We start from the raw sequence: 144,179 nt of genomic DNA, 5'->3' as shown, positions 1-144,179 counted from the left end.
TGATACTAAAGCGAATGTTCTGTTCAGTTATTAGCTGTGTTTTAAAAATTGTGGACTGCAGTGGGATTTTTTCCTATTTGCCGTTTAAGATGTTTTAACTAGAGTTTCATTTAAATAAGTGGGATATAAATTCTCTAAATAAAATAAAATTGTTTTAAACTGTTTTAAATTGGCTGATTTAGGAACATACAAAGCTGTTTTAAACTGTTTTAAATTGGCTGATTTAGGAACATACAAAGCTGTTTTAAACTGGCTGATTTAGGAACATACAAAGCTGCCCTAGATGGTCCATCTAGGTCAGTACTGTCTACACTGACTGGCAGTGGCTCTCCAGGGTTTCAGGTAGGAGTCTCTCCCAGGGCCTACCTAGAGATGCTGCCAGGGATTAAGAACATAAGAAGAGCCTGCTGGATCAGGCCAATGGCCCATCTAGTCCAGCATCCTGTTCTCACAGTAGCCAACCAGATACTGGACTAGATGGGCCATTGGCCTAATGGAGCAGCTCTGTGTGTGTGTGTGTGTGTGTGTGTGTGTGTGTGAAATTTAACGAGAGAGAAAGAGAGAAAGAGAGAGAGAGAGAGAGAGAATAGAAAACAGAGAAGGGAAAGGGAGAAGCAGGGCTCTTACGTTCTGAATGACCGAGAGGGGAAAGGGGGGAAGCAGGGCTCTTACGTTCTGAATGACCGAGAGGGGAAAGGGGGGAAGCAGGGCTCTTACGTTCTGAATGACCGAGAGGGGAAAGGGGGGAAGCAGGGCTCTTACGTTCGGAATGTTCTTATGTTCCCTATGTCTGGTGCAGAAAATACTGGAGTAGACGGATCCAATTTTATGACAACACTAATCCTACTCAGAGCAGGCCCAAGGAAGTTAATGGACACAACTATCTTAGGTTCATTAATTTCAATGGCTCTACAGTATGTATAACCAGAGCTGAGGCATCTCCTTGTGCCACAATTTTTTTTTAAAACACATCAGTGAAATCACAAAAGGCAGTCCAGAGTAGGAATGTCATGGAAAAATGTGGAAGGACTTCAGCAAAACCAGACCGAAACAAATGGAAAAGGAAGAAAGTAACTTCCACATAAGGGAAAGCTGGCAAGGCAAAGGCGAGCCCCCAAACACCATCACTGTCGTTTGCATGATGCCGTCACATTGGAATGCAGTTGCTTCATCTAAAATTCCCACTTTTGACATGGGAACCAGCCCCATTCTCACTGTTGACTGCGACAGCTCCTTGGGTTGTTTCGAGAAGGAATGTGCCACAGATAGTTCTCAACATGGTTCACGCTGACAACGGCATGCCTCTGGCGGCTCTCCCTGTTAGCAGAGCTTCTTCTTGAAGGACACTCTTGCTCCCACCAACTTTAAGAACAGAAAAGAAGACCCCTGCTGGATCAGGCCAAAGGCCCATCCAGTCCAGTTTCCTGATCTCACAAGGGCCAACCAGACCCTGTGGGAATCCCACAAGCAGGACCTGAGAGCAACAGCACTCTCCCCTCCTGCAGTTTCCAGCAACTAGTATTCAGAGGCATACTGCTTCCAACAGTGGAGGTAGAACATAGCTGTCATACCAAGCAGCCATTGCTATCCTCCATGAATTTGCCTAATCCTCTTTTAAAGCCATCCAAGTTGGTGGCCATCACTGCTTCTTGTAGGGGCGAATTCCAGAGTTTAACCATGCGCTGTGTGAGGGAGCACGTTCTTTTGTCTGTCCTGAGTCTTGCAACATTCAGCTTCATTGGACATCCCTGCGATTGGGTGTTAGGAGCAAAAGAGAAAAACTTTTCTCTATCTGCTTTCTTCACACCATGCATCATTTTATATACTTGAATCATGTCATCTGTTATGTGCTATTTCTCTAAACTAAAAAGCCCTCAAATGTCATAACCTTTGTTTAGAGAGGAGTTGCTCCATCTCCTTGGTCACTTTGGTTTCCGTTTTCTAAACCTTTTCCAGCTCTACAATAACCTTTTTGAGGCAAACTTTGACCTTCAGCTTAACCAGCACTAAAGCACAGAGTGCAGTTGCTGTGTGTCATGTCTTTTACTCATGGTCTGATGCATCTGATATCATGCAGATCCTGCGCCTGTTACTTAGCACAATTGTCTTCACTCTTGAGATGCTATTTATTTATTTTCCTAAAAGCCTCTAAACAGTTTACAGAAAATATAAAAGACACCTAACAATTATCTATAAAAGTCAGGTTAAAAACAAGTTGGCCTAAATATCCCTCCCCCAATATAAATAAAGCCAGCAGTTTAAAAATATACATTATAAAATAAAATTACATATTAAAATACATGTCAGCTTTACATATCTGGGTAGGGCTGCCTAAACCGAAAAGCTTTCAGCAGGTGCCAAAAAATAATTCAGCAAAGGTGATGGCCCAATGTCAATGGACAGGGAGTTCCAAAGTTTAAGTGCTTGCCACACTGAAAGGATGATTCCTTACAAGTGCAAAATGAACATTATGTGGCACTTGTAAAAGTGCCAGTCCACAGACTGAAGTGGGGTAAAGCGATCCTTCACATAAACTTGTCCCAAACTGTTAAGGGCCTTTCTACTACTACTAATACTTTGAATTTAGCCCAGTAACAAGTTGGTAGCTGGTGCAGATTTCTGAGCAGGGGTATAATTTGCTGACAGGGTCTCACTCAGAGCTTGGAAAAGTTACTTGTTTGAACTACAATTCCCATCAGCCCCAGCCATCACGGCCACTGGATTGGGCTGATGGGAGTTGTAGTTCAAAAAAGTAACTTTTCCAAGCTCTGGTCTCACTCCTGTCAGCAATCGGGCTGCAGCATTTTGAACTAACTGCAATTTCCATACCAGTCACAATGGAAGCCCCACACAGATTGCACCACAGTAATCTGACCTTGATGTCACCAGTGCCTGGACTATTAGTGGCAACGAACAGCTTGACTTGTCTCCAGACCTCCAAATTCCATACAGGTGGGTGATTACTTGGATTACTTGCAGCCCCCTCTCCTTCCTGCCCGACGGCCTGGCTGTTCAAGAAAAACCTGCAATCTTTCGCAAGCCCCTTTCGTTCAACCTCCGTATGCGGTGCACAGAACTGGCAAGCCTCTCAACGCCCACATGCGCCTGAACTGGCCACCAGTTGATTTATGCTCCATATCTCAAAGGCACACAGTGCCAGTCCCACATTGGAGCTCTGGATTGTGGTGGTCTGTCTGTGTTTGTTTGACATTGGGCCCAGCGAAGCTGACTTGGCGCAAAGACCGCTTGGAATGCAAGCCGAGGTCTATCCAGACAGCTCTGTCAGCAAGCTCAGGAAACGAGCTGCATGAAAGAGCTGGCTGAGCCAGAGGCCCAGATTTTCAAGCAACCTGTAGAGCTCTCTCATGAGAATACGCTGCTTTTAGGGAAGAAAAGTAGAGCGATAATCTTAATTGGAGGTTGTTGCTTTTTTTAAAAAAAGAAATCTATATGTTAATGAAGGTCCTGCCCTGTTCATAATTCAAAGCATAACTATCCAAATTACCTCCATCAAAGATCTCTCGTTGGATTGAAACAAGGGAATATGAAACGATCCAAATATTTCCCTTCCCAGGGGGAGATAAGGCTCAAAAAACACATTTATGCATTAATTTGTAACTCCTTTGAACAACAGCAAACATGAAGGATCGCTGAGTAGCTGGCAAGAACTTGCATCTTTCCGTATGGTCTTCACTGTTGGTAAAACTGTGGGGTATCGCAGAGTTCAAGATTTGTCCTTGGAAGATAACAGTAGCAGCCAGGGAGGCAACATGAGTGGGGCTACATTGCTCTCCTGGCTTCCCACCGCCATGGGGTGTGGCTGCTTACCAAGAGGGGGAAGGGTGAGGCATGGGGAGCTCGGCATGGTGGATGGTGGCAGATCCAGTCCGACGCTGCTGGCACCATGTGCCACCCCACACCAACATCACACCAGATTCAGTCCTTACAGCTCTTGCCATACATGCACTGGTGCAAGATGGTTGCCATTGAGCCTGCTGCAACCATGAAACTCTACACCTGCGCCAGCACTTGTAGTACATCTCAGATGCTGTGCATATTGGGGGCTTTTCTGCGACAGAGAAGGAAGGGCAATGGGTCTCCCTGTGGGAACTTCTGCAGAATTTAGAAAGTAGCTGTTCCTGCAGAGGTGCAAAATCAACCATGCATTCATGAGGAATCAGCCAATTCTAGGGAGGGGAGGGGGAGATTTATTTAATGAGACTGTAAGGCAGGTTTCATCTCAAGTGGGACAGAACTGGTTCTTTGGGATTAGGCTGCTGGTCAGGAAGCATTGGGTTACAAGCATTCGAATCTGATGTGATTCTGCGCACCTTATTTGATTCAGGGAGAAGAAACTGATTTTGCTGCCCTCTGATGGAAAGCAACAGAAGTGCAACGACAGTTATCAAACAACCACACAGCTTGAATGTCGAAAGAGGTTCAGCTGTTGCTTGAATGCCCTGCCATTGTTGTCCCACATCTTTGGTGGTGGGACTTTGTGTGACCAGATTAAAACAAGTATTAGAAGAGCAGAGATTTGAAGGAAGGATCCTCTTTATCAGGGATGGGGAGCCTTTGAGGTCTGTTGAACCAGGAAGGGCCATAGCTCAGTGGCAGAGCATCTGCCTTGCATGCAGAAGGTCCCAGGTTCAATCCCCAGCATCTCCAGGCAGGACTGGGAGAGACTCCTGCCTGAAATCCTGGAGAGCTGCTGCCAATCAGTGTAGACAATACTGAGACAAATGGACCAATGGTCTGACTTGGTATAAGGTAGCTTCCTAACTACAACTCCCATCATTCCTGACCATTGACCATGGTGGCTGTCATTGATGGGATTTGGAGATGAGCAATATCTGGAGGGTCACAGGTTCCCCATCCCTGATCTAGACCTAAAGCAAATAAAACAACGAAGATACCTCCCTGGTCCATTTCCCCCCCCAAAAAATCTAAGGATTTGGTCAGGCTGCAGCAGGACCAATAAGACATTTTATCAAAAGATGCAGACCAATCTAGGTAACTGCTAGTAATTGGGGGTGTGTGTGTTTCAGTTTACATATAAAGGTGAACCTACCAAATTCACACTTTCCAAAACAATATGCAAAACGAAACACAGCCATCCTTCAAAAGTTGCACTTCTCTGAATTTTGTGATGCAGTCCTCCTGCCAAGTTATGTGTAGAAAACTGCTAATGCTAGGGTGATGTGTTCATAAATACGCCTATATTAGTGGAAATAACATATAAATATAGAGTATGGAAAGGGAAATTGCTTTGCAAAAGTGTGCATATTGGGCAAAACGGCATACAAAAATGAACATATTCAGAGAAATTTACAGTAAAATGCTGATGAATTTTTGTGAGGACTTTAAAAAAAAAGTCACACCCTGATGTGGACATGTGGAGAACTGTAAAGATTGGAAAAATGAGAAAGTGGGAGAAACTAAAATTGAAAAAACATCAGGAAGAGCCTGCTGGATCAGGCCAGTGGCCCATCTAGTCCAGCATCCTGTTCTCACAGGAGTCAACCAGATGCCTTTCGGAAGCCTCTAGGAAGAGCTGGAGGAGAACAATAGCACTCTCCCCACTTGTGATTGTCAGCAACTGACATCTTATTTTCACATCTTATTTTATTAATTGTATTTTAATAATTTTGTAAGTCGCCTAGAGTGGCCATTGGCCAGATAGGCGACGAAGAAATTAAATTTATTATTATTATTATTATTATTATTATATGAGAGAACCAACCAATGCATATTCCTTTTCTTCAGTCGCCCAGGCTGCAGCCTGAACCCTGCACCTCACAGAGCCTCCCACATTCCATCTTAAGACTGTGTGACTAGATGCCTTTGAAATCTTGTTCACGATATTGTGATGTTTTGGTTGGCCTAATGATGGCTATTGCCCTAAAGCGGATTTTGGAATTTATCAACTTAATGTGTCTCCATGCAAATTCAGTTCTTTGGAAGGCAAGGTTTGACTTAACAGTGAGGCTGTCTTCAGGCATTTGTCTGAACACACAAAGGGGTTAAACTAGAACAGGGACACATGCCAGCCCCACATCTGCCATCCCTGGGTATGAAGGCTACTCCTTAGATCTGTGTGTGATTAAGTGCTTCTTGCTCACAAAGACATTATTATTATTATTATTATTGTTATTATTATTGTTGTTATTATTATTATTGACGACGACGACCTTCCTCTTTCAACAAGCCTTTTAAGTAGAGACCTTACCCCAGTCTGCCTCTGTGTTGGAATTGCTTTTTAATATGTTTTTAAACCTTTTTTTTTTTAAAAAAAGATGTTTTTAAAGCTTTAAGAATGTTTTTAAAGATGTTTTGTTTTAATACGTTCTTAATAGTTGTTTTGTTTTCATATATTTTAAAGTCTGTTTTTATGATGTGTTAAAGTGCTTTTGTTTGCCGCCCTGGGCTCCTACTGGGAGGAAAGACAGGATGGAAATCTAATAAATAAATAATTAAAATCTATTGGATCTTATTAGTCACTTGCTACCCAAAGGTCTCCAAGCAACTTACAACACTGTAAAAAACAAAAGTAAATATACCATACCATAAAAACAAAATAATAAAACACACTCCCCCCTTACAGTCACAGAAAGCTTTGGCAGCACATTACTACAAGCAACACCATCTCCTTCTAACAAATGCCTGAGTAAAAACATAAGCCTTTACCTGGCACTGAAAATATGTCAATGAAGGCCTCGGAAGAAGATTTAAGGGTCTGGGTAGGTTCTAGGGTTGCCAGGTTCATGGCCTCAGACTGATCCTGTATCTTTAGGAGAAGAGAAAGTCAGCCAAGTGCAGGTGTTCTTGCAACACTGTAATGAGAAAAACCACAAGGTGGAATTCTCCTTTCCCCTTGCACAACTTTTAAAGATACAGTAGACCTCTTGGCCTTGATCTAAATCAAGGTTGGTGCAACCTGTGGCCCACCAGGTGCCCCTAGACTCCAACTCCCATTAGCCCCAGGCAGCAAAGGCCAGTGGTCAGGGGCAGGGCTGATGGGACTGAGAAAAGGTGAACATGGATTTCCCACTCTGTTGGGGCTCATCTACATGGGAACATTTCTTCATAGCAAATACCCTGCTTTTACCTTCGCTGTTGATTTGCACCATCCACAGTTTTTGCTCAATGGTAGCTGCCAATCATTTTTTCCCATTCACACAAGTAGGCATTCCTCTGGGGAGGATTAGTCTCACTATTTCCTTGCAGCCTTGCCCTCTAAGTATACATTTCCACTCCCTTTGGTTGTTAGGTGACCAAGCATGTTCAGTCTGTTCTACCAGCTACTGTGGGTTCCTTTAAAAAAAAACCCAGAAGAGCAAATACCTGTGTTTTCCCTGTCTATGGTTGGTAGGATACAAATGTTTGTTTGAGCAGTGTTATGCTTTTATGCACAAGTTAGGGGGGAAAGAAAATAAAGGCACCATTTGCAGTAACATAAAAAAGGCCAGCAGAAGGAAGGAGAACATTTGGAAGTTTCTTGTCAGCCCACAGGAAACAAAATGAAAGGAGGAGGAGGTGTGGAGAGGGGAACAATTGACACACCCACCTAAAAGCATTGGAACAAAGCATCTGCAACCTCTAGAGAAACATAGTGGAGACATTTTTTTCTCCACTGTTCGTATTATCAGCAGATTGGGTTAATACAGATTTACAGGGGAAAGACTGTATGATAGGTTTGGTTTGCCAGTAGCATCATGTGAACGATGCAAATTTAAAGGAGATGTGAGTAGCACCAAGCACTCAGTAAACCACTGTGCATATGAACCTTTGATCTCAGAAACTACCATGCAAAATTTGGTTACGCTTTCTTTAGAGGTGCCCAAATGCATACTGAACAACTTTCTGAAATACATAGCAGATGGGCTTGTATGACAAAGAATTATTCCTCCTAATGCTTGTGCAGAGCTTGCTTTTTTCCCTTTTTTGCATTTCTCAATTCATTCAGTTGAAGATGAATGCCATTCATTGTGAATTTTTGTCTTGGGTTTATTCATAAAGAAAATACATACATCTCATCACACTGCAATGTGTGCTTCCCTAAATAAAACACCACTTTTGGGACTGGGAAAAGGAGCCCTCAGGGAATGTGTGAGCTTTTCAGCTTTGCTGTATTTACTCCAGCAACATGTTTTAGACACCAAATGAGACCATTAAGTGTAAAAATGTTCCCTTTGGTAGTTCACTTATTATCTTCATTTAAATCTCAGCTGCCCCAGTTCAAAAGCTGGAGCTGCAAATTACAAATCCCTCCCTCCAGAAACTGCCCTAAGAACACAGATGTGAAAGAGGTAATCAGAAAAGAATGGAGTGTGCCAGCTGAACAGATTATGACATAAGGGTAGCATAGCCAATCAGCCAAGGTTTTACTGGCCCAACCAGTAAGACTGTAGCCCTGCTCATTTGACCAAGATTGGGTATATGAACTAGGGCTGTGCACAGCCCTCCCTGACTGCCTTGTGGCCCCAATCTGCCCTCTTCTAAAGAGGGAACTACTCACCCCGCCCCACATCCATCCCCAAAGCTATTCAGGGCGGATCTAAAGAGTGAAAATAAATCAATATATGGCTGGGAGGCAAGAGGAGGGAGACACCATGTCTCCTTCTCTTTTCCTCGCCCCAACTGAGAGCAGGCGGGTGCAACTAGCATGCGCAAGATGGAATCTGAACCAACCTTTTTCAGTGAAGAGGTGCCTCTTTCCCCCATTTTCTCTGTTCCTTCCCATACATGCCTGCCTCTCCTTTCTGCCCCACCCCTTGATAGCCCCAGATCACTCTGGGCTGCTGTACCTGACCCATAGAGATCCAGGGTTGTCTCAACCCAATGTGGCCAAAGCCAAATGCTTCTAAAGAGGTCTGATTTGGCTCAGGCCTTGGCCAAATGCAGAGCGCATCCCAAATAAGAACACAGGAAGGTGCCTTGTATTGAGTCAGGCTATCAGTCCAGTTAGCTCAGTATTGCCTACTCTGACAGGCAGCGGTTCCCCAGGGCTTCAGACAGGGGACATTCCCAGGACTGCCTGTGATTTTCTGCGTGCCAAACAGTTGCTCTGTCACTAGGGATGGAGAGACATGTGATTTAGTTCATATCTAAAGTCAAATCTATCAAATGTTCCCTTTCCAAAACAATATAAAAACCAAACAAATTGCTGGAGAAACATAGAGAAATGAATTTAAGATTGGAAAAATGAGAAGCGGAGGAAACTGAAAGGGACAGATTCATCCTTATCTGTCACAGAGTGATAGTCAACATGTGGAGGTGGGTGGGCCAATATCATGCCCATCCCTCTCCAAAAAAACCCTCCACACATTGACCAAGTATGCTTGTTTGTTTTATGGGATCTCAAGCAATCTCAAGGCAGCTCACAACAGTAAGAAACTCTTTCCCTCTCTGCTTCTTAATACTTTGAACATTCATCCAAGAAGATGTATCGGTGGTGGTGGTCAGAGAGGTAGCTTCATGAGTTACACAAAAGTCAGCCAATCAGCAGCGTGCACAGCCCTGAAAAGGAAGGAAGTAGCTTTGCAACGGACACAGTGAGCAGCCACTCAGTCCTGTGCAAATCCGGCTTCCATTCAACTTTGGGGGGAGGGTAACAGACTCCATCTGAGCTTTATGTGAGGAGCAGACAGAATGTAAATTGTAAATGGAGTGAACACACTTCCACAGCAGTGTGCCTGCCAAAATTATGTACATCTGGATGCATTCTAAGGAAGTAAGAGGGGGAGATGGCTACCAGGTTTTACAGAAAGGGGGACCACAGCCAGATTCCACATGGACCATCACAAGGGAGGAGCAAAAATCGACTGCCTTTCCTCTCCTACAACTAGAGACAGGCAAGAAATTGATTCAGTTAGCATTTCAAGACAAATCTTTCAAATTTGCATAATACGAGAGCCAAAACACAGCCTATCCTTCAAAGTTCCCTCTTATTCAAATTTTGCAACGCAGCTGGCCAAGAAAACAATGTTTACAAAAATGCATATGTAGGGAAAGTGTACATAAAAATGAACATATGTATGAAATGCAGTGTGCAACAAGAAATTGCTTGCAAAAATGTGTACATTAGTCAAAAATGCCTATAAAAAGATGTTTATTAGGAGAAATGCACACTAAAATGCTGGAGAATTTTCCTGATTTTTTTTTTTAAAAAATTGCAAATTGCTGCAGAAATGTGGAGAACTGAATGTAAGACTGGAAAAATGAGAAACGGAAAGAACCAAAATTGACAGATCATTCTGTCCCTACCTACAAATCAGTTGCTGGGCACAAAGACCAGTTATTTAGGGGACACCTGGTTACAGTGGACCTAGATTTTTGCACCGCTATATATAGAGATGGTACCGGAAAGCTGAGGTGTTAAAAGGCGTCTTCTCCTTATACTGTGTTTTGCTACACTGATGTTTGGAGAGGCGAGGTTCAGTTCTGCAAATATGAGCATGAACAGGGAGGGAAGCATCCAGTCACGAAAAAATTTCCTGGGAGGGGGAAGGGCAAAAGAAGTGAACAGCTATGTATATAAGGATATTTCCCTTCTTGGTGACTTTTATTGGGAATAAATCTTTGGTTAAGGTGTGAAAATTGGCAGGTCTTCCAGCACATTTTCTGACAGGCTGCTGAAGACCTGCAAATTTAGAAATAAGGTTTGATTCCAAGGCAAACATTTGGAGGGCCCTAAATCATCCGAGGTTGCTGTCCAAAACATTTCAAAGTGCTCTCGTATTTTCAGAAGGAATGATATTATTAACTTGTATTGAAGTACACATAGTGGGATGCATTCTGTAAAAACACCCTAGGCTCCAGGTCTGTTTTATAATATGAAGCAAGTTATGTCTTTGCTATAAATTCAACCAGTTCTCAAGAGGAAATAAATCCAGACCCCCAAAGGCCCTATATGTTCTATAGATAAGCACAGTGCTGCTGTTGATTCACCATTCCATTTGGAATGACTGGGGCTGGCCCTATCATTAGGCAGAGGGAGGGGGCCACCTCAAGTGGCAAATGATGGGAGGCAGGGAGTGAGAGACTCCCCAGCAGAAACACAAGCAAGGATAGCACAAAGGCAGTATCCAGGGTCAGTCCGAAGTCAGAGTCCATCTCAAAACCAAGGGGCTAGGGTCAGACAAGAATCAGGGTCAGAAGCCAAGCCGTCTGTAGGCAACTCAGGTAAAGGACAAGGCAAGAGATAGTCCAGGCTCCACAAGTAACTTCAGACCAGGCAGGTGCAGAGCTAGCACATATGCATTATTCCAACAGCCCTTCTAGGCTAGCACTGGGGTTTTAATGCTGAAGCGGCTAAACCACACCCCAAACCTCAGCTATCTCCCATTGATCACCTGCAGACCTTTACTCCCAAGGAGTCCTTTACTCCTGAAGAGTCTTCCACTGCTGGGGAATCCAGGCCTGTAGTCGAGCACTCCTCCAGATTGGGCTGGTCTCCATCTGGGATTGGAGGTGATGCCTCTCCCTTGGGCTTCGGCACTGTTCGGCCTTGACGTCAGAGGCCAAACTGGCCCCGGGTGTAGACAGCCCATCCTGGGCCTCTTCACAGCATCCAGGCCCCTCATCCTTAGATCGAGCCTGAGATAGGGCTGGGTCCAAGAACGGAGCTTCCTGGTCTTCCTCTGATGAGGACTGCCTTGGCTGGGACCTGCTAGGGTTGCCAGGCTCAGGGCCTGAGACTGATCCTGTATTTTTAGGAGAAGAGAAAGTCAGCCAAGTGCAGGTGTTCTTGCAACACTGGAATGGGAAAAACCTCAAGGTGGAATTCTCCCTTCCCCCTGCACAACTTTTAAAGATACAGAAGGTCCCTCTTCCCCTCATGGAGCTCCAATTATCAGAGTGGTTTAACAATCAATCCCTCTTCCCAGGGAACTCTAGGAAATGGAGCTCTCTCAGCACCTTTATCACACTACAGTTCCCAGGATGCTTTGGGGGAAGCCATGACTGCTTAAAGTGGTGTGACAGTGCTTTATACGTATGGTGCAGATGGGTCCTCTGTAAAATCTTGTGGAGATAATGCTCCCCAGGTAGCCAGCTGCAGATACTAGATCAAAGTTCTCCCCCCCTTCTTCTAATGGCCTCTTTGTGGTAACTACAGAACGACATCTTGAATAGCTTCTGATCGTATCTGAACTTCCAAGATGTGTGGTCTCCAGATCCAATATGGAGATGCATCACTTTTATGACCCAGTCTCAAAGGCTTGTTTTGTTTAAACTGCTTCTCCAGTTTTGAGCATGGCTGTTTTTTTAAGACCTCGCCAATCCTCATTTTATGTGACATTATTGTTGGGTGGTGGGATGGTGGATTCCATCGCCTCCCTTCCCCCTCTTTTTTACCATTAAAACATGTCTCTATCCAACATCATTTGGGAAGCAGAAGGGAGACAGTGTGGCTTTAAAAAAAAAATCACTGCCTTTTTGTTGGCTACAAAAAAGTCCACCAGTCCCCACCTCAGATGTGTTCCAATGGGCCCTGCCCCCTTATCTCCTTTTGGCAGGAGTGAGGAACCTCAGACTCGAGGGTCAGATATGGCCCTCAAGCCCTATCCATCCAGAGTGAGGATCTTTCCCCAGGCCACACCTCTTACTGGCCAAATCTGGCTCGAATGTGCCTTCTTCCTTGCCTGGATGGAGAGGGAGGGGAGCATATAGAAACCTCTGACTTTTGCATAGCTGCAATGGAGATTGGTGGCTCCAGTGTCAACAGGGCTGTGAATCCACTCCAGGTTTTAGTTTGCACGTTCAAGGAGATGTCCAAGATTCTGAAACTATATTGGGAACAGGCTTCAGAATCTTGAACAGCACCATGAAAGTTTGAACTAAAACCCAGAGCAGATTCATGGCCCTACTGACATCAGAGCCACTAGTCTCCACCATAGCTAGAATGTAGCCTGTGGGGCAAGCTTAAAAGTCACATTTGTTGCTCCACCCACTTTTGCCTCTGGCCATCCCCACCACTGGTGTGTGGCCCTTGGAAGATTTCCATGAGGAAATGTGGTCCTATGAAAAAAGGTTCCCAGCCCCTGTCTTAGGGGATAGGAGGATAGATATGATCCATGTTGGGTTGTTCTCAGACTCTCTCCCCTGTGAAATAGAGAACACATCACTGGAGCTTTTATTTGGGATTCAAAGGAGGGTGCAGCTCTTTCCATCATGCACTGGGGGGGGGTTGGACACATATTTTGAATATGACCCCCTTCCCCATGTTGCATGGCAAATGTCCTTTGAAACAGAGGGGGTTTTCAAGAGGGACTTAAGAAGCTGCCTTATACTGAGTCAGACTAGTGGTCCATCTACCTCCAGATTGCCTGCACTGACAGGCAGCAGCTTCCCAGGGTTTCAAGGCAAGGCATCTTTCCCAGCCCTACCTGGGGCCTTCTGCATGCAAAGCATATGCCCTACCACTGAACTATGGCCCTACAAAGGAGCTGCGATGTGGCTGGGCGAAGAATGTTCCAAAAGTGATTCTTTGCAGCTTGACGAGGTGAGGGAGGAGTGGACTCTCGGTGACCCCCATCTTTTTATGTGTGCATCAGCAACGCCGGTTGCTCATGATTATCTGCTGATGCCTTTGATTCAGCCAACTTTTCCATTGCATCTGAGGGCCGAGTCGACAGAGTCAAGGTAGATGTTGCAACCTTAAACCTGACATTCTTGGAACGTGACGGCGTTTCGACGTCTGGGCCGCGTGCTGGATGACCCGTCTGTGTGACTCAATAATAGAGAGACCCGGGTGATGCTGGCGGAGAGCCTGACACAATAGCCAGCCCTTCCCTGCGGCTTCGTAGTCCCAGGGAGAGAGAGCACAAAGGGATCAGTGGGGAGGCTTGACGCTGGTCGTGGCTTCCCAACACCAAAGAGATGGCTTGGATCCCGTCCTCCAAGAACCAGGAGCAAGCCAACTCACAAGCAAAGTCCCCGACCAGAGGCGGCTTGGGATCGGTACTCATGGATAACGGTTGTTCCCAGTGGAGGAACTCAACAAAGACATAAAGGCCAGTTTTGAAATTGTGGGGGGGGGACTTCAGCCAAGGATGAGAGAGTCTGTGTGTGGTTCTGGCAGTAGAACAGTATGTGCTGGAAAGGAGGTCAGCCTGCTGCTGGGATCTCATCTTGCAAAAGACTTGCCGGTGTTCACTTCCACTTCGCACCTACAGACGCATCATCCTGTGCCGGGTGACAGCAAAAGTTCTTCAGAACTGCATAAAGGCTTCCCCCTCTTCCTCCCCCCCCCCGGCTGTGCTCCCATTCCCCAGATTTATTTCTTTTTTCTTCATCTTTCCCTTTGCTCAGATATCTGTTCCTTTGTACAGATCAAAATGCCTTTTGCTGAAGGGCTTGGGATTAGGGATGGAAAGATCTGTCAGTTTCTGTTGTCTCCGTTCCTCATTTCTCGTCTTAAATTCAGTTCTCCATGTTTGTGCAGAAATTTGATTTTTTTAAAAATCCTCATGAAAGTTTGACAATTCTCCAGCATTTTAGTGTGAATTTCTCCCAATCAACACATTTGTGTAGCCAGGTTTGACTAATGTACATGTTTTTTGCAAGCAGTTTCTCATCATATAATGCATTTTGTATGTTGTTTTCACTCATATGTTCACTTTTATGCACACTTTCCCCTAACATATGAATTTTTGTAAACATTGTTGGTTGGTGAACTGCATTGCAAAATTCAAATAAGTGAGAATTTCAAAAGATGGCTCTGTTTTGCTTCTCACATTTTTTCAGAAAGTGCGAATTCGATAGATTCAGCTTGAAATGTGAACACAAACTAACTTCTCGCCCATCCCTACTTGGAATACATTGAAATTGCTCAGAATCATAGGGTAGGGGGCTTGTGCACGGGCTCCCAAATCTGACCCAAGGTATCCAGGGCTCACGTGACCTGGCTCCAAGCCCCAAATGTCTCTTTTTCTCCCTGCCCCAATATTTAATTGGGATTTAAAACCCTGATTAAATATATGATGGGGGAGGGAAGGAGATATATACCTCCACCCATTTGACAGACCCTGATCACTCCAGGTGGACATAATCTGACCTGAGGCAATCTGGGTCTACCTCAACCCAATCCAGCCAAATCGGGTCTACCCAAATCAGCCCAACTGAGTTCAGGATCTGGGATTTGGTTGGATCCAGTGCACAGCCCTAGTCTAAGAAACAAAAAGAAAATGAGTCCTTGATATCATGTGCTGGATACTCTCACAAGGCTGGAAATGGTCTTGGACTTGATTGTGTGTTGTATGTATTTTTTCTGAAAACTGTTCAATTATTTGCTTATTTACTGTTACATTTCTATCCCGCCTCTCCTTCAAGGAGCTCAAGGTGGCATACAAAGATGGTTCTTCCCCTTCCCATTTTCTCCTCACAACAACCCTGTGAGGTAGGTGAGTCTGAGAGGCAGCGACTGGCCCAATGTCACCCACTGAGCTTCATGGCCGAGCAGGCATTTGAACCCTGGTCTCCCACATCCTAGAGTCCAACACTCTAACCACTGCACTACATTGGCTCTCTAACTTAAAAGCGCGTAAGTGGACTATGAGGAATCTAGCTTATCAGAAAAGAAAAAGGTAGATGATGCAAGGTTGGAGCCAACCTTCGTGTTTCCTGCCCACCTATAAGGCCCACATGGTTTAGCACTAGAAAAGAGTGATTGCTGGGCTGATTCAGCCCTGAAAAGATTCTTACAGCAAAGACTGAGCTGAAATGTGCCCTCCAACATTGCCACCCTGTTCATAAGTTGTAAAGCAACAGTCGGCAACCTCCGGCCTACAAGCCCGCCAGTAGGGCCATGCCGGTCAAACCACACCCACCTGCCCTACATCAGATACGGGGCAGGCTCCCTGCCAAAATTGGGTTTTTCAGGCATTGCCAATCATGTGCAGGTAAGGTTGTGGCTGTGTGGGTACACTGGAAGGAGGAGTGGAGGCTAGTCCATTAGGGCAAGTGGGGTGACGACCCCCCAAGCTCAATCTGTCCTCAGCCAGCCCCTCACCTGCCTACCTTTCCATAGGCACCCAGTCACAAGAGATGTCCTTAGTCTCAGGGTTGCCTTTGTAGAACTCAGCAGGGAGGAGGATGGGTGCAAAACCAGAATTAGTTGGGTCAGCCAATCATTGGGTCTGGCCCTTCCAGTCATATGCTCTGGCTCCACCTACTGCTTTCTTCCCTATCTGTCCCTATGAGCACCAGCCTCCATGCAGTGGGAGTGGCAAATTGAGGGTCATCTTAGTGCCACCGCATGCCCAAACTGCCTCTTGTTCCATGGGCTCCTGCATGTATGTAATCAGGAGAGATGGAGATATAGAGAACCTGCACTCTAAGTCTGGATGTGGAAGGTGAGGAAATGTGTCCACAGCCCTGTGTTGAGTCTGACAGTGTCTACATTGAGCTTTTTCATTGTCCTTTTTTTATGCAATGCTTGGACTTCGGACTGCATCAGTGCAGCTGTTCCACATTGTTCAGCTCATGGGCGAGTAGAAGGTTTGCAGATTTTCAGATAGGATAATTTGCTTGCTTTACTTTTCAATTTAAAAATGGTTTAAACCCAGCAAGTGGCTCTGTAGAGCTACATAACCACAACGTTCCCAAATTGACATGGCCCACATGCAGGGATTTAAAAAAAAAATAATGTTGCCAATTGCTTTATTTTTAAAGCTTTATTTGCATCTGTAATACACTCCATGCATATAATTTGACTTTTCTTTTTTTGCAGACACTCCATCTCTCACATTAACCCAAATCTTTTTTTCTTTTCTTTTTCTTCTTTTGAATGCGTATCCAGCTTGTGGTAATAACACTAGCAATAACATGAGCCAGTTGTAAGGTTGCCTATAAAATGAGGCTATATAGGCATGAAATTTTACAAGGACCATGATTAAAACACTTGTTGGATTGTGTATTTATATAGAAAATCACCGGGTTTAGGGACTGGAAACTGAGCCTTAAAGAGTTCGCTTCCCTGCTTTTAAATGGAACCAGTGGTTATTGCTGTCCTCTTTGCTTGTAGACCTATAGACCTGTGTGTTGACTAGAAATGGCACTTAAGGTTCATCTAGTCCAGGCTGAAGCTGCTGGGTGTTGTAGTCCACAACATCCGGAGAGCATCAGGTTGGTGAAGGCTGATCTAGTCCCTCCTGATGCGTTGAAAAGGTCCCTCCATGCCTAACACATTCATCACTGGGATTCCAGTGATAGTCCATTCACTTTTTAAAAGAAAATTCCAGCCCTCATCAAGCCCTCATGCCCTTAAAATGATGAGATAGTAGGATCTCCACCAGCTGGATGCACAGTTCCCCTAACATGCATGACTTCTTTGGTCTCATTGTTTATGGTAGTTGCTGAAGCTGGCAAGCTATAAAAGTCTATTCTTGGTGGTTGTGCTGCAGCTGGCTAGCAAAGACTTTTGATGGGGCTCAAAAAGCACAGAGAGAAAAATGGGACAAGGGGGGAAAGGGGGTGATTGCAGGAGTGAGAAACAGAAGCTGCAGCTGAAGCAGGAGAATTATTAGTAAGGACATCACTGCCACACTCTAGGAACCCCAAAATCTAGGGAAGGAGAGAGAAGCACTAGCTCTCGTGCAATGCTGATAGCAAACATTTCCCGTTTCCTTATTACACCGGTAAGTCTCATGATGACTAACAAATCTATCAGGGCATAAACATTTGTAGACTAGAGTCCACTTGATCAGATGGATGAAGTGTGATGGTTAGACTGTCTAAGATGGAGACCTGGGTTTAAATCCCTTCTCAGCCACAAAGCTCACTGGGTGACCTTGGGGCCAGCCACTGTCTCTCTCAGCTTAATCTGCCTAACAACACTGTTGCAAAGATAAAATGGGGGTGGGGAGATCTGTGTATCCAACCTTGAGCTCCTTGGAGGAAAAGGTGGTATATAAATGTAATAAAATAACTGTTATCCTGAGTTGCAGGGGAGGTGTATTCCTATTCTATATTTCCATAAGGATGTCATCATGCAGCAGTTTGTTTATTATTTGATTTATATCCCACCCTTCCTCCCAGCAGTAGCCCAGAAGTGGCACTGTGAACTACAGCGTGATGACAGACTTCTGAGAGCTGCTAGGGCAGTGGAGGAGGAAGTTGGAGGCAGGCAGGTGTAAAGGGGGGATCACGGTGGCTTTGACAATCTGTAAAAGGAGGGGTGGTAAGGGGAGGTTGGTGTAGTTGGTGAGCAAAGTGAGCAGGGGGTCAGCCCCTAGTACATGCACACACAGAGAGAAAGAGAATGGGGATGGGAGATAAATGTAAACAGTGAGTACAGAAAGTACAGAAGATGATCATTACATTGTTAATAGTTGTCATCCACCCCTACACACACACACACACCAGTTGTTTTTTATAATGCAGACATCCTGGCATTGGTAAGCCTTTGTCCCAGACCAGTACAATCCACAAGTGGTAGCACTTAACCTTTTGAATAACTGTAATTCAGTTATTTCAACTGCGGTCTCCCTTGTAAGATCTTAAAGAGTGGCCTAGGATGCTGAAATGTCCCCCCCACCCCTTGATTTCCGGATATTGCCATTTCTGCTGTCAAATTTGTATCTGTGTCTTCTTTGGTGCAGTGACCAACCTGTTCGTTCTATGTCAATTGTGGAAATGCATTGTTGACAGTTGATGGCATACATTGCATTGGAAGATGAGGAACGAACTCCCTGGTCACACAGACAACATTATTAGGTCCTCTGGTAACAAATGCTATCAGGGTAGTCATGGTGAGGAGGAAGGGACCCCGGGGATCACTGGGGATGTTCTGAAGACTTGTGTGTGAACCTCTGCTTTGTTTTTGCAACATTAGTGTCGTGTCCATTGTTTGCAGCTTCAGATGGAGAACACAGAGCGCCAACTTTGCTGGCCATCCAGTAAATTTCCGGTGAGACCAGGTGGGCGCCTCCAGATGTTGCTACACAAGATTCCCAAGATGCTGGTAAAGGAGTCTTCAACTTGACCTTGCAGAGGTCGGCCCGCAGAGGGGAGGGCAGCGTCGCCGGTGATTAACTTCCCTCCACCCATCCATGTTCCAGGCACCCCTCAGCCTTCACATTTGCACAAATGCTGGGAAAACTTGTGTGCTGCAGGCTTGCTTTTGATTAGTGGGCAACAGAGACCAAGCAAATGCTTCCCGCCGTTAGAGAGGAAGGGAGGAACGAAGCACCAGGCCTTGAGAAAGAAGGAACATTGTCTCTGTTGAAGTCGGCGGCCTCTCCAGAGAAATCCAAATGAAAGCATAAGAGGCGAGAGGAAGTACATCAAGCTAACTACTGTGAGCAAAACGGTGGAAGAGAGATCTTCCTATCAGGTCAAGCTGACTGGAGAGAGACCTCCACAAATTCACTGTATGTAGGTGGTCCAAACCTGTTCTTTTGAACCAAGATGTAAGAGACTGGGGGGAACAGGGGGAGGTCCAATTTAATGCAAGGACTGCTCAGCCAAAGACCAACAGCTCCTCATATGGACCCCTTAAAAGCACTGCCTGTTCCTGGAATGAACAATTTAATTTCCAAAAAGCAGCAGCCAGTGTTTGAACAGCAGAACCTGCGAGTCCTCACACACTCATCCTTCAAGTTCAGTGTTGAAGAGAAATAAAGCTGGGTCTCTCTCTCTCTCTCTCTCATTGCCAAAGTAATGCAAAGGCTATTGTTATTCATATCAAATATGTTTCTATCCAAATAAGGGAACTATTTTCTCTTGGTGGGGAGTTGAAGGGGGGAGATATTTTGTGACCGACATTTGTTTACAGTATGATATTCAAGCCCACAGAGATATTTTCAGTTGGTGACCCACGCCATCAATTCATCTTTTTATTCACTAAGGCAATAAGCATCTATTAAAAAAGTGACGCCGTCAAGACTTCCTGTTTATAATGTGACTGCTCACTTTTTCCTCTGTTCATTCTGCAGATGGATTATTCCACATTTATTTCCACAGACTTCAAATAGAGTCTGAGTGGGATCATTGTCTTTTTTTGGGGGGGGAAGGGTAAAGGTAGAAGTGGAATCTTTGTTAAAATTTATGCTTTACAAAAATATGCATGATTTGAAAAGTTGGTTAATGGCAGCTTTGCAGGTTACAGGAAATGGTGAGAATCTTCTAGAAATCAGCAATCTAAAGTGGGGGGAGAGAGAATAGATTTGAATGTGGATCTTCCAAGTCTTAGTCTTAGACACTCTAACCATTGTTGTCTCACCTTGGCATGATACCTTACATCCCTTTAAAAAGGTAGTTAGATACATTCATGGAGGCAGTTGTTATTTCTATTTAACTTAAAATCACATCACACAAAATATAGGGTGGGTCCTAAAAATATACATCTCAGTTGACAAATGCCTGAGTAAAGAGGTGCGTCTTCAGCGTTTGCTAAAAATTGTGTAGTGATGGTGCCAGGCGCACCTCTGTGGGGAAGGAATTTCACAGCTTAGGAGCTGCCACAGAGAATGCCCTCTCCCAGGCCACCCCACCCCCACCCCTGAGCTTCCAAGGGTGATGGAACTACCAAAAGGGTCCCCTCTGCTGATCTCAACACCCAACAGGGTCTGTAGGTATTTGGGACCTAAGTTGTTCAGGTCTTCAAACACTATCATGAGTGCCTTGAATTGGACCCCAAAATGAACTTGCAACCAGTTAGTTAGATAAATTCATAGGCTATGGAACCTCCAGATTCAAGGCACTATACCACAAAATATCAGTCACTTGTCGGGAAATAACGAAGATTAGATTAAGGATAGGGGAGAAATTTTGTTGGTACATCACACAGCATATGGTTAAACAAAGGAATTCACTCCTGCAATTTATAGTGATGGCTGACAACTTGGAAGGCTTTAGGAGCGGGTTAGAGAGATTCATGGAGGATAAGACTATCAATGGCTATTAGGCATGATGGCTGCATTTTACCACCACTATCAGAGATAGTGTGCCTCTAAATACCAGTCTCTGGGGATCATGAATGGGAGAGTGCTGTTCCACTCATGCTCTTCTTCTGGGCTTCCCCTAGCCATCCAGTTGGCCACTGTGAGAACCAAATGCTGGACTAGATAGGCTTTTGGTCTGATCCAGCAAGACCCTTCTTATGCTATTAATGTTTGCCAAGAGCAGAGGTTTGGTTGTCCAGAGACTTGGGTGGGAGGGGGAGGTCTTATATCCCTTACTTTTTTGGGAGCAGGGTCCCAGCCAGGTCCCTATGTCTCCAGTGTCCAATGAGTCAATCAGCATGAAAGGGGATTGTTAGCCACTGAGAAGAGTCTTCTAACATGCTTCCTTGTCCTTTCCTGTTGATTGGAGCCAATCAGAGTGAAAGGAGGTGAGCTAGCCACTGAGCAGACTCTTCTCTGTAGCTAACATACTCCCATTTCATGCTGATTGCCTCCAAAGGACGTCTGTTGTTGTGGGAGAAGGTGCACAGGGGAAGGACAGAGGAGTGTGGCGATGATGGCGGAGAGCAAGCGAGTGAGTGAGGGGGTGTGGCTGTGAGGGGACGGGGCACGATTATCATGCACTTCTGAATTTGCCACTACACTACTGGCGAAGAGATCCCTGCAGGTTGGATAGACATCATAGGTTGGAACTCAGTTCCGTGTAGAGCGCTTGATTCACTATGTCTCCAAATGAACTGAGAATGCACCGAAGAACACACCCAGCAAATAACTGAGTATTAGTGATGTTGGGCAAGTGTCTATCAAGAAAGCTTGTCTCCCGTTGCTGATCTTGACATTGAGAAACTCTTGATTAGTTTCAAAGTAGCCCCAAGGGCTTCCTAAGACAAAGTGTGGATACCTCTGGAATAGAACATTGTTAAACAAGAAAAAGATTTTATATCACCATCCCAGCTGTGGAAGTGTTTGCAAGTCCCTAAAATCTGTCTGTTAGAAAATGGAAGGGGGGCACATTCAAGTCAACAGGGGGCTCGAGCAATTTGTGGTCTTCCATGTGTGCTATGAAACATCAAAGGAAATTCAAGATCTGCTTCAGCAACAAATTAATCTCCTTCCAGAAGAAATAGCATTACAGATATAGACATTGTTTTAATCCTCAATTATTAAATTGCAGGGAGGAATTAATTTGTCAGCAAACATTTTGATATATTTTGGACATCTTGCCAGTGGTTTATGTGAGGGCGCTGCATGTTGCTGCGTGTGCTGAACTATGCATGAACCTAAAATTGTCACGAGCTTTTGACCATACAAGTGGGGCATCAGCAAATGAATCTTCCCGAACCTGATGCACACAAAAGAACCAATCCTGCAGGAAAAGATCCCAAATATTGGCAATTTTTTACAAGGCCAAGTTCAAGGTGTTATTGGTACATAAAGCCCTTAACACAGCCTTTCTCAACCGATGTGCCTCCAGATGTTGTTGGACCACAACTCCCATCAGCCTCAGCCAGCATTGCCAATGGTTAGGAAAGATGGGAATTGTGGTCCAACAACATCTGGAGGCACACTGGTTGGGAAAGGCTGCCTTAACACTTTGGGGCAGTTTACCTGAGGGACCGCCTTACCCCAAATGCGTCCACTGAACTGCTTTGATGGTGTCTGGTGGCTCCATGTTAATGGGGCAATGGAATTCACTCTGGGTTTTAGTCCAAGCTTTCAATGAGCTGTCCAAGGTGCTTCAGATTAAAACCTGGAGCGGGTTCCACTGCTTCACTGACATGGAGTCATCAGCTGCCTACCCATGAGATAGAAATATGTAGATATAGATATATTGCCCAGAGTTGTTATAATTAGTATTTTCATTTATGAATCCCTTCCCATAAGACATCCCAAAGCAATGTACAATATGATAAATTCCTATATAAAAATACAACATAAAATCAATTCAAATCCAAAACATCAGGTACCAGCCTGGACAAAGAGTTCCATGATGGAAGAAGGATGGGGACATAAACATGGTTTTTGCAAACAATTGGAGATGCTTTGTTCCCCCAAATTTTATTTCTTCATAGAAGTGGAGATGTTAGAAGGAGATTTGCTGTGACTTTGGCAAGTACAGCTATACTCTCAAGCAAGCTGTAGCTTGGCATAATTTCAGGCAAAATCTGGGGCGGGGGCAGGGTAGAGGGTATGCATAGTGAAAATCAGCCTGAGAAAGTTTCTGAGGGACAAAGGAACGAGAGAGAGAGAGAGAGAGAGAGAGGTTCAAGTCAGGGACACTTGAGAGGTGTAAATTACAAAGCGCCAGCCTCCAAAGTAAAAGTAGTATGTTCATTTAGTGCCCAGTACTAGATTACAAGAAATATAAGCACACTTAAAAGAACCCTGTTAAGTCCATCAGCACATATAATGGAGTTGGGTTAGTGTTAGAATGGCTGTAACTCAGAGCTAACAGGAAGATTTTGCCTATTTAAGCACAGAGTTCAGCCAACATCCTTCGAAATCATTTAGATGTTTGCCGAGATAAAACTGTCCAGAAGACGGCCCTTTTTATAAACCCAAGGCGACATCCACAGCCGAATGCGGGATCAGACTTGTGGAAACAAATGGCCGGTGGTGAGTGAAAGGCTGCATAGATCTGGCTCCCGGGTGTCCCAAAGCTGGAAAGAGCAGCCAGAAATTTCAGCCGGAGTTTGTGTGACTTATTCTCGCACCCGTTTTGTATTTGTTTTCAGTTATGTTCAGCACTGGAGAACTGTAATAAATACAGAAGGAAAGAAACACAGCGGCTCTCTGGAGGGATTAATATATGGGATGAAAACAGAATCAAAACAAGGGAAAAGACTAGGGAGGGTTGAGAAGGAGTGAGCGACACAAATAATCAATGACAAGGCAATACTGTAAACCACAAGGCGTTATGTGGGCCGGGAAGGAGCATATTCCATTCCTTTTGGGAAATGCAAAGACAAAATATAAGCTGCATTTGGTGACCCTGTTTGACCTGTGGCCTCTTTGACCTTTTCAAGGCCTCCAGAACAAGCCCTGGACACCTCGCTGAAAGATGGGAATGACGAACTGAAATCAACTCCAGCCTGGAGAAATGGCAACAAAATACAAGCCGATAAATCCAGGGCGGGGAATCCTTATCAGCCCAGGAGCCACATTCCATTGTGGTCAACTTACCAGAGGCCACATGCCAGTGGTGGGCACGGCCAGAAGCAAAAGTGGGCAGAGCAATGGATGTGACCTTTGTCTGGCTTTGTACGATTATCACAGTTCAAGGCATTATCACACTTCAAAAACACGGAGGGAAAATGCACACACACAAGGAGAGCGCAGAGCAGGGCTGGTGAGGGGTGTGGCCTGGAGAGAGTTCTGAGGGCCACATCTGGCCCTCAGAATTTAGTTTCCTCACTTCTGTGATAAATGGATCCACCATAGCTAAGAGTGGAACCATTCAGTGAAGAACTTCTAAGACCCATGTTGGCTCTGTTATAAGAGCCATCAGACCTGAGTAGGGATGGGATCCGTTTGCCAGTGCCTGTTTGAAAGTGTTCCGCCAACCCAACAGAATGGCATTGATTAAAATTCATTCTTTGTCTGCTAGCCGCTGCTTTTATCGATCTGTTTTTCCCCTCACAAAAAAATTGATATTTTGAAAAGAAACATTGATCATTTTAAATATTGATATTGATAATATTGATAAATGAAAGAAAATATTGATAAAATTGTGCTTAATATCGATATTTTAGTCCCCAGGTTTTGTAAAAAAAGAATATCCATTTTTGAAAACAGTAGAGGGAAATCGCTACATAAAAATCCAATGTGCAGCCATAGAGAATAAGCAAAGTAATGGAAAATTCAGTTCCAGATCCGAATTGGATGAAATTCTAACATATCCCTTGTCCTCTAAGCCCCCCCATCTGGACAGCTGGACAGCTATCTGCCGGAGATGCTTTAGCTGTGGATTTCCTGCTGTGAGCAGGGGGTTGGACTCGATGGCCTACAAGGCCCCTTCCAACTCTATGATTCTATGATTCTATCCCCAAAGCCTCAATACATACTTTTAATAGAGCCTTCAATGCACATGGTACTTTTTTTTGTAGTTCTGTAGATAGGCCTCTGCTCCCAAGGTGCATACAGTCATGAAATAGTAAAGGTGGTCACCTTCTCTCCCTTGTAAAGCACAACGTGGGAAAAATGGAAAGAGGAAGTGGGAAAAGTGACAGTCTTTCCCACTTCCTGTTTCAGCTCTATGTGCTTTTCAAGGCTCCAATTAATTCGGCTGAATTTATTTTTTATCCAGGTCCCTTAGAAAAGTGGAATGTATGAGAGTGTGCACGTTCTGTTTTTCTTACTCTGGGGTAGAGGGGCTGTTCCAGGGGAAGGGGAAGAGAAGTGACCAGAGGAGCTGGTGCCCACAGCACTTACAGAAAAATCAAAAGTGCCCATGGGCTGAAAAAGATTGCCCTGCCCAAACACATTTGAAACCACAGTCAACAACAGTCTGTAGCATTTTATACAGAGTCATCAATGTACATGGTGCTTTTTCTGTAGTCCTGTAGATAGGCCTCTGCCCCCAAGGTGCATACAGTCTAAAACTAGCAATGTAAAAGATAAGTAGCAAGAGGATACTTGGCAAAAAGACTGAAGCTCTGGAACACACTTACATGAAAGAACTGGGCATGTTTAGCCTTGAAAAAAGAAGACTAAGGGGAGATATGATAACACTCTTCAAGTACTTGAAAGGTTGCCACACAGAGGAAGGCCAGGATCTCTTCTCAATCATCCCAGAGTGCAGGACACAGAATAATGGGCTCAAGTTGGAGGAAGCCAGATTTCGACTGCATATCAGGAAAAACTTCCTAACTGTTAGAGCGGTATGACAATGGAACCAATTACTTAGGGAGGTGTGGGCTTTCCAACACTGGAGGCCTTCAAGAGACAGCTGGACAGCCACCTGTCGGGTATGCTTTAATTTGGATTCCTGCATTGAGCAAGTGGTTGGACTCAGTGGCCTTATAGGACCCTTCCAACTCTACTATTCTAGGATTCTGAGTTCTTGTTGCTGAGTGATCTGACCAATTGCTGTTTTGATTCACACCTTCCATTTTGCCAAATGCTGAGTCTCTGGGACATGAAAGCAGGGGTGGAAACTGAAAATGGAGAAGGCACCATTTGGCAGCGAAGACACATACCTCATGGGGTGTGTGTGCCAGTGGAGGAGCTTTGCTGAGTAGATATGAGAGACTTGGAAAACCAATTACCTACTTGCAAGGACTCACAAATTTATAGTTTCCTCTATTTCCAATGTCCAGGCTGTGAGTGTCGTTCCTTTTGCACCCAAAGTAGCACCACCCTTACATGAGATGGAGGAATTGGCAGGTTAACCCGAAGGTTAATAGAAGTACACAAAATACTTATAGGGGGGGGGACAAAGGGAGGCTCAGAAGCAGATCACTGAGGAGTGAGCATGTGCCATAGCCATGGAATCTTGATTCTGGGGAAGGGGAGAGAGATGGAAAAAGAGGAGGGAGGGAGAATGGAACGGAGTGACTTGGACACTTGCAGCTAGGGACGGGAGGATCTGTCCATTTCAGTTCTCTTCATGTCTCATTTTTCCAGTCTTAAATTCAGTTCTCCATATTTCTGCCGCAATCTGTGGATTTCTTTTTAAGAAAAATCCTCATGGAAATCCTTCAGTATTTTAGTCTGAATGTCTCCTAATCAACACATTTGTGTATGCTGTTTTGACTAAAGTATATATTTTTGCAAGCCATTTCTCCTAATAAAATGCATGCTTGTATGCTATTTTCACCAATATATTCATTTTAATCCACGCTTGCCCCTAATATATGCATTTTTGTAAACACCGTTTGGTTGGAGAATGGCATCGCAAAATTCAGATAAGAGTGAATTTCAAAGGAGGGCTGTGTTTCGATTCTCATATTGTTTCGGAAAGTGCGGATTTGATAGATTAGGCATGAAATGTGGACTGAATTGGACTCCCCCCCCCCCATCTTCAACATGAGCAGCAAAATGGTCACACCATATGGCCCCCGGGTTTTCTAACTATATTAGGCTTGTTCACATCCTGCACCAAGCGCAGCTGCAAACCATCTCTGCTCACTTGCAAGTGTTTGTGTGAAAGAGTGTACACTTGCTCTATATCGCTCAGCTCCTTGTGCAGACAGATGCACAGGCTGTATACTCATTGGATGTTACAAGTGAGTAGCTGTGCGAGTGTACAGCTCAACTGTACTTGTACAAGGGATGCAGATAGTACGCTCATGGAATGGAATGTGTCAACATCTCTACTGTTGTCAGTTCCCCGACCAAGTAGGTGTTATGTTTTGTTTTTGTGATCAATAGGATCAAGTTCCTGTGACTTTGTAACAGTGTTCCATGCTCAGTGCCAGAGAGGATTCCACTAGGCATGGAAACAATCTAAGATAGATCTGTTGCTCTGCCTTTCACACATGGGAATTAGGGATGGGTGAAATCTGTCAGTTTCTGTTCCTCTTTAGTTTTTAGTTTTTCCAGTCTTAAGTTGACATTTCCATATCAGTTTCCTTTTTTTAAAAGGGGGGGGAATCCTCAAACATTCATCAGCATTTTTCTGCAAATTTCTTCTAATACACCCACTTTTGTATGCAACGTTGCCTTTGCCTTGTTGAAGGGCCGTAGCTCAGTGGTAGAGCATCTGCCTTGCATGCAGAAGGTCCAAAGTTCAATCCCTGGCATCTCCAGATAGAGCTGGGAGAGACTCATGCCTGAAACCCTGGAGAGCCACTGCCAGTCAGTGCAGACAGTACTGGGCTGGATGGACTAATGGTCTGACTTGGTATAAAGCAACTTCCTATGTTTTTTCCTACATGCTTTTGCGAAGCAGTTTTCCTTATCCCTGACCATTGGCCATGGCGGCTGGGGCTGGTGGAATTCAATAACATCTGGAGGGCACCTTATTGGCTTTCCATGGTTAGCCAATCAGGGATCTGTAACCTGGTGTCCCTCGAAACGTTGCTGGACTACAACTCTTATCACCTCTGGCCTTTGGCTGTGCTGGCTGGGACTGGTTGGCGTCCTACAACATCAGCAACTGACATTCAGAGGCATCCTGCCATTGACAGTGGAGGTGGAACATGGCCATTGTGGCTAGTGGCCACCGAAAGCCTTACCCTCCATGAATATTTCTCATCTTCTTTTAAAGCCATCCAAGTTGTTGTCTTCTTGTCAGAGCAAATCCCATCATTTATGCAGTGTGTGAAGAAGTACTTTATTTTGTCTGCCAGCATTCAGCTTCATTGAATATCCCTGAGTTTCAGCGTTATGAGAGAGAGAAATGCTTCTTTCTCCACTTTCTCCACACCATGGATGATTTTAAACACTTCTATCGTGTCTCCTTTTACTTGCCTTTTCTCTTAGCGAAAAAGCCCCAAATGGTGTAACCATTCTACATTGGGGAGTTGCCCTAACTCTTGGTCATTTTGGTTGCCCATTTCTGAACATGAACTTAGCTAATCTCCAGCCACCCATTTGTCACAGAGCAAACGAGTCCTTAGCAACTGACCCATAGAACAGAAACACTTTTTTATTTTTAGCGCTGGGCCTCTTAGTCTCTGAAATGTGCAGAAAAGGAGCAAGACGTTTGCAACATCTTGGGATCTCATCCTCTATTCTACGGAAACATGACCCCATGATGTATAGAACAGTGCCACCTACTGGTCTGGCACGCCACTAGCATCCTTCCCTAGCTGAGGAGCACTCATCCCGCTGAGAGGGTCTAGCCTTTTCAGATCTAATTAGGAGAGAAAACAAATGAAGGGCCATAAGACTGTGGTGATGATAGGTGTGTTGTTTCTCCCCCCTCCCTTTATTTCAGTGCGAAGATATTAATGGGAACTCATTGTTCAGATAACAGAGCTGGTCACAGCAGCAATAAGATGGTGGTGGATGAAACATATTAGCACCGGAACTGTGCTGTAAAAATATTTATGCCAGCATTGATACTTCAGGAAAAGTGCAATGCTGTAGATTTTAGTGGGAAAAGCTTCAGATTGTTAAACTGTAGAACGACCCTTTTTCGGGACCAGGTTGTGAAAGCTCTGGGTGCCCAACAGCCACTGCCATGTAAAGATTTGGCCCTGGATATTTGCATTCAGGTTGTAGCAGCAAGGGTACAGTCCCCAAGAGCATGGTTTGATGGCACATGAGGCCACCACCTTGCTGAAGCTAAGCAGGTCTGGGTCTGGTCAGTGCCTGGATGAGAGACCATCTGGGAGCCTCATGAATGTCCCCTTGGGTTCCATGACGGAAAGAAAGTGGGATATAAAAGTAAGGAAATGAAATAAAAGCCGCTGTTTCTTCCTCCCTTGCTGGCTCCTAGAAAATCTTGCTGGCTTCTGAGTTTTTCAAAAATGCTTTGCATCTTTGCTCATGATATTAGTATGTTGGTGGTAGCTTTCTGGAATACAAAATTATTATTATTACTATTATTATTATTTTTTTAGATTTATATCCTACCCTTTCTCCCAGTAGGAACCCAGGGCGGCAAACAAAAGCACTAAAAACACTCTAAAACCTCATAAAAACAAACTTTAATATATACAGTAGGGCCCGGCTTCCCCGTGCTTTGCTTCCCGGCGTTCCGCTAATGCGGCAGCTTTCCTCCCCTCTTTTAAAGCCGCTTTTGCAGCATTTTGCCTCATTTTCACGTCATTTTTGCGTGATGCGCCCCATTAAAGTCAATGGGGTTCCGCTTTACGGCGATTTCCACTTTACGGCTGGGGTCCGGAATGGAACCCGCCATATAAGCAGGGCCCTACTGTATTAAAATAAAACATCCTTAAAAATATATTAAAACAAAACATCTTTAAAAACATCTTTAAAAAAAAAAAAAGCTTTAAAAACATATTAAAAAGCAACTCCAACACAGAAGCAGACTGGGATAAGGTCTCTACTTAAAAGGCTTGTTGAAAGAGGAAGGTCTTCGGTAGGCACCAAAAAGATAACAGAGATTGCACCTGTCTGATATTTAAAGGGAGGGAATTCCAAAGGGAAGGTGCCACTGCACTAAAGGTCCACTTCCTATGTTGTACGGAATGGACCTCCTGATAAGATGGTATCTGCAGGAGGCCCTCACCTGCAGGGTGTAGAGTTGTATCAGCTGGTGGAAAGAATGAGCACTAATTAATTGCCAATTCATCCCAGTGGGAAAACTCTACCCAAGAATAGAAAAGTTTCAGGAAAGGAGTCATCCTTGGCCCTATGTGAAGATGCCAGGAATTGAACTTCCGAATGCAAAACATGAGCTCTGCTGAAGAAGATAAGAAAAGCCTGCTGGATCAGGCCAGTGGCCCATCTAGTCCAGCATCTTGTTCTCACAGTGGCCAATCAGATACCTCTGGAAAGCCTGCAAGAAGCAGGACCTGAGTGCAAGAGCACTCTCCCCTCCTGTGGATTTTAGCGACTAGTATTTGGAAGCATACTGCCTCCGACAGTGGTTGGTAGCCTCTGATAGGTATATCCTTCATGAACTTTGACACTAACAGTGCCATGTGGATGCTGTGGAAAAAACTGCATGCAAGTAGAGCACCCATCCCACAATAAACACCCATCAAGAAGCACCCATAGTGATTTGCATTTGTATCGCACATATCCTCCAAGGACCAAACATACAGTAGGAACATGCGGAAGCTGTCTTATATCAACCCACCTAGCTCAGTATTGCCTACACCGACTGGCAGCAGCTCTCCAAAGTTTCAGGCAGGGAGTGCTTCCAGCCTTTCTGCAAGCAAAGCAGACGCTCTACCACTGAGCTATGTTCCTTCCCCAAAGGTTAGTTTGCATTAGTGCTGCGCTAAATGGCCATGAAAGTGGAGGGGGAATTGGGGCTATTTAGGGGGAGGGGAGAGAGAAATGCAATTTCAATGCTCTACAACTGAGCTATGGTTTCCCCTCCTGAAAGCACCCCACAAATTTGGTGGATGAGTCTGAATGGCAGGATATATTTGGGTTGCAAAAGAGACTTTTTAAAGCAGAGGGCAAGGGACACCCCATTTCCAACCTCAAACTCAGCACACACACACAGCTGCTAAAAAAAAAAAAGTAGACTCTCCTCGGACATATTGCTGACTGCTAAACATTGCCCTTTCATGGTCTATGGATTTACTAGGCTAGACCCTCCGGAAAGTTGTGTACTCTGTGTCAATCCATCCATCCATCTTCACGTCTTGTGTGAGCCCTCTTCCCCAAAGGCCTGCTGGTGGACTCTTAAGGAGAAGAAGAAAACCTTACAAATGTGTGTTGCAGATGTTGGGATATGTGGGAAAAGGAATTCCCTTTTCACAAATCCAAACTCCGTGTCGATCTCTTTTGCCTTCCTCTGCAGCCCCGTTTATTTCCTCCAGACTCCTGTCTGTTACCCCTTTCCTCACTCATCGCCTTGCGTGCTGAGGGTTTGCTATCTGCAGAAGGGCATGTTGATTGGAGATAATTAGAAAAGGTTCAGAAGCTTGGAAACCTTCAGAGCTCAGCTCCACCACCTCCATCCTGCACCCTCCCCCCGCCTGCCCACCCTGCGGGAATGTATCGTGTCAGGGCCCTGATAGGAAAATTACAGCAATTGTCAGAGCCACACAGAAACCCCTGGCAATTTATCCCAACACCTAGCCACCTGGAATAATAATGAGCCAGCAGGTCTTGCCAAGCTCAAACTGACAGAGATACGAACCAGATTGGAAAACGGGGCTTCCTTTCACACCAGGAGTTGAAGGTTCTCGGCAGGTCCCCGATATGCACTTCATTTATTTACAACTTGGGACTTAAGCTCATCACTGGATTATAAAACATGGGAGCCAATCCTGGGCTATATTTTTTTGGCATGCCATATGCATCTCCTTCCTACTTACTTACTTACTTTGTTACATTCACATACTGCCTTTGCAGCCACACGCTTGAGGCGTTGTATGATTTAAAATCACCGCAAGCAACCTAATGGCACAAAAGGATGAAGGCAGGTGAGGAAAATAAACTAGTCTAGATTCTAATTCTTACGTTCGTTTATTCAATTGGTATAATGGCCCACTGGGTTGACTGCTGCTAATGGAGGCAGTCCTGGGAGGGGTGGGTCCCCACGGCAATTGGCTTCTGCTAGTCCAATGGAGACGACCTTGCAGTCTCACCTCTGAGGTCACACTCCATGCTATCTCCTGGAACTCGTAATGCAATGAACAGCGACTGTTGGAAGCCCTATTCAAGCATTGTAAGTCTTTCCCTCCACCCCCACCCCATTCCCAGCACACACATGTATAATGTGAACATCTGCAGTGAGGGAGCCTTCATGAGCACAGCTGTACACACAAAGGATCCTCCTCCCCCAGTGGTGGCTAGTGCCCATTGGGACTGGTGAGGCGGAAGAGAGGGAGCCCAACAGCACATAGAGCCAGAGGCAATCACAGGCAGAGCCAACTCATTCTAGTTTTGTTCCCATTCTCTGGCTGTGTTTTACAAGGGCAACACTGAGGCAAAGGAGGAGGAAGCTCAGAGACATGCCTTCCTATTTTTGATAGCCAGGCGGGGCAGGCTGCACTTACCTGACTTTATTGTACAAGGTGGTCAAGGGAGTCTTCATCATTCTTCTTGGTGCCTTGAATCCCACATGCACTGGCAACAGAGTGATGATCTCTGCAAGCCATCATCCCCACCCTTCTTCCAATACCCCTGCCCATTTGGCCATGCCGGCTGGGAATGATGGGAGCTGGCATCCAATAACATCTGGAGGGCATGTAGGTTTATCCCTGATCAGCATGCCGACAGTAAAAGGTAAAGGTGTCCACGCACTTATAGTGCGATTCGTTTCCGACTCTTAGGGTGACGTCTTGCGACGTTTACTAGGCAGACCGTATATATGGGGTGGGATTGCCAGTTCCTTCCCCGGCATTTCTTTACCCCCCAGCATATGCCGGGTACTCATTTTACCGACCACGGATGGATGGAAGGCTGAGTGGACCTCGACCCCTTTTACCGGAGATTCGACTTCCTCCTTCCGTCGGAATCGAACTCCGGCCATGAGCAGAGCTTCAGCTGTAATAAACTATATAATAAACTATACAATAAAGTAATATATAATAAAGTAATAAACTAAAGTAAATAATTGGGTGTTAGAACAAATTAAACCACAACTGTCACTAGAAGCTAAAATGATGAAACTGAGGGTATCATACTTTGGACACTTAATGAGAAGACTGGATTCACTAGAAAAGGCAATAATGCTGGGAAAAACAGCAGGGAATAGAAAAAGAGGAAGGCCAAGCAAGAGATGGATTGATTCCAAAAAGGAAGCCACAGACCTGAACTTACAAGATCTGAACAGGGTGGTTCACGACAGATGCTGTTGGAGGTCACTGATTCATAGGGTTGCCGTAAGTCGTAATCGACTTGAAGGCACATAACAACAACTTAGAGGAAGGCAATGGTAAACCACCTCTGAATACCTCTTACCATGAAAACCCTATGAATATATCCAAAAAGATTCATAGGGTCGCCATAAGTCATAATGGACTTGAAGGCATATAACAACAAACAACAACAACAATAGTAATAAACAATAGTAATAAATAGCTGGGGGATGTTCCAGCATCTGCTGCCTGATGGTTGCCTCATTCTGCCAAATGATAGGGCTAGCTCTGTGGTCAGGTTGCCAACACATGTGCCAGCATTATGGCTTATGGTTCATTTGCTGAACCCCTTTGTCACCACATTGTGTGGTAGTGAATTCCTTACAGGCTAACTGTGTGCTCGCTTTCTGCCTCTCCTGAAATTATTGCCAATCAAGTTCACTTACAGGGCAAGACCATATATGCTTACTCAGAAGTAAGTCCTATTAAATGGCACTTACCTTCAGGTAGGTGTGTATCAGATTGCAGCTTTCACACCCTACGTTTCATTGTTCTCATGGTGTAATTCTATACATGTTGACTCAGAAATGAATCTGAGGATGGTCAGTGGGACTTTACTCCCCAGTAGGGAATGATGAATCTGTCAATTTCAATTTCTTTTAGGTTTCTCATCTTTCAAATATGACGTTTATTTCATCACATTTCTGCGTCAATTTGCAAAAAAATAAATAAAAGATCCTCATGAAAGCTCATTAGCATTTGTGCATGTATCTCTCCAGATATATTCATTTTTGTATGCAGTATCCCTAATATACACAGTTTGCAAGCAACGTCCCCTAGTATGATGCATTTTTGCATTATTTCCATGAATATGTTAATTTTCTGCACACTTTCCCCCAATATACATTTCTATACAGTAGCCATTTTATACGATATGCAATGTGCCTAAATGATATGCATTTTTTGTACTTCTTTTTTGGTTGGAGATCTGCATCACAAGCTTGGGAGAACTGCTCATTTCAAAAGGCAGGTGTGCTTCACTTTGTGTATCATTTCAAGAAGCGCAAGTTCGGCAGCTTCACCGCATGTAAATGTGTTAAATGTGAACCACTGGCGGCTGGTGGCTCCATGTCACTGGGGAAGCAGAATCCACTCCGGGTCTTAGTCCTAACTTTCAAGGAGAGCCACCAGCCACCACTGATGTGAACCAAACCCAATTCCTCTCTTATCCCTACTCCCAGGTTAAATTACATATATGAGGGGGGGGATCTTTGATTCCTCTCTCCATATCATTCATACTTTTATAAACCTCTGTCATTTATAAAAGTTAATTGTATCCCCCTCTCCTTACTAAAAGGCCCCAAATGCTTTAACTTTTCCTTACAGGGAAGGCAATCCAACATCTGGATCATTTTTGTGGAGCTTCTCTGCCCTTAGGAATCCTTACAAGTCTGCCCAATGAGGTGAATTTTAAAAAGAAGAAAAGTCCATCCAAATGGTTCCAGGGCTTGTAACCGAGATGTAAACCAAATTTCCCGACACTTTAGAAGTTTAATGTGTTTCTTCAGCTGTGCCTACCACACGGAGGCAAAAGCACTTTCCTTGCAATCGCATGCAACAAAGATGCGTTTTATTGCGGCTGCAACTTCAGACTGCCGCGTTCCATCTGTGGGCACATCTTGAAAAAATCTCCTTGTTGTCTTTGAGTCTGTTCCACCTATTGCAAGAAAATTGGCATTAAACGTTCACGTAGGGCAGGCCCCTCTGGGGAGTGGAGGAGGGCGCTTTTCCTAAGATTTGCTGCAATAGACAAGCAAATGAACAGCAAGCAGGGCAGCTCCGAGGCACAGCAGAAAGGCTACAATTTGGCCACAGAGCCATGGACAGTTGGCGTATAAATTTCTCACAACGGGTAAATGTCAGGAGCATTAACACCTAACGAGGAGTGTAATCATTTCAATCAGTTGGGAATAGTGTGTGGGAGTTGCTAAGACTCACACAATGGACCCAGCAAAGAATCAGAGCCTGGGAGGCCTGTCGTACAAACTGTTTCAGGAGGTTATACATTTTATGTAAAAAGGAAGAATTTGGGATTACCAAAGTAGCGGGTTGGGGGAGGTGAGGGGCTTTGCAGGCCGAAGGTTGGTATGCTTTATAGCAGTGTTCTTCAACTTTGGGTCCCCAGATGTTGTTGGACTATAATTCACAAGGTCCCTTGACCAGTGGCTAAGCTGGCTGAGCATGCTGGGAGTTGTAGTCCAAGAACATCTCGGGACCTAAGGTTGAAGCACAGTGCTTTATAGGTTCAGACTAGGTATGGGAGAGAATACCAGGACTTAGTACCAGATTCTGACTGACTTGGACAGCCCACTGTCTTTTCAGACCGGCACTGATTTCTTGTGGAAGGTTGCGGCTATAATCAGTACGGATTTTTTTCCTGACTTTTTTCCAGATTTTACATAATTATCTTCGTAATTTCCTCTAAACTGATGGATTCATAACGGTGTGTAGGTGTGATGATAAATAGGAAAAAATATACCACATGGAACACTGCAATCATTTACATAGGCATTTATGTTAAAATTACCAAAAAAAAGGTTTTTGCAGCAACAACAGCACAACAGCAGATCGAATCAGCCAGCGCCAAAGCAAGCGGAAACAAAAAAAAGGCAGATCGGGATGGAACGACGGACTATCAGAATACAAGCGGATTGGAACTAGGCAGCAAACCCCATCCCTAGTTCAGACCGATTGATTTAGCGATAAATACACACCTACTTCTCAAGAGCAACCAATGTGGTGGTCAGCCTGTGCTGGTCTGTAGCACATCACATGACAGGGAGGGCATTGAAGATTGTGCCTTCCTCTGTACCAAAATAGTTAGCTACACATTATACACACACACAGCATGCTGAGGGGAAGGCCAGGCTAAGATATCTTTAAGGAGCTTTCAGCCATGTGGGTTCCCTACTTGTAGCCCAAAGTGGTACAGCCCAGAAACAGATTGACTGCATCAACTGCTTTGTAAAAAGGAGGCCATAGGTAAGTAAAAAATGGAAATGGACTGCCTTCAAGTCGATCCCGACTTATGGCGACTCTATGAATAGGGTTTCATGGTAAGCGGTATTCAGAGGGGGTTTACCATTGCCTTCCTCTGAGGCTGAGAGGCAGTGACTGGCCCAGGGTCACCCAGTGAGCTTCATGGCTGTGCGGGGATTCGAACGCTGGTCTCCCAGGTTGTAGTCCTAGGATAGGTAAAACTGACCACTGGGGAGGAGGACGGGGAGGGTGGAGGGGAGGGGAAAGAGGAAGGGGAAGGAAGGGATGGGGAGGGGATGGGGAGGGGAAGGGAGGGATGAAAGAAGGGAGAGGGAAGGGGCAAAAGTGAGGTGATGGGAGGGAGGGGAGGGGAGGTTTGATCATTTGCATGCTTATTGAGTTCAATGGGATTTACTCCCATGCAATCATGCTTGAAAATGAAATGGACTGCCTTCAAGTCAATCCTGACATAGAGACTCTATGAATAGGGTTTTCATTATAAGTGGTATTCAGAGATGGTTTACCATTGCCTCCCTCTGAGGCTGAGAGGCAGTGACTGGCCCAAGGTCACCCAGTGAGCTTCATGGCTGTGTGGGGATTCCAACCCTGGTCTCCCAGGTCGTAGTCCAACACCTTAACCACTACACCACACTAGACCCAATTACAGCCCAAATGTCAGTCCAAAACATCCAACGGGCCAACAGTTCCCCATCCTTGATTTACAGGAAATGCAATTCATGCTTCTTAAGAAGGCCTGGAGGCCCTGTGATGAGGAAAGCTTCATCAATTTAATTTCTCCCTGTGCTGCAGATGCCAATGGCACGCACGCACGGACACACACACACATGCTGTGCATGAGTTCTTGAAGATTACTTTTTTTTAAAAAATCTACAGGGACCCACTCAAGGGTCTAACATTGTAGACCTATGATGTAATCTTTTCTCAGCAATGTAGGGCAGGCTCTGCAGAAGCAGGAACAGAGCTGCTGCTAATGGTGATGGCGGTGGTGGGAAATTGTCCTAAATTTGCCAGGCAACCCAGATGCTTTCTCACTCCTCCCAGTTTCCCTCCCTTCCTCTGGGAGATGCTCCAGATTAGCCAGGACAATGATCTAGCCGAGGCAAAAAGTGTCAGGCTGGTGGAGGTGAGGGATGGGGGAGGATTTCAATTTATTTTGCATTTAAAGGCAAATCTATCAAATCTGCGCTTTCTGAAACAATGCGTGTACTGAAACACACCTACCCTTCAAAATTAGCACTTACTTGAATTTTGCAGTGCAGTTCTTCAACCAACAAAAATGCATCATGTCAGAAGAAATTGCTTGCAAAGATGCATACATTAGCTCAAACTACAGTGCTGAATGGAATTTTCATGAGGATTAAAAAAAAAGGATTCACAAATTGCTGCAAAATGTGGAGATCTGAGTTTAAGATTGGGAAAATGAGAAACTGAGAGAACTGAAATTGACAGATCCTTCCACCCCTAGTGGAGGGGGAAAGTGAGATCTGCCCTTCTCATCAGGTCCACCAGACACTTCCTTCAGGATGATGATGATTAAATTTATATACCACTTAATGTCAAAATAAACTTCTAAGCAGTTTAGAAAGTATAAAGCCACTTGTATTTGGAGTGTGTGTGGGGGGGGCTCAGGGATGGGGAACCTGTGGCCTTCCAGATGCTGTTGGACTCCAACTCCCATCAGCCTCAGCAAGCATGGCCAATGGTCAGGGACTTGTAGTCTTGGAGGGGCAAGGTTATCACACTGTGTGCACAGTGATGTTATGAAAGGATTGAAAGTGTGGACAAGTCATTGATGTGAGTTCCCTCGCAGTGAAATCCTGCTCTTCCAGTCTGGTCCACCAGCCTCCTTCCTTTTGTTTGTTCATATCGTTTGCTGTTTAGTGCCAAAACAGGCTTCTAAATGGTTTACAGAGGATAGAGCCACTTGTGTTTGTGTTGGGGTCAGGGATGGAAAAGCTGTGGTCCTCCAGATGTTGTTGGACTCCTACTCTCATCATCTCCCAGGCCAGCATCCCCCAATGATCAGGTGTAGTTCAGCATTGTCTGGAAGGCCACAGGTGAGATTGGGGAGGGAGGCAAAGAGAAGGAGCCCCAGTAACCCAGAAGCAGAAGCCTTAGGGCTGACAATGAGTTTTGGCTTGTCAAAGGTGAGCCCCAGAACTAGGTATGGGTGAGAAATCTGATTCAGTTTGCACTGCAAGCCAAGCCTATCAAATTCACACTTTCCAAAACAACATGAGAACCGAAACACAGCCATCCTTCGAAATTCGCATTTATTAGAATTTTGGGATGCAGTTTGCCAACCAAACAGTGTTTACAAAGATGCGTGTTAGGGGAAAGTGCGCATAAAATGAATACATGAGTGAAAATAACATACAAAAATGTGTTATATGAGAAATTGCTTGCAAATATGTATGCATTAGTGCCTACAAATAAGTGTTGATTAGGAGAAATTTGCATGAAAATGCTGGAGAATTTTTATGAGGATTGCTTTTGCTGCAGAAACGTGGAGAACTGAATTTAAGATTAGAAAAATTAGAAACTGAGAGAACTGAAATCGACAGATCTTTCCATCCCTACCCAGAACCACAGATGTGGAGTTTCCAGGGGTGGGGGGGACTGAACTGGAAGATTTTCTGGTGCCCTAAATTGCTGGAGGTATAATTTGGGCTGCAATTCTGTACAGACTAATCTTGAAATGATTCCCATCAAACTCAGTGAGACTTACAAGTTCTGCGTAGACGGGGGAAAGTACTGTGCCCATGTTTATGTTACTTAAATTTAGTAAATCAAACTAAAATAAAACATGTCTTGTTAATTTGGTGCGGCAGAGTAAATGCCCCACCACATATCTAGATCCCCATCCCCACCAAATAGTCAAAAGTTACCGAAGTGTAATATTCGGTGAAAAATCATCTACATCTATAGCATAATCCTATACATGTCGATTCGAAACCAAGTCCCTTTGAGGTCAGTGGGGATTACTCCCAGAGAAGTGGGTTTTGGATTGCAGTCACCATGCACTTTAGCTGTAATATTTAAATAAATTCTAACATTTACTTGGAAAATATTTTATGAGAATACTTGTAAGTATTGTTAAGATGCGACAACTCAGTAACATACATTTCCCTTATAGTTCTGCCTTATACTTCTGCTGCCCTGGGCTCCTTTTTGGAAGATGGGCAGCTTTGTAGGTTCAAGTAGCCTATAATCTATTCATGTAATGCTCTTTTAAAAGGGCACCTACAGTAGTATTGGTGCAACGTCCAGTGGCAATGAGTTCCACCACTTAATTTGTATGTTGTGCAGGGTGGGGATGGAGAGAACACTACTGTTTGTTAGTCTCAAAATTGCATTTCATCAATTTCAGCAAATAGCTGGAAGTTTTTAAAAAATATATTTTGAGTAGGACTGAGAAACTTTTACTGGCTGCCATTTGTGACACAGGAAAGAGGGTGGTGGAGAGGGACTGAGAGTCTTGCTATGTTCACCAGAAAAGCCACCTAGCCAATCCTCCTTGACTCTGTGGCAATGCCACAAAGCCAAATCAGAGCAAGGGCAATGCTCTTTGCTGTCACTCTGAATTTCCACCCCTTTTCTAACCTTCTCCCAGACTGAGATAACTTGTGTGTGTGTGTGTGTGTGTGTTTTACAGGTTTTTCATGCAACCAGGCCTTCTGTTTCAGTTTAGCTCTAACTTTATGAGATGGTAAATAATAATCCCCACTTGCCCCTGCTTAAAGACTACAGAAGACATTACTCCCTCACTTGACCTGTATAAGAGGGACTGTGTTGCTGCATTGCTTTTATGTGAAACATTAAAAAAACAACGCAACTATGACATCACTGCAAGCCAATTGCTCTTTATCATACAACAGATGCATACTGACTTTTTAAGGCGGCCTCAGGACCTCAGTCGAGCTCTGCAGTACATGTTGACAAGCTTCATGTAAAGCTGGAACTCGTCAGCCTCAACTTCAAATTCCCACCACGGTCATTGAAACCCATGATTAATAACATTGCCTATCTTATCTGCTTCAAAAAAAGAAAATATAAAGGAGGGAGGGTTGTTTCCCTTTGATTACGGCCTATGGTTTAACAACAGGAAAATCACCCGCTGAGTTCACGATTGCTTTTGCAGCATTAAAAAAAGGAGGGAGGGAATCGCAACTGGTTTTTTTCTTTAAACTGGCACAACATTTCCCACTGTAAGGGAAATAAGGGAGTTAGCTGATTACCTGCAACAAGAAGTCAGCGATTCAGCAGTAAAACCATACCTTCTCTTTTTGAGGAAAAATGAGAAATCTGGCAATAGCCATAATTGGAGAAGACGTTGAATGTGAGAGTGCAATAATAATTTGGACTACTAAATCCACCCTCCTAAAAATAAAAATCGAAGTCAATTTCCTGGGAAACTTTTTAACAGCCAAGTGAGAAAACTGTAAGGAATGTTAGAGAAAGAGAAAGGCAGTTCTTCTCAGATGCCAGAAGAACCGTGTTTGAGATTGATTGACTGCATGGCCACAATTCCGTCCCCCAAAAAGCCTCAACACTGTCTGGCTTTGTTTGAAAGCCTTTAAATATTTTTCCAACCGGGGTCCTAGTTCCTCCCTAGGCCTTTCACAGTGCACTTAATTACGTAATTAATTTCAATGCATTTTAATGGAAGGGAAACATCCAAACCGATGCAGAAAACAACCTAATTATGTATGTAACATCTGCTGAGTAAAACAAAATAAAGCATATCGCTAGTATTTGCTTGCATGATTTCTGTTGCAGATATAAAAGGATAAGAAAAGCCTGCTGGATCAGGCCAGTGGCCTATCTTGACCAGCATCCTGTTCCCATGATGGCCAGCCAGATGCCTTTGGGAAGCCCACAAGCAGGACCTGAGCACAAGTGCGCTCTCCCCTCCTGTGGTTTCCAGCAACTGGTATTTAGAAGCATCCTGCCTATGACTATGGAGGTAGAAGGCAGCCATTGTGGCTTTTAGCCTTATCCTCCATGTATTTGTCTAATCTTTTAAAGCCATCCAAGTTGACAGCCATCACTGCCTCTTGCGGAGATGAATTCCGTAGTTTAGCTATGCGCTGTGTGGAGAAGCGCTTTCTTTTGTCTGTCTACGCCATGCATCATTTTATACACTTCTATCATGTCACCTCTAAACTAAAAAGCCTCAGATGCTGCAGCCTTTCCTCCTAGGGGAGTTGCTCCATCCCCTTGGTTATATTGGTTGTCCTTTTCTGAATGTTTTCCATCTCTACAATATTCTTTTTTAAAGGTGAGGCACCCAGAACTGTACACAGTACTCCAATTGTGGTTTTGTGGTGCGACCGCGTGACAAACATATGGACCGCATGACCTCAGATGAGCATGAGAGTTGTGGCAATTTCCACGCCTGCTTCCATTTCTGATGAAATTCTCCAACATCCCTACCAATGCGGTCCCTGCGGAGGCTTTCCCAGAAACCTACAGTTCCCCTCCCACCTTGCTGAAATTATGCTTCTATTGGAAATTATGCTTCTATTCTAAGCGTTCTATTGGAGCCAGAAGCCCCAAAAAAGTATTGCCCAACTGTGGATTGTGGCGTTTTCACTTAGGGACCAACACAGCTACCTTTCTGTGATAGCTATATACAATTTCCAAGTCTAGAGGCTGTGCGCATCTGATTGCTGCAGCCCAGGGATAAACAGCAACGGGGAAAGGATGTTGCCTTCTTGATCCGCATCTAAGCATCCCAGAAGCATCTTTGACTGGGCACTGCTGGAAACAGAAAGACAGAGCAGATGACCCTTCGATCTGGTCCAGCAAGGACTTGTGCACTTTTGTTCTTGCAATGCCCACAGTAATAACAGAATGTTTGAAGGCTAAAGTAGACAACTTGGACGGTTTGTCCTCTACCTTGTCAACATAGCCAGTCCAATGAAACCATCTTGGAACCTAACACATTAAAAAAAAAAACCTTTTGGTGAAAGGAACAAGATATGATCCTGGCTATAATCTGGATATAATCTGGCTTTCTGAATGCTACCTGTGTATCCATGTTCATGAATTCCTCACTATCCTCTTGATCTTAAACTGTCTGAACCATTGCCCGGAGGAATTAAACAAAGCACAGAATTATGGGGTGTTTCCTGCTCCTTTCCTTTTTATTTTTACAGGTTCGAAGCACAGAAGGGATCATGGTTAGGAGAGCATATATTGGAGTCCCAGGTTTATCACAATTATCCAAACACACACAGTTTTCTTTAAGGCCTAGTACCAGAAATTCCAATTCAAAATGTTATCCCACCCCAAATTCAAATAAATATACGATCTATGCTCTCATCTCCACACAGCAAGGGACAGCCTTTGAGCTAAGCCCAAGACCTAGCAAACTCCAACATTATCTGTTCAATAAGGAAAAGATAATTTCAAAGGCAAAAGTCCATTGAAAACATGTTACCAATGCCCCCTGGATATTCTGCTATGCCGCTCCTGCAATCATATAAAATTCTCAGCAGAATGTGGGAGGAGGCGATGGATGAGATGGCAAAGATTAAAACCAAGCCCTTGAATGGAGCCCAAAGCCAATAAAGGAACAGCATGAAATGGCCCCTCTGAGATGGACTTACATCTCCTGGCTTCAGCTCTGCATTATGCCTCCCATTATAGCCCAGTATGAATCATCGGAAGGCTATTGCTGGCTATCCTGCCTGACTTGAGCTGCAGGCACATCCAGTATCGATTTCCCACTTGTTTGCCCTGTCACTAGCAAATTGCAGGGTTGATAAGGATGTCAGAAAGAAAGGAAAATATTTTTTTCATCCTGTCGTAGCATATGGAGCTTTGTTTTTATATTGCAAGGCTGTGGGTTTAAGTTCAACTTTGAGTAAAATATCCCTACCGGAATGGTGCAGGGCAATATATATGGCCTTCCAAGGAAAGCTGTGTAGGGCAACACTCTGGAAGTCTTAAGGAAGTAGGCATCCTCTCCTCTCACATGGCTTTGAACAGCTCAGTGGTAGAGCATGCTGAACATGGAGGGTCATGTTCAATTATGGGGAAGGGCTGTAGCTCAGTAGTAGAGCATCTGCTCTGCATGCAGAAGGTCCCTGGTTCAGTTCCCAATATCTCCAGGTAGGGCTGGGAAAGACTCCTTGTCTGAAACCCTGGAGAGCCCCTGCCAGTCAGTGTAGACAGTCCTGAGGTAGATGGACCAACAGCCTAACTAGGCATGAGGCAGCTTCCTATATATTCCTATGGCCTGTCAGGTTCTTCTCTCAACTCTATGAAACAGCACCATCTTTTGGCAGGATTAGAAACTGCCACATTAGACTCGCCAAAGAGCAAATCAGAGGATGTTCCCAGATCGTTACGGTCTATTAAGGACCAAGAATTGCTACGAGCAATTTCTTATACTGTGCATCTTCTCACTCCAGATCAGAATTCCTTTCGCAACATCATTTTCATCCTTTTGACATCTGCAGTCTCCACAAGAAAAAAGTATAACAGGTAAAATTTCTCCCACGTCTTATCTTGTTGAGCATTCTTAAGGACACAGGAAGAGCCCTGCAAGATCAGTGGCCCATCTAGTCCAGCATTCCGTTCTCATAGTGGCCAACCAGATGCCCCAATGGGAAGCCCACAAGCCAGACATGAGGGCAATAGCTCTCTTCTGCTCATGATTCCCAGAAACTGGTAATCCGAGACATACCACCTCTGACACACTGGAGGAAATATATTCATTTATATTTATTTATTAGATTTTTATACCGCTCGACTAGCATAGCTCTCTGGACGGTGTACAACAAGCTCTCTGGGCTTCCTTCCATACTAGTAGCCATTGATAGCCTGATACTTCATGAACTTGCCTGATCTCTGTTTTTAATGCCATCCAAGCTGGTGGCCATCACTGTACCATGTGGGAGCAAGTTCCACAGTTCTATGTGCTGTGTGAAGACGGACTTCCTCTTGTCTGTCCTGAATCTTCCAACATTCAGCTTCGTTTGATGGCCCCAGGTTCTAGTATTGCGAGAGAGGGAGAAAAAACATCTCTCGGTCCATTTTCTCCACACCGGATTTATCATCCATGGTCATATCCCTCCCATCCCCACTTTCTCACCTTTGTTTTTGTAAACTAAAAAGCCCCCAAAGCTGCAACCGATTCCTCATAGGAGAGATGCTCCAGACCCTTAATCATATTGATCTGTTTTTTACACAACCACTGAAAGTATGAACAGCACAAAGAAAACACTTAGAAAATTAGCTTGCGGCAACTCCCAGACAATGCGGAGCATGACATTTGCCAAAAAGTGTAAAAAACTGAATCCTACATCTGGTGGCAGGTCCATATAAGAAGCTTGCCATGGCCTGTGAGTCAGCCTAAGCAGGCTCTCCCCACAGCCACCCCTGTCCTCAAGGTCATGTGAATAGTCCATGGTACTTCTCAGGACTGGCTTGAGGAAATTTGAGAGATCCTCGAATCAACCTTTTAATAATCTCTTTGCCTAGTCATGCATAAATCTCAGCCCATAGCTCATTCACGTGGAATAATGCTTGTTTTTTTATCAGTATTGTTAATGGACTATTTGGGATTGTTCTTTGTAAACCTCTTTGAGGTCTTCAGTAGAGTAAGGGCTGACGTATACAAATTGTGTTTAATAAACTAATAAAATAAACTGATAAAGGTGCTGGCTCAGATGATGACATGTAGCTGACAGGAAGCCCCTAAATTTGTATTTCTACAGTGTGCACATGTGTGTGTGTGTGTTAAATTATTGATTCCCTTGTAACTGACTTTCAGGGGGAATTTAAAAACATTCCTGTGATGTGAGCCACATGGAGGATACAAAACAGAGACCAGGCTGCCATCACTGGTGCTGCTTCTTAGGTGGTCGGTTACATATCATGAAGACAGGACCATATTTGCATACAATTTGCATATGCTAATTTATATAGCCAGCGAGGCACATTTAAAGGTAGTTACTGCAATTTAAGCAATGGAAATTATGACCAGCCAGCCTGTGTTCCTGTTCAATCTGCTGTCGGTGTGCAACATCATACCATTCCCCCTTCCTTATTAGGGTTAAGAACATAAGAAGAGCCTGCTGGATCCAGTCCAGCATCCTGTTCTCACAATAGCCAATCAGTTGCCCAAATGGGAAGCCCAGAAGTAGGACCTGAGCACAAGAGCATTCTCCACCTCTGTTGTTTCCAGCAACTGGCATTTGGAAGAACACCACCTCTGACTATGGAGGCAGAGCATAGCAATCATGGCTAGTAGCCACTGACAGCCTTACCCTGGCTGCTGGATCAGGCCAGTGGCTCATCCAGTCCAGCATCCTGTTCTCGCAATAGCCAGCCAGTTGCCCATGGGAAGCTTGCAAGCAGGACCTGAGCACAAGAGCATTCTCCAGCAGTTTCCAGCAACTGGTATTCGAAGGTATACTGCCTCTGACCATGGAGGCAGAGCATAGCCATTATGGCTACTAGCCACTGATAGCCCTATCGTCCATGTATTTGTCTAATCCTATTGTGTAGTCCAAGTTGGTGGCCATCACTGCCTTCTGTGGGAGCAAATTCAGTAGTTTAACTATGCACTCCGTCAAGGAGTACTTTCTTTTGTCTGTCCTGAATCCTCCAACATTGAGCTTCATTGGATGTCCTGCTGCTACTCTCTGAGTAGATGACGTCTGCTGATATTTCCAAAGAATACCAAGTTGGATCACTAGATTGTTTACTAAAGATCTGTCCTTGAGACGCCCCACCTAACCTCCAACAAAACCTAACCTCTCCCTTCACCAAAGGGAAAGGAGCATTCGTCAACAACGTATACTTTATTATTTTCGTTAAATCCCCTTGTAAACTGAGCAAAGCACTTTCCTTGTTCTGCCATCATTTACAACTGGATTTTAAACGTTTGTTACATAAATGGTTCCCTAGGGTAAGCAGCTCTGGTAAGAAAACCTGACAGCTTCAGAGCTTTGCTGCACATTGAGCTGTTCCCTGCTCCTCGTGATTTAATGTACATCGTGAAACTTTACTGCTGCACCAGAATGAACTTCAGTTGCACTGGATTTGTGCGGGCGGCTTCCTCCCCTTGCAAATATGTAAAAAAAAAATAACATTCTAAAAAAAGGGGGGGACAGAGTTTTTTCCCCCAAGAGCCTCAAAATGCCTCTTTTTAGTGCTAACCACTGATGGCAAAACACTCCTTTGTAACTGCTAGCCGTTCCCTATTTTAAAAGGAAAGGAAAGAAAGCAAATCAAGTGGAAGGGTGGGGAATATTGGATAGAGGAAAACAAAGTAAAAGAACTCAGGAGAAGCCCGACTTTTTTTGATACATCTCATATAAATCTGATCTAACCTGCTTCATAGACTGGTTCACCATACACCAAAGGGGATTGGGCCAAGGGTGGAGAATTTCAGGCTTGGGGGGACAAATGTCTCTCCCCCCCCCCGGGCTCTCTGTCTGGCCCTTGGGGTTTCTCCTCACGCTGTGCATCCTCCTCAGCCACAACCTCTCTCTCGGGACCCCACCACTGCATGGTCCTCCTTTGCTAATAAGCTGGTTGATTTAACAAGTAATTTCACTGAACTAGAGAGGCCTGCATTACCATGAATGAAATGGAAGTGGACTGCCTTCAAGTCGATCCTGACTTATGGAGACCCTATGAATAGGGTTTTCATGGTAAGCGGTATTCAGAGGGGGTTTCCCATTGCCTCCCTCTGAGGCTAGTCCTCCCCAGCTGGCTAGGCCTGCTCAGCTTGCCAGAGCTGCACAAGCCAGTGCCTTCCTTGTCCGCAACAGCCAGTTGGGGGGCAACTGGGCTCCTTGGGACTATGCAGCTTGCCCATGGCTGCACCAGTGGCAGGGCACGTCACCCTTGAGCCACTCCCTGTGGGGGTGATCTTTAGCTGGCCCTTGACACCCAGGAGACACGAGTGGGGATTTGAACTCACAGACTCTGGACTCCCAGCCAGGCTCTCCTCCCCACTGCCATGGATCCTTAATATTTATTCTTCAGTCTCGGTTGATTGCACAACATATACATCTGTACAGAAAAGGTGTAGGTCGCACTTATTGTTTACAGGATCTAGGAATGCCAAAGGAGCAGACAGCACTGAACTGATAAAAATGTGCAGTTCCCACTGAAGAAGAGCTGTGTAGGATGAAACGCATTTCGGATACATTGAGCACCATGACTTTTTTGTCATATATGATCGTCTTATATGCATGGTTTTATGAATGCTAGCCATTTTATGTACGTTACATTTATACTTGTTAGAAAGACCTAGCACAAGGAATTGTATTGATACATATGGAAGTTTTTTATTATGTCTTATGACTGATAGCCATTTTAAATAGAATAAAATTACATGTAATGTTTGGATAGATAGATCATCCAGCCCAAATGAAATTCTCCTAGGTTTGTTTAGGTTCGGTTTCTTTCTTTTTTGGCTTAAGTCAAGCCTCCTTTGCACCCTCCTTGGGTGTTTTTGCTTGGCTGGAATTTGCCCTTGAACTCTGATCATGCCTCTTGCTTGCCTCGATGGAAGATACAAAGATACAGAGGAGTGTCTGTGTGTGTAAAGCAAGCCTAACACACAAAGATAACATGTACATTGGCTGCTCCTACTTTTGCCCCCTACTGTTTTCCTCACCCAGGGATTAGACAAATGCATGGATAGGAGGTCTAATACCAATTATGAGGCATGACATCAACAAACAGAACTTAAATCAGTGTGTCAGTTCCCCCTCCTCTTCTCCTTTGGCACAATCTTGAGGAGATCAGAAGTTTCAGCTTGTTTTCAGTCAACCACTGTTTGATGTTACGTTCAAACACGAAACTGTGGCTAATTTTTACTGTGGTTTATTGAACCAAGCTAGCTTCAGAAACTATGGCTGAGTCTAGTTTCAGTCAACTGTGGATGAGGCTTGTTTGAGCCACCATAGTTAAGACTAACCACAGTTTGTCCAGATTCAGTCATAATACTAAATTACAGTTAGTTACAAGCAGAAGCACAAGCTTGTGATCTCCTCCTTGCAGACCTGGAGGAGGAGATGGGAGGGAAGAGCTGACAGATCTGATGTTTGTCATGACAAACATAATGACAAACCATAGTTTAGATTTTTCTGAATGCATCCACTATTGAGTTTCCTTCTCCTTCCTGCTAACATCTAATGCAGTGGGCTTTCATCTTTTCAAAGCAAAGATCCACTTTTAGCTCATAAATGCGCTTGGAGACCTACTTCTTAAATTTGTTAATGTATATTTGTATGGTGGGTTGTGCTTCTGTTGTGATCCACTTTGAACCAGACTGGACCCACTGGGGGTCCTGACCCACCAGATGGAACACCAGTGGTCTTATATTATGCAGGTTACAATGTTGTCTGTGGTGTTAAGGGTGGCGAAAGAAGGAGCACAATTATATCATGTGTTACACTAGATCAGCTTTCGCCAGTCTGGTGCCCTCCAGAGGTTGGTGCACTCCAACTCCCATCAGCCACAGCCGGCAGGGCCAGTGATGAGGGATGGTGGAGGCTGTAATTTTAAAAAATCTGGGGGGCACCAAGTTGGGGAAGGCTGCACTAGATGTTATACAGAAGAGGAGATAAATAAATACAGAGTAGGGCATCTCTTTCAGAACATCTTTAGACATCTCATTCTCTTGGTTTTGTTCACTGGTGTAGCTTCAATTTTGGGTTTTTTGTGTGTGTTTTTTTGGGGGGGAGGAATGGCCTTGTGTTGCTTCCAGCCACTAGAGGTCACTCTGAATCTTCCAAAAAGGAAAAACTATTATTTAAGAATGAGCTTCCTTCAAATGAAGATGGAACCCTCAGAGATTGTGTCTGAAAGCTAATAGGCACTTTATGCATTTGTGCCAACTATTCAGATTACAGAACTGGCTTTTCTTGGAACAGAATCGTGATTAAAAAGGGAGGCAGTTAGATTCTCAACCATGCAAGGTCTGCATGAGGCTCCTAAAACAACTCTGTTCTATACCTGCCTTCTTCATCCTTAGGTCCCCAGAAGTTGGGATTACACCTCCTATCATCCCTAAATTGGCTGTAGTCCAAGAATGTCTGGGGATCCAAAGACGAAGAACTCTGTGAGTCAGCGGTGGGGGCCCTGGGGCCCTCCAGATGTTGTTAACAGACTCCCAACTCCCATCAGCCCCAAACAGCATTCCTAATGGCTGGGAATTATGGGAACTGGAGTCCAGCAATATCTGAAAAGTCACAGGTTCTCTATTCCTTATAAACCATGTGGAGCTACAGAGCAAGAGAGACAGTGACAGATGCCCACTCCTTTAAAAAGTTGGTCTCCAGTCCCCACCTTACTCAAGAAACAAGATACTACTCCACGACAGAAGCTAAGGGATGGTAGGCTGGTCCTGGGTTGTAGAGCAATCTGCCACATATTTTGAGCAGACGGTGGGAGACCATTTGGCCAGTGACCAAGGGGTGCTGCCCTTCCACACCCACAGAGTAGAGATGGGAGAGAAATTCATTCCGGTTCACATTTAAAGCCAAATTGATCAAATCCTCACTTCCCGAAACAATCTGAGAACTGAAATATAGCCATCCTTCGAAATCCACACTTATCCAAGTTTTGTGATGCAGTTCCCCAAACATTACAAAATAGCATATGCTAGGGGAAAGTGTGCATAAAAATGAAAATATTGCTGAAAATGTCATAGAAAATGCATTATACTAAGAGAATTTACTTGCAAAATGTGTATATTAGTCAAAACTGTGTACAAAAGTGTGTTTATCAGGAGAAATTTGCACAATCATGCTGAATAATTTTCATGAATTGCTGCAGGAATGTGAAGAACAGAATGTCAGATTGGAAAAATGAGAAACTGAAAGCACCGAAATTGATAGATGCTTCCATCCCTACCCCAGAATCGAACAGAAACAACAGTTCTTGAAAGACCAGTTGCAATTAGACAATTAAGCCTGGCCCTAGTGAAGGCTAATCTATAACACGGGAGGTCAATAAATTCAAAGTATGGGGCAGGGAGGGGAGTAAAAAACCTCAACCCAGAGTATAAAGGGGAACATATCTTGGCGGCGTTAGCTGTATCCTGCTGGAGATCTATATCTCTTAGTCTCCTATTGATGGCAGCTTTAATTGAAATTGAATCCAGGGGCGTTAATGACTCCCAGGGGAGGCCAAGAGAAGAAAATTTATGCAGGACCAGTTTAGCCCAGGAGGTATTAAAGGAGTATAACTGGATGAGAGATATCCCTGCGCAAGATTGGAATTAGCCAGCTTGGCCCAAAAACACAATGTTCGGGACCAGGCAAGAGATTCTAGGGAGGGCATCCCGGTCTCAAGTCTCAGAACTGCGTTGGACACGCAGCGAGGGACACCTAGGATGGAGCGGAGGAAATTAGATTGGATCGCCTCTATTTTGGGACAGAGATTAAGGAACCATACTGGACTTCCGTACAGAAGTTGGGAGATAATCTTGGCGGCGAAGACCCTGGTGGCTGCAGGGACAAATTGGCCGCCTTTGGAAAAATAAAAGCGTAATAGCGCTTTAGCAGTGGCCCTAGCCACGGCGATGGAGGAACGTATATGGGGGGTCCAAGATAATGATGAATGGAACGTGATCCCCAGGTATTTGTATTCCCGCACCTGGGAAATCCTCTGGCCATTAATTCTCCAGACTGATGTAGCTAGCCGCGGGGAGAAGATCAGAATTTTCATTTTAGAGAAGTTGATGGTCAGGCGGTTGGAGGCACAATAAGCCATATAGGTGCGTAAGAGCCTTCTAAGGCCTATTTTGGATAGGGATAATAAAGCCGTATCATCGGCGTATAGTAATAGGGGACAGGCCTGGTCTGCAATTTTGGGAGAGTGAAAGTTGGTGGATTGGCAGTAGGAACTGAGATCATTCAGATAAAGATTGAAAAGTGTGGGGGCCAGTATGCAACCTTGTCTTACTCCCCTATTGACTAGAATGGAATTAGTCATGGATCCATCAGATCTACACCGGACCCTGAAAGTAGAAGGCTGGTAAAGTTGGTAAATGAGAAATAAAAGTCTTTTATCGATAGATGTTTGCAGAAGTTTTGTCCAGAGCCTGTCTCTAGGTATTGAGTCAAAGGCCGTTTGAAGGTCAATAAAGGCCACGTAGAGACCATTGCCTAAGGGGCTAGTGTATTTTTCGGCAAGGTGTCTTAGGAGGATGCAATGGTCGATGGTAGATCTAGCTTTTCTAAAACCTGCCTGTTCGGGGCCCAGAATGGATTCCTCCTCAATCCATGAAGTCAGTTTATCGTTAAGATATCTGGCATACAGTTTCCCAACCGTGGATAGTAGACTGATGGGTCTGCAATTCTTGGGATTATCCTTGGCCCCCTTTTTGTAGATGGGGATCACAGTGGCTTCAAGCCATGAAGATGGGATAAGGCCAGAAGAATTTATCCAAGTAAACAGATTGGAGAGAAGAGGGGCCCACCATGAAGATTGTGACTTCAATAGATCGGGGGGGGGGATAGAATCAGGGCCTGGAGCTTTACCGGACTTCAATCTATTTATAAGTGAGATAATCTCATCCTGTGTGACGGGAATCCAAAGGGAAAGGTCTGGAGGAGCCGGGCAGTTAATCATGAATGAGGGTGTTACTGTGGATTCCTTGAACAGGTCTGAGAAATGATTTTCCCATGCATGGGGGGGGGGATGTGGCAGGCAATTGGGTTGGGGGAAGAGAGTCCGAGACCATGGCCCAAAACATCTTAGAGTCTTTTAGTTTAGCAGCATTTATTAATGACTTCCACCCTGCATGTATAGCTTGCCTCTTTTTAAGGCGCAAGAGAGATTTGTAATCACGCTTAGTGACATAGTATTTCCTCTCCCCATAATTGTTTTTTGTTAATCACATTTTTAGATGGGGGGGGGTCCAAGTGCGAAGGTGACAAGCAGGATGCAAAGATTTGTTTTCATTTATATACTCTTGCCAAGCAAAGGAAGACCAATTTGAAGGGCAACAGATGTAAAGAGATTTAGGAACATCTGGATCCCAGCTGAAGTATGCAGCTGTGCTCCATCAGACACAAATGGCCAAGCTTTTGCAAATGTTGTTAGAAGGAAAGCAATAAATAAGTTATCCATCCTGGAAATATGACTGTCCAGATACCATCCCACAATAATTCCTCCTTATCCCTGCCTTGGAAGAGCTACTGCCCAGTGGCGTCTTCAACCTTCCATCATATGGCTTAGCAGAATTAGCACCCTCTGCCAACCTCCCTGTGTTGGGGTCTCCTGAAACTCTTGCATCAGGGTGAAAAGTGGACATGTTTTTCAGTATTTGAAAAGGGGTGGGAGGAGGGAGCACAGAGAGTTGTCAGCTGTCTACCTGGAGGTCTTGTCTCTCCATTTAAAAGCTTGACTTCTCCCTGATATGCTAGCCTTCCACATGCAGGGAAAGAGTTCATGCAAGAGAGCATTCAGAGAGGCAGTTCCCCTCACCTGTGATCTATACAGTCCCCGAACAATGATATAACACATTATTTAATGTATATCTGAATCAGGTCCTGGAGCACTAAAATAACACGCCGGACGCTCACCTTTCTGGGATGGTCCTGCAAAATAAATGCACCACCTAGTGGGCAAATGCAAATCAATGGATTCTTGGGACCAGAGAAACATAAAGCTATTCCAGTGCGCAATCCTATGTGTTTCCCTGGGAGTAGAGCTTTTTGAACATAGTGGGACTTACCTATATAGGAATGAGCTGCAGGCAGAAATTTGGAGAAGAGACATCTGTCCTTTTGACAGATGTTCACCATACACTGAAAGCATATTCACCATACACTGAAAGCATATTGTTTCTCTCAAAGAACCTGGGAACTATAATTCATCCCTACAGAGCTACAGTTCCCAGCACCCTTAACAAACTACAGTTCCCAGGTTGTTTGGGTTTTTTGGGAGGGGTGCTTTAAATGTATGGTGTGTGTACACAGCTATTTCTTGAGAGCCAGTGTATATTATAGACATCAGGGTGTCGGACTAGAATCTGGGAGACTAGGGTTCAAATCCCCTCTCAGTCATGGAATGCTTTAAAAGAAATGAGGGTGCCACAGCATCTAATTGTCCTGATGCGCAATCTATACTCTTGACAACAGCCTATTGTAAGGACAGAATATGGAGAAACCGATTGGTTCCCAGTCGGAAAGGGTTTGAGACAGTGGTGTATTTTATCACCCTATTTGTTTAATCTATATGCAGAACATATCATACGGAAAGTGGGATTGGACCAAGATGAAGAAAGTGTGAAAATTGGAGAGAGAAATATCAGTAATTTATGATATGCAGACAATACCATACTACTAGCAGAAACCAGTAATGATTTGAAATTAATGCTGATGAAAGTTAAAGCACAAAAGCACGACTACAGCTGAACGTCAAGAAGACTAAAGCCATGACAACAGAAGATTTATATAACTTTAAAGCTGACAATGAAGACATTGAACTTGTCAAGGATTATCAATACCTTGGCACAGTCATTAACCAATATGGAGTCAATAGTCAAGAAATCAGAAGAAGGCTAGGACTGGGGAAGGCAGCTATGAGGGAACTAGAAAAGGTCCTCAAATGCAAAGATGTATCACTAAACACCAAAGTCAGAATCATTCAGACCATGGTATTCCCGGTCTCTATGTATGGATGTGAAAATTGGACAGTGAAAAAAGTGGATAAGAGAAAAATTAACGCATTTGAAATGTGGTGTCGGAGGAGAGCTTTGTGAATCCCATGAACCATGAAAAAGAGAAAAGACAAATAATTGGGTGTTAGAACAAATTAAACCACAACTGTTACTAGAAGCTAAAATGATGAAACTGAGGTTATCATACTTTGGACACATGAGAAGACAAGATTAATTAGAAAAGATAATAATACTGGGAAAAACAGCAGGGAGTAGGAAAAGAGGAAGGGCAAACAAGAGATGGATTCCATAAAGGAAGCCACAGACCTGAACTTACAATATCTGAACAGGGTGGTTCATGACAGATGCTCTTGGAAGTCGCTGATTCATAGGGTCGCCATAAGTCATAGTCGACTTGGAGGCACATAACAACAACAAAGAAAAAGAGGAAGGCCAAACAAGAGATGGATTGGCTCCATAAAGGAAGCCACAGACCTGAACTTACAAGATCTACAGCGTGGTTCATGACAGATGCTCTTGGAGGTCACTGATTCATAGTTCTGCCCTAAGTCGTAATCAACTTGAATGCACCTAACAACAAGAAGTTGCTTTGAACGTATGAAATCGTGTAATTGTTTTTACTGATGATGTTTTAATCCTGCAGTCAAGATTTCTTTTATGGGAAGCGACTCATAAGTGAAATTAAATCTATCTATAGAGGCATACATTTTTAGACAGTAGTAATTATTCTTTTTAAAAAGTTGCAATCCTATGCACACATGCTTGGGAGTCAGGATCAGTGTGGGCGTGCTTTGGGAGCAGGGGCTGAGCCGCCAGGGCGCAGCAACTCGCGGGAACCAGCACATGGCACGACCACTCCCGAGGAGGAAGCAAGCGTGAAGAAACGGGAGCGTCGTCCTATGCCTTACGTATGCGTACCGAACAACCCGCTGCTTGTCAGAAGCGGGAGTTATAGAGACAGTGGTAGCGTTACCAGTCATCCTCACTTCAGGTTTCCGTTTCACTGCTGCCTTTTGCGGGGAAGAGAAATCATCTCGGCTGACCGCAAAATAAGGAGATCTATATTCCCCAAATCTGTTTCCCTCCCCACCCTTTGCAATTTTTTCTCTTTCTCTCCCCCTGCTTCCCCGCCATTTCTACTGATAGGGACCCGCAGCCGTTTCCCGACAGGGCTCTGTGAATCGTTACAGTGCCCTAAATTTTCTCATTGTTGTCCTTCTTTCCCGTGAGCCCTTTGCGGTGGCCCAACCCTCAACGCACGCGCACAGCCGTTTCCCTCCCCTCTCTCCTCAGGGGGCAGGGCCTTAGCCGCGCGACGAGGCGCCTGCGCAGTGCTGGCTTCCTGAGCTCGCGCTCGCTGTGCTCCTCACGGGGGCGGCAGCGGCAGCAGCAACGGTGGCTCTTCACACGGCCTGCCAGCCTCCCTCCGGGGATCCGTGAGCGGGAGACCTCCTCCCCGCGGGATGGGCCGGGACTTCGAACGCGAGGCCGCTTCTGCCGCCACGGCCGTCGCTGCCCTTGTCATTCTGGGTCGTCGTCGGCAGAGTTCTGAAGGGACCGAAGCGAGGGTGAGTCTGCGAGGGAGGGGCAGGGGGACGGACAAGCCACGCCCATTCGAGTGGCCCCGCCAGGCCCCGCCCCGTTTTCCCCGAGCTTCGCCCTCCTCGCCCCTTCCTTTCTCCTCCCCTTTCAAGGTAGCGCCTCCCCCTTTAGGCCGCGCCTGCCAGCCTCCCCACCAAGTCTTCTGCCCTCCCCACCACCCCCACTTGGCTTTGGGGCAGGGCCGTGGCTCAGGGGCAGAGCAGCTGCTTTGCATGCAGAAGGTCCCAGGTTCAGTCCCCAGCATCTCCAGGTAGAGCTGGGAGAGACTCCTGCCTGAAACGCTGCTGCCAGTCAGTGCAGACAGTACTAAGCCGAATGGACCGATGGTTTCACAGGGTGTAAGGCGATTTCTTAGGATTGTGCCTCCTCCAGACCCACCTTCTCGCATGGCGTTGTTGCGCTCAGAGGGGCTTATTTGCTTGCTTAAAATGAAGTCTTAGCCAGCCTTTCCATTGCAAAGTGCTCCCATGTCCGGGAAGAACTAAAAAGTGTAACTCAGAGTGTAAATAAATATAACCCAGAGAAAGCAAATAGCACTTAAAATTAGCAACTGCTATGGACAGATCAATATCGACACCCAGCCTCAGTGTTAATAGCAAAGAAAAGCCAGGGTGAACAAGCAGGGCTTCTAACTAATAAGGCTTTGCACTGGCTGTATGTTAGAAGGGAGGGTTGGTCTATAAATGTGGTGCCACCACTGAGAAGGCCTTTCCCTGTATCATTGCCTAACATTCCAGCTGGAGCAGCCTTCACCAGCCTGGAGTCCTCTAGATATTATTGGACTCCAACTTCCACCACCCCTGACTTTTGGCCCTGCTGACTGGGGCTGTTGGGATTTGAGGTCCAACAACAGCTGAAGGGCACCCGGTTCAGGAAGGCTGAACTAGAGGCTTATGCCAGGGAGGGGCCGGATTCAACTCCTCTCTCAGCCCTTGGTGAAGGATGGGATGGCTTGCTGTCTCAGCTGAACCATCCTTGCTGGGTTGTGGTGAGAATAAAAGGCAAGGTGGGGGTGAGAGAGGTGGGCTGTGCTACTCCAGTGAACTCCTTTGAGAAACATTGGAGATATTTCATTGCTTGCCCATTTATCTACCTTTTTACCCCTAAATCCCAGCTTTCCGCCAAGGTATGCTCTGCTGTCTCCCCCCGTCACTAACTCCATGAGATAGGCTAGGCTGAGAGGTAGTGACTGGCATAGGATTGCCTATTGAGGTATATGTCTGAATGGGAATTTGAACCTGGGTCTTTCTAGTCCTAATCCAACACTACTATGCCTTTTCTCCTTTCTAGCTACTTCATTGTAAATCCTTCCCACTCTTAAGCAAGCCTTGAGCTGTACCCTTCACATGACTTTGCACTCCCCATCACCATCCAACATGAATAAGTCCAGCTGTTATTTCCTTCCAGTTGATTCCCCTCTTCAGTGCTATGTTACTTTGGTTTTGTTCCTTCGCCTTTTCAATCGTTTCCCTTTTTGCAGCCCGATCTTGTCTTTGGAAGTAAGCCCTGTCGAGTTTGGTGGGAGCACTCCCAAGTAAAGTGTGTGGGATTGCAGTCCTTCAGTAACTGTTACATCCCACAGCAAAAAGGTATACCATCCATCACCTAAGTTTAGGCCTCACTTGCCTGAACTGTACCTTCTCAGGTGGGGATGTACATGACTGAGAGCTCCTCTCTAAAAGGTATTTTCTTTTTCTAAAAAGACCCTCCACATAGAGAACTAGCAAGTCAGGCAACCTGCTTTCACCCTGACATGCTTGCTTCTTTTTAGCACGTATTTTGATTGTTTGCTTCCAATAATGAGAGTTCCGCTTGCAGTCTGAAGTGTTACAGCCTAGGCATCGGTTTACCATCTCAGTCAGAAATAGGTGCTAGTCTCTGTAGATCAGGATTTTCCCATAATGCTGTTCTGTTTGAACTTGGCTCAGCCCTGCTTAACACTTTCATTCTCCCTTCTGGTGTAGCCACCAATGTCAAATTTCCAGGTCCTGTAAAAGAGAATGAGAAGCCTTTTTTTCTGGCTGTGCCTTTGTGTCCCTCTACGTTCGTAGGACCCAATTTGAGAGAGAGCTGTGTTTTTAATCAACACAATGTCTGGGACAGTTGGCTTTCTGTTCTGATATAATATAAATAATTTCATTCACCTTGTACAGAAAAACTCACATTGAGAGCCAAGCACTGATGCTTTTCTTGGCTGCTGTCTCTGCAACTGAGAAGCTAAGGAACATTGTCATCAATTTAATTCATTGGTCTTGGCTTTAAGAGGCCCTGCTCACGAAGCTACTTCATCTTGACTCAGACTGATGGTCCATCTAGACCAGTATTGTCTATTCTGCTTGGTGCTGATTTTTCAGAGTCTCTGATAGAGAGAGAGCAGGGATGAGGAACCTGGTGTCCTTTGGGTGCAGCAGGACTCAAACTTACATCAGCTGTAGTCAGCATGGCCTATGGTCAGGGATGATGAGAGCTGTAGACAAGCAACATTCCAATTCCTGCATTGAAGAGTTTCACCTCAAAAGTCTCATGACCAGTCATGAAAGTGGCAGAGAGAGGGTGGAAGGACCCTGTGTGAGAGGCAGGGAAGTGGAGATCTCCCAGGATGAGAGATGGGAGGGGTAAAGAAAGCTTCCAGGTGAGAGCTGTGAGGATCTGTCTTTTTCTGTGAGGGCAGGAGTGAGGAATTAAGCTCTACCTTTGTATAGGGAATAGATTGTCTACTTGTACATTGTTTTTGTGTTGTATGTACTCTGCTCCTGATTTTCCTCTCCTCTATTTCTCAGGTTGTTGATGTTATAATATACAGTATGTCCTGTGTTTTACAATTGTATCTTAGATTTTGTATTTCATTATATATTATTATTTGCTTTAGCTTTTGTGTGGAATAAATATTATGTTAAGTATTGGCACATGCTGTGTGTTATTTTTTATGCTGTAAATCACCCTGGGGTCTCTTGATGAAGGGCAGTATACAAATTTAATAAATAAATAATTTCCCGCCCAGCAGTCTATGGTTCTTTTCCAGGTACCAAAAACTGGCTCAGTTGGCATACTTTTTGCTTTCAAGCAAAAAGATAGCTATTGTCATGATGACGTTTGTGGAAGGGTGGGTATTGGGACCTTCAGCTGTGAAGTTCATTAACCTGTCCAAAAACAGGAGCGAATCATTCAGTAAAGTAGTGAGTTGTGATGAGTACTCTTACTTGGACTTTGATTTCAAATACTTCGGCTGGGTACCTGAAGCAAGGTGTTCTTTCAAGCTCTTTCTAGTGTTTTACAAAGGCGTTGGTAGCAGCACTCCTGTAGAATTACGTGAAGCTGCTTAATATTGTGAGACCAACTGGTCTACCTAGCCTAGTGCTGTCTCTGGACTGCCTCTCTGGGTTCCAGGCAGAGGTTCTTCCAGGCACTAGCACCTGAAGTCCTTTTAGCTGGAGAAGTGATTGAATCTGGCGTTGAAAAAGTTCCAAAAGGCTGCCTATCAAAGCCTGGGTTGTGACTCGTGTGTGTGTGTGTGACTGTAATACCAGAAAAGTGGTGTATCTGGGCTTGCTTTTGTAATCCTAACCAAAGACACGACTTGGTAAATTTCAACATTGTGGGGAGATTTTGGTGAGCAAATCAGAAGAACTAGTTTCGTATTTGTGCAACTGTTCCTGTTTTGTCCTTTGTACACTTGAAGCCACACTTTTTGTGTGTGTGGTAATCAGTGTATCTGTGCCCATCTCTCAAATTGTGACCTGTCAGCCAGCCCCTTGCTGAACAAATGGGTCTGCTCTCCTCCCCTGCCCCCCCCAGCAGATTGGAGGTAGGCTGGGCTCTGTGACATCATGCTTTCACACAATGTGGCTGAGACTTGCTGCTGAAAGGGGCTGTGTATTTGTGACAGCTTCCCCCCACCCCAGGTTTCGACAAGATCTGCCCGTTTTCCATGATGGGATGACATCATGCAGCATAGTGTGGGTCGGGCAACGCCTGGGGGGGGGGCGCTGCAGAATTCCCCAGCCCCCTTCACCCTTTCAGCTAGAACATTTCACCCCACTTGCTAGTGAGTAGTGAAGACTCATCTTCAAGGACTTATTATGGATTATTTTATTTTGCCCCCCTGGGTGGAAGGAGAGAGATGCAGGGCACAAGTATGTTGCACATGCAAATTGTAAAGGTCAAAACCTTGGGAGATACAAAAAGCGGAAGCTGGCTTAACAGTTTGAAAATAATTCCTTGATTTTCCTAAAATACAGCCGGTCATCTAAAAGAGAAGCTTCCATGGAATGTATGCCACTTCAGGGCTGCTTTGCATATCCAGTTGCAGAAAATCCATTATAACCTGGAGTGGAACAAGTGTGACCTTCAGCGTGGAATACTCAGGCTAAATCAAGAGGGGGTTAATTGGGCACTTATAGGTAGATTGAGTCTCCTGCAGCTGCTTCATTCCTACAGAAGGGCCTTCCCCAGGCTACAGACCTGTATAATGAAAGACTGGCTTGCCTTCTTCTGAAAGGGGAGATGCTGACTGCAGCTAGCAGAGCTAGTTCCCATTGAGATGTTGTTTTCTTTAAGTATCTTAACTGTGTGCGACAGCTTTGCATGCATTGTCAGTGTGGATATTCTTATTAATATTGACACGGGTGCTTACATTCAGAGCCCTGTGGATTTTTCTGTTCTGTGAACACAACTCTTTGGGGCTCTAATTGGACTGCAGGGGCAGAATTTTCCCCAGTTCTGCTTGTAGCCATGGAACCTCTAGTGCTAGATCTCTGGAGGTGCTAATAGTTGAGATGATAGGTGAAGGTGACTGTAGATGTGAGGTTGGGATGCCCATGCTACTGTTTGCTGCCCCAGGTACTCAGCTTCACCCTCTTTCACAACATTCCATTCCTTACCTGCTTTTCTGCCCCCAACCAGGGCTGTGGAGTCGGAGTCGGAAGCAATTTTGGGTGGAGTCGGGAGTCAGTAGAAATGTACCGACTCCGGCTTCAAAATAAAAACTTTCATAGGAATTTAGGAAAGTGTTCTTGTTCAGAAATTTTAATCAAATAAATATATTTTATGTTCTATCAATCTAGCCTGATGATTCACATGGTGGTGATGAAATGCCTTGTGCTACCATTTTACTACAGTAAATTTGTTATTGCTAAATATACATTTGCCATTTATGAAGAAGTCGGAGTCGGACAGTAGAAAAATAGAGGAGTCAGAGTTGAAGGTTTGGTGTACCGACTCCACAGCCCTGCCCCCAACCCCACCCTTCAGTCAGCACTCTGTGACCACTGAGTATGGTCAGTCCTCAGTAGTTTTTTTTTAACTCCAGCATCTTGGGGTTCCCCCCAAGCCTATTCATACCTCCCTCTCAGGTGTGTGTTTTGGCTATGTAAGGCTTGCCACTTGCCTTTGAACTTCACAAATGCAGGGAATGACAATCTGCGTTTTAATTTGCTAAAATTCCCAAGACAAGGTCTCAGTTACGATTACTACAAAAATGAACATTAAAAATCACCACTGCCACCTTAAAATTTCCTGTATAAATAGCAAAAGGGCAGCATAAATAAATGGCAAGATATAACACAACTGGAAAAATAAACCCTCAGAAGTGGTAAAACTGAATTGCAGTTCAGTCAAAAGCATGTAAAACAAATAAGAGATGATGATGATGATGATAGTGATGATGATGATGACTTGTTAGTCGCTTTTTAGCCAAACGTCTCCAAACCACTTAACACATTTAAGATAAATGTAAATACATTGTACCATAAAAACAGGACAAAACATCCCCCATGGCAGCCAGAGGAAGCTTTGGGAGCACACTAGTAACAACACAACATCATCTTAGTCATTCAACATCCAGGGAAAGAAGTCTTAGCCGGTGCCGAAAAATGTCAACAAAGGTGCCAGGTGGGACCTTGCTGGGGTAAAATCATTTAAAAGTGTCACGAAGTTGGTGTTCCTAAAGAGGGAGTTCAGCAGCTGAGGTACAGAGAATGCCCTGGCCCCAGTCACCTGGAGTAGGGCCCCTAATGAAGGTCATTGTGATCAGACAGCTTCGTATAAGAGCAGACGGTCTTTTAGGTGCCCAAGTCATGAGTGCCATTAAAACTCAACAACAATATTCTTGAATTGCACTTGGAATCACAGGGGGAGATACGACACTGGGAAGATACAGTGCAACGTCAATAATCTAGCAACCGTCTTTTGCTCCGAGTGGATGTTTTCATATAGGAAACCTTGTACAGCATTTATTTGTGTTTCCCAGTTGTGAAATCGCTTGCTGGAAGAAGGATATGAAGACAAAGGGAACAGACAGCTGCTGGGCAGGGCAAATGGTTTGAGTCTGAGTTTTCCTGAAGCAGCTGATGGTGGATAACGCCTATCACTAACAGTGCCCTCTATTCAGAAAAACGAAAAGCCCCTCCCCCCCAAAAAATTCCTAGAGATTCAACGTTTCATCCAAAGACAGAATGGAAACGTAGCCATTTCAACTCTATAAAGTTATCAGAGGTCTGAATGGAAGTTCCCCTCTGAATTAATGCAGGTTTTTGCATTCTACAGATGTGCTGTACTTCCATCGCAGATGACACTTCACATTGTGTCGTGCCCTTGGCGCTGTTTTTGTATCTAATGAGTGGCTTTGTTATGTCTGTGCAGGTTACATCAAATATGACTACATGCATCTTAGAAGCCCAAAGGAACATCAAGATGTCAGATTAACACTCACACTCCTTGTCAGGTATGTGTTTGTTCTGGATTCTTTGCCCAGCCTATCGCCAGAGGCTCAGGGTGGGTCGCAAATAGAAACATAAACAATTAAATGCCTTTTACATCTCTAATAGTGAGCCTGTGGCCCACAGTAAGCTTTCTTTAGACAAACATTGATGCCTTGGAACAAGTCACAGCAGCTCACCTTAGAGTGCCACGGCAGAGAGGCTCCTCCGTCTCACAAGCAACTTGTGTGCAGCAGCTCAGCAAGCAGAAGTGGCATTTGTCTGTGTCACTTCAAACTGGTGGCACCACTGGATTAGCACAGGAGTCTGCCACACACAAATGGCAGCTGGGTTGGATTGTGAAGCAGCCGCTGGGCTTCATCTCATATGTGTGCAACTTAAGCAGTACTTTGAAATAACAGAACTGTGATTTGGAGTTGATTAACCGCTGCACTTTGTGTGGGAAATGAAAGTGACTGTTTTCCTTATTCAGGCTTTTATGTTATTTCTGTTGTGCGATAAAAATGATTGCTCGCCTAGCCCCAGTTCACAACAATGATGTGTGGGTTACCGTTAATTTTCTCATTAAAACTTCAAGGTTGGGGATGAAGTAATAATGTGCTGCTGTAAATGAAGGTTCAGATGTCTAGTGCTCCTAAGCGTTTGGTTTCATCTGATACACTTGCAGCACAGGACTGAATGTCATTGGGGGGTTCACACGTAAAGCCAATCCATGATTGTATCCTGATTTACAGAGCAAGCACAAACCATAATTTGCCAATTTGGATGAAACAACAAAGTCTGGATTGCCTCAAACCAAGGTTTGAAGGAGGAAATTGTAGCACATGAGAGGAGGAAGGAGCGTGTAAGCCAGAGGTTCCTTGTTTCTGATTGACGTGATATCAGGTTGTGGCTCGATTGGATGTCCAAACCATCCCTTTGCCTAGGATGTTGAACTGCCATGGCAGTTGGCCATGTGATGCCAAGTAGTCATTTCCCCACACCAGACTGGACCAGACAAATATTAATCGTTTTATAAGGAGTTCTTTCCTTCACTACCGTTGATATAGATTAAAATTATTTTCTGAACTCTAGGTGACAGAGTAGGAAGGCTGCAGCTCGAGTAATTGAGCACATCCTGTGCACAGTCATATAGGGTAGTATTCAATGCTAGTCCTACTCAGAGTAGGTGCATTGAAGTTACTAGACATAACTGATTTAGGGTCATTAATTTCAATGGGTCTACTCTGAGTAGGATTTAATTGAATAGAACCATATAAAGTCATACAAACATAGGAAGAGCCTGCTGGATCAGGCCACTGGCCCATCTAGTCCAGCATCCTCTTCTTGCAGTGTTCAACCAAATGCCTATGGGAAGCGCACAAGCAGGACCTGAGTGCAATAGCACTCTCCCCTCCTGCGGTTCCCAGCAACTGGTGTTCAGAAGCACACTGCCTCCAACAGTTTAGGTAGAACATAGCCGTCAGAGTTAGCCATTGGCAGTCTTAGCCTCCGTGAATGTCTAATCCTCGTTTAAAGCTATCCAAGTTGGTGGCCATCATTACCTCTTGTAGGAGTCCTCTACCTGGGGCCCTAAAGCACGCCTGCCAGAGTAAACACTACTAGGCTATACGTAAACCCACTGACCTGACTTGGAATAAGGGCTTAACTAAGCCTTACAAGAGACACAGATCTGCTGCTGCTCGATATCCTTTTGCTTCCTATTCCTTGTAACATCTAGGCAAATGCCATGTATGACTGCATGTCATCTCTCTGTGTTTTGCCCTGCCTGCACAGCTGACAGCCAGCGATGTGGGGCAAGGCAGAGCAATGCACAGCACAGCGACGTCATGTCGCACATTGAAGTTACCTAGCTTTTATGAAGAAGAGGAAGTGAACACAATGTATGGTGTTATCATTGCACTTTGTGCTGTTCTACCCCCCACTGGCATATCATGCCTTGCTACCTCTTCCATGTAATATCAAGATCAGTGGAACACATGACAATGTCATCGTGCTGTGCTGCCCTCAACCCATATCATTTGCTATCACCTGTGCAGGCAGGCAAACTTGTAACGTGATGACACCATATCAGGAATTCTCTTTACCTAGGGGTTATGAGGAAGAGATGATAACACAAAAAGAGAGAGAGCTTGCAGGTTCTCCAACATCTAGGGCAGTGGTTCCCAACCTTTATGAGCACGGGACCCCCTTTATAAGCTGAAATTTTTTTGTGACCCCCTCCCCCCAGGGAGGCAGGCTGGCTGCCAGGAAGGAAGGGGGAAAGCAGCCTTTCTTTGCAGGCTTGCTTCTTTTTGCTTCACAAAAAGCCCTCCCCTCTCATTCTAAGTAAGGGTGTTGCCAGTAGCAGCAGTGCAAGGAGACGGGAATCAGCGATAGTAATCCCCTCTTCTTCCTGGTAGCTCCACCCTCAGCCTCCTTTGGCATCTGCCATGTATTTTATAGGCAGATGCCTGCCCTTAGTGCGTCTGCAAGACGCTCTGGCGTTTCAGCAAAAGGCCTCCCCTCTCGTTTGGAGCAAGGGGAAGGTGTCATCTGCAGCGCCAGTGGGAAGCAGACAGTGTAGAAGGAGTGAAGACTTTTTTTTAAAAATTAATAAATAATTCATTTCTTTACTGTTCACGGCCCCCTCTGGATACTTCCCGGCCCCCAGGTTGGGAACCACTGATCTAGGGCAAGGGTGGGGAGCCTGTGACTCACCAGATGTGGTTGGACTCCTGACTCCCATCATCCCTGATGATTGGCCGTGTTGGGTGGGGCTGATGGGAGTTGGAGTCCAACAATATCTGGAGGGCCACAGGTTCCTCATTCCTGATCTTCGATCTTTCTACGGGCTAAGATCACCAATCTGAACTTCACCTTAATTGTGAGTGATGGTGCTGATCTGTGTGCTTTTTTCAGGTTTTCTGGATGTCCTCTTTTTAACTGTTGGAATTATTTGGAATAAATTGCGCCCCTCCCCCCCAAAAAACCCTCTCTCACATTTGCAACAAGGCTACACAATATGGCCTTCAACATAATAGGTACAACTTCAAAACATCTACCTGTCTAATATCTGATTAACCGCAAATGCTATTCTTTATCAGTTCCATAATGTAGGTTGCATATTTATTTCTTACCACATTCATATACCACCTTTCTTGAAAAGAGCTCAGTTCTTCCCCTCCCCATTTTATCCTCACAACAACCCTGTGGGTAGGTTAGGCTGAGAGACAGTGACTGGTTCCCAAGGTCACTGAATGGGCTGCATTGCTGAGTGGGGATTTGAACCTGTGTCTTCCTGGTCCTCGTCCAACATTCTAACTACTACATCACACTTGTGTAGCATATATGTAACATATACTTAGTGTGCTTTTGTGAGGTAATGGAATTGGTGTCTTCTGTGTCCAAACACCCTATTTGCAGCAGTAGTTGCACTGCTAGTTTATAGTAGCAGCTTACGAAGAGAGTGGATACACTGGACAAGGGGTCTGTCTTATTTTGTACAGAAGCACCTGCCTCCAGAAGTTCTTATTTTGGTCAACTTGGATAGTGCAGATTAACATTCTGGGAAAAATTGATAATGGCACACAAATTGGTAAGTGTGCACCTTAAACTGCATTAAATCTTGCTTGTTTGCTGTGGGGAAGGGGAGCTACCATTAGTTGCAGAGCAGCGAGACATCTGCTCAGATTATCGCCAGATCAATGCAGCGCTTTCAGGTTGCTCTCCAGCACGGTCCTTAATAGCAGTGAATCAATAGGGATTTCAGGGCTGAAAGCGCATCTAGGGTTTCATTCTGTTCCTGGCACTTTTGGGGTTTCACTGCAATCGGGTCTTAATGCGTTGATTTTCTCTACAGATAGTTGAGGCTCACTGGGACCTCCTTCCTGTTTGTTTTGTGATGAGGCAATATACAGCTAAATGAATCCCATTATAGCTCCACTCAAGACACCTAGTTCAATGAACGCCTGCTTCCATCAAAGCAAAAAGCTGCATCTGCAGAGAGAGAGAGAGCAGTATTACAATCAAGCCAGGCAAAATGAGGACTAATAGGGTAGATAAAAATCAGAGCTTTTTTTCATTTATATAAAATGAATTATACTGTGTCCCTTTTAAAAACTAACCTAGTTTAAAAGGAAATCTAATACAAATAAACTTGTTAAAGCCTACACTTACAATATTGCAGCGATCTATTAAACATGTTGTTGTTGTTGTTGTTACTATTATTTACAACAACATACCATCCATCTGCATGGTGCTTTACTAAGTATGAGGGGACAGATCCCTGCCCCAAACGGGCTTATTATAATCCCAAAGTCAGCAGAAAGAAGACAACCACAGAAGAGGAAGGAAATGGAGGCATGGGTAAGCGGAGGAAGAATATGCATTATTTTAGCTACACAATGTTAGATTTGGTTATGGAAGGGTCTGAGGATTTTAGGGTTGCACCAAAGAAAATGTGGGCTTCTGATGAAGGATTTTAATGAAATAAGGTAGGTGACCTTACACCAGTATTTCTTGAGGAAGGCTGGAGGACACAATCCTTTATCTCACCAGCTCATGTGTGATTTTATACCTCTTTTTTTCTTTTGCCCTCCCTCCATCTGAACTCTGTAGTGTGTTCACTTCCCAAATTATGAGTAGTTATGATTCCCAGCAACCAAACAGCATGGATATTTAATTTCCATTCAATGGAGAAACACTGTTTTGCCTGCCTAAAGACCAGTCCTTTAATTAAAAATCAGCCATGTTCACAGAGTGCCTGTGATCCTATTACAGATCTTGCCCCATACTCTGACCTTCACCTTCTACAGTTTAAAAGTTAAAAAAAAAATGCACGGCTGATTTTTAATTAATTTAAGAAATTTAACATTGAAGTCTATTACAGCATTCGGCATGCTCAGTAAGAACTTTCAGTGTTCTAAAAGCCAGACTCACAGCTGTTTGGCTTGGCTAATCAGGTGGCCACACCCACACCAGACCTTTATTCCACTTTAAACAGTCATGGCTTCCCTCAAAGATTCCTGGGAAGTGTAGTTTGTGAAGCGTGCTGAGAGACACCCTATTGCCCTCACAGAGCTCCAATTCGCAGAATTCTCTGGGAAGAGGGGCTGACTGTTAAACCACTCTGGCCATTGGCCCTCTGTCAGGGGAATATGAGTCTCCTAACAACTCTATAGTATAAGCTACTCTGGTGGCTGTATAATTCCAGCACATACTGCTTTTGAAGGGCCAGAATGTGTGAGCAGCAGAGAGAAATCTGTTCACAAGATTAAATTGCTAGCTGAACGTGCAGAGCATAGCCCCTTGCAGAGATCTTGCTGCTGTTGCTGTGTTGAGTAGCCTCTTCCTTTTTTCCTTTTTCTTTTTTTTGCTGAGTCATTGTGTAAATTTAGACTTTTGCTGTGTGTGCTTCAGCAATTGTCTCTGCTTTCCAGCACCATATGGGATCAATTGCATGCTGTCCCTGCTCCTCCGTTTATACAGATGGTGTGTGTGTGTGTATTCATTTCTGATCTGAATATAATAATTTACATAATGTCTGAATGTTCAAAACACTTTACCCTATTCTGTTGGCCCTGCATGTCGTGGTGGACTACAGCTCCCATCATTCCTGGCCATTGGCCATGTTGACTGGGACTAATGGGAGTTGCAGTCCAACAAGATACGGAGAGCCACAAGTTTCCTATCCCAGTTCCCCATTACAACAAGCCTGTAAGGTACCCCAGTGTGATCATCTTAATATTGCAGATGTAGTGGTGAGGTTGAGAGTTGCTTGCCGCAGGCCACTTAGTTTATGGCAGAGGTGAAAATTCAAACGGGGTTTTTCCTGATTCGTAGTTTAATCTCTTTGTCACCATACTCCACCAGATTGTTCTAATCATATGCTAACAGTTCTGCCTGAATTACTTATAATTTGTGCTGGGATGGGAATTCATTTTCTGGCCCCTGAGATACTAATGATGCTAGTTCCTAGGAAAATGTTTAAGGGAAGCCTCAGGCTGTGCAGTTTGGGGTAAATCCTACTGAATTCAGTGGAACTTGCTTCAGAGTAAACATTAATTAGCTTGAGCTGTTCAGACAGTTTCTTTTTTCTGCTATTGTAAGAGAATTATCTGTCTGGAATGTAATAAAGCTATTTTTAACTCAGTGCAAAGCTGGAAATGCCCCCTCTCAGCGGATAAAAACCTCGCTTGCGTTGGCCTCGTTTTCTTCTCTTACATGAATGTAAAGAGATGAGCTTGGGCCTCCACAACGTAAGGCACATGAGCCTGTTCTGGCCTCTCCCTGCCTGCTTAGGGAATTCCAAATACCTACATCTTGCAAACCTTTCCTGCCTCTTTGGGAGCAACTAAGCTTGCCTCTCCCACGCGTTAAAAGCAGAGGTGTGGAAGGGAGGATGCCTGCAGCACAATGTCTGCATTGCTCTTTTCTTTGGATTCAGAGACACCCAGTCAAGCTGGCACCAGTTTTTTGAGCCAGTTTGCCAGCAAGCGGAGCTGCATGCCCCCAGAGGTAAGTCCCATGGAGTTCATTGCGGCATACTGCCTAGTAAGTGTGCATACGATCGCAGCCAAAGACTCTTGGTGGTGTTCATGGTTGGGGGAGCAAACATTTTGTGCTGTTGTCAGAAGTGGGGAGATGGAGTGCATGAAAAATTGAGCAAAAATTAGAGCCTGGAAGAAAAAAAGGATGATGAGAGGTAAGAGTGCACAGAGTAAAAGGGTAGACACAGGGTGCAGAGTGGGAGAGAAAGAGAGAGAAAAAGAAGTCACTCAGATGGGTATGCTGAGAGACCTGTGGGGAGAGATGTAAGGAGACAGCAATTTCTGTTTCACTTGTAGTCATCACAATCAGCCGCTTCCATTCCACTGCAGTTCGGTTTCCACCAAATACTGTGTCGTCAGCTTTTTAACATAAGTGGCGTAATTATTTATGTAAATTGCATCTTAACATTTATTTCAATGTAAATAAAGTGCCAAAGCAATATAAAAAACAAATTACTAATTACGCATTGTCTGTGGACTTCAAGAAAACCATGTGAACAAATGCTGATTGTATTTGCTTCGCTGATTTCCATTCCTGAACATAGTCAAAGACGCGAACTGCAGCAATTTCCACTTCTTTTTCCCTTTTCATCTGAATTCTCCGACATCCCTTCCTGTGGTTAAGAAAAAAAAGAGGGATAACTATTGGAGTGCAGAAAGAGGAAAAAAACTTTGTGCTGTGGGATGCAGAAAGAGAAGGCAGAGAACGATCCAGACCTGGAATTAAAAGAGGGAGGTAACTACAGAGTGCTCCGAAGGAGAGAGAGAAAAAGAGGGCCTGTTGTGAACAAAAAAGAAAACTTTACTTTTGAAAAAACAGAAATTGTTTCCCGCAGTTGACATAGCGATACAGAATTAGTAAAAATATAAAAATTGGCCCTTGAAGTGGCATGAGATGTGTCCCAGTGGGCTCAGTGCTGTGCATGTTCCTACAACCAGAGCTAGAGAGAAATGGGGAGAGGCAAAATATTAAGGTAACTCTGGTAGAAGACTTGTAAGGGAATATCCAGAATCTCCTGCTAAAGTGCGGTGCCTTGGAAAAAAATAGTTTTGGAGATGTAGCCTGTACAATCGGACCTGCTTCTGTCCCATGGTAATAGAACCTGACACCGGCTGTCAAAGTGCCTTGGTGCATGGCTGCCCTTTTGTTATTTTTCTGCAGGGCCAGTCCAGAAAATCATGCAGTCAACTGGGCACAGGTTCCGCGATGTCGAGCATCACCCGCTACTTGCCGAAAATGACAGCTATGATTCATCGTCATCGGAGTCTGACATGGCTGACCGAGTCTGGTTCATCCGTGACGGCTGTGGGATGGTCTGTGCAGTGATGACTTGGCTCCTCGTTGTCTATGCAGATTTTGTGGTGACGTTTGTCATTCTGCTGCCTTCCAAGGACTTCTGGTACTCCCTCATCAACGGGGCCCTCTTCAACTGCTTGGCGGTGCTCGCCTTGTCCTCCCACCTGAGAACGATGCTGACTGATCCTGTGAGTAGAATCTTTCCCCCCACCCCACTTGGGGTTCCTATCTCGTACCCACAGACCTGCAACGTGCTGAGAATCTATGCCAGGCAGAATGTTTTGCCCTTCCATAGCACCACAAATGGGTTTGGAAGGGAGCAGAACCCACAGTCAAATAATTCCAAAAAAGAAAGCACAGCTGGCATTAGACACATGTATGAAGAGCTGTTTGTGATGCCGTTTCTTGTCATTTACCCTGTTGGCAAGCACTCATGCATCACCTGCACGAGGGCTGTGAAATCTTTATATGCTGAGGACTGTACTCCCTCAGGGATAATCTCTTGGGGGAAGCCACATACTGCTGAAGGCAAAAGCAGGCAGGGCCAGAGCCAGTGGTGGTCAGTGCCACCCTATCTCTGAACTACTTCATCTTTTCTCTCTTCCCTTATCTTTCTTTCGCTTTCCCATCTCCGCGTCCCTCCCTAATGAAAATCACCCCCTGTGCAACAATCTGAGGGTGGGGGAGTTTCCATTGTCACTACTGGAAACATTTTCTAAGCTGAATTCCTGCACAGGAGGGCAGTGAGTGGTATGCAGGTGCTAGTCCATTCAAGTTAATGGTCACAGTTCACTAAGGTTCATTAATTTCATTGGGTCTACTCTGAGTAGGATTTAGTTGACTACAGCCCAATTATTTTTTTGGGTGGGGGGGTGTCTCAGCATGTAGGGAGATAAAAATTAACCCTCCCCAGCTGCCATCCCATCAGAATTTCCCATGTGGCAATTTGGCTTAGAGTAAAAGCTCCCATAAGCTTCTAAACCTCATTGCTGTAAATGAGAGGGCAGGACCTTGGGCAGAAGGTTGGTTCTGAAGGTACTGTTCGTTCCCTGTTCCTGGCGTGCAGTAACTGTAGTGCCACTTCCTCCTGTGAGTGGAGGGAGCATCCATAACTTAGTCGTCAATCATGTGCTTTACACTCAGGATTTATTCCCTGACAGCTCCAGTTAAATGGATCTCAAGTATCAGGACTGAGGAAGACCGTGAAGATCCACTGCGGTGTGCTTTTCTGTATCGCTTAGAGATTTTTAAATATTAAGGAGTTAGAAATGCCTTTACATACGTACAGGGGTCAGCTAGACCAATATTGTTGATTCGGTGTAAGGGAAGGTCACCTCCACTGACAGAAGGGCAGGAGGAGGCTCATCTGAAATGACACGAGGGGAGAATGAAGGAAGAGAAGACAATAGGTCAGCAGCTCCCTTGAACTTCCTCTTTGACACACGTGATGCTCATCCTGTCCTTGGTCTGACACTTCTGCTGGGTTGTCCTGTAAGTATTTTCCCAGTGCAATTCTCCCTGGCCACAGCTAACGGGGCCTGACTACCACACCTAAACTTGGGATAGTACTCCCTCCAGGTCCTAGTGCCTCCTGGTTTCTCTTAGCTGCCCATATCTGCTGGTTTTGGGTTGTTGTTTTTCTCTTGCTCCCATGGGAAGCTGCCTTTAGGTTCGAGAGAGTTAATTTGCATTCACAGAGAAAGAAAGAAGAGAGAGTTTTATGCTGGAAAATAAGAAAACAGTTGTGTGTGCTCCTCTGGCTTGGCTCACAGTTATCTTTCAGCTGCCAAACTTCAAACTATCATGAATAGTCAAATGGAACATTGTGGCCAGGCATCAGAGAAATTGCTCCAGTATCTGCCACAATATGGCCTTGCCTACCACAAGATCCTTAATACACCTTCCTTCCTACATACCTGTGTGCCTCATGAATATTGTGTTGTTTTTTTCTTGGTGTACTTCCAAGTATAAATCTTACATGTCTGTATTGCACTTGCTACAGAAGTTGGGGTGGCGGATCCCTTTTTGTGTTCCTAAACTGGGAATTGAAATGGTCTGAACAGGAAGCTTCTCAGCTTGGTAACTTGTTGAGTAGGACACCTGTCTGAGAAAAAGGCAACCTCTGACTTTCTAAAATGTGTATTTCTATATATACTGGCTCTGTATCCAGGGCAGTTCCTTGGTCCTCACTACCAAAGCCCTCCCATAGCCTTTGCCTTACTTTGCTACTCAGCCCTCCTTCACTCTTCCAGCTGTGCCACTCTCACTTGCTCATATGTCTCCAGGTCCCATCAATCACTCTGTCCTTTCTTCCTTGCTGCGGAAAACTCCCTTCCATAACAACTTGGCGGTGAAACTAAGTTGTGCGCAGCTACATTCACACACCTTCTTAACTGTGCCTTCAGAGCACAAATCCCTCACAGCAGGGATCTCCTTTTTAGGCCACTCTTTAAAATGCCACGTCCGTCATCTGCGCTCTTCAGCTAAATACAAGCAATTGTGTCTTGTCTTCCTTTCCATCTGTAATGCCTTAGGGGGCTGTTCCCAAAGGAAACGCCACGAAAGAATACATGGAGAGTTTGCAGTTGAAACCAGGCGAGGTGATCTACAAGTGCCCAAAGTGCTGCAGCATTAAACCGGAACGCACCCACCATTGCAGGTATGTCCCGTGGCTGCTTTTGAATCGTTCTCGGTCCAGAATCCAAGGGCCAAACTGCACGTGATGTTAAAAGCGCCTTCGCATATGAGCAGGGTGGTGGTCCAATTGGGACTAGTGTGCAAGTGGAGGCACATTAACCTGTTTCCTCCTTGTCACGGTCCCAGTGAAAATCCTCCCTGCCAGCAGCTTCCCTCCAGGGGCAAATAGCAAGATGATTTTTGTCAGGGCCACAGTGTGGGAAGGAGGGGAGGGTTAACGCACACACCCCAATCTGGATCATCCTCTCAATATGGATTGAGGCTCACCACAGTTGCTTTTTTTTTTAATCACGTTCAGAAACACAAGTGCAGACTCGCTCAGCGTAATGTTTGGGCCTCAAGTGGCTTTTTAAATCTCAGAGGCTCTTCTCTCAGCATGCGTTGTGTTCTGTTTGTAGCTTTCTCAAAACAGAGCATTGCAGTGTGACTTTTAAGTTGCCTGCACTTATTTTTTTTATTTTTATTTTTATTTTATTTTAAATAGAGTTGCGTGTCATCAGCATACTGATGACAACGCACCCCAAAACTCCTGATGACTGCACCCAGCGGCTGCATGTAGATGCACGTCAGCCTGTACAAAAGGGAGAGACAAGGCCATTTCTCTCAGGCCAGTTCGCTTTTGTCTGAACAAGCAGAGCAGGAACGTGAAAGGTGGCTGTTCTCCAGGAGCTGCCCGCAGCTGCTTCTCCGCTTTGGCCCACCATCTCTCTGTGCATCACCGCTCTAAGCATTAAGATGAATGCTTAGAGCTTGCTGAGGCTTTGTGGTGGCAAAGCTCTTGAAGCTGGCCATTCCTGAAAGCTCTGACAGGGCTTGACTGCACTAAAAATGGTCAGCTGCAGTTTTGTTCCTGAAAAATGGGATGCTTGAGAGCCTTCATTCAAAGGCAAATGGAGAGTGCCAGGACCGTAATGTGGAATGAGATGTAGGCCTGTGCAGAATTGATATATATTGCAGGTTAATATAATTAGTAGCATTAGTGTGGTTACTAGTGGAACTATATGACAAAATGTCTATCCATGCATTCAACAGGAGTGCTTCTTCCCAGAGAGTCAGTCAGCCATGCCCTCCTCTAAGATACTCCATTCCATTCTCCCATCCCAATTTCCCATTTTTCTTTTCCAACTAATATTCAATATCCCATAACTGCTAAGTATATTCAGTCTTTGTTGGATGGGTTTTTTTTGTGTTTGTTGGGTTTTTTTGTGGGTGAGGAGTGTCCCCTTGGGGTATGTGCGTGGTTCACTGTTATTTACTTTCTTGCAGAAAACAAATGGTATTATGTCACACAATACTGTTAATGTTGAAAATCTCTGAGCAGCTGATAGACTGCAGTTTTGAAATAGGCTTCCTGTGGCCATGAGTGCCAGTGTCTTAGATTTCCAGAGAAGTTGCTTCTTAGTTGTCACCAAGAGCAAATTGTCCATAAAGTGTACCGTAGCATGACTGTATGTTTTTCCCCTCATCCCACAAGTATTTGCAAGCGGTGTATTCGGAAGATGGATCATCACTGCCCGTGGGTCAATAACTGCGTGGGGGAAAGAAACCAGAGGTTTTTTGTGCTGTTTACTGTGAGTAGGAATATATTTTAATTGTTATAGCTTTAAAACTCTCTCTAGCTAAACTGATGTTGGGATATACATTTAGATTGTATTCAGTGACGTTCTCATCAGAGTAGACGCATTGAAATTGACAGACCTAAGTTGGTCATGTTTATTATTTTCAGTGAGTCTACTGTGAGTGCGACTAACGTTAGATGCAACCCATTGAGCATATTCCTGCCTTCAGGATGATGGGTGGCAGTATGTTGCCATGCAGCCTTTCCCAACCAGTGTGCCTCCAGATGTTGTTGGACCACAACTCCCATCTTCCTGACTATTGGCAATGCTGGCTGAGGCTGATGGGAGTTGTAGTCCAACAACATCTGGAGGCACACTGGTTGGGAAAGGCTGTGCGACAGCATAGTTTAGGGTACGATCCACCATGAGTATCTCAAGTGCATATGGCATTGAGATGTTTGGGAGTTGCATAAGACCATGTGGAGAGAAAATACAAGTGGTGGAGATGCCAATTTCTTCTCAGTGGGTTTGGTTGAGGAGGATAGGGAAGGGAAGGAATTATTATTAGGCAGGTTGACCAGAATCCCAAGAACTCATGCAATTCATTCTACGTGCGCCTTTGGACTTGCTTCTCTCGAAGAGTGCTTGCTTCCATATTCCTTACTAGATGACTTCATAGGGGTATTAGACAGATTAATGGAGGAGGGTAGGTTTGTCAACCACTGTAAGCTGCAGTAGGTAAATGAAACCTCCCATGTTCAGATGCAGTCTGCCTCTGAATATTAGTTGCTGGGGCAGAGGTAAACAGCAGGGGAAAGCTATTGCCTTCATGCTTTTTTAAATCAATTTCTTACATTCCTCTGACTAGCTGTTGTTGGAAAAGAACGATGGATTAGATCATGGAGAGGGAACCAGTAGATCTCCAACTACCAGCCTTCATGGCTGTTGGTTAGGGATGATGGGTATTGCAGTCCAACAACATCTGCAGGGGGCACAGGCTCCCTGTCATTGTGCTAGATGGACCCTGTTCCAATCCAGCAAGGCTTCTCTTCTCCCCACCCCAACCCCAAGACTCTGGGAATTTCAAATGCACTTTGCAATATGCCATGGTCTTCTTAAAATCTCTAGGCTCATATGAGTGCTTGAGACCACCTAATACGCATATTTCAATCCAGATCATGGATTAGATGAGAACTAATAGGAAGAGACATTGATAATGACAGCCTGCAAGCTTAATGGTTGCATGCCTTTCAAAGCTGACTTCCAGATCTGTCTCTCACTTCCAGATGTACATAGCTCTAATTTCAACTCATGCTCTCATCTTATGTGGGTTTCAGTTCTTCTTCTGTGTCCGAGGACAGTGGATTGGTAAGCTTACGTTTGAGTTGCTTTTGTAATACGGTGTGTGATTTAATTATTTATTTCAAGCACATCTAAGTCACTTCTCTACCAGAGTATCTCAAGGACCATACAAGAAACTACTATGTGAAAATTAAACAATTAAAACATTATTTTTTTTAACTTAATCAGCAGCAACAGTCGAAAAAACAGCAGATAAAAACCAAGAGGCACTAAAAAACAGTAAAAACAGCAGAACAATCATTAAAATGTCTTGTTAAATAAAGAAAAGCTCTCTCCTGGCACCTCGGTATCATTAAAGAAGGAGCCTACCAGATCAGTTTGGGAGGATATTCCATAAAAGCCACCACTGAAAAGGCTTGTCCCCCTGGCAACCATCCTTGTTACTTCAGAAGATGAGATTACCTAGAGAAGGGCCTTTGAAGGGGTCAGGCAGGTTCATATAGGAGAAAGCTGTCCTCTAGAGACCCAAGCTGTTTGGGGCTTTCGCGGTTGAAAGCGGCACTTTAAATTTGAGCCCAGAAAAACTGGTCACCAGTGTAGATCTTTTCTAAGATTGAGAAGCCCTAAAGCAGATGGGGTGAACTTTTGGCCCTCCAGATGTTGCTGAACTACAACCCTCATCAGCCCCAGCAAGCATGGCCTATGGGCTGGGATGGTAGGAGTTGTAATTCAGCAGCATTGGGAGGGCCAAAGGTTCCCCACACCTGCCCTACAGTGGTGTGTGGTGGTTATCACAAAGACGTATATGCGTCATTCAGCCTTATTAGGGAAGTTCATGGAGCTATCCAGTGTGTGTGTGGGGGGGGAGCACATTCCACCAGATGTTCCTTTTAACTGTGGTTTTTAAATGATTTCCTTTTTAAAATTGAGCATGCAGGCTTAGATAATGCACACTTTGTAGTGTGGTAGGGTCAATTATAAGGGTCCTGTATATATTGTGTCTTACACTTTGTCATAAGTAATAGGACTAGACATATAGACCTGTAAAAATGTGGTACACATGAACCCAGAGCACCTGGGATTCACTTTACATTTGAGCCCATGGTGTCTCCCAGCTTGCGGCAAGCCATTTGTGTACAGTGGCAGGGCCGGATTATCCATTAGGCTTAGTAGGCTGAAGCCTAGGGGCCCGGAGCTCTTGGGGGCCCGTGCATAAGCTAAAAACTGCCCACCATCCCCCTGCTTCACTTACCTTTTTCTCTGCTACACACGCACATTGCTGCCATCAACCAAGATGACAGCAGAGGCTTCAGCCCCTTAGGGAAACTTCGGCCGCCATCTTGATTGATGGCAAACCAGTGCACACAGCTGCAAAAAAACTGGAAAGGTAGCTGAAGCGAGGGGGATGGGATGGGACGGGACAGCGGGCAGCTCAGAAGCTCCTGTCCTGCGATCCCTCCTGCGGCTGTTTCCGTGGATTGCGGAAGGGGAGCGGAGGGGCCCATGGCACGCTGGTGCCCAAGGGCCCCGTCATGCCTGGAGCCGGCCCTGCATACAAGTCTATTAATAAAACTATATATACCATCAATCCATTACCATTGTAAGGGGTTTGAGAAAAATATTGCCTAAGAGGAGAAGGGGAGCCCAAACACCAATCAGCCTAGGGGCCCTCCTCAGCTTAATCCGGCCTTGTATAGTGGCAGCCACATGCAGGAACAACCATTTTCTACATGCGTCTGGCCTCTCGCAGGCAAACAGTTTGGCTGTAGATGTGTATGTATTTGATCCTTTGGCCTGGGCTTTGAGTGTAGACCTACCCTAAATTCCTGTAGGTTCTAGAACTCGCTAATTCTTTTGGAGTTATCTCTTGACTGCTTGCTTGCCATTATGTGTTGTTTTTTAATTCAAACGCATCTTCTCTTTTTCAGAATGCAGTGACTTCTCCCCGCCCGTGACTGTGATCCTGCTGATCTTCTTGTGCCTTGAGGGTTTTCTGTTTCTTACGTTCACTGCAGTAATGTTTGGCACCCAGATCCACTCCATATGCAATGATGAAACGGTGAGACCTACAGGTTTTTCTTGCAGTTGTGCTTTGAACCTTGCCTGCATGTGTCTGGGGAGCTGCAGGCCTGGATAAGGATTTGAACCTGGTTCTCCCACTCCCTCATTCCACCCCCTTTCCTGTGCTCTGCTCTGCTGAGGTGTTGACTCTTGACTAGAGCTTCTTGTGCTTTCTGAATTTCATAACTTTAGTTTTTATCATATTTATTTGCAGGAGATTGAAAGGCTGAAGAGTGAGAAACCCACTTGGGAACGAAGGCTACGCTGGGAAGGAATGAAATCTGTCTTTGGGGGCCAACCTTCTCTGCTGTGGATAAATCCTTTTGCTGGATTTCGAGTCAGACGGCTTATGCTAAGAGCCAAGAAAGGAGCTCCTGAGTTTTCTGTCTGAGTCTGCCTAATCATGCTGGAACTCACAAAAAAGTAGTATATTGTATTTATTGGGCACCAGGAGAGAAAAACAAATGCTGCCCACAAGTCACCTGTGACCAGTGGAGATTTGACACATGTGAAACATTTTGCTTGTAGCAAGCAGAATTTTATACATTTATGGTCACAGAGATCTCATTAACTCTCAGAAGTGTAAAGTGGGTCGTACCACACATGGCTTTTGAGCAAGGGAAGAAAACGAGCAGAAACAATGAAGGTGGATGGCCACACTACAGAAGCCAAAATATCGTCTTTACTACTGTAACTTATTATTTTAGAGGACTAATTATGCATTTATTTTTGTCAAACCCCTTTTATTTGATATGTGTGCTTTTTTAAAAAAAGGAGTTGACCTCTGCTATTTTTTTTATAATACTGTGTGGCAAGGCACAGTTGTCAATCATGTTATTATACAAGTACAAATACTGGAAATGACTAGCCAAATGAAATCCTTTTTTGATCTGATAGCTTTTAGGCAGTTTTCAGCTCCATTGTGTTAACTTTTCTGTTTGTCCCAGAAACCCCCTGAGCTCTATTTCCACATATGAATATCTGAGCAAGTCTGTGATCCATGCCCAAATAACAAAAAAACATACAAGGCTGATCACCGTCTAAAATTTCCGTAGGCTCAGAAGATTATTCCTTTTTCAGGATTCAATTTTAAATGCTAAATGAGCAGAAATCGTATTTACGGCAGTTTCTTGCTCATGATCAATTTTAAGGGGACTAAGCTTCAGGCAAATCTAAGGGCGACTTTTTGTCCTTAGGAAAGGAGAAAAAAAGGGTCTGAGGATACTTCTTGTGGCATGAGGAACTGCAGACTGGAATTCTCTTCATTCAACAGTCTGTTGATTCTTACATTTCATTGCAGAGATTTGTCAGAAAGCAGGCCAGCAGAGTCTCAGAATCTGTGGGTAAGACCTATTCCCTATTACTATTCCAAAATAAGCATTTGTTTACGTCATAAGATGTGACCTGCAAAAAATATTTTTGAAAGGCATGTTTTTAAACAGGCTTGCGGCCAGATTCTACACATGTTATTTCAAAGGCAGCCTTGCTGGTTCCAGAGGGCCTTAAATGCTGAGCTTCAGAGGTGCACCATTGTGCACACAGAGTTCACCAGCTTTCATCTTCATTTCAGTGGGACAGGGACCTCCTGAATGACGAAAGGGATTCTGACGGTGGCACTGTCCCTTCTGTCAAAGCTGTTGGCACCATTCTTGTGTATGTGGGAGCACTGTGTGCACATCGGTGCCCCCACACAAACAAGCGGCCATCACGACAAAGCTAGAATGGACTTGGAAATGTGCTGCCAGTTGTTCACCCCATCTCCTTGCAGCCACACCAGCTTCTTCTGTGTGAATCACAGCCACATTTTGCTGACCGTTATCAGCAAGGGAGAAGGGCACATTTCTTCAGAAACAAGAATTGACAGAGAGGAATCTGTGCAAAGAGGATTTTAATATCCGCTACAGCAGCAACAATAAGAAATGTGGCATACTGCCATATTCCAACGAAAACTGCCTCCAGACCATCAAAATTAGTGGTGTAAAACCAGTGTCTCTTGTAGAGAGAAGCCGCTGCATGGTTTGAATGTGCTCTTACACCTGCGAGTAATGAAACATCAACTAAAGAGAGTGTTCTTTGTGCTAAATAACAAAAGCTGATCCTTCCCCCCCCCTCCCTTCTATTAATGACACAAAAGTGGGGGGCTGAATGCACATGTTGAGCATGTGTGTCTAGAAGTTAGAGAAAAACGTTTCTTTTTTAGGGAGGGGAAAGTTCCTGTGTTGAAATTTGCCTATCAACATACTGGGGCCAAGCTTTTGTTTTGCTGTTGGGATCACAATACTTGCCAGAATCTTGAGGCCTATGTCATAATGTGCCTGGGAGATTGCACCCTGTGCACAGCTGGAACTCTGCTGCTATCACCCCAGCGCTTGTTACTGCTGAAGAGAGTATTCAACTTAGAGAGTGGCTTGCCTCTTCGGCTGTCAGGACAACGACTATGGTTCCAAAAAATCAAAACAAGCAAAGCTTCTGTCACATCTGCAGATTTCTCTTTTCCTGTCAATGGATTCTGGGCCATATATTTCTGGACCATCTAACTTCAGTAGGAGCTTTAATTCCTTGTTGCTCACTCACCTATTTCTGTATGCCTCCGCAGCATCTTACCTTTACAATGAATTGAGTTTTATAGCAAGATGGGAGAGATGCCCAAGGATGTACCCTCCTGAGGGCTTCCTGTATCGCCAGTTTGGCGTTTAGGATTAAGCAAAAAGAAGAAGTGTGATCTGTAGGGATGGGGGCCAGGAGAGAGAGAACAGGGCCTGTTTTGTGCTACATTGCATACTCTGCACAGAAAGGCATGTAAACGGTTTTCCCTTTGAGGAGGGGAATTGGGCCCCTGCAGGGGGAAGCCACTTGCAATATTGCAATGCTTATGTGGTGGTGGTGGCAGTGAGGGGGTCCCATTCACTCCCCCATTGTGCAATGACTAAACTGGTCCATGGCTATGTATACCAGTTTCCGATATGTTCATTTGCACTACCTGCTGTCCATACAAATGGGGCTCACTGCAAGAAGGTGGTGTCTTGGGGTGTTGGGCAGGCATGCAGAATGGGTGAAGCAAATGACCCTGCAGAATTGAAAGCCATGCAGCTAATGCTTTGGAGGATCTTTGCAGTCCATTCTCAGCCCATAACCAAAAGTCTGCAGTTCGTTCTTGTGTATATATTCACAGTTCCATCGAGTCTGGGGGAACTGACAAACAGAACCCACAAGCAGATAAATAAAATTGGATTTTGGTTATGGCAGCAAGGTTAAAAAATGAAGCAAGCCCAGGAAGGTCTTGGCCGTTTTAGTTTTGCATCTTTGCCCAGGTTGGGAATTGGTTAGATCTGCTTTAACCCAAGACTCTTCGGACGTACATTTTGATGGAGTGTCCTGCTGGAACTCAGCAGATCCCTTTTAAAGCAGTTGAACCTGTGTGTGACTTAGCAAGTGCGTGTGTGTGTGGTGTGTGTATGAAAGTGGGATTTCTTGGCTTTTCTGTTGTAATTTTTTTTAATGTAAAATAAAGTAACTAATTGAAGTCTTTTGGATATTTAATTTCATGTTTATGCGGGGCAGCAGTTAGAGTGACAGATCAGGGCCTGGGAGACGGTACAAATCTCCGCTGAGCCATGAAATTTACTGGGTGACTTTGGGCCAGTTGATGTCTCTCAGCCTAACCTACCTTACAGGGTTGTTGTGACGATAACATGGAGAGGGAAGGGAACCATGTACAAGCTCCTTGGAGGAAAGTTGGGATATAAATGCAGTAATAAATATATCTGTGACAGAGCACATACTTTGCATGCATAAAAATCCTGGCATCCTTTGTGAGTTGAGGAACAATACCTACATAAGACTTTTGACAGTTGAAATCAGAATAGACAATATAGGGGCAGATGGACCAATGATGGCTCAACTTCCTTGCCTGCAAAGGCTACATCTTTCTGATGTTTCATTTTTCAGCTCTTCAAAGAGAACAAAGAACTGTCAACATACATTTTGGCTGCACCTGGTATCCAGTCGTATTAGGAACACAAGAAGCTGCCTAATGCTGAGTCAGGCTGTTGGTCTATCTAGCTCAGTGTTGTTCACACTGACTGGCAGCAGCTCTTCAGAATTTCAGACCACAATCTCTCCCAGCTGTACTTGGTGATGCCGAGGATTGCACCTGCGGCCTTTGCATGCAAATCAGATGCTGCACCGCTGAGCTTTGGCCCTTCTCCTATTTATAATTGAAATAGAAATTATATATATCTCCATCCTGCCCTTCCTCCTAGTAGGAGCCCAGGGCAGCAAAGTAGGAGCAATGTACATCTCTCCATAGTTGGAGCAGCTGGCCCTTCAACAAAGGACCCCTTCAAATAGAAGACTGTTCTAGTTTGTGAAGGGTGCTGAAAGTTGTTAGGAGACTCCTACTGTAAGTGTACAATGTAGTTTGGCACCATTTTGAATGAGGAATTTGCTACCTCCCTGCGCTGCCCATTTGTTGCAGCTACTCCTGTAGTAAACTACAGAGAGGCTTTTACTGCTAGGGATCTGTAGGGGATTATGGTCTGTAGTAGTGAATGTATTTCTAGGTGCTCTCCCCACCCTGCGACACATACACTCCATGCTATGAAGGATATTTCTCACAGCAAATTCCAAGTTGCTTGTTCTTGGTGGCTTTAAATCAGGTTGGCTCTCATGGCACCCACAGGTGCCTGCAAGTACCTCCTATGGTATCTGCAAGCGGACTCAGTAGATATCCCCTCTAAAATCCACAATGTATGAGAGACTTTTTGCTCTTCCTACTCGGTTCCTGTTTGCACTGGTTCAAACTCACACATTGAACATGCTCCATTAAGCATGGCCACATTTCACTGGATGCCAGGACTGGAGAATGCCCCCTTCTCTTTGGAAGAGAGGAGAGGTGGAAAGAGCTTCTCTTTGTGAGTGAGCGTGGTGATACCTGATGTAGGTGCTTTTGTTTTCCACCGACGGATGGACATGGCTGCTCCATTTTCTGGGCCTGCCTTTTCCTGCTCTTTCTGATGTGATGGCCATTTTGTTTTATGCCACACCATGGCAGCCATTTTGTGCTATACGGCATGCTCCCAAATCAGCCATTTTGTGACTGGTGCCCACAGCACTTTTTTAACATTCCAAATATGTCCGCTGGCCCAAGAAAGGTCAGAAACCCTTACTTTAAATAGTTGCCATGAGTCATATGGTTGCCACATAATGACAATAACGATGGAAATACATCCATCCAAGTCAATACAGTGATGTGTGGGGATCACATGCTACATATTCTGAAATGCACATTTCAAATTGTCATGTTATGAAGAGACTACTGTCCACAGGAATTAGTGAGAATACTGAAGCATTAATTACGTACTTTTATCTCATTTTATGACTTTATTTACACTAAGCATGTTTTCCTGTTTTCAAATACCAGTGACTTTTTAAAATAGTATAATCTCACAACCTTTAGTAAGTCCTAAAAGTATGCTGATCAGACAAAAAATATATATAATGAGATAGAAAACTGAATCAAAAGAAATAACATTGGGTGTGTATTGATCTTTTTGTGGGCGGTGGGAGGGACCCCTGTGCGGAACAAATCTCTGCTCTGGATTATAACCCAGACAGTCTTGAATTCTGTTTCAACAACTACACAACAGATGGGAGTGTAACAGAAACTGAACCACAAACTGCCAATTTTTGATGTACAGCCAGTTGGGGCCTGGGATCAATTGGGACTGGTAGGGTGGAAGGCTGGGAGATCAACACTAGGTGGAGCTAGAGACCATGACAGGCAGAGCCAATTCTAGTTTTGCCTCCATCTTCCTGCTGAGTTCTACACCAGGACTTGAGAAGGAGAAAGGTGGCAGGCAGTGCCCCCCCCCCTCGGACTGGCTGTAAGAAAAGGCAGACGGATGAGGGGTGGCTGAGGGCAGGCTTGAGTTTGGTGGGGCAGTGCCCCATTTGCCCTAATGGACTAGCCTCTACTGAGCTAGCACCCAAGAAGAGCCAGAAACGGCACTGAACATCTATTATGCTAAAAATAATGTGTCTCTTCTGAGGATGCTGCCAGCAAGGGGTACTGGATGTTTTGCAGCAAAACGAGCTGATCAGGATCTAGGAAACAGGATCTGATGTCACATTGATGCTTGCTTGCCCCCTTTAGCATGCAACCTATTGTTAGGGCCTCATCAAAGGCAATGTCACCAAGCTCCCTGGAGGAGCATCTCTTTGCTGGAGCATTGTGGAGCTTTGCAATGGAGAGGAGGGCAGAAGATCATAGAATCATAGAATAGTAGAGTTGGAAAGGGCCTACAAGGCCAACCCCCTGCTCAATGCAGGAATCCATATCAAAGCATTCCTGACAGATGGCTGTCCAGCTGCCTCTTGAATGCCTCCAGCATCGGAGAGCCCACTACCTCTCTAGGTAATTGGTTCCATTGTCGTATTGCTCTAACAGAAGGTTTTTCCTGATATCCAGTCGAAGTCTGGTTTCCTGCAACTTGACCCCATTATTCTGTGTCCTGCACTCTGGGACGGTCGAGAAGAGATCCCGGACCTCCTCTGTGTGACAACCTTTCATGTACTTGAATGGGTCCATGGGGTCAGTTAAGTCCACAAGTTTTTGCTTCTAATTTTTGGATGTGTCTTCCAAGCCTTGCTCATACATGAGCACGGCTTGGAATGCATGAACAACGGCACAGAAATCTGAACATCCACACCAAAAAGTACATAAGATATATTTGTATATCTTCTGCTTAATCTCTGTTAAGGTGGAATCTTGTAGCTCCATTAAGAACTGCCTGTCCCGTCTGTCTTCCAGTTCTAATTGAGAAAACAACATGAACCCATAGGAAAGAGGAATCGTTGACAAGTAAGGTCTTCCTCGAAAGTTGCCATTTTGTTTCAGTGTCCGAAAAGGGCTCCACAAGGTCAGTTGCTGCTGTGGGAACAAGGCTGGTTGGACTTAAGACTTGAAAGGTTACATTCTTGATTCCTTCAGTTTGATACTTTATAGAATCTCCTGTTTGGGTACCACCACCTGTGGCAAAATGGTCACAGGTACCACTTCAGACCCGGTGGTTGGGCCAAGCTTGTAATCTTCACTTCCTGTACTGGTAGAAGGAGAAGGAAGGGATGTTTCAGGGGATGCTGTGGAGGAGGAAAAAACAAAAAGGTATAATGCACTGCCGTCAAGTATTGGTCTTCAGTTAGTTGCCTGGGACCGATTAATGGGTCATGGCTGGATGTAATGTGGGTTGCAACAGAAGTAATCCACCATGCAAATATATGATAAAAACAAATGAGTCTCACTGTGATGTAGTGGTTAGAGTGCCAGACTAGGACCTTGGAGATCAAGATTCAAATCTCCACTCAGCCATGAAGCTCCCTGGGTGACCTTGGGGCTAGTCACTGTCTCTCAGCCTGCCCTACCTCACAGGGTTCTTGTAAAGACAAAATGAGTGCATGAGAACCATGTACTCCACTTTCAGCTCCTTGGAGGAAAAGTGGAAATGGACTGCCTTCAAGTCGATCCCGACTTATGGTGACCCTGTGAATAGGGTTTTCATGGTAAGCAGTATTCAGAGGGGGTTTACCACTGCCTTCTTCTGTTACCATTGCCTTCCTCTGCCTTGGAGGAAAGGTGAGATTTAAATGTAATAAATAATAAATATATGCTTGGGTTAAAGATGGGTCTAGCTCTGAAAAGACTGAAGACTGCTGATGTATGGGATGCATTTGGACACAAATAATCTTTCTGAACTGGTAAGGAATAAATCTTTTAGTGTGGCAGCACCTACCCTGTGGAACTCCTTGCCTATTGACATCAGGCAGGTGTTTCATTGTATTCATTTCAGCACTTGCTAAAAACTTTTCTGTTTAGGCAAGCATACCCAGATGTGTAAAAGCTGGCATGTATGTTTAACTGCTGGTCTGAATTATATTTTGATTTTTAAAACCTCTTGTTATTGAGAACTTTAATGTATGTTTAAAATCAGAAAAAGGCATAAAAGAAAAAAAAAGGAACAATGTACAGCAATAAAAGCCATACAATAACCTGTAAAACAAACCCCAATAAAACTGCAGCAAAACCATATCGATAATCAACAGCAAATTTATCCTGAACCATCAGATGCCTAGGAGATGAAATACATTTTACCCGGCGCCGTAAGGTTGTTAATGATGGCACCAAGCGGACCTCACTGGGAACAGCATTCCGTAAGTGAGTGAAGTTGCTGCTGGGTTCCCTGTGCAGCCCCAAGCCTCTTTTTCCAAAAAGGTCTCTCCAAGGTCTGGGTTGGACCGGATCAAACACAGAATCTTCTGGATGCAAAGCATTTTTACTATCACTGAACTATATCTCTGCCCTGAACAGTTCCCCCCATACTAAAAGAAGTATGCATTTGAAATATATACATATATTACTACTAGTACTACTATTTTTTAAAAAAAAACTTTTGGGGAACTGCATACTTAAATATTTCAAAATTTGGCACCAAAAGAGAAACAACACTCCTAGATCCTCTACCACCTGCTCTCCTTTCTAACATATCTAGGACTTGGTAAGCAGAAGCGCGGCTTTCTGAAATGTTCCAGCATTTGCATTTTCAGAATTGAAGATCTGCATTTCAGACAAATGATTTGCATACCTTTAAAATGTAAAGATTTTAAGTAAGCGAAATAGGAAATTGGACACCTACAGACTGAAACCGTGTGAATTGCAGTGCCAATGCTGCTGGGGAGCACGATATGTCCTGGAAGAGGTTCTACATTAAGGCTAGAAGGCCCCGACTGATATTGGGGTACATCCATGGTAGTTCCTGCATGAAAGAAGAGAAAAGCTATCTCATTCTGCCTGCCTTTAAACCTTTGAACAAATACCAAACACAGGCATAATTTTGACACCTTGTTTGAATTCCATTCTGCCTTTGATGGGAAAGCATAATGCAATCTTTTTCACTTTTACTGACGTTAATCCCCTCAGAAAGCATTTTCACCCAGCTGTGCCATCCACTTGGTATTGTTATGTGCCTTCACGTCGATTTCGACTTATGGTGACCCTATGAATCAGTGAGGGGTGTGGCTGGGTAGAGCTCTGAGGGCCAGATAAAGAGGTCTGGAGGGCCACATTCGGCCCCTGGCCCTGAAGTTCTCCATCCCTGTATTAAGACACACATGACAGAAAGACACACTCCCCACCACCAAAAATGTACCTCCCAGAAGCATTTCCTGCAGCAAGCTGTCAATCCTTGCCATTCCAAAGAGCTTGATGAACTGGACTTGCTCGATCATTTGCCAAGTGATGCTTTGGAGAGGAGGGAGGAGGAGGAGAATGTCGCTGAATCGGCCTCGTGAGTCATACTGCCGGTCATTGATGTAATCCTCCAAGTTCACCTGCACCTGGAAACGCATGTTTTTCACCTTCCCGGGCTCACTCAGGCCTTTGCAATCTGAGAGGAAGAGACGGCTGGTAAAGTCAGTGTTGCTTTCCTGCAGCATCTTCATAAAGTGGTTTGTTTAAAACAAGGATGGGGAACCTGCTCTCTTCCAGATGTCGTTGGACGCCAGCTCCCATCATCCCTGACCATTGCCCATGATGGCTACGGCTGATGGGAGCTGGGGTCCAACAGCAACATCTGGAGAGCTGCATGTTTCCCATTCCTGTTTTGAAACTTGCCTCTTCCACCCTTCATCAAATCAGATTTCAGGGCGGTGTACAATAACCGGATTCCAAAGGGACCTGACCTGAGCCATATCTTGAATTCCTTAAGCCTTCACATCTCTAAGCATCCCTAGAGGATTAAGGGGTTAAGCAAAAGGCCTTCAAGAAAAGAATAGTGTTGTGGAGGCATTTGAAGAAAGGGGTGAAGGTGGTGCCTTGTCAATGGGCCAACAGGAACACCCAAGCAGGGGGATAGACAGAAACGATCAGTGGGCCCTTTCCGTGGAAATTCCCATCATCCTCTGATGATCAGTGGGTTTTGTCAAGGTCTGTAAAATAGGAGAGGGCTTTACCTGGGTCAAAGAACACAATGGCTTTCAGGCAAGCATATTCGTTGTCGTCAATCTGTATTTCTCGCAAGGGCTTCACCAGCTCATCCAGAATTCTGATAGCTACACGGGCAATTTCTACCTCTGGGCATTGTATTGGGATGATGAAATCATTTCCTAAGAGGAAGCAGAGGAGAAAGACTATCTTACCTTAATGCAAATAGTTGCCTTCTACTGAGTCAGACCATTGGTCCATCTAGCCCAGTAGTGTCTCACTGACTCTTCAGGATTTTAGACAGGGATTCACAGTGGGGAGGAGAGCCTGGCTGGGAGTCCAGAGTCTGTGAGTTCAAATCCCCACTCTTGTCTCCTGGGTGTCAAGGCCAGCTAAAGATCACCCCCACAGTGAGTGGCTCAGGGGTTACGTGCCCTGCCCCCTGTGCAGCCGTGGGCAAGCTGCATAGTCCCAAGGAGCCCAGTTGCCCCCCAGCTGGCAGTTGCGGACAAGGAAGGGGCTGGCTTGTGCAGCTGTGGCAACCTGAGTAGGCCCTAGCCAGCTGGGGACGACTAGCCTCAGAGGGAGACAATGTTAAACCCCCTTTGAATACCGCTTACCATAAACACCCTATTCATAGGGTCGCCATAAGTCAGGATCGACTTGAAGGCAAGCCATTTCCTTTTCCCAGGCCTACCTGGAGATGCTGGGGATTGAACCTGGGACTTTCTGCATGCAAAGCAGATAATCTACCACTCAGCCACAGCCCTTCTCCAACGTTCGGTGCTGATATTGATGGGTTGTTTCGTTATTATTTTTTTAGCAAAAGTGTCATTCCCCCCCCCCTCAATAAGAGTTAACAAGCTTCCAAATTTAACACCGAACTCTTCACCAAACAAAGCTACTATGCAGTTCTGGTTGGCCCATTTGAAAACAAACATTGTGGCAGTGAAAGAAGGGGCAAAAAGGCTGGACTCCTTTCTCTCTGAGTGGGGAAGCTGTGGCCCTCCAGATATTTTGGACTCCAGCTCCCATCAGCCCCAGCCAGATGGCCAATGGTCAGGGATTATCGGAGTTGGAGTCCAGCAGGATTCTGGAGGGACACATTTTCTCAATCTCTGGGCTAGAGCGTTCAGGGCTTTTTAGATGTGTGGGGAGATTACTAAGGCTGCGACTCAATATGCACTTATATTGGAGTGCGTCCCATTGAACACAGTGAGGCTTACTTCTGAGTAGACAAGAGATGCAAGAGGAGCAAAACTTTCAAAGAATTCAGGTTGAGGAATTGAAAAGGGACTTCACTTTAAGGCTACCCTCTCAGACCCACTCTACTGGGAATACTTCCTGCTGAACTCAGCGAGGCTCAGTTTTGCATAGACGTGTAGACGATTGTGTTGTAAAAGAGGATGTGATGGTGGTTTGGAAGCTGTCTGATGGTGTTATCTATGGTTTGGAGAAAGTGGACTCGGAGAACATTTTTATCCCTCTCATAATACAGGCTCAATGAAATTGGATCTGGACAGACAAAAGAAAGTAGTTCTTCACACAATGCCTAAACTCCATAAAATGATGTATGTATGTATGTATGTATGTATGTATGTATGTATGTATGTATGTATGTATGTGAGAGCCAGTGTGGTGTAGTGGTTAAGGTGTTGGACTGTGACCTGGGAGAGCAGGGTTCAATTCCCCACACAGCCATGAAGCTCACTGGGTGACCTTGGGCCAGTCACTGCCTCCCAGCCTCAGAGGAAGGCAATGGTGAACCACTTCTGAATACCACTTACCATGAAAACCCTATTCACAGGGTCACCATAAGTTGGGATCAACTTGAAGGCAGTCCATTCCCATTTTTCCATGTATGTATGCATGCATGCACGTTTATTGTTCCAAGTAAATAAATAATTTAGGGAATTTGTTGCCACAGGGTGTGATGATGGCCACTGACTTACGTAGCTTTAAAAGAGGGCTAGCCCAAACCATGAAGGGTGAGTCTTAAGAACAGCAGCTCTTAAGAACAGAGGAAGCTGCCTTATACTGAGTCAGACCATTGCGCCATCTAGCTCAGTATTGTCTACATTAACTGGCAGTGGCTCTCCAGGGTTTCAGGCAGGGGTCCCTCCCAGCCCTACCTGGAGATGCTGGGGATTGAACCTGGGACCTTCTGCATGCAAGGCAGGTGCTCTGCCACTGAGCTACAGCCCTTCCCCATAATTCATCATGCAGCCTCCATGTTCAGCTGCAGTCTACTTCTGAATACCCATTACTGCAGTGAGGTTCAGGCCCTGCTGGTCAGCTTCCAAGTTGCTGGAAACTGCAGGAGAGGAGAGCGCTGTTGTGCTCTGGTCCTGCTTGTGGGTGTCCCATAGGCATCTGGTTGGCCACTGTGAGAACAGGATGCTGGATCAGATGGGCCGTTAGCCTAATCCAGCAGGTCTTTTCATGTTCTTAACTGGCTGGCTACTGGAGGAAAGAGGATCCAGACAGGATCTTCTTATTAGGGTGATACATTTTGGGGTGGGGTGGGGTGGGGTTCACAGATGTCCATAACTCACTAAAGGGAGTTGGATAATGAGGTCTTTGGGAGATAATCCTTCCAGTTGTCTTATATATATATGAATCATCATGTTTTAAAAACAGATGGAGAATATGGAGACTTGGTTACTCTAATCTACAGAAACCAGACAATGGAATGTATTATAATTTCCAATCCCCCACCCCACAGACTGCTTGAAAATTGCTGAAGGTCTTGGCAGACCACTGAATTATTTTTCTGGCTATTGTTACAATGAGCTATGCTAGATGCTGTATGATTTTTAATGGAATAAAGGTGAAACGTCTTAATTCTAGCCTCCTGTTAACTTCGCTGCTAATCCTCTCCACTCCTTTCATGCTCCTTCTCCTCCTGTCACTTCTGGTCCATCCCGCTCTCTTTCCGGCTGGGCCACCAGGTTCTGAGAACCACCACTGCACTGGTCATTCTTCAGAGACATGCCACAGACCACCTGAATGAAGCTTGCAGACCACTGATGGTCCACGGACCACAGTTTGGGAACCCAGGTATTAGAGTGGGTGGGTGAGTTTATACCTAATAATAGAAAATCGGTGTATGGTATAGACCGCTTTGCAACTCCCAGCAGTAAGTGCTCACCGGCATGGGCTCTTAGCAAGGCAACCTGTGAAGAGAGAGAGAGAGGAAAGAACCATTTCATACTTCAGGAGCTGACCAAGCTGTAGTCTGTTTTACTGCTGCGTATTGAAGGAACCTGCTCAGATTTCAATTCCATTGGAGTGATCGGCACATGAAATAAATCTACCAACAACCTAGTGCTGCCATCAGTTTCTTTTATATACAAACACACTCTCTGCACTTTCCTGCCCCTGCCGGAGCTAGGGAAGAAACCATAGGATTTTAAACCAAGAACAAACCATGGTTTAAGATACTGGTTAAATGCACATAAAGCCAGAGTTTGCCATTCAGGTGTGCAGGAAAACTCTGTTTTAAACAAGATAGGACTGAAGCATGTAGCCAAACAAGGAGACGAGTGTGAAGGCTTGACTAGGGTGTCCTACTTTACAGAAGTCAGTCCTCTATTTGAAGGGCCGTCTGGTTTAAAGATAAAGAACCCCGAGAAGGAAGAGCAGGAGGGACATTTGGAAGTCGCCCATCGACAGTGAACAAAGGGCCGACAGGTCATCTGGCCACAGTCTTCTCCACTATGGTGAGATGTATTTCCATGTGAATTATAGTCATTCTAGCTAGTGTGCCTCTATACACGGGAAATTAGTATTTGCACATTCTATTCAAATCTGTGTTTTCTTTTGTCTCTTGGCTGTGCATGCCTTGGCCAACCCCACTGGCTTCAGACTCCGGCTCACTGGTGTGTTTTTCTCCATTACCTTTAATGTGAAATCTCCACTCAGAGCATTTCATAGATCAGTTTACAGACTATACAGGACTCTGTGTCTCTGCACAGCATAAATAGGCATGGCTGCTCAAGCTAAGACGTTGTCTCAGCAGTTAGACACGCCCCTTGAGACCCTTTAAATAGGCTTGTGACGGGCTTCCTAGGTGCATGGGGAAGGTTTCTCTGAATGGGATGGTGTGAGCAAATGAGCAGGCCTACGAACAGGCTGAAAAGCTGGCGCTATCTGCCGGTGCCTGCACATCAGCCAGTGCGTTCTTGGTGATGGCAGCACTTCAGTCAGATCGTCCTCTAATGCTGCCTCTGGTTGAGCCTCCAGTTCCTCCTGTGGGGCGGGACAGGGGCCAGATGAGTGTCAGACACCTGGAACTGGAATGACAGGAGTGGGATTCTCACTGTCTAAACTGCAGAAGCCTTCTTCTGTTTCGGCCCTCTCCACTTCCAGTCCACTGGGCCCCTCCCCAGGGTCCCATTCCTCCTCCTCCTCTTGATCATCCCATCAGGAGTCCCCCACGGAGCCCATATCATTGCATTCCCCTCCCCCTATTTTGGTGACACACAAGTGACCCAAACCCAATGCTTATTCTCGACCTGCTTAACTATAGATTAGCAAGCCTGGATTGTGACATCCAAGCAGTCCCCAATATGTGAACCCCATTCCTTGGTAAGGAGGAATATCAACCACAATGTCATCGAAAGCATTCTAAAAACAGTTCAGAGCAATCACATTATCTCAGCCAATGATCTCAGAGTTGCCAGGAGCAATGTCTTTCAGCCATCAAATGCCTGGGTGAACAGGGATGTTTTTAAATTCTTCCTGAAAGCTAATAATGAAGGAGATAGGTGCACCTCACCGGGGGGGGCATTCCACAAATGGGGAGCTGCCACCAAGAAGGCTGTGTCATGGATCAACACCAACTGGGCAGCCTCCAGTGATGGCACCAACACAAGGCCTCACCTGCCAATTGTAGGGTCCAAGATGGTTGACGGTTGAGAGCCTGCTTACAACCCTTCACCACTTCTTTAAGTGTTGTGAGGTCTCTTCAGAGCCTCCTGTTGCCCCAGTTTGTTGTCTGCCCTGTCCATTTATCCAAGATTCCTTCTCTTCCATCAACTCTTTCCTTCAGGTATCTTTTTCTCAGCCCATTTATACCCTTTGTTTAATTGTTTTGAGGGGGTCCCTGTCTCTTAGCAAGCCCAACTGAGACTTATTCCTAGGTCATCCCCACAGAACTGCTCCTGTCTCTAGTCTCTGTGTGAGGCTTTCATCCCAGCCAAACTGACAACTTTCACTTCCCTCACAGAACTTTGTTCTTTGAACAAGTGGAATATTTGCTCATGTTCCATAATGTCACCCCAGCCAATTGACTTCACCACATTCAATACACTTGGTATTAACTTGCAGGTGGTAACTTACAAAACCCAAATCTTTTATACCTTGGTTTTCCCCATACATTTGCTATACCTAAAGCATCCATAATTGTGAAATACAAACGTGCATGTTTTCAAGTTCGGGCATTTCCCTTTAGATGTCACAGGTCTGCAGAAGGGAAGCGTAACTTTCAAAGAATTCAGGCTGAGGAATTGAAAAGCCACATATGCCTCCCCCCCTCCAAAAAAAAAAAAGGAAAAAAAGAGTTGCCCTTTTCACCTGGTCATCCAGGGGAAGCTCACAGAATGCTGGGATGTATTTTGCCCACTCAACGAGGACCAGGAGCTGCTGTTTCATTGACTCACACACATCGTTGATTGTTGCAATCTTCTTCATGGCAATATCAGCGCTGTGCACGGGATGGAGAGCTGAATACTGCAAGAGAAAAGATCAGGCGCCCTTAAGCTAGGGAAACCTACCCTAGTGCATCACATCTCCCTCTTCCCCATCGTCCCCCACCTCCAGCTAGGGATGGGTGAGAATTTCAGTTCTCCTTAAGCTAGGGAAACCTACCCTAGTGCATCATATCTCCCTCTTCCCCATCTTCCCCCACCTCCCGCTAGGGATGGGTGAGAATTTCAGTTCGCATTTCACGCAGAATTTATCAAATTCGCAATTTCCGAAACAATATGAGAACCGAAACACAGCCATCCTTCAAAATTTGCATTTATTAGACTTTTGGGGTGCAGTTCGCCAACTAAACAATATTTACAAATATACATATATCAGGCGAAAGTGTACTTCAAAATGAATACATGAGTGAAAATAACATGCAAAAAAGCGTGAAATGATGAGAAATGGCTTGCAAAAATGTGCATTTTTCTCAAATCTGCCTACAAAAGTGTGTTTATTTGGAGAAATTCACACTAAAATGGTGGAGAATTTTCATGAGGATTTTTTAAAAAAAAATTGCAGATCACTGTAGAAATGTAGAGAACTGAATTTAACATTAGGAAACTGAGAAACTGAGAGAACCGAAACAGACAGATCCTTCCATCCCTGCCTCTAGCCCATTGACCCTCCATATGTTGCACCACCTACCAGATGAGTTTACACTGTGCCCAAATGGAAAATTAGCACCTTGTCCAGCAGGTGGCAATAGTTCACAACTATTTTATTAACGGTGTAAAGCAAATCAAAGTTGTGCTGAATATTTGGGATATGGTTCACACCAAATATGTCAATATTGTCGGCAGGGTATGACAACGAGCTGTTCAACGTTCAGTAATTCCACAGAGAAAAGTAAAGTTACTTGTGTTTATAACACACTTGTGGTCACATCCACACCTCCCATGTAAAGCACTCTTATACCACTTTAAACAGTCATGGTTTCCCCCACAAAGAATCCTGGGAACATTTATTGTTGTTGTTGCCACCCACCCTTAACCAGTAGGTCCAGGGCGGGTAACAGAAATTTAAAATGCAGTATTAAAAACAGTTAAACACACAATTTGTGAAGGGTGCTGAGAGTTGTCAGGAGATCTCTTATTCCCCTCACAGAGCTACAATTCTCAGAGTTCCCTGGGAAGAGTGATTGATTGTGAAACCACTCTGCCACCTTGTCCTTTGTCTCAGGCAATAAAATGTCTGGGGATGGCCCTGGCTATAGAGCCCTCTACAATATCACCATAGTAAAGTGAAAAAAACAAATACACAACTGACTGTAAATAGGGGTATTAGCAAACTATCCCCCTCCCCCAGCATTATCTAAAATGGTCCAGCCCAGAGATGCTGTTAATGAGTTGTGGACATTAATTTAGGGCAGCCTTCCCCCAACATTGCTGTCCTCCAGATTTTTTGGAAGACAGCTCCCATCAACCTCAGCCAGCACAATGGCACAATAGGAACTGACTGCAGTCCAAAACATCTGGGGGGTGTTAGGTTGGGGAAGGCTGATATAGGGCCTCAGGAGCTGGTCCTAAATGACTGCAAGAAGAGAAGTGGGTTCCCTACCCAGACACACACCTGCTGAGCCATTGCCTCTGCTTGGGTCAGGATGGTGATTGACAGGGTCCCATTGTCTTCATAACTGCTTCGGCGGATGCTGATCCTGTCACGCTCGTTCTGCACAGCTGTACAAGAGAGACAAAGTAACAACGGCAGGTCAGGCAAGGGATGCCTTCAGTGACCGCACAATTGACTGGCAGTAAAGAGAGGGCTGATTTGCAGGGTTATTCCCAATGTGTAAATTTCTACTGAGCTTGCACCTCCCTGGTCAAATGCAAGTGCTAAGACTCTTGAGAACTGTTCACTGCAGGCAGGCAGAAGCCGGACTTGTAGTCATGCACTTAGGTTCGTTGGTGGATGCTTCTGCACTGTTAAATTATGCTCCTGTGATGTGGGGACTAACTGATGGGCAATGAAAGTGGATGCTGCAAGCCGTTATGGTAGCAAAGCGACCCACACACACACATACACACTCCACTACTGTTAATGCAATCAGCCTCCCTCTAACTGTATCCCCCCCCCCAAAAAAAGAGAGAGGCTGGATAACACAACTGGACTTCACTGCAGGGTTGTCATCCACTACCCTCTCTCAAGCCTCTCCTAGCAATATAGGTATAACAACACTAGACTACTTTGCAGGGTGGTCATAACGCACACTGTCTCATCCAGAACATAAGCAGTGGACTATTTATATTGGCCAGGTAATTTTTTAACATATACAAACTCACAAAAATGAGGTTGTTGTTTTTTAATGAAATAAGACCTGAAGTTAAGAAGTACATGAACATCTGACTTTGCTGCTAACTTTTGTTTTGGAGTGGAAATGCTGCTGCCCACTCACAGCTATGCTGACATTCTGAGTTTCTCAGTTGTTGACTATAGCCAGCAATCTACACTAGGAGAGACCAAGAAGAAGTAAGAATCAAAATGAATCCAGAAGTCCCTTCTGCAGACAACTGGTGTGCCCCTCTACAGTTTATTGTCTCTATGGCTTGCACATCTCCCCCAAAATGTCAAGCATTGCTGTGATTTTACCCATTGGTAGCAAGCTGGTTTCTCATAAGTGATTGGACAGAATCATGCCTACATATTCCGTCTCATTTTGCAGCTTCTGTAAGCTCTAGAACAGCCTTTCCCAACTAGTGGGCCACCAGATGTTGTTGGACCACAATTCCCATCTTTCCTGACCATTGGCAATGCTGCCTGAGGCTGATGGGAGTTATGGTCTAACAACACCTGGTGGCCCACTAGTTGGGAAAGGCTGCTCTAGAGACTCGCTTCCCCCCCTTTTTTTTAAAATGAAAGGTGGGAATCTGGGCCAGGTAACAGAGAGTGTAATAGGTGGCATAGCTAAAATCCTGGTAAAACCTGGCCAACCATGCAATATAGCAACCCTAAATGTTCTAGTGAGTAAACACCATGCAGGAATTAGCACACTACAATTTAAGGAAGGATCGTGTAGTTTAGTGCTATGCCCGATGGATTTTATGCACCTAGGTCTGATAGAATGTCCATGTGCCCTACCTTAAGCATGTAAGAACATAAGAAAGAACCTACTGGATCAAGTCAATGGCTCATCTAGTCCAGCACCCTGTTCTCACAGTGGCCAACCAGTTGCCCATGGGAAACCCACAAGCAGGACCTGAGTGCAAAGAGCACTCTCCCCTCCAGAGGTTTCCAGCAACTGGTATTTGGAAGCATGCCGCCTCTGCTTATGGAGGCAGAGCATAGTCATTATGGCTAATCCTCTTTTCAAGCCATCCAAGTTGGTTTCCATCACTGCCTCTTGTGGGAGTGAATCCCATAGTTTTAACTATGTGCTATGTGAAGAAGTACTTTCTTTTGTCTGTCCTGAACCTTCAGACCTTCAGCTTCATTGGACTTCCATAAGTCCTAATGTTAAACTTTGAAGAGGATACTCCTCTATTTGAAAGGTTGTCAGCAGACAGTCCCTTATTTGAAAGCATCTGCTCAATTGAAAGATGGTCCAGCCCAAGTCTGCTTTGAGGATAAAGTCCTCTTAGTAGGGAGAGGAGCCAGGGGCCTTGAAGTTGCCCATCCACACTGAGCACCTGGACGGCAGACTGAGCAGGCACATGGGTCACCTGGTCACGGTCTTCCCCACTAGGGGTGAGATAGATTGCATTTCTACTTAAAAATGGTAGTAATCATTTCCACAGTTGCATCTATACATAGAAATCAGCACATGCAAAGTTTTATGGGCCCACTGAGTCAAATGTGTGAACACCTAAGCTAGGTATATGTACCGTGAGTACAGAAAGAGGAAAAATTATTTTATGACAAAGTGAACCCAAAAGGTCACCAATGCAAGAGATAAGAAACAGGTGTGTCACACACTGTTCAAAGCACCAGTGAGTACGAGATCCAATAAGTGTGGGTAGCATTAATGTTCCTAATCATGGTCACACCCTTTTGAGAGCAAAGTGGTTCCTTGTTATCTTACATGTAGTTTATGGCACATATTTTACTGTTTTCCCTTCGGGGCTGATAGCAACCCTCTAGCCTAACACATGATGTTCTGAAGATGATTTTGCCATTCTCACAGGAGGCACCTTGGAAGAAACTTGCGCAGTTAATGTTTTACCTTCTGTAAAAGTAACTCATTATTAGGCTGTGAGTGTATTGCGATTTGTTTCTTGTACTGGTAAAAAGAAGGTAATATTGAGAGTGAGATAGAGATGGGCATATCAGTTAATTTTGGTTTCTTGCCATTTCTAATTTTTCCACACCACTTCTCCAAATTTCTACAACAGTTTGCATTAAAAAAGTCCTCGTGAAAATTCACCATCATTTTAGTGTGAATTTCTTCTAATATATATACATCTTTGTATGCAGCTGACCTAGGAGACCAGGATTCGATCCCCACACAGCCATGAAGCTCACTGGGTGACCTTGGGCCAGTCACTGCCTCTCAGCCTCAGAGGGAGGCAATGGTAAACCCCCTCTGAATACCGCTTACCATGAAAACCCTGTTCATAGGGTCACCATAAGTCGGGATCGACTTGAAGGCAGTCCATTTCATTTCATTTTTCCTAATTTAGACATTTTTACAAAACAGATTCCCCTTAAACAATGCATTTTTCTATTTTCACTAATATATGCATTCCAAATGATGCACTCTTTAATAAATGCTTTTTTGGTACACTTTACTTGGCTAGATAACTGCACTGAAAAACTCAGAGAAGTATGATTTCCGAAGAATGGCTGCATTTCAGTTTGTGCATTCCTTTGGAAAGTAGGAATCAGGTAAGTTCATCTATAAATGCAAACCGAATAAAATTTCTCCTCATCCCTAGACTGAGACCTCTGGCGTCCCTGAAATGCTGGATTGGATGCAAAGTATTGCCAAAAACACGTCACTGGGGAATACAGCATGTTCACAGAACATGCTTTGAACCAGCCTCCGCTAACCTGGTGCTCTTTTGGTGTTTTGGGTTAGGATTTCATATGAAGAAAAGGCCTGGATGTCTCCTCTAGCAAGCCTCACTTTCTCTGAATTTTGCCGAGTATTCTGCAATTGAATCCTGGAAAACTTCATTGTCCTTTCTGTGACTCAAACATTGAACAAACAGGACCATGTTTGCCCTACTGCTCAGTAGCACAACTGCAGCCAAACAATTAGCTTCATTTTGCCTTAAACTTTCTGACTCTCTTGGGTTGCCACAGAGAGCCAGGGGGTGGATTGGGGTAGGTGAGGAATAAAAAAACCAATCAATACATGTTCCAGTAGAGGTTACTTCTGCGTCATTGGGAACAAATCAGTAACTTCCCAAAACCTTTGCTAGGAATATCCTGTTTAAATGATGAGGGTCTGGCTGCAGTGCAACATTTGGCACTCAGTTAATTTACTGATGTATTTATTTTATTTTTTAAATTGACATCCTGGTTTGCCACATAAAGCTCTCAAAAAAGCAGCTTATGAAATTTAAAGCAAGAAGATGGTGCTTCTGTCCTTGTAGTTAATCTAGTGATATTGTGTGTTTTTGATTTCATACTATTGTGCAAAGCAGGAAGATGAACTTTTACCTTTACTGTTGCAGCATTTCTGCATGGGTGCTAGGTCCACACAATATCCAACCCAGAGTGTTTGGACTAGGAACTGGGAGACCAGGGTTCAAATCCCTCACTCAACCAAGAAACTCACTGGATGACATTGGGCCAGTCACAGTCTCTCAGACTAGCCTACCTCACAGGGTTGTTATGAGGATACAGTGGGGATATCAAAGAACCACGGATGCAAGCCTTGAACTCCTTGGGATATAATTGTAATAAATCATCAGTGAATTATCTACTTGCAGTCAGCCTGAGCAACAGGTTGTGAAGTCCCTGTGACAGATCCCAGATAGTTCCACTGACCACCCACCTCGTATGTAGGCATTTAACAAAGAACCAAAGCCTACAGCCATACTACCCTTAACGCATCTGATCTCAGAAGCTAAGCAGGGTCAGGCCTGGTTAGCACTTGGATGGGAGACTGCCTGGGAATCCAGGGTGCCGTAGGCTTAGGGAAAGACAATGGTAAACCACCTCTGAATACCTCTTACCATGAAAACCCTACGAATATATCCAAAAAAGATTCATAGGGTCGCCACAAGTCGTAATTGACTTGAAGGCATATAACAACAACAACAGAGAACCGAAGTCTCCAAGGAGAGGAGAGTCATTTTGGTCCCCATTTATGAACAGCGAGAATCTCCTGAGTATGTTTTGGATACTGCCAAGTGTGAGCAATATTTTGGCAACTGATGGGAAAGCCACCAGCTGAGCCTAGCCTTGCTGGCATCTTGAGTTCCTGACTGAGATAGTAACCAAGTAACCAAGGTCCTTGCCTGGGCTGGAGGAAGAAAGAGAGAGACATGCACTGCTTATCTGCTGCCTGCCTGGTTTATACTTAAGATGATGAGACCATGAGGAAGGAAATGAATTATATCTGCATAGACTATTGGCTTTTAATCCAGCCTTACATTTGATCTTTCGATATGCTCTGCTTTATGACTGTACAAGAAATTATGTTTTTATAATAAGCGGACCCTGTTTTTAATCCTCTAGGCAATGCCCTTTATTTATAGGGTCTGTCCACTTGAGGTGATGGCTTCCACTAGCCCTAGGAATTTGGAGGCTAGGAAAATTGCTGACTTCCTACCTTCTAGGAAAAAGGGCCTCATTTAGATTGGAGGTCTTGGCCTCTGACATCCCTCCTGGGGGGTAGATTTGGCCCTCTCATGCAGCAAGGTGGTGGCAGGTGTTTGGAGAAAGATGAGAGGGAGAAGAGCAAGGGGAAGAGAGTTCATTGTAGTGTGAGCACGGTGGTGGAAGAGTCAGATTGGCTTCACTGCTGAACCCAAACCGCTCCTCAGCCACCCCCTCTCCTTCTCCCCCTCAGTAACTGGTGGTGACTTTTGCTGTTGGGAAGCCAGGTGAACAATGCCCCTCCTGCCTGCACCCCACCACATGCACACACCCCTGCCGCCAGCCACTGTTGCAAGAATGAGTGTCTGAATGGTACGGGAAGCCATGTTAAGGTGTAAGCTCTAACTTGGGGGCAGCATTTCAACACATTATTGTTGAAAGGTCTACATGACTTAGGCCCCAAATACCTGAAAGGCCACCTTGTTCCCTGCAAGCCCCTCTTGGATGTTAAGAGCTGGCAAAGTGGTCCTTCTTGGTAGTTCTCCCACCCTCAGAAATTCAGGAGTGGTGGCCCAAGAGGGGACATTCTTTGTGGGAGCCCCTAAGCTGGGGAATTCCTTCCCCACAAAGACACACCACTTCACCTTGACCTTTGACACCTAAGGATGTTGGATAATTCTGGTGGAAACGGAAACAGAAGTGGAAATTACCAAAGTTCAATTATTCGTCCCAAGGTTGGAACAAAAATCAATAAAGCAAATGCTGACTTATAGATGCTGTTCTTTTTTCAGTCCACAAACAATACGCAATTGCTTACTCCCCCCCATTTAAATTATGTTTTCTTTGCATTGATGAATGGTATGGAAATAATTATGTCATCATAGAATCGTACAGTTGGAAGGGGCCCATAATGCCATCAAGTCCAACCCCCTGCTCGATGCAGGAATCCACCTTAAAGCATCCCCAACAGGTGGCTGTCCAGCTGCTTCTTGAATGCCTCCAGTGTTGGAGAGCCCACCACTCCTGAGGTCATTGGTTCCATTGCCGTACTGCTCTAACAGTTTGGAAGTTTTTCCTGATGTCCAACCGAAATCTAGCTTCCTGTAACTTGAGCCCATTATTTCATGTCCTGCACTCTGGGATAATCAACATTAATAATGTCCAGTCTATAACTTCCATAAATAATTATGTAAATTATGTTAAACAGCAGACAGCAGGACAAATAATATAGTATTTGGCAGAAACCAAAGTGCAGTGGAACAGAAATAGCACTGATTGTGATGAAGGCTGGTCAGAATGGAAATCACTGCCTTCTTCCATTGTTACTGACACTAGACAGACAGACAGACAGACAGACAGACAGACAGACAGACAGACAGACAGACAGATAGATAGATAGATAGATAGATAGATAGATAGATAGATAGATAGATAGATAGATAGATAGATAGATAGATAGATAGATAGATAAGGACTCATCCTCTTCTCTTGACTGTAAACTGTTTATACTGTTTTCACAACTGTATTTTTTTAATAGTTGTAACTCCCCTGGGACCTCATGAGGAAAGGTGGGCAAGAAATCCAACAAATGGTAATAATGATTTGGGCTCTGCTTCAGAAAGCAAAATGTGTTCGGCTGGCACTCTGTGGGCACAGTCCTAAAAACTCTCCAGCAAACAATAAAATAAGAAAATAAAATGCAATACATGATCCAGCTCTACCTATTTGTGATTCAGGGCAGCCCTCATAAACGGTGTTGCAAAGGAATTTGCTGATGTGGAACTTGGCATGACTCATCCACTCACCCAGCGCCGGAGGCTGGCTACCGATGGCAAGGCAAGAATCCGCAGCAGAGCACCTGGGACTCTGGATCAGGGGATTGTTTTAGTCCACCTACCTTCCTTCTTCATTCCTGCCCGGAAACATTTCTTCAGCCGGCAGTATCGACATTGGTTCCTCTTGTCCTTGTCTATTACACACTGTCTGCTAAATCTGGAATGGGAAGAGGCAAACCATGAGAAGGTGCCACAAATTATTCCATATGCACACACCCCCAGACTTGCATAATAATATTTGGAGTTGTGATAAGACAGCTTTCTGGACAGTTTTGTCCAGAAACCCCAGAAATGGAGGACAAAATTGTATTTTTTTTCCAGGGGTGTGTGTGTCTTTCTTGATTTTTCTTCCATCATGGAACCTAAGGTCACCCATCCAGCTACTGATGAGACCCAGACCTTCTTACCTTCAGCAAACTGGCAGGTAGCCTCATGTGCAACCAAAGAGAAACTACAAGATGCTGTTGGTTTTCATGTGGATAGCAGTGGCCCAATGAGGAGGCTTAATACTTGTGCCTGGACAAGTGGGGAAAATGTCCCAGGATGCCCTACAAAATGATAGCTACCTGCATGAATAGACATGATTCTTACGGACACTCCTCCTGAAGAACCCTTTGCAGCCGTCACAGCTGGAAGCCCCATAATGCTTTCCTGTGGCACGGTCCCCACAGATGGCGCACAACGAGCTGATCCCATTCACCAGCAAGCCGCCATTGCCTGGCTCTGAAACCATGGCATCTACAAAGACAAAGAAAGGAACAGGGACGGCCCTACTGTGAGACAGTGAGGCAACAGCCTCAGGCAGCAGCTGCTAAGGGGCAGAGCGTGGGTGAGGGTGGGTCTGCCCTGTACCCCATAAGCAAGCCTGCTACCCTGAGGTGGAGGGGATGATGTTGTCCTGTCACCTATGTTCAACTGTCTGGTTGGCTTTAGTATATGGAATGAAGGTGGGGTTTTAATTGTTAATAATAATAATAATAATAATAATAAATGTTGACAAATCTCTGTTTTATGCTGTACAAAGGTAATAGTCACATCCATTGTTCTACCTCCTTTTGCCTCTGACATGTGGCCCTGGGAGGTTCCCTACAAGGGAATGTGGCCCTTGGAGTGAAAGCTTTCTCGCTCCTGCTATTAAGTAATCTAAGTCTAGCTCTGATCCCAAATACATGCTCTTGCTTAAGAACAGATCCGATCAAGTCTGATTCTAACATTCTTAACAAAGATTCAAGCGACCAGCAGACTCTAGATAGTCTACCAGACTGGCCAGTGGTCCAAGACATTCCTTCTACCCGCTTCCAACCTAGTCCATCCGGATTCCTGAGAATCAGCCTATGCAATCCTGGTGACATGATACTGTAGAACAGGTGTGGCAAATAATAATAATAGTTAATCTTGGGTGGGCCACTGATGTCCTAATCTAACACCATTAGTACCATATTATTTCAGGCTGCTGCCCTTGTTTCCTCCTCTGTATAATACTGATATGTTTTATTGCTTTACTGTTTTTACATTTTATAGTGCTGGTCATTGACCGTAATAATTGATTGATTGATTGATTGATTGATTGATTGATTGATTGATTGTAGAACAGGGGTGGAGATCCTTTGGCCCTCCAGATGTTGCCGAACTACAACTCTAATCAGCCCCAGCAAGCATGGTCAATGGCGAGGGAAGATGGGAGCTGTAGTTTAGCAACATCTAGAAAGTGAAAGGTTTCCCACACCTACTATAAGCAAAGACCAGGGCTGCTGCCAGAGGCAGGCCCTTACACCAGTGTTCTTCAGCAACATCTGGAGGGCCCAAGGTTCTCCACCCCCATCCTATAGTATCATGTCCCTAGGATTGCATAGGCTGATTCTCAGAATCCCGGTTGGACTAGGTTGGAAGTGGATCTCTAGATGTTTTTGTACTACAACTCCCGTCATTCCTCAACACTGGCTAAGCTGACTAGGAATAATGGGGGTTGCAGCTCAACCACATCTGGGGGTCTAAGGTTGAAGAACACTGCCTTACATCTTTTGAAAAGGATTTTTTAAAATTGACTTGTTAACCAATACAGAGCCATCACTCCAGGTGATTAATGCAACTGAGCTGAGCTATATCACACAAGAGAAGAGATAATTAAACCAGCTAACCCAGGGTCATTAGCCAATGTATTGGGGGGTGGGTGGAGCATTAATTTATTTAGGATTGGATCCAATCATGCACTAGTGAAAGAAATTCTGGCAGTGGCTCTGTTTGATTTAACTGTTGTACAAGAGCCTCTAGAAAACATTGTGTAATGGCGTGCAACACCTTGTGTAAGAGCTTGTGCCAGGCCTTGTGCCAGCATGCATCCTGAACTGTTGTGCAAGAGCTGGTGCAACAGATTGTGCAACAACACCTTGTGCAAGTGGAAGCACCCCTCTTGATTTCAGTTCCCTTGTTTTGCACAACAATCTTCCAACAACCACCCTCTCACTTCACCTTATTTTATTGCCACCTTATCAGTTCTTGTAGTTGCCATTCATCACATACTGAACTACCCTGCCTGATTTCTTCACTTGCAAAAGGACAACAAAATGGAGTGGAAAGGCATGCCAGCTCAGAATCCCCGCAAGATTCTTTGGGAGAAGTATTGACAGTTAAACTAGTACGAACTAGGGATGGGTGATAAATTTGATTCAATTTGCATTTCAAGACAAATTCATTAAATTCACACTTGCTGAAATAATATGAGAATCGAAACACAGCCATCCTTTGACATTTGTTCTCATTGGAATTTTGTGATGCAGCTCATCAACCAAACGTTTACAAAAGTGCATGTTAGGAGGAAGTGTGCATTAAAACAAATATATGAGGGATAATAACATGCAGAAATGCATTATAGGATGAGAAATTGCTTGCAAAAATGTGTACATTAGTCAAAACCACCTACAAAAATGTGTTTATTAGGAGAAAAGCTCACTAAAATGCTGGAAATTTTTCCTGAGGATTTTTTTAATATAAAAAGTCTCAAATTGCAACAGAAATGTGGAGAAATGAATTTATGATTGGAAAAATGAGAAACTGAGATAACTGAAATTGATGAACTTTCCATGCCTAGTATGAACCTGACATTTGTTCTTTCATTCAAAATATTTATACCCTGATTTTCCACCTTTACAATCATCCTTTATAGCTTGCCACCATAAAATCAATGGAATGAACACATAATAAAACAGCAACATCATATGAGACCAAAGAGGTCAAGCCATAAGGCAATGAGAATACTGAACAGATACGGAATCCTCTGCCATTTGAATCAGCTGTCTAAAACTCAGTATTGGTGGAGTTGGTTGGGTGTCTTTAGAAAGGAATTCTGCCGTTCAGGTGCCACCACTGTGAAGTCCCCTTCTTGTGTAGCCATCCAGGTATTTAGTAAGAGAGATTCAAAGCAAGTTCTTGGAAGATGTGCTAAGGAGGCAGATAGGATTGTAAAGAGCGGTTTAACAATCAGTCTTTCCAGGGAACACTGAGAATTGCAGCTCTGTGAGGGGAACGGGGTATCCTAATAATTCTCAGCACCCTTAACACACTACAGTTCCCAGGATTTTTGGGGGAGGAAGCCATAACTGTTAAAGTGGTATTATAATGCTTTGAATGTTTAGTGAAGATGTGGCTTAGTACTAGATTTCTTGCATTGAGCTGGTGGTTGGATTGCTTACAACCCCCCCCCCCGATTCTGTAAAGGTGGTTGTGATGCCCCTGTAGTGTTTGTATAATATTTATGGTAAGTGCCAGTTTTGTAAGTTAAATATGGTCAGTAGAGTGAGTTGGGAGGGGGGAGTTACATGTGATGGAATGTTGAGGAATGCTGTGTTGTGACTGGCTGAGCATCTGGGTGGTTGAAGGGATATATATGACAGTTGGTCAAGAGAGTTCAGTTCTGGTTTTAGGTTGAAGAGGGTGAGGGGTGGATGTGTATTTAGACGGGTAGTGAGGCAGGTTTAGGACAAAAGGATATGAAGTAAGAGAAACTATAATCATTTATATGCAACCACACACATGAGAACTGAATTCAAAGTAATCTTGTTTATTCCCAGTGTTATTTAATAAATCTGTTTAGTTAAACATGCCTTTCCTTGGCTGAGTTCATACAGAGGCGAACGGTGGGCAGAGCAAAAACCAAAGCTGGAACCGGTACCTATGGTGACAGTGGTGAATGGTTAGTGTGTTAGCAGTAGGTATCCAAAGGCAACCCAGGTCTGTAGTCTTTAAAGACAGAAAGATACGGAGGGGGGATGTTTGTGGTCTGAAAGTGTACCTAGACACTTAATAGCAATCTGTAAAAGAAGGAGACTAAGGCAAAGTCTCAGGACAGCATTGCTTTCCAGGGTGTCAGGTAATGACACCTAGTGGTGGGATTGTGAGAGATCCGTGCCGGGGCCAGCGCAAGACAGGAGGTCTGATAGTGGTCTTTAAATGATTTGGGATCTTTCTTGAAACAGCCCCCCCCCAAAAAAACCTGGTATCCTGTGAAATCAGTGTAGAACCAGAGTAATATGCTCCATCAGGTGTGATCAATGATACACATCCCTTTATGAAGGGTTGTCTCATCCAAGTCTGGTTAGAGTCACATGAAAGGAGTGTACAGAGGCCTTGAAGTTGCCCACCAACATTTCATTTCTGGATTGCAGCCTAAGAAGACACTCAGGTCACCTGCTCACAGTCTTCCCCACCATGGCAAGAGGCATTGCATTTCTTTTTAAAGTAATTATTTCTAAATTTGCATCTATGCATATAAATTCGCATATACAAATTTCATGCACTCTATATCCTCATTTGTCCTTTTAGGAACATAGGAAGATGCCTTATACTGAGCCAGATCACTGATCCATCTAGCTCTTTATTGCCTACACTGACTGGCAGTGGCTCACCGGGTTTTCAACAGGGAGTCTCTCCCAGCCTTACCTGGGGATGCCGCTGGGGACTGAAGATGGGACCTTCTATGCGCAAAGCAAGTGCTTTATCACTGAGCTACAGCCCTCTTTTGGGGGGAGTGCAATGCATAAGTGGCCACCCACGTACAGGGACATCACCAAAAAAGAGAGAGGACAAATATTTACTTAAAAATCAGATACGCCAATTGATATGTACAGATGAAAATCTGGAAATAATTGCTATATTTCTTTTTGAAAGAAATACACTCCACCTTAATAAAGTGGGGGGACACTGTGCCCGGGTGACCTGTGCATCTGCTCAAGCTACTGTCCAGGTGCTGACTGCTGATGGGCAATTTTAAGGCCCCCTCCTGCTCTCCCCTCTTAGGGTTCTTTGGCTTATATCCAATGCTAGTCACACTCAGAGCAGACCCACTGAAAACTTATACGGTTCTTATATGTCCATTATATCATTGGACAGTAGTATCCCAAAAGTGAAACTCTTGTGTTCACTGGTCTAGGCTTAGGTTGATGGTGGGATGAAAGTGATGGAAATCATGATGGAACTGTGCAAGGGCCTCCTGTCTGTGAGTCCAGATGATAAAGAAATTACTAATATAGAAAAGTGACTCATAGAAATGTAGGGAAAGGACTCCTAAATAACATTCGACAAACAAAATAAAATTTAAAATTTTGCACCAAATAATGAGAATCACAGGAACACAGTAATTTGCCTTACACAGAGTCAGACCATTGCTCAGTACTGTCTACACTGACTAGAAGCAGCTCTCTGGGATATCAGGCAAGGGACTCTCCCAGACCTAGCAGGAAATGCTGGGGGTTGAACCTGGGGACCCGCTGCATACAAAGCATGCGCTCTACCCATTGAGCTGGTCCTTACCCAAAAAATCAAGATTCCACTCCTCATGGTTCTGAATAAAGGGCTAACTTAAAACAGGAACCCAGGAAGGTGCAATGATAGTCAGACCATGGGTCCACCTAGCTCAGTATTATCTGCACTGACTGGCAGCAGCTTTTCAAGGTTTCAGACAGGCGGCCTTCCCAGTCCTATCTGGAGATGCAGGGGATTGAAAAGCTGGGACCTTCTGCATTGCAAAGCAGTTGCTCTGCCACTGGGCTATGACCGTTTTATAGAATTTTAGTGTGGGAAATAACATGGGAGGTCATCTAGTCCAGCCTTCTGCTCAGTGCAGGAATATCAGTGTAATTGTGCCAGCACCCCAGACATATGGCCACCCAATCTCTGCTTAAAGACCTCCAACAAAGTAAAGTCCACCTCCTCCCAAGGCAGTCTGTTCCACTGTCAAACAGTTTGTACTATTAGGAAGCTTTTCCTAATGTTTAGCCAAAAATCTGCTTCTTTGCAATTTCCAACTGCTGGTTCTTATCCTGCCATCTTGCACTGTGATTGCAAAACAAAAATCTCCAAAGTAAAACATACTTTTGGGGTGAATGTTCCTGAATTCCGAAATCCATCAAGCGTTAAAACTCTGTTTGCCTGCGTTATTAGGATTTTTTTTTAATAACTTTCTTTAGGAGATTTATCTTAAATTCATTTCTGCAGCAATTTGCAACAATTTACTAAAATAATCCTCATGAAAATTCACACATTGTTGTATGCAATTTTTTTTGCAAGCAATCTGTCCTAATATAATGCATTTTATATGATTTTCACTAGTATGTGCATTTTTACACACATTTCCCCTGATATATGCGTGTTTGTAAACATTATTGGGTAGAGTTGGAGAAGGACATCACAAAATTCAGATCAGTGTGAATTTTTCAAAGGATGGCTGTGTTTCGGTTCTCATATTGTTTTGGAAAGTGTGAATTTGACAGATTCAGTGTGAAATGCAAACCGAATCCAATTACTCCCACGAACCCCTATTTTGATTAGGACTAAAATTGGATACAACTCATACCCTTTTTTAAAAATGACGTTCTTCTGGACAGTTTCGGGGCAGGGAGATTTCCAAGACTTAAAAAGCCCTGGGAGCGTCTCTGACATATGTTTGTGGTGACAATTCTCTGGCAGAAAAAAACATCCGCTCAGTCCACAAGCATTCTGGCTGTAATGGATGCGCTGTGTGATATTTGAGAATTTACAACCCCACACTTGGGGTAGACATGTATCTTTACACCCCCATTCTGTGTTGAGGAAATGTGTAACATATTGTTGATCTGCAGTACGTACAAATCACACACAATTTAAAGTTGAAAATGTGCAATTTATGGTTAGCGCTCAACAAGATAGGCTGAATTCCTTCTTTGATGGTGCTCCTTACATATAAAATCCTAAACAACTCTGGACCAGGTTACAGTAGGGCCCCGTTTATATGGCGGGTTAGGGACCAGGCCCCCGCCGTAAAGCGGAAATCACCGTAAAGCAGAACCCATTGACTATAATGGGTCGCATCGTGCAAAAACGATGCAAAATGCCAAAAAAATGCAAAATTGGCTTTAAAATGGGGAATTTCCCCTAATTGAAAGCCACCGCATCAGCGGAACGCCAGAAAGAGGAACGCCGTAAAGCGGGGCCCTACTGTACCTGAAGAAACAACTTTGTTTCCATTGGCCAGTATGGGCATTAAGATCAATGAATGGAGCCCAATTAGTTTTGCCAAGGCCTGATGATTATTGGCTAGTGATAACATGGAGATGGGCTTTTTCACTGGTGGCTTCAGTGTTGTAGAATGCCCTCCCTGCTGAACTATGAGAGGCTCCATCATTATTGGCATGCCACCAGCTCTTGAAGTCACACCTATTTAAACAAGCATTACCTTTGATCTCCTGACTTGAACTTCCTCCTTTAATTGTTTTAATTGCTACATTAACTCTTTTAATTGTTCTGCTTTTTAATCAGCTTGTTTTACTGTACATTTTAACTTATTTTAAAATCAGAAATCATTAACTAACTAACTCTTGCAGAAAGATATCTTCTCAATGGCCTGCGTAAGCTGGTGACACAGAAAAGTTTTCAGCTGGCATTTAAAAGTCAGAACTGAAGGTGCCTGCCGAACCTCTATCGGCAGAGCATTCCACAGGACTGGGCCGATGGCACTAAAAGCTTGATTTCTTGTTCTTGTCAAATAAAGCTCACCAGCTTGGAGGATGACCAATGATGCTCCTGCAGATGGTCTCAGTGATCTCAGTACCCTGGACCTAAGTTGTTCAGGGCACTGTAAATTACTATAAGGACCTTGAACCTGGCTCGGTAGCAGATGGGCAGCTAGTACAGATGTGTTAACAGTGATGTCTCATGTTGCTGGCCAGGTGCCCCCATCAGCAGTCTGGGCACTACATTCTACACCAACTGGAGCTTCTGAACCAGGCCCAAGGGCAGCCCCACATAGAGTGCATTGCAGTAATGCAGCCCCGAGGTTACCAACTGGCAACACTGGTCAGGCTATCTCTGTCCAGGAACAGCCATAGCTGTCGAACCAGACAAAGCTGGTAAGAGGCACTTCTAGCCACAGAGGACACTTGAGCCTCTAGTGATATTTATCCAAGAGAACCTCCAATTTACGCACCTGCACCTTCAGAAGGAGGGTGACCCCATCCAGAACCACCCACATAGGACATGAGAACCACCCACCCTTAGAGCCTCCATCTTCCCAGGATTCAACTGCAGTTTATTGGCTCTCATCCAGTCCACCACTGCATGCAGACACCAATCCAGAGCATTCACAGCCTCTCCTAATTCAGATGTTATGGAGAAACAGAGCTGTGTGCATACTGATGACACCTTGCTCCAAAAAGATCTAATGACCATCCCCAACAGCTTCATACAGACGTCAGCACTGGGGAAAGGATAGTACCCTGTGGGATCCCATAGCACGTGCCAGGGGGCTGAGGAGTACTCACTCAGTGCTACTCTCTGAACATGGCCCTATGGATAAGAATGGAACCACCACAGTACAGTGCCCCCAATACCCATCCCACTGAGTCGGTCCAGGCCAATGGAATCAAAAGTCACTGAGAAGTAACATAAGAGCCTACTGAATGAGGCCAAAGGTCCACCTAATTCAGCATCTTTGTTCTCACAGTGGCCAACCAGATGCCCCAATGGGAAGCCTGTAAACAGGACGTAGGCACAAGAGTACTCTTCCCTCCTGCAGTTTCCAACAATTGATATTCAGAAGCATGCTGCCTCGGACTGTGGAGGCAGGCCATAGCCATTGGGGATGGTAGCCCCTGATAGCCTTACCCTACATGAATTTGTCTAATCTTTTAAAGCCATCCAAGTTCGTGGCCATCACTGCCTCCTGGGGGAATAAATTCCACTGTTTAACTATGTGCTGTGCGAAGCTTTCTTTTTCTGTCCCGAATCTTCCAACATTCAGCTTCATTTTCTCTATCAAATTTTCTCCATGCCATGTATAAGAGTTGCAAGAGTTCTACCTTTTCAAAAGGGAGCTTCTTAAGAAATAGAAATAAGCAGGTGAAGCTGTTTGTGGCACAGAGATGCGCAGAAGAAAGATCTTCACTTGTGGACGTCTGCCTTGTATCTAGACAGCAGCCCAAAGCCTCTCTCCATAACAAAGGGTTAGCCTCAGTTTTCAGCTCGGAATCATACTTATTCTCTTAATCCTACAGAACAGCCAGCAAAATGGCAACAGTGCATCAAGTTCCTGTCCCTCTTCCTTTCTCTAATGTTTTTATTGAACAAAAATTATGTGCCGCTTACTGGGCAGAAAGCAAATGGTAAACGAAGAACGATAAAAAAGATCATTAAAAAATGCAGATAACAGCAAATGTTGAAAACAACTTGACATAAAAATGTATCAAAATACAAATAAAATCAGCCATTTAAAAACAATTGTGCATAATAAAATAATGTGTTAAAAATTGCATGTTGCAATTCCATGCCTGGATAGGCTTGCTGAAACAAAACAAAAAAAGCAGGTTTTTAGCAGGTGCCAAAAACAATTTAGTGAAGGTGCTGCCTGCCTAGTATCAATGGGCAGGGAGTTCCAAAGAGTAAGTGCTGCCATCCTGAAGGATTGATTCAGTATTACCAGTTTCTGAGGATCGCAAGTGGGCAAAGTGCTGTTGCACACAAAGTCCAGCTTGCAGGATTCTCATGGACATCTGGCTGGCTACTGTGAGAACAGTGCTAGACTAGATGAGCCTTTGGTCTGATTCATCAGAGCTGTTTGTGAGGACTTATGATTCCTTGCAAGTGCGGCATGGACTTTATGTGGCACTTGATAACATAATATCAACTTATGCAATGCCCCAATGTCTTTTATTATGTGCATTTCCCTGCCAGCACTAATTAGTGATGTGGAATGAGGCTAGATAAATGTGGCATTAAGACATAGCGTAGGTTGACATTATCTAGCCTGTTCTGCCATGGGTCATGGGAGGTGTGAGGGTGCAGCCCTCACTCAGTGAAGTCAGATGTATAAGCTACAGGCTTCTTGGTCTATTTCTTTATAGTACACTTCCCTTGTTTACCTTGGTCATACTGGCGACCACCCATAGATCAGATTGCAAAGGGTCACAGAGAACTTTTAGGATGAGCAAAGGAACATTCTCATAAAAGAAGTTCTGTCTCCAAGCTGGTTGTCAAAACAATTCCAGTTAATGTAACACTTCAGCCAAATAGGAAAGAACGAGATATGAGGAACTGTGGTGTGAGCCCAGCATAAACAATGCAGAATAAAAAGACCAGGGCAGCTAAATAGTCTGTACCCAAGAGAAAAAAAAGCAGACATAGCCTGATGGGGAACATTTCTCAGGTTTGTAAGGGATGGTTTGGAAAGGAAAGGAAAGGAAAGGAAAGGAAAGGAAAGGATAGATAGATAGATAGATAGATAGATAGATAGATAGATAGACAGACAGACAGACAGACAGACAGACAGACAGACAGACAGACAGACAGATAGATAGATAGATAGATAGATAGATAGATAGATAGATAGATAGATAGATAGATAGATAGATAGATAGATAGATAGATAGATAGATAGATAGATAGATAGATAGATAGATAGATAGATAGATAGAATCACTGTTACAGGGTATTCTGGATCACAATAATATACTTGTTTGGTTTAATCCATTCCTAGTGACTCACCCAAGTGCCAAAATCCACTGAAAAGTGATGTATAAGCTCTTTCTTTTATTGCCACAATTTAACCACACTTTTCCATAAAAAATTCAAGATGTCTTAGGGTTGTTTTTTAAAAAAAATGCAATGCACACTAATAAATCAAGCATCAATGACTCCAACCACACCAACTAAAAAAGGCTAAAAAGATTATAAAGCCAGCAGCAACATAAAATCCCAAGGCAGTCTTCTGAAGAAGCCCACTGAAACAAAACTGGCTTCATTGTCCATCTAGAGGTGAGTAGCAATGGGGTCATATGGATGTCCTTTGGAAGGGGAATTTATGCTGGCTTCATATAAAGAACATAGGAAGCTGCCTTATACCGAGTCAGAGCATTGGTTCATCTAGCTCAGTATTGTCTACACTGACTGGCAGTGGCTCTCCAGGATTTCAGGCAGGAGCTTTACCCAAGCCTACATGGAGATGAGGAGAATTGAACTTGGGACCTTCTGCGTATAACACAGATGTTCTACCACTGGGCCAGAGCTTGGAAAAGTTACTTTTTTGAACTACAACTCCCATCATTCCCAGCCAGCATGGCCACTGGATTGGGCTGATGGGAGTTGTAGTGCAAAAAAAGTCACTTTTCCAAGCTCTGCACTGAGCCATGGCCTTTCTCCAATGTCATGTCACAAGTGGTTGTATGAATTATTTTAACATCATGGAAGGCAAAGGAAGGCTATGAAGAGGCCACTGAAGTCAATGGGATCATTGCAGGTTACAGGATGTCCACAGGATTCCTCACTAAATTATAATAGTGAAATTCTTCAGTCCCTTAAATGCACAGGGCAAGGGGCTTTGACTTGAACAAAAGACAATGATTCTACTGGGGTAAATCTAAATCCAAGTTTTTCTTCTACAGATTGTTTTTTGTTTCAAGGATATCACATTTCCTTAATGCTCAAACTGCAATAAATTGCAACTGGTGGGGAAAGATGAGCTCAGGTCTTCAGCCAGTGACTTGGAGAGTTCTGTTGGTTAGGCTTGCGTCAATGTCATGGACACCTTCTTCAAGAGAGTGTTTATGATATCTCGTGATAAGCAGTGCAAGCTTTACACCACCACCTCATGTCAACGCCATGTTACGACCTTTTTAAAACATTTTGAGGTATTTTTATTTTGCTGCTCTAAATTCAGTCTCGGCGCTTCTCTGCTGTACTGCCCAAGCGCTCTTGTAACCCTTTTGAGAGTAAGCAGATGCAGGTTCAGCAAAAACAACCCCTTTCCCTTCAACGGCACTCCACCTTTTTGTGAAGCTTGATTTTGCTTCAGTGTAAACTTCCTTTCAGGTATCGATATGTGCCCAATTAATTGCACCATTAATCAACAGTGAAATATCAGTTTAACAAAATTCCCTTTTGCTCAGCAAAAAAACGCAACATCCTAGTGAAAGCTGTAAAGCCCTTTAAGTACTAAGGATGAGAATAAGAATGACAGCACAATGCAAGACGGAGCCTTTCCTTTTTTTCTAAATCACTTTATAATTCCTTCGTTTGAGAAAATGTCGTCCTCAATTTTCCTTCAACACCATAAAATGAGGGCTGTTTCTCTGTTGTACCATTTTGTTAAAGCTCTTGTATAGATCTCTTACATTTGGATCTCTTTGCTAATGGGATACACTGAGGTGTCAAGGTTTGGTTGCTCTCTCTCTCTCTCTCTCTTCCTTTAAAGCTGTTTTGACAATTTTTTAAAGAGGATGCTTACCCAAGACAAACAAGCTAATTTCAAAACAGCAAGTACCTGACTAAGTTGGTTTACTCATTAACAAGAAGGTAAATACCAGAATGCCAACTTGAAATAGCCTTCACCTTTAGGAAACCTAGCACGCTGTTTCTACAATATGATTTTTTAAAAGATATGTATATACTGGATGGGATTATTTCAAAATCACAGTGAATTTGTAGATAACTTATTTAGTACAGAAATAAAAATAATAATTCCATTCTATATTCCATTCCTCTCTTATGCTTCCCGTTGATAAGGCTAAATGACGTCCAGAACCAATCTAAGAAATTTCACTTCTTGCTTCTCTCAAAATTCTTTGGATTTTTGCCCAAGCAGGAATTTCTAAATATGCCATGAAAGTTTGCTTTTGGCAAACCTCAGAACAACAGGTGCACCATTGTCTGAATGCAGTGACCAAGCTTTTGTCCATGAATGATAGACAGTGAGGCCTGAGCTACAGGTTGTAAGAAGAAATATTTTTCCTCTGAAGGAAACATCAGTTTAAGCTTCTGCCCACCAACAAGCCTTCTGTGTCACCATCACAAAAAGCTATCACCATATTGTTTGAGAACATCAGGGAGGCACCTGTGTTGCACCTTAAAGACTATGAGATTTGTTGCAGCATAACCTGTTCTATACTGGAGCCCACTTCATTAGATGCATGAAATATTATGTCTCCCCTTAAAGACTAACACATTTATTAGGGCATAAACTTTGCTTGCACTGTAATGTTGTAAAGTCACATGAGTTTATTTGGTCAATATTGTGTTATCAGCCATAGTTCTGTTTTTTGTAAAGTTTTTAAATTTTTGTATACCTATGTGATAGAAATGTGCTATGTTCATTTAGACCTTGACTGTATTCATTGATTGATGAACTTTCATGGACTATATGATGAAATGGACCATAATCCACGAAAGTTGATTCCATGATTAAATTTCTTTGTCTTTAAGGTACCGCAAGGCTCTTTGTTGCTTTTGCTATAAAAGAAATGCAAATGGAAAATCTGGAAAATCAAATGGCATTCTTCATCAGATATGCCAAATGTCATGTTATCCTTAATAGAGGGAAGGAGTTTGTAAACAGTGGGCCCAAATGGTCTTGAAATATAAGAGCTACAATCTGAACCAATCTGACACAAAGTTTGAAAAGATGAGCACATCTACCATTTACAGTGAATTGCACAACGAAACCCTGACAATCACCCTCCCTTCACCTGGAAATCAGCTTTGGAAAAAGAAGATTTGGAAAGAAGAAAAAGATTTAAAAGGCAAAGCTGCCTATTCTTCATAGGAAGCATTTGTATATCTCAAATGGGTTTTTAAATTTAAAAATGCTTTCTACGCTCTCTTGAGCGTGCGCTCTCTCTCATTTATCAGTGGTACATCTTTTCAAACACAATAGGCAGTGGTATCAAATGCCATTTCTTTAATAAAATACATCATCGCCATAACATTCATAGAGCAGATTCACCCAGGCTTAGTAAATAGTCTTTAATGTTGGTTAAGTCTTCTGCAGCATTAAGATGTTGCACGAAGGGATGGTGATGTGTGTGTGTGTATGTGTAAGACACCCTTTCCAAGAGATTCCCATTGATTAAAAATCCATTTTCTCAATCATAATAGAGCAAGCTTTTCAACCCAGGTCCCTTATCTGCAACACAATTCGAGGCCATAGCGTAAGACCCACCCCAATAAATAAGTCCGAGAGTTCACTCATGCAAATGTGACACCCTCCACCCTTTGATACTACTCCTTCTTGTCCACCAAAGAGGGTGACTTTTGAACAAAGGTAGCAGAGATTGATAGGAGAGGGAACAGAAGCATCTCCTCACCTGACGAGTTTGTGGGCAGCACCCTCAGGTTTTCAAACTCCAACATGGTGTACGAGGAATCGAGGGACTCAGTGTAATCTGGCATCTCCATGTCCATTAGGCTTTGACAAATCCTCATTATTACTGTCAACAGACCCAGGCAAGGCCCCCAGCGACCCTGCTGTCAATCACACCTAGGTTCTCCAGCACTGTAGGGTTGACAATGACACCAAGCTTCCAGGATGACAAATCATTACCTAACTCCGCCACTATTCCCTCCCCCAACACTATCAGAAGGTTGGAAGATAGAAATGACCTAGTCTTTATTGCTCTCTCGCTCTCGCTCTACCTCGTACCCTATGAGTCTATGCCCTGGATCATGATTTTACAATGCAGATAAGGCCTGGTCTAAAATCAACTTGGATTGCATCCTCCGTTCAATAGCATGTGGTTTATGGCAACCCTTGAGCAAACATTTTGAAAAATGCAGGCAACGAGGGAGGTTTTAAAGTTGCTGTTTTTGCAGGGCACAAAGCATCGGAAGGTGTCATGCACTTGCTACATTTTGGGTTTTGGCATAGGGTTTTATCATTAATGTTTATCAAAGAGAATGATGCAGGTACCATCTTTTTGTGAAAGAACAGGAAGTTCTCATCTGTGTGGAAGAAATTACATGAAAATCATACACTTGTAGGGAGTAGGTGAAGCGACGAGCAAAATCTTGTTGCTATAAAGGCCATCATTGACTCTTAGACCAAAAAACAACTGCCACCAACTATGGATTTCTATTTGGAAAACATAATTTATATCCCATTGAGACAATGGAAGCTGGTTTGTTAGGGTGAAGGGGGCACCGCCCCACCAACCCTCATCTGCCCTTAGCTAGCTCTCCCCTTCCTGCCTTCTTACTTACAACCAGTCCAGGGGGTGGCCCTGCCTGCAGCTTCCTCCTCCTTAGTCTCAGTGTGGCCCCATGTAGAACTCAGCAGGGAGGAGGATGGGGGCAAAACTAGGATGAGTGGGCTCCAGGTCCACCTAGTGTTTGGGCTGCCTCCCTTCAGTCCTACCAGTCCCAATGAGTACAAGCCACCACTGCATTTAAAATTCTGATCTCTCAACATCTATGGGAAAGTTCAGAGGTAACAGGAATGGCAGCAGCAGACAGTGGGGGTGCCAAAGATGGCAGTCATTTTACATATGTGCATCACAATGGGGACAATGACTCAATGAAATCAATAAACTGAATCTGAATCCTAGCAAGATGGAGGTGCTGTAGGTTGGTGGCATCCTTCTGAGCTAACTTGGTAAGATGGGTATCAGAAGCACTGTTTTACAATGGTTCTGATCCAATGGTCACTTTCAGAGAATAACATTGGGTTGTGCTGTGGGGTGCTGCATACCGTCTTGTCCCAAATGCTGTTTAACATCTATATGAAGTTGTTGGGAGTAGTCATTATGAGATCTGAGATGAGGTACCCAGCTCTATTTTTCTGTAACATCTGAATTGAGAGAGGCCATGCAAGTCCTGGACCAGTGGACTCAGTGGTGGGATGGATGAGGACCAATAAACTGAGTCTGGATCATAGCAAGATGGAGGCACTATGGGTTGGTGGTTCTGAGTTTGGATAATTGGCCAGTTGCCTGCTTTGGATGGGGTTGTACTCCCTCTGAAAGAGCAGGTTCATAGTCTGTGGGTGCTCCTGGATCCATTTTCTCTCTAGAGGCCCAGGTGGCCTCAATGGTTAGGAGTGCCTTTTACCAGCTTCAGCTGGTAAGACAGCTGCAACCATTTATGGACCAGGGTAGCCTGACCACTGTTGACCATGTACTGGTAACCTCCAGGATGGATTACTGTAACATGCTCTGTGTGGGGCTGCCCTTGAGATTGGTCTGGAAGCTGCAGCTAGTGCAAAATGTGGCAGCACAACTGCTCACTGGGCCAGGGTATTGCCAACAAGTTACCCCACAGCTGAAAGAATTGCACTGGCTGCCCATTAGCTTCTGGGTCAAGTTCAAGGTTCTAGTTTTAGTGTACAAAGCCCTACACAACTTGAGACCAGGATACCTGAAAGATCATCTTACCCCTTATATACCCAGTCGATCACTGCACTCTGCAGGTGAGGGCCTCCTTCAGATACCATCTCATCAGCAGGTCTGCTTCACACAACATAGGAAGTGGACCTTTAGTGCTGTGGAACTGACACTTTGGAATTCCCTCCCCTTAAACATCAGACAGGCATCATCTCTGTTATCTTTTTGGCGCCTACTGAAGATCTTCCTCTTTCAACAAGCCTTTGAAGTAGAGGCCTTATCCCAGTCTGCATCTGTGCTGGAACTGCTTTTTCAGATTTTTTTTTTAAAGTTGATTTTTAAAAATATTTTAAAGATGTTTTGTTTTAATAGGTTTTTAAAGGTGTCTTGTTTTAATATGTTTTAAAGTCTTTTGTTTTTGAGATGTTTTAACGTGTTTTTAGTGTTTTTGTTTGCTGCCCTGGGATCCTTCTGGGAAGAAGGGTGGAAAATAAATAAATAAATAAATAAATAAATAAATAAATAAATAAATAATAAAGTCCCCAAATGCCCAGAGCTAAAGATAAATGTGGGTGTTAATACCAGATGCCATACACTACCCTGTCAGCCGCTGTGATGGATCAAAGACGTTCATTGCCTCGATCGTTCCATTACTGGCTCCTCTTTGATTCATTATGGTGGCTGATATTCATACTTTCATGATGTCAATAGGACAGTGAATGGCATCTGGTATTAGTATCAACATTTTGTTTTAGTTTGGGGCATGCGGCTTTGAGGTATCGGATTGCATCCAGTGAAGTCATTGTATGAGAGCAACACCTGCTACTTGTGCAATGGAATATGCCCTCCCTACCCCTGTGTGCCCCCACACCCCAAATCCGCTTTAGGGTTTTCACAAATCCTTCAGAGCAGAAGGGGGTGTGGGCAGTGCATGAGGGAGGAGAGAGAGGGGAAGTCCCATTTCAAGAGGTGCAGTTCTCTACTGGTACAATGATGTCATTGGATTCAACTCATTGTCTTCATTATTCTTCTAGCCTACGTGAATGAACACTAGCAATGGGCTCCATTCTGCAATAACTAGATTTGCCATTGGATTAATTATTATTTCCAATATTCTCTATCTTTGTGGAGATAATTTTGAAGTAGCAACTCTCCATGCCTGGATTCTGATTGATTCTTATTCTTATTTATTACATTTGTATACCGCCCCATACCCGAAGCTCTCTGGACAGTTTACAACAAGTAAAAACATTAAAAACAAATATACAAATATACAAATTTAAAAACACATTTTTAAAAAAACAGTTTAAAAACAAGATGTTTCTCTCTACATGTCAACCAACCACCATCAAGCACCCATTCTTGTGTATAAATATTAATGGAAATGGACATTCATGAATATAGCTAGCAACACTTTTTTCTAGCGGCCTCAGTCTTGAGATTGCTGCTGGTTGTATTTCTGTGATCACAGAGTTCTCACTGGAAATGTGCACTGGGGAATAATCTGGACTACATGAGTGCAAAATAAGGCATGGTGAAGGAACAAGCTCTAGTGTTGTCACAAGATTTCCGCCTTCCTTCCTTCTATCACTGGAATTTTGCTTCTTATGAGGCAGTAAAACAACCAAAGGCATGTCCACTTACTGGATTAGACACAACCATCTGTTGGTTGCTGGCAACTCCTGTCAGATAAATGATTGTAACGATGGAGTTGCAAACAAAAGAAAAAAAGATTGTTTTATGTAAAGTGATGCTCTGGCAACTCAGGCTCTTAAAATAGGAGAATATGCCAAGGGAAATCAAAAGTGAAACAATTGAAAGGCTATGGCCAATGATAGTGAGATAATACAAATTCAGCGTGGTCTTCAGTTTAGCAGTTACTCCAAAAGTACAGAGTGTGTAGTTTGTCCATGTTCTGTTACTCTCAGGATGCACAAACCAACATCCATTTTCCTCACAGGTCTTAAAAACTTTTTTCTGAGGGGTCAAAGTCCTGAAAGTAATCAGGGCAGTTCTGAATTGCTACTTCCCCCACAGCAACATCATCCCAGCACAGCCAGCCATCCCATGTTCTATTGCAATGAGGACAGGACCAAGTAATTTGGACCTCCACAATCCAGGACATTTTTTAAAAAATATTCCTAGACTTTAAGCTGCATTTAACTACTGTTTCTATTCCTACAAAGAGGGCTGTCTTGGCTTGTCCCCCCACCACACATGTGCCCTTATACTGCTGCTGTAGGAAATTCTTCGTCTTGTTTCCTGATTTATTTATTTTTTAAATTCTCTTTGAAATCACTAATAGTGTGAGTGATACTTTTATCAATCTACTTTCTATGTGAGCTCTTCAAATGTGTATTCCCATTCACTGATGTCAGTGAAGTGTTGATTGTAAATGACAGACAGAAAGCAGCAGGGAGGAATTTTTTTTTTAAATTAAATTTATATCCCATCTTATGGCCAAAAGGCCCTCAAGGCGGCTTACAAAAACACAAATGTAACACATCATAAAGCATAAATACAATAATGCAATTCTCAAAATTAAATAACAAACAACATTATTAAAAGAAAAGAAAAAACATTTAAATGTGTCACAATAAGAGAACCAAACACTTTATAAAAAGGCCTAGATAAAAATCTTCAATTTCCCAGCAAATAAGTAGCATTTTTATTTTTAACATATAAATATACACAGTATATAAGTAGCCAAACAATAATAACAACAAACTAATGAGAACATCTCAATAAATATACAATTAAACAATCCGCACACACTTCACAACAGTGTTTAACAAAATGAATGAGCTGTTGATTGTAAGCAGCAGTGAGGAACACACTGACTTGATTATCTGCTTTAATCTGTCTGCAGTGCACTTGAAAAGGAATGTGAACAGGCAATCATTGCAGAATTTAAAATAAAGATCAATACCAGTAGAGACTCGTGAATAGTGATTATAACATTGATAATTATCTGCAAAGCATATCTATATCTGTGTCTATGTCTATATCCTCTGATATCTTTTCATTTTTATATCAAGAGAATTTTTATATTATGTATATATCAGAGGAGATTTGAAATATGAAAAGATATCAGAGGAAAAAGGAACCAGATCATTAACAACCATCGGGGGCCACACTTAAAAACTAAACATAAAAGAGGATTCCACCCCAATGAGCACATATGCACACATGTAAAAATGGATGTCATATTTGGAGTCAATATTTTGCAACCGTAAGGCCTGCTGTTGGCATTCCTGTTGCATTTGTGTACATGCAAAAATGGCCACCAAATGGGAACAAGTTTGGTAGGAACTACATGTTTATGCACAGTGGCAACCTTTACATATGGACATGCATGTGCCGAAAATGCATTAAACTACACCACAAAAGCAGTCATGAGAGCAGTATCAGTTATAGGGAAAACAAGGGCCAGTAGAAAGCTTTGAAATTGCATGGATGGAAGATGCACACAGTGGAGGCTGGTCTATTAGGGCAAAGTGAACACAGCCCCACTAACCTGTCCTCGCTCAACCGGCCCCCACCTGTTTTCTTACTTACAATTAGTCAGGGGTGGTTCTGCCTGTCATTGGCTCTGGCTCCACCTATTGCTGGTCTCCCTGCTTTCTGCCCCATCATTTCCAATTGGCATTAGCCACCCCTGGATGCAGAGTTTTGGATCTGAAGCCAAACATAGCCCAAGATAGTGAGAAGGAAGACTTCTGTGGCAATTTGTAGGCACTCCACTAAAATTATACCAATAGAAAAATGAATGATTAAGTTGTTATTTCACCTCTGTGTAATTCTATTCTGATATGCAGTCATGTTTCAAGAGAACGAGATCTTGAGAAAACAGGGACATGCAATTTCCAGAAGGAAGGCTTTAGGCCAAAGGAAGAGGATTGTCAGCCTCTTTCTTTGCCAAATTGCCTGAACTCTGATTCAACTCCATTAGTAGGAGGCCCAGTTTAACCTAATAAATCCTTTAATAAAACAAATAATACAAATAATGGGATGAGCCAAAACCGCCCTTTGAAAAGCTCAATTTTTTTCTAATTTTTTCCCTTACTTGTGACCTCAGTTCAGTCCTCAGACTGGATAACCTTTTGCTGGAGGTCATGAGGCTAAACCTCTGACCGTTGTCTCAGGCTTACAGACCCCACATTACTGTCAACATGCAACATGTGAAAACACAAGATTGGATCTGTCTGGTCTGCCATCAGCCAGTATGGAAACCAAAGCAAGGACTGCCCCAAAATCTGCCTTCAAGCAAGAACATTTATTCTCCTGGGTGAGATATAAAATAATTAAGCTGTGCAATCAATCCCCCTTTGTTTCATAGAATAAGCATGGCACAAATGACTCCTTGGAAAGATAAGAGTTTATGTTTTTTATCCTTGGACTATGTACTGAGGCTTCCAGTAATGCCAACATCACCTCAATTAGGCTTTAATTAGTAGTTCTGATTTTGCTTGCGATTCTCATAGTGAGTCCTTCTGGGGAGTTATGACACAACCAATCAGGAAATGTGTATTTTCCAGATACATAGAGAGCTCACTGATCTTGTGACAAGGATGATGCCTAGCTTCTCATTGGTGCAGTACACAGGAAGTTGGACTTGCTAGCTCTTCCTCTTTTGCTCGTTCTTGCAAAAGCCAACATGACTCCTGCATAGTATTATGGTGACCCTGCTATCTCATCTGTCCTCAGATGATGTTTTAGAGCTGACTAGGACTGTGATCATGCTAGTTGCCTGCAGCAAAGCGTTTCTATTGCCCACACCTGGAGGGGGAATGGGTTGATCTGTTGATCAGTTGTGAAATCTCTTTCAAGCAATTGTTTTAAAAATGCACTCAAGCTGATGCCACCAGGTTTTACAGTGAAAAGGTACGGGGTCGTATGTCTCCGTTTTCAGAAGTGGGAGTGGAGGTGCACTGGAACTGGCACAACAGTGAGTGTATCTCTACTCTTAAAGTTAAATCAGCCTTCCCCAACCTGGTAAATGTTTTTGCACCAAAACAACCATAAGCTCGAGCCAACATGGCCAATTGGTGACCTTCCAGATGTCACTGGACTACAACTCCCATCATCCAAATTGGAGAAAATTGATTCAGTTTGCATTTAAAGCTGAATCTAGCAAATTTGCACTTTCTGAAACAATATGAGAACCAAAACATAGCCATCCTTTGAAATTCACACTAATCCGAATTTTGTGATACAGTTCCCCAACCCAACTATGTTTACAAAAATGCAAATGTCAGAGGAAAATGTATCCGTTATATTTAAGATAAATTGCTTGCAAAAATGTGTACATTAGTCAAAACTACATACAAAAATGTGTTCAATAGGATAAATTAGCACTAAAATGCAGAAGTTTCATGAGTTTTTTTAAAAAAAATCTCAAATTGCTGCAGAAATGTGGAGAACTGAATGTAAGACTGGAAAAATGAGAAACTAGGAGAACCAAAATTGACAGATCCTTCCATCCCTAATCCTGACCACTGACCACGCTGCCTGGGACTGATGGGACCCGGAATCTAGCCACATCTGGAGGGCTCTTCCTATCCTTGCCATAGATGATGCAAGAGAAAATTGATGAGGCCCATAATCTAACAGATCAACTCCAAATAAAATCAATAGCATACACATAGAAGCCAGTAGATGGCTTTGGGGAAAAAACGTATAATTAGAAACAGTGTGCCGCCATGATAATCAGTGGTGTGAAAGCAAACCATTAGAGTCTCATTTCATAATCACAGCCTAACAAATTTACCCAAACCAGATGGCTGCGTAACCAGTTGCCTTGTCTCAGCAGCATCATTCTGAATGGTCTGAATTGTACTGCATGCTAGAATGCTGTTTAGGAGCCAGTGATCTCTTGCTTTTGTCAGTTATTTCTCCCCCATTGCTAACAAAGCTGTTATTAAACTCAAGTCGTGGTATGAATTGTAAAAGATCATGCCATACCTATGATTACTTGTGTGTGTGTGTGTGTGTGTGTGTGTGTGTGTGTCTGACTGTCCACGTGTGCAAAGCTGAGCAAATTTCCCTCTTCCTGTGCATTTATTGTTTCATTGGTTCCCTCTGCTCTGCTTTCCTCTTTCCAATTTCCATTCTAAATAAAATATTTTTTAAAAAATAATCCAATATTGAAACAGGTGCAGTTTGCCTTTACGTTTAGTTTAGACTGATGACTACGTTCTACCTCCACTGTCAGAGGCAACATGCTTCTGAATACCAGTTGCAAGAAAATGCAGGAAGGAGAGTCCTGTTGCGCCAAGGTCCTGCTTTTGGGCTTCCCATTGGGGCATCTCGTTGGTCACTCTGAGAACAGGAGCTGGTGCGGATGAGCCACTGGCCTAACCCGGCAGGGCTCTTCTTATTCCTTTATGATGCACACCAACTTGGATGGCATTAAAAGATGATTAGACAAATTTGTGGAGGATAATCTGTGGCTACTGGTCACAATGGCTCTGTCTGTCTCCAGCGATTTGGAGCCAGTATGTCTCAATTGTTGGGAACCACAAGTGGGGAAAGTGCTATTGCACACGGGTCCTGCTTGCAGGCTTCCCATAATGGGCATCTGGTTGGCCACCAGGAGAACAGGATGCTGGACTAGATGGGCCATTGACCTGATACTGCTGGATCTTATGTTCTTATGTTCATCCAATTCATGTTTAGCCTGGAGAAGAGAAGGTTGCTGGAGACATGATAGCAATCGTTAACTATCTGAAAGTCATGCAGAAGACAGAGCGGATTAATTCTCTGTTGCTCCAGAAGGCAGGACTAGAACCAGGAGCTGGAGATTTCAGGGAAACAGATTTTAGCTAAACATTAGGCAAAACGTCTTAACAGTATGAGCTGTTTTATTTACGCCTGTATGTACCTGTCTGTGATTTAAGATCAGCTGCCTCTGGTCTTCTCTGCATGCCTGGAATGAAAGATGTTAGACTGACAGGCATGCGGGAGAGAGCCTTTTCAGCTGTGGCCCCCAAGCTCTGGAATACCCTACCTCAAGAAGCCCATTCTGCTCGCTCCCTGATGGTGTTCCGGAGTCTTCTTGTTCTGAAGAGTCTTTGGGAGGGACTGAAGATTGAGCCTTAAACTGATTTTATTTTACCCCCTTTTTAGTTTTACCTCTTTAGTCCCGTTTCAATATCACTCCCCTAGATTTCTTAACTGTGTTTCATGTATTTTTATGTATTTTAATGTTTTTTGCGCTTTCATTGTGTATGATTTCATTATGAGCCACTCCGAGTGCCCTATTTTAGGGTAGAAAGGTGGGATAGAAATATTTTAAATAAATAAATAAATTTATCAAGGAACACATTGCCCCAGGAGGCAGAGGGGCTCTCCTTCTCTGGATATATTCAAGCAGAAGATGGATGGCCATCCATCAAGGATGTTGGAGTTGCAGCCTGCATTATAGACCCTGCATTGGGCAGATGTTGAACTTTTTTACCTCCAATTCTTGTTGGAGGTATTGGGTTGTATCCGTTGTAGTGCTGAATTAAATTCTTGTTCCACTGGCAAATTGTTTTGCACCAGTAGAACGTTATTGGGCATGCGAATGCATAAGCAGGTGGCTGGTAACTTTATTGCACAACTGATTGCGCAATCTGTTGCACAACGAGTTTCCCCTAGAGCAAATGTTGCATTGGATTTCTCTGTTGTGCAACATTAAAACTCACCTGTCCACTAGTGCAAGACATATGACACTGGACACAACCCAATAGGCCTCTGGATATCAGTTGATGAGAATGGCAGGTGGGGAGAGCACTGTTGACCTCAGGTTCTGCTTGTGGGCTTCCCATGGGCATTGGGTTGGCCATTGTGAGAAAAGAATGCTGGACTATGATGGGCTTTTGGCCTGATCCAGCAGGGCTTCTTGTAAATAACTCTATGATTCTACATTGCCAATCTAAAGCTGGAAAATTGTAGCATGCCTAAGGCCACCTTGTGGGTGCTTTAATAGGAGAGGTGAGATTCAACCCCAGGGGCATCCTGACTGAGCTCAGTGTTGGTAGCCACTGCTATTGGTGTCTTTGAATGGGTACTTGTGGGACTCTGGTCAAGAAACAGGTGGGGCACTTGCTTGCCAGAGATGCGAGCAAAGTACATGTTGAGAGTGCCAAATCATAAAAGCTGGCATTGGACCAGCCATGTGGATTTTGCTGGGGAGGTCTTGGTGAAAAGCCAGAGGAGGAGAGTGGTGATAGTCCCAATTGCTTCCTTCTCATTCTCCCTTCATTTCCTCCTCCACTTTTTCCTGATAAAGGTTGCTTAGTCCTGGGAGCGTGTGTTGAACTTATTTCAGGGAGGCAAAGAGGCTGGTGGGGCCTGGAGGTGGGGGGAGGCGAGTGGGTGGAAGGCTGCTGAATAAACAAGCAAGCACAGTGAGTGCTAGAACATAGAAACATAGAACGTAGAAAAATGCCTTGTACTAGTCAGACTATTGGCCCATTTGGTCAGTACTGTCTACACTGACTGTCAGTGGCTCTCCAGAATTTCAGCCAGGATTCTCTTCTAGCCATAGCTGGAGATGCCAGAGATTGAAACTGGAACCTTCTGCATACAAAACAAATGCTCTACCGCTGAGCCATGCACATCTGTTTTGCCTGCAGAAGGTCCCTAATTCAATCCCTAGCAACTCCAGGTAAGAGTGTGAGAGACCAGTCTGAAAACACTGAGCTAGATTGACCTATGGTCTGATTCAGTATAAGGCAGCTTCTCATCTTCCTATGTCGCTTGCAAGAAGTGCTTCAGGTGTTCAAGCAGAGGCTGGATGGCCATTCCTCAAGGGCAATGTCGTTGCACCCGGCATTGCAAGCACAGGGCTGGACTAGCTGACCTCTAAGTTGCCTTCCAACACTCCCATTCTAGGCTTCTGTGTGTATCATCCTGAGGGACGGGGGAGAAATTCAATTCATTTCACATTTCAAACAGAAATGGACAGATTCATCCATCCCTAATTGTCCACCCTACTGTCTCAGAAGTTTGTATAAAATGCTGCACAAATGCACAGCTTCTGCCATCTTTCAGTTCTTTGATATCCCCAACCATCACCACAGCGTTATCAAAGCCCAACTGTGCATTAACACTTCAACATCACTTTTATTGAGGCTGACTATAGGACCACATCAACATATACTATGTGTGTGATAGCGCATCCAGATGCATCTGAAAAACTGAGGCCACCCATCCTCCAATTCCTGATGCAATTGTGTGTGTGATCACTTCAAGTCTGCTTTTGTTTGGGGGACGGGGCAGTGTTTTATCAATGGACACGCATGTGTGGGTAAATGTGATGGCAGGAGGAATAGATATCTGTAGCAAACTGTGCATGCCCAGAATTCTGTGAAAGCTTTGGAAATTGAAAAACAACAACAGGGCAATGGCAGGCTCCTAATAAATTGGCTCCAGTTTGGAAAGAAGACCAGGTGATTCAAAACTTGAATATCTGGGGAGCAGTGTGGATGCAGAGAACATTGTAAGCATTCATGTATGCACAGACATCTGCATATGTGCACATCTCCATTCATTTGTCTGCCTGTCAATAAGATGTGGAAAGAATACACTTCCAGTGCCTTCCAGTAGTTGTCATAGATGGGCCTTTGGTTTGATGAAGCCATCTCATTGTTTGCAGTTCTGACACACACACCAATAATCTATATAGTTCAAAAACGACTTGGGATTTTAACTGCACAATTTGCTAACTCTTGGCCATGCTTGGGTCTTCAACTCATCTGCCCTTGGCAACACAAAAGCCCTGAAATGAATCAATTGTACCCATCAGAAGACACATTTAACAGGGAAAAAAATATATAGAGATGAATACTAAAAAGAATGTACTTGACACAATGACCAAAGCCTATCTAGCTGTTTCTGTTTCCCCACAACAAAGGTGAAATACTCCAAAAACAATTAATTAAAAGAAAGAAAACTGTCAGGGGTGAGGGGAGAACTGTTAACTGTTAGTCACATTTTTTCATAATCCTTTTCAGCTGTACTGAAAAATTCCTCTATTTTTGACATTTTGTTGGTACTCTTTGTTAACTTTCCCTGAATCTTTTACATTACCCTTTCTTGTTCTCATTCTCAGTTTATTCAGTTGCCCTCAGTGATATCATCACATAGCCAAATCGTATTGGCTATGAAGCATTGCATCGTTCACCACATGATCCATGACTGGGTGGGATCACCCATGTGAATAATCCAGAAAACATTATCTTCATTCTCATTGACCTCAGTAAGGCTATCACAAAGCCAAATATCAATGGCTACGTAATGCCATGATATAATCCCATTCACTATGTGATCCCTGATTGGCTGGTATTCTGCACATGCCCAGTCTAAGACAAAGGAAACAGAAGCATCCAGAGAAAAGGAAATAGCAATGGGGGGGGAGTGCTGGCAGGCAGTTAATTGTCTAAGAGTAAACTGTACTAAATTCAATGGGACTCACAGAGTACACATGTATGAGGTTGTGCTGGTGAGTCCCAAGTCTTCTGCATCAGGCCTGTGTCTCCTGCCAATGCCCCCCCCTGCTTTAGGGCAACTGGGGCCCTGTTGCAGAATGCAATGTCAGTGAGATCCCAGGGTCTACTATGCATTGTTTTTAAATGTATCTGCTGTTATTTTCGGTGTGTTTTTTATTTTTTTTAAAAGCCCTTAATGGGTAGTATTCAAGCATTAACAAAATCCTGCTCAGAGTAGACACACTGAAATTAATGGACCTAAGTTCGTCATGACCATTACTTTCAAAGGGGTCTCCTCTGAGTAAGACTAGCACTGGATACAACCCTGAGTTGGGGCAGTAGGATGAGCACACGAGATCCTCTCCACGCTTGTTTCCTTCCACATGCCTTCCACATGTTGGAGGTCTACCATCTGCAGTGGGAAGCTCTTCCATCCATAGAGGTCTCTGCATCAAGGGGCGATAGTCAATGCTATTCCTACTCAGGGTAGACCCATTGAAGTTCATGAACATGACTAACAGGCCCATTAATTTCAATAGGTCTGCTCTGAGTAAGACTTAGCTGAATGCAACTCATTGCTAATTTTTAGTTGCGTTGTCACCTATGTACCAGGATATATGCCCAATAAATCAGGAGCAAAGTGTGCTCTGGATTGTCACCTTGAGACATGTCTAGAATGTATCATCATCATTGAGCAATGCACCCTACTTAAGCTTATCTGGTTGCTTCTGGCTTTTCTCATATGATTAGATAGCCAAATCACAATAATTCAATCATAGCACTCTTCAAGTACCTGAAAGGTTGTCACACAGAGGAGGGACAGGATCTCTTCTCAATCATCCCAAAGTGCAGGACATGGAATAATGGACTCAAGTTGCAGGAAGTCAGATTTCAACTGAACATCAGGAAAAACTACCTAACTGTTAGAGCCATACGACAATGGAACCAATTACCTAGATTGGTAGTGGGCTCTCCAACACTGGAAGCATTCAAGAGGCAGCTGGACAGGCACCTGTTGGGTATGCTTTAAGTTGGATTCCCACATTAAGCAAGGGGTTGGACTCGATGGCCTTAGAGGCCCCTTCCAACTCTACTATTCTATGATTTATCTATGAGTCTGTGAATCAGTGGAATGTCTCCTACAGCTAGGAAAGTATTGGTGTTGAATATACTGGATGAGAGGCTATGAAGGCACATGACACTGGTTAGAATTTTGTAGCATTTTCCTCCCTTTGTAGGTTATAGATGGTTATGCTTAAGTCATTTCTGAGAAATCACAGAGCCATAACTCATATTTCAATAGTTGTGTCGGCTTTCTCTATGAGATCAGGGAAAAACAGAAGAACTGAACCAGCCACATAATAATCTCATGCAATGTGGAGGATCAACAGTTTCTTGGAGCCAAGCGGGGGGCGGGGCGGAGAATGGATTAATCTCATCAATGGAAAACATATGTATCTTGGGAAGACCAGTCTCGTTCTCCATTCGTTAGGCTGACTCACCAAATAGAGCTATTTCTCAATCGATCCAGGGTGTAATATTTTATCCTTGTCCAATATTCTCTCCCCAAAGGCTTATAAATAAATAGAGCAAGGTGATGACACATGCTTTGGACAACCATGCAGCAATGATTCTTCCTTAGAAACAGCACCTCTGTGTTCTGAAGACAAGTTTTTGAGGAGGTATTGATTCTTAGAGAATTGCTAGTTGGTTTTATTTAAAGAAAAAAATCAGTTCATTTTGGGGAAATTCAGGTCCAAATGTAGTCCTCTAGGATTCTCTGTCTGGCCCTCAAGACTTTCTCAGGCCATGCCCCTCCCCAGGGCACCACTCGCACTTCCCTTACTCCACACACATGCTTTTCCTGGGCTGGAATGTGCCTTTGAACTGAGATAATGCCTCTCGCCTGCCTGGATGGAGAATTGGAGAATAGAGGTGTGTGTGCGTGTGTGTGTGTGTGTGTGCGTGTGCAGAAACCACAGGCTTCTACATGGCTCAAATGCAGCCTACTGTACAAAGGTAAAAATGGCACTCATTGTTCCACCTACCAGGAGAGCCAGGATGCTGGGGGGGCATATGGGGGGCAGGGGCAGTGCAGGGGGTGAGTGAGAGGGTGGCAGTGACAACGCAGGAGGCAGGTAAGCACTTGAGTGGGGTGGTGGTGGCAGCAGCCTGGCAGGTAAGATGCCGGTGAGCTGCCTAAATGGGGCGGCAGCAAGTGCCTGGAGGGGCCGTTTGGGGGAGTTGCCTGGAGTGGGGGGATTTGGGGGATTGCAGGGGATGGAGAAATTTGGAGAGGGGTTGTATGTGTGTGTGTGTGGTCCATTTGGGCTAGTGGGGCATTGCCACACCAACCTCTGTCTGCCCTCAACCATCCTGCACCTGCCTGCCTTCTTGCTCAGCATTCAGTTCAAGGCGTGTTACTGGCTCTCAGCTTCCTCCTCTTCCTCCTCAGTTTCTGTGTTGCCCTCAGCAGGGAGGTAGATGGAAACAAAGCTGGAATGAGTGTGCCCCGCCTGTCATTGGCTCTGGCTCCATGTACCACTGGGTTCCTTTCCTTCTGCCCCACCAGTCCCAATGGGCACCAGCCACCAACAGATAGAGAAATAGATACCCAGCACATTGCAAAGCTGATTTCAAGGGAAAGCACTCTCAACTAACCTCTCTTCCGACATGCTAGTTTTCTATTTGCAAGTAAACTTGTGTGTGTGTGCTGGAACTGTGTGCAGCTCCCCCATGTGGTGCACCATTGAACTGCAGGTGGCAGCTTTTCAGTGAAGTGCCTTCAGACTCTGGACTGACTCCACCCACCCAGCATGGCCATCAGACAGGAAGTAGTACAAGAACACTTCGTGTTTCAGCTGAGCTTTGGTTAAGCTACTGGTCTTCCAGAGCTTTGGTGTGCGCCTGCATCCTTGGTTATTCTTTGGTCCCGACTTCTTGAACCAGCCTCTTGATTTGCCTTCCAGTCCTGACTTGTTTATCAGTTCTGGCCATTGGCTTTCTTTCCTGGCTCCTGAATAATCCCAGACTGTTGCTCATGGTCTGACCGTGCGAGTGGTAGAGCATTCAATCATGATGGTACCTACCTGGAGTCTGAAATGGTCCAGAAATAGTTCTACTACCACATCTGCTGTTTGGGATGCATTGGTTAACCTGAATTAATACTAGGGCTGAATTCTGCACTGAAAACACACAGCACTGATTGTAACTCTGATGTGCATGTGTGTGAGCGTACAAATCTATACTGGGATGAAAGCTCAACCTGCACAGATTGGATGCCAGCAAATTGTCAGAAGGGATGCCATATATCAAAGAAAATGACTAGACTTGCTTTGTTCACGCTGCCTGTCCCATTCTACAGATTATTAATAAATATTTTGTGTTTAATAATTAGCTAGCCACTATTGGGTTGAGTTGTGTGTTTGACACTGTGTCATAAAATATATTAATCATATCCAGCTGGTTGTATAGAATGTGCCATAAACTGACTGCCAACAATTGGTATTATTTTTTTAGTTTGTGGATATCTAGATTTATTTTCAGTACAACTGTGGTCACTATTTGGCTGAAACTGTGTTGGTTTAAGTGGGTGGGGAGAGACCAGCTAGCAATCATTGTATGTCTTGAGGATGATATGTTGTTAGATTGCTAAACCTCAGAAATGTGAATCCTAGACAGCAACGTAATCCTGGTTGCAAAATAAATATGTTTGAGACGAAAGCAATAATGAGGAGTTTTAAGGAAACCCTGTTCTCGGGAATCTGTGAGCACAAGTTCAGTCAACAGATTGGATAGATGGGGACTGCAGGTAACAACATAACCCAGAGATGCTTTGCGTGCACATCACATCTAGATCTTGTAGGACAGCACAGAAAACACTCCTGATTTTTTTACCTTTGCATTCCTGTTCATGAGACAGAATTCTTTCACCTGCTGGTAACCCACAAAGCAAGCCCCCCCCCCCAACCTGTATAGGCTTGGAGGCACATTTAGAAATTTAAACTGTTGTGGACACAGCAAAATCCTCATTTCACAGAAAAAAAACTGGTGATGCCAAGAAACTCCCTCAAACAACAGGCAAGGCCACTCATACACAAAAAATATAAATAAAGCACTCATAAAAAAGCAAGCAATCCAACCCCAAACAAGCAGCCTCACCAACCAAGCCAAAACAACCTTTCAACAAACTTTTTAGGTTGAGACCTATTCCAGTCTGCGTCTGTGTTAGAATTGCATGTTAATATGTTTTTTAATAATGTTTTTAACCCTTTTTTAAAAGATGTTTTTAAAGCTTTTTTTAAAAAAATGTTTTTAACGTTGTTTTGTCGTAACGTATTTTAAGGTCTGTTTTTATGATATTTTAAAGTGTTTTTAGCGCTTCTGTTTGCCGCCCTGGGCTCCTGCTGGGAGGAAAGGTGGGATATAAATTGAATAATAAATAAATAAAATAAAATAAATAAAAACCTCCCCACACCTCAATTAAAAATAAAACACTGGGAGGGGGAGGTGCTTGGTGGGCACCAAGAGAGATGTCTGAGAATACTGTAGTGCCCATAAATGCCACCATGGGGATCCCAGCTGTAAAACAACAGAATCCAATGGCATCTGAAAGATTAACTTACTGTGTGGTATGAACTTTCACTGTGCCCAAGTGATGGAGCATAGAGATTCTCAGTGCAAAGGATTAATTAGGTTCTTGGGGCTCCTATGGAGTAGCATTCTAGGGGCCCCATGATAGTCATTCCACTCTTCCTAGAGAATCCCAGGAGTGTTAGTTCTCTAAGAGGATGGCTAGAGGCCTCCAATATAATTCTCAACATGCTCTCCTATTCCTATAATCCATCACCTTGTTGGCCTTGTGGCCCAGTCTTTTTGGGTTCAAGAGGCCCTGTGTTCAATGTCCAGGTAAGGTCTCTTGCACTGGAGAAAAAGCAGGGCCATATGCATTCACACACACACACACACACACACACATATTGTAGGGGGCAGGTCTATAGCTCAGTGGTAAAGCATCTGCCTTGCATGCAAATGGTCTTGGGTTCAATTCCCGGCATCTCCAGGTAGCAATGGGAAAAGACTGTTGGCCCTGTCTGGAACCCTGAAAAGCCACTGACAAAACTGATCTTAGTGGATCCATGGTCTGACTCCGTTTTAGGCGTCTTTCTCTTTTTATTTGGGCTGGATGTGGACAGTGTATATTAATGTTAAGGTAGAAACACCTGCCCTGAATATTCTTTTAGGATGCCTTTTTTATTATTATTCCAAAGGTTTGTATCCCACTTTTAGCATAAAGTCTTCCAAGTCAGCCAATGACAAAACCATACCAAGAATGTCAACCACCTGATCAGAGCAGATACCAGTAAGATGACAAAGTGAAGGGCAGTAAGAGCAGAGGTTACAAGAATGAAATGGAGGGAAAGCAGAAGCAGCGGAAAAAGCCAATCAAAAGCAGAGCAATAAAATTAAGATGGCAAATGAGTAATAAATACATAATCTATTAAAAACTGGATCACAGGGTCATTTTCAGCTGGCACCTAGAAGTTAGCAAAGCATGCACCCTTCTGCCCCAACTGGGTATGTTATCATTTGTTTTGTTAGCCCTTAATCTCAGTATTTGCTTGAATTTTCCCATTGTTGATTTGCTATCAATTAAACAAGCAGTGTGTGTGTGTTTGTGTGTGTGTGTGAGAGAGAGAGGCCTACAAACCTGCTTCTTCTCCTCAGTCTCTTCGTGGTTTTTGATGCCATCGACCGTGGTATCCTCCTGGATCAGTTTTGTAGGATGGGTATTGGGGGCACTGTTTTACGGTGGCTCTGCTCCTATCTCCAGGGTTGGTTCCAGAAAGTTGCATTGGGGCAGTGCTCTTCAGCCTCCTGCCAGTCATGCTATGGGGTTCCAAAGGGCACCAGAATGATCAAGGGGATGGAGCGACTCCCTTGCGAGGAAAGGTTGCAGCATTTGGGGCTTTTTAGTTTAGAGAAAAGGCGGGTCAGAGGAGACATGATAGAAGTGTATAAAATTATGCATGGCATTGAGAAAGTGGATAGAGAAAAGTTCTTCTCCCTCTCTCATAATACTAGAACTCGTGGACATTCAAAGAAGCTGAATGTTGGAAGATTCAGGACAGACAAAAGGAAGTACTTCTTTACTCAGCGCATAGTTAAACTATGGAATTTGCTCCCACAAGATGCAGTAATGGCCACCAGCTTGGACGGCTTTAAAAGAAGATTAGACAGATTCATGGAGGACAGGGCTATCAATGGCTTCTAGCCATGATGGCTGTGCTCTGCCACCCTAGTCAGAGGCAGCATGCTTCTGAAAACCATTTGCCGGAAGCCTCAGGAGGGGAGAGTGTTCTTGCACTCGGGTCCTGCTTGCGGGCTTCCCCCAGGCACCTGGTTGGCCACTGTGAGAACAGGATGCTGGACTAGATGGGCCACTGGCCTGATCCAGCAGGCTCTTCTTATGTTCTTATATTGGCCCTAGATCTATTTAATATCTATACAAAGCTGTTGGGAGTAGTCATTAAGGGATTTGGAGCACAGCATCATCAATACGCTGGGGTCGATTGATTGATTTCATGTATACTACCTAATTTCATTACAACCTCTAAGCACTTTTACAAAAATAACAAATCTAGATAAAAAACAAAATAAAAAACTGCAACAGACATAAAACAATAAAATCCCCCCAAAGCAAAACATAACACCACCGTTTGTTTGAAACCTTGAGTCAGCAGTCCCTTCCCTCTTCATCCTCCCTCTCACCAATGCACATCCTGATGACCCCCCAGCTCTATTTCTCTGTGACCTCTGAATCAGATGTGGCCGTGCAGGAAAATGGGCTGATGCCTGGACAATAAACAGAGCTTGAATCCTGGTAAGACAGAGACTCTGTAGGTGAGCAGATCTGAGAAACAAGGCACTGGCCTGTTCTGGATGGATTGCACTCCCTTTGATGGAGCAGGTACATAGCTTGGGGATGAATCCATATTTGTCACTGGAGACCCAAATGGCTTCAGTAACTAGAAGTAACATCTATGGCCATTCCTGGATCAGGATAGCTTGGCTATGGTAGCCCAGGCATTGGGAATCTGCCTTAAAGGTGGACTGGAAGATGCAGCTAGCACAGAATGACACAGCAAGGCTCTTGAGGGGGTTGCCCTGTCGACAGGGCATAACATCTGTGCTGAAAAAGCTGCACTGACTGCCAATTTGCTACTGGGACAAGTTTAAGGTCTTGCTATTGGCATATAAAGCCCTGAACGACTTGGGAGCAGGTTACCGCCAAGAACATAAGAACATAAGAAGAGCCTGCTGGATCAGGCCAGTGGCCCATCTAGTCCAGCATCCTGTTCTCACAGTGGCCAACCAGGTGCCTGGGGGAAGCCCGCAAGCAGGACCTGAGTGCAAGAACACTCTCCCCTCCTGAGGCTTCCTGCAACTGGTTTTCAGAAACATACTGCCTCTGACTAGGGTGGCAGAGCACAGCCATCATGGCTAGTAGCCACTGATAGCTCTGTCCTCCATGAGAACATCTTACTTTATGTACCCCTGCACAGACACTTCAGTTCTGAGGGACCCTCTTAGTGATGTTGCATGAACCCAAGGTTTATCCTATCTCCACTAAGATGAAGGCCTTTAGTGTGGTGGCACCTGCCCTTTGCAATCTGCTTCCAATGACCATCAGGCAAGCTTACACTTCTGATTCTCCTCCATGCCACAAACTAGGTGAGCTTATAGTTAAACAGTTAAATTCTCTGCTGCAAGATGTGGTGATGGCCACCAGCTTAGATGGTTCTAAAGGGGGATAGGACAGAATCAAGGAGGGTAAGGCTGTCAATGGCTACTAGTCATGATGACTATGTTCTACATCCAAGATCAGAGGCAGCATGCCTTTTGAATACCAGTGGTTGGGGAACAACATCAGGAGAGGGCTACTCTGCTCAAGTCCTGCTTGTGGGCTTCCCAGAGGCATCTAGCAACACCGTGGGAAGCAGGAAGCCAGACCAGACGGACCCTTGCACTGTTCCAGCAGTGCTCTTCTGTTCTGAACTCCAAGGTTGACTCTTGTGAACTTATAGTGGCTTTCTACACACGGAATATATTGGTGCCAATCAGTTCCACACCTGTAGTAAGATTATTGTCAGTGCTAGGAGCAGAGACCTCAATTTCTATAGGAGAATGGGGCAAATGTCAACAAGAGCCCTTGTAGTCTATAAATACACAACTCTGGACAAGAACATTTGGTTCCTCTTGCCCAGTAATATTTGCACAGTCTGATTAGAGGGATGACTCGTCTCAAGGTTGCCTTCTTGGAAAAGATAAGAGGAGCATCTTACAAAAGATAGCCTGCGGAGCATGAAATGTATTTGCTTTAACTGTCTAGATTCTCCTATTGACTGCCAGCCAACCTCTCCCCAGCTAACACACTCGTGTTGGTAGTAGCTGTCCTTTAATCGTAACCTGTGCCAAACTGAAGCAGCCAAAGCTCAACAAAGCATGTGTGGGCCAGTTTACTGTCACTAAAGGGAAGTCCATCCCAAAATCCATGCTTCCAGTGGTGATCATGACTATAAGGATATAGCAGGTGGCTTGCTGGGAAAGAAAGCCCCAGTAACAATCACTCCAAAAATTATTTCCTTTTGCATGAAAGGTAAACTGCACTTGGACAACACCTGGAAGGGATTTATCCATTTCTGAGCTTCCATTGTTGATTCTGAAACTGTTGTAACCGTATCTACTTCTAATGTGGTTTAGGAAAGCCTCCAGGCATAATAATGGGGGGAAAATAATCCCCATGACAACCACTTAGCATGACGAGCCCCTCGAAACTGAGAGGACTTTGGCAATGAAAGCTGTTTCCTACCATGATGCTTTGAACATTGGCAAAATGACTCGTTCGATGAACGCTTTCCATGAAACCAAACAAATATGGCTACCAATTTATATGCATCTATAAAGGCTTCTCTTTTTTTTTCATCTTTGCAGAGCAAAGCATTTCGTAACTTTTTGAACAAACTCCTGGTTCAGAGGAATGGAATTTGTCATGCACTGAGTCAGGGAGTAAGCAAATGTTTCATTGAAGGGTCTGCTCATCTGGGGAGACAGGAGCAATCCAGGAGGGTTTTGTTGTGATGTACTTAACCATAGGCTTGTAGTGGCAAAAAAAGAAAAAGAACAGCCAAATCTGGATTGAATTCAGACAGTGGTGGTGATTGCAACAAATGGGATTAGAACAACTGGTTGGACATTCAAATGGTTTAGCCCAGCCATCTGCAACCTGGTGCCCTCCAGATGTTTTGGACTAAAATGTCCATAAGCCTCAGCCGGCACAGAGCTTCAGAGATGAGAACTTAAGAGAAGCCATTTTGCTATAGATGACATGGCCAAAGTAGGTCTTTTTTCCAGTAGCCAGTCTTTATTAATTTTCCATCAGTGTTAATAATGGAAAATACGTTCAGAAAGTAGAAGGGGAAAAAATTATACAGATTTATATATGTTTTAACGGAGAAGAGAAGAGAAAAAAAGAGGGAACCTTACAATTTTTTATAAAGATATATTATTTCTGCTTATATTATTTTCATATTAATTTCCTTTCCCTTTATGCATGTGAAGAGTATGGATAGATATTATCTTGAATCTTGTCATTCCAAAACATAAATAAATAAAGACCACCATTCTACAAATCTATTTACTTGTCCATTTTTTTTCTCTTCCGACGTACAATATGTCAAATTTAACATTAATATTGTCTCCCAGACTTTGTTAAACCAATCCAAGATTAACCAAGCTTCTTTCTTTTTCCATGCCTTTGTTATTGTTCCAAGCGATTGTTATTTTTGTTACTGTCAACAAATTTAAAACAAGGCCATCTGAGGCCACCTACTTCCTTTCGTTCTTAACTGATTCCAGGGAGAGGAAGCAGCAAGCAGACCATCTTGTGCATGTGGAACAGAAAGGAGTCGCATTCAGGGTAACAACCTGCCAGCAAAATAACAGTAAGGCTGTAAGGCAATATTGTCCTGACCTTAGCTGTGCAGGCACCAAATCAGGTCCAGCAAAGGCAGTTCCTTCGTGTGGGAGAATCCAGAAGGGGTGTCGTTCTCCTGCCTCCCTTGCTTCTAGTCCATGATGTGTGTGTCATCTTGACATGTGTTTTCTCCCTCCTTAGTTGCCAAAAATGTTGTCTCTGCTCCAAAGTCCCCCAGACTTACTTCCTACCTGGGGGATACCACACTTTGCCTTCTGCTGGGATGACTCAAATCCATCACAAGTTGCTTCACAACTGTGTGACATCGTACTTCAGGGCTGGGGAACCTTTTTCAGCTCGAGGGCCACGTTCCTTTCTGGGCCACCTTCTGAGGGCCACATCCCAGTGGTGGGCAGGGCCAGAGGCAGAAAGTGGGCAAGCGATGAACGTACATGTTTATCTTCAAACAGCAGCCTAGTTTCTGCACACAGCCACACAATCCCCTCTGTCTTTCACCCTGACGAGCAGGAGGCATGGTCAGAGTTCAGCTCGGCCAGGTGAGATGAACCTGTGGCCCTCCCGATATTGCTGAACTCCCAGCTCCCTTCAGCCCCAGCAAGCATGGCCAAGCACCAGGGATGACGCGAGTTGAGGGCTCCATTTGGCAGAAGGGTGGGATATATATTTTAATAAAACACTATAAACTGTTCAGAAACCTCTGGAGGAGCAAAGGTTCCCCACGCCTGATCCAGGCAAAAGCATTTGGGGTGCAAAGCAGGGTCAGTGAGGGGTGTGGCCTCGGGAGAATTCCAAGGGCCACATAGAGAGTGCTTTAAAGAAATCTGTAAAGAAAAAGCTGAAGCCAAATTTCTGACTCTGATTAGCCCAGTCCCTATGATGCAAGTAAAATGGCTGCATAGCTTAGCCCAGAGAGCCTTACCAACAGCCCTGTATCACCTGTGGGGCGGCTCGCAGGCTGCACTCTTATGGACTTGCCCTCTTCATCAGCCTTCTCCAATCTGGTGCCCTTCAGATGTTTTGAACTACAGCTCCCAGCAGCCCCAACCAGTCGTACTCCAAGATATCAGGAGGGCGCCAGGTTGTCAGAGTCTGCTCTCCTTGGTCACCCGGAGGCGAATCCTGTGGAGCTCAATGGAGCTTAATCCTAGCAGGCAACGGATTGCAGCCTTTACTTATGCCACAGCTGCTTTCCTCTAGTTGGTGTCAAGGCAGATATAAGGGTTTAGTCACAGGCTAAGGTTCAAGGATGGACCAGTAGCCCAGTTCTGTTTGCTCCTTCCCTCCCCAAACGTAGGAGCGTACCAAACTGCCTTCTGTTGAGTCATAAGAACATAGGAGCAGTCCTGCTAGCCCACCTAGTCCAGCAACCTGTGCTCAGTGGCCAGCCAGATGCCCCAGTGGGAAGCCCACAAGCAGGAGCTGAAGGCGAGAGCACTCTCCCTTCCAGTGGTCTCTAGCCGCTGGGATTCAGCAGCATACTGCCTCTGCCTAGGGAGACACAGCACTGACCATCTACACTGATCGGCAGCGGCTCTCCAGGGTTCAAGCAGGAGCCCTTCCCAGCCCTACGTGGGATCTTCTGCATGCAAAGCATGCTCTACCACTGAGCTGTGGTCCTTCCTACGAAGAGGGTAGAAAGCAGTATGGAGGCAACAGCAGTGGTGGAAGCTCAGTGGCAGAGCACCTGCTTTGCATACAGGAGGTCCCAGGTTCAACCCCGGGCTCCATCCCAGGCATCTCCAGGCAGGGCTGGGCATGTCCCCCATCTAACCCCCGTGAGCACTGCTGCCAGTTAGCATAGATAGTGCTGAGCTAGATGGACCAAGGATTCTTGAAAGTTCAGCTGGATCTTAAAGAACTCTGAAAGAAAGGACAGCAATACGGCACCTATCAGGAAGATTATGGAGACATTCAAGAGGACTAGAACTCATGGAAATCCAGTGAAGAGGAATGCTGGAGAATTCAGGACAGATGGATGGAAAGAAAGGACTGCTTCACATGGCACATAGGCAAGCTGTGGGATTCACTCCCACCAGAGGCAGTGATGGTCACCAACTTGGGTGCCTTTAAAAGAGGACTGGGCAAAGTCATGGAGGACGAGAAGGCTTTTTATCAATGGCTGCTAGTAATGCTGGCTATGCTCTCCCTCCACGGTCGGAGGCAGTGTGCTTCTGTGGAAACCACAGGAGAGAGGGTTTTTGCGCTCAGGTCCTGCCTGCAAGTTTCCCACAGGCATCTGGTTGGCCACTGTGAGAACCGGATGCTGGAGTAGATGGGCCACTGGCCTGATCTAGCCAACTCTTCTGAGGTTAGACTGAGAGAAGTTGACTGGCCAAGGTCACCCAGTGAGCTTCACTGCCGAGGGGGGATTTGAACCCAGGTCTCCCAGGCCCTAGTCTAACTAGAGTTACCAGGTCTCTGTTTTTCGGCTGGAGTCTCCAGGTTTGGGGGGCCGCATCTGGCTCTCCGGCTAGCACTCCTTAATCTCTGGACTCTCAGCTTCAATTTTTTTTAAAAAATAAGTTTCTAGGTGGTCTGGTTCCCGAGATATACACCAAAGTGTCAGCCACCCCCTGCGACTGTTTACTCTATTTAACTGATACGACGCTGAAGTTGGTTCCTAGTTCCCAGTTCCTTATTTGCTTGAAAGTTCAAAACACTAAAAAAGAAGAGTTGACAGCTACAGCAACTTCAAACCAAACTTAACATGTCTCTGAACCCCAAAATATATCTTGGGGTACCCTGTATGATATATCACTGTGATTGGGGGACTCTCCCCGTCAAGAATAACAATACATTTATGCATGCAGAATCATCAGGCTTCTGATATTATCATAAATACATAATGATGTCATAAAATCATTAAAAAATAAGTAACTGGGGGTGCCCACCCCAAACTCTGCTCTGCGACAGGACAAATCATATACCCCAGGAAAGGGGAGGGTGTCCTCTACGAGATGCCACTGTGTCCTGCCTGGCCCAGATATTCTGCTGGGCACAGGGCATGGAGGAGGGCATCTATGCAAAATCAAAGCAGACCAAAACATACAGGAAAAAATAAGTAACTGGGGGTGCCCACACCAAGATCTGCTCTGGGACAGGACAAATCATACACCCTATGAAAGGGGAGGGTGTCCTCTACGAGATGCCACTGCATCCTGTCTGGCCCAGAGCTTCTGTTGGGCTCAGGGCATGGGTGAGGGCATCTATGCAAAACCAAAGCAGAGGAAAAAAACAAGAAAAAATAAGTAACTGGGGGTGTCCACCCCAAAATCTGCTCTGGGCCAGGACAAATCATATACCCCAGGAAAGGGGAGGGTGTCCTCTATGAGATGCCACTGTGTCCTGCCTGGCCTAGAGCTTCTGCTGGGCGCAGGAGAAGGATGAGGATATCTATGCAAAATCAAAGCAGACCAAAACATACAGGGAAAAAATAAGTAACTGGGGTTGCGCACCCCAAAATCTGCTCTGGGACAGGACAAATCATATACCCCAAGAAAGGGGAGGGTGTCCTCTACGAGAAGCCAGTGCATCCCATCCGGCCCAGAGCTTCTGCTGGGCACCAGGCACGCACGGGTGCATCAATGCAAAATCAAAATGGACAAAACCATGTAGAAAAAATAAGTAGCTGGGGGTACCCACCCCAAAATCTGCTCTGGGACAGGAGAAATCATATACCCCAGGAAAGGGGAGGGTGTCCTCTATGAGATGCCACTGTGTCCCGCCTAGCCCAGAGCTTCTGCTGGGTGCAGGGCACAGAGGAGGGCATCTATACAAAATCAAAGCAGAAAAAGACATACAGGAAAAATAAGCTTCTGCTGGGCGCAGGGGGAGGATGAGGGCATCTATGCAGACAGAAAGGGTAGAGAATCTTCTTACTCTTACTCATTTCTCAGACCTCTTTCTGAAGTGAAGGGTCAAATCTGTAAAGAAGTTTGGAGCAGCCACATTAAAAGATAAGGGCAGGGCAATTAACAGATGTGGGGAGGGCTCAAACAAACCTGAGCTTACTCTACTGGATGGACAGCAGTCCCACTTTGAGCTTCACAGCTTTGCCTAGCAGTGGAATCCTGAACATGCAGGGTGCTCACAGGGAATTCAAGTGAAAAGAAGCTGGTTGCTGCCTTAGGGGCATAACAGCTGGTGTGGTGTAACGGTTAGAGTGGCCATGAAACTCACTGGGTGACTTTGGGCCAGTTACCTTACCTACCTAGCCTACCTTACAAGGTTGTTGTGAGGATAAAATTGGGAGGGAAGAACCATGTATGTTTGCCAGGTTGAGCTCCATGGAGGAAAGGTGGGATATAATTGTAATAAATAAATTATAAATAAATAAATATTTCACAAGCAATACCAATCTCTCCCCCCCTTTTTTGTTTTTATTGGTTTGGCCATTCATAATTGAAATGCACCTTGTCAGTTGGGTTTTGGCTGGATATGCACAAGTGATATTCACATGTCCAAACTCTCTAGCCAGCACAGGCTCTTGGTGCTTACTGCCCAGCTGCAGGTAATCAAAGGGCCAGGCTAACACCTTCTTATCAGTGACGCCCTTCAAGGCCGTAAAAGCCTGGGAAGCTTCAGGGAGGATGTGGCCAGTGATAAATGAGCCCTCACCTCATAAAGAAGTCCCTGATTGGATAATTGTCTCCGGCCTTTCTTGCCGTAAGGATGGGCAGAAAATTCTGAGTTTTTTTCCTCTGCTGGTTTCTGTGAGTGATGCAGGTAAGTTCGAATTTATCATATCCTGACTGTTGTCTCTTTGAGGTTTTTAAAGCAATTACCTAGGCATCACAGTTTTTATTATGTAGGAAACTAATACTGATTTTTTAAAAAATGTTCTGCAATGCCCAACTGGTCTGACAATAAATTATTATATGGGGTGCATTGTTACACCTACAAGTGTGTGTGTGTGTATGGATTCTTTACAACAACCCTGTGAGGTAGGGTTGGTGATTGGAAACCAAGGCAGCTCACAATAAGAAATGAATCCCTTTAAAAACCAATAACCATAAAACAAGTATAAACAGTTGC

General features: G+C 44.3%; 2 protein-coding genes and 1 pseudogene across 5 annotated transcripts; 2 read left to right on the top strand and 1 right to left on the bottom strand.

Annotated features, from left to right (window-relative positions):
- Positions 1 to 55,317: 55,317 nt before the first annotated feature.
- Positions 55,318 to 81,319, top strand: ZDHHC7 (zinc finger DHHC-type palmitoyltransferase 7). The gene is made up of 8 exons (XM_061594702.1): positions 55,318 to 55,600; positions 62,274 to 62,355; positions 70,043 to 70,365; positions 72,712 to 72,836; positions 74,349 to 74,445; positions 75,720 to 75,801; positions 77,664 to 77,794; positions 78,011 to 81,319. The coding sequence occupies exons 3-8, from the start codon at positions 70,060 to 70,062 to the stop codon at positions 78,185 to 78,187; spliced, it is 918 nt and encodes a 305-aa protein (XP_061450686.1). The 5' UTR covers positions 55,318 to 55,600; positions 62,274 to 62,355; positions 70,043 to 70,059; the 3' UTR covers positions 78,188 to 81,319.
- A 1,839-nt stretch (positions 81,320 to 83,158) lies between these two features.
- On the bottom strand, positions 83,159 to 117,008 carry LOC133369414 (hepatocyte nuclear factor 4-beta-like). 4 transcript variants are annotated; one of them, XM_061594698.1, is made up of 10 exons: positions 116,664 to 117,008; positions 102,630 to 102,801; positions 102,126 to 102,220; positions 95,084 to 95,202; positions 93,350 to 93,505; positions 90,861 to 90,948; positions 87,802 to 87,954; positions 87,000 to 87,236; positions 86,436 to 86,606; positions 83,159 to 84,936 (listed from the first exon to the last, which is right to left on the bottom strand). In XM_061594698.1, exons 1-10 carry the CDS (start codon positions 116,779 to 116,781, stop codon positions 84,797 to 84,799), a joined length of 1,449 nt encoding a protein of 482 aa, XP_061450682.1. In that variant the 5' UTR covers positions 116,782 to 117,008; the 3' UTR covers positions 83,159 to 84,796. The 4 variants fall into 4 exon arrangements, with proteins under 4 accessions (XP_061450682.1, XP_061450683.1, XP_061450684.1 ...); XM_061594699.1 differs by having other exon boundaries at positions 95,096 to 95,202; XM_061594700.1 differs by having other exon boundaries at positions 86,487 to 86,606; positions 116,664 to 117,007.
- On the top strand, positions 99,493 to 99,601 carry LOC133369446 (5S ribosomal RNA; annotated as a pseudogene).
- Positions 117,009 to 144,179: the final 27,171 nt, after the last annotated feature.

Source organism: Rhineura floridana, chromosome 13 (genome assembly GCF_030035675.1).
Source record: "Rhineura floridana isolate rRhiFlo1 chromosome 13, rRhiFlo1.hap2, whole genome shotgun sequence".
Lineage (NCBI taxonomy): Eukaryota > Metazoa > Chordata > Lepidosauria > Squamata > Rhineuridae > Rhineura > Rhineura floridana.
The sequence above is the reverse complement of the archived record's forward strand: the minus strand, read 5'-3'. Positions and strand labels throughout refer to the sequence as shown.

Coding starts and splice junctions, on each gene's coding strand:
- ZDHHC7 (XM_061594702.1), top strand. CDS start 70,060: ATGCAGTCAACTGGGCACAGGTTCCGCGATGTCGAGCATCACCCGCTA. Junction 72,837..74,348: donor GAACGCACCCACCATTGCAG/GTATGTCCCGTG, acceptor TCATCCCACAAG/TATTTGCAAGCGGTGTATTC. Junction 75,802..77,663: donor TGTCCGAGGACAGTGGATTG/GTAAGCTTACGT, acceptor TCTCTTTTTCAG/AATGCAGTGACTTCTCCCCG.
- LOC133369414 (XM_061594698.1), bottom strand. CDS start 116,781: ATGAGGATTTGTCAAAGCCTAATGGACATGGAGATGCCAGATTACACT. Junction 87,237..87,801: donor CATTGTGTTCTTTGACCCAG/GTAAAGCCCTCT, acceptor TCTTCCTCTCAG/ATTGCAAAGGCCTGAGTGAG. Junction 84,937..86,435: donor AAAATCTTTACATTTTAAAG/GTATGCAAATCA, acceptor CCTCCTCCACAG/CATCCCCTGAAACATCCCTT.